Source organism: Delphinapterus leucas, chromosome 5 (assembly GCF_059928025.1).
Source record: "Delphinapterus leucas isolate spDelLeu-1000000601 "Yukka" chromosome 5, BTC_Dleu_Yukka2, whole genome shotgun sequence".
NCBI classification, from domain to species: domain Eukaryota; kingdom Metazoa; phylum Chordata; class Mammalia; order Artiodactyla; family Monodontidae; genus Delphinapterus; species Delphinapterus leucas.
Window position 1 is genome coordinate 51484709 of NC_143133.1, and position 121896 is coordinate 51606604.

The 121896-nt window shown below is 41.1% G+C and overlaps 1 protein-coding gene and 1 long non-coding RNA gene across 8 annotated transcripts; one reads left to right on the plus strand and one right to left on the minus strand.

Annotated features, from left to right (window-relative positions):
* Positions 1–26814: 26814 nt before the first annotated feature.
* On the minus strand, positions 26815–82410 carry SEPSECS (Sep (O-phosphoserine) tRNA:Sec (selenocysteine) tRNA synthase). 7 transcript variants are annotated; one of them, XR_016393253.1, is made up of 14 exons: positions 81843–82410; positions 80872–81026; positions 78906–79024; positions 78405–78584; positions 75891–76044; positions 71967–72069; positions 65022–65151; positions 64797–64888; positions 51400–51493; positions 48319–48409; positions 46816–46925; positions 40718–40890; positions 33686–38327; positions 26815–33082 (listed from the first exon to the last, which is right to left on the minus strand). XR_016393253.1 is itself a non-coding variant. In XM_089911726.1 (13 exons), the coding sequence occupies exons 1-13, from the start codon at positions 82200–82202 to the stop codon at positions 33789–33791; spliced, it is 1782 nt and encodes a 593-aa protein (XP_089767852.1). In that variant the 5' UTR covers positions 82203–82410; the 3' UTR covers positions 26815–33788. The 7 variants fall into 7 exon arrangements, 5 of the variants coding, with proteins under 5 accessions (XP_089767852.1, XP_089767850.1, XP_089767851.1 ...); XM_089911726.1 differs by having other exon boundaries at positions 26815–33809; XM_089911724.1 differs by having other exon boundaries at positions 26815–38327.
* On the plus strand, positions 81095–121629 carry LOC115801926 (uncharacterized). Its single transcript, XR_004022304.2, has 3 exons — positions 81095–81752; positions 84121–84251; positions 116018–121629. It is a non-coding gene; the product is annotated as an uncharacterized LOC115801926 (long non-coding RNA).
* Positions 121630–121896: the final 267 nt, after the last annotated feature.

Sequence of the window (121896 nt, forward strand, 5' to 3'; positions counted from 1 at the left end):
TGTAAAATCTCTCTATGGATTAAGAATACAAATCCTCTGTCTTGTCATATTTCTTTTTGCAAACTTTTGATCCTGGTTTCTTTCAGCTTAATTTTGATATTGCATGGGGATTTAATTTATTCAAAACTTCTTTTTTCTTTTCATCATACATTCCATGCCTTAGAAAGTCCATCTCCATCCCGACATCCAATAAACTTTAACTTATAGAGTCTTCTAGATTTTAAGGTTTCCTGAGGGTGAGGAGAGAGCTTAACGCTTCAGTCAGTAAATTTGGTAAAAAATATAAGGTAAAATCTATTTTCCCTTAAATAGTTAAAAAGTTGTCCCAATATCATGTATTTAGCCATGTTTTCTTTCCTTTTTTGTTATGTTTATCCAAAAAATTATCTTATTGAAGAGTCTATTTCTGGGCTAACTCTTCTGCTGAATGGATTTCAGAGGCTGGGTTTTTATGGTCATGTTATATTTTCTAGAAACTTGATTTCACAAACTTCATAATCACCCATCTACTGACTTGTATTATGGGGCTGGCAATCTTTATTCCACATTTTCCTGTTTGAGAGCAGCTTCCTTGGGAAACATCTCTTAACCCCCAATCTAATGAAGTGCCCCTCCCCAGGCCTCAAGTAATAATACCCTTTATTACAATTCACTGTGCAGAATACCTTAGCTCTTATGCTGCTAGACAGTCAACTCCTTGAGGGCAGGTTCTTTTTATTTCATTATTTTGTACCCCAATTACCTAGTAAGTACAATGCCTTCCTCAAAGTAGGTGCTCAATGAACATTTGTTGATTTGAATTGAGTTAAATTGAGCTGGGTTGAATTGAACAAAATCATATTGGATTGGATTGCTAATAGGTTATAGATTGAGATGTCTTTTCTTAGCAAATGGGTTCCTTTTCTGTATCATTCAGGCTTTAGCCAGGTAAATAGAAACCAATCTAAGTATTTAAAACAGAAGGAATTTAATACAAAGGATTGTTTGCCCAGTTGATGGAAGAACTGAGAAGCCAAACAGGCGATGATGAGTGAGATACTGTGATTTATAAGAAATATATTTATGGTCAGTCATTTGGATGACCAAAATATATTGCTCAGATAGATGTGGTCTTCATCCACAGTTCCTCGCTCCCAGAACCCTTGGAATTTTCTGCCGTCACAATTGGGTTTATGTTAAGGAAGGTGACTTTTGGATCTCACCGCAGGGTAGGGGCTGGTTGCCAGGAGAACCAATCATGTGATTCAAGGGTTGGAACTTTCAGTCCCAGCCCCTAATTTCTGGGGAGGGGAGAGGGGCTTGATGTTGAATCAGTGGCCATTGACCAATGAGTTCGTCAATCATGACTATGTCATGAAAGCTCCATAAAACCCCCAAAGGACAGCTTTTTGGCCCTTTTGGGAGAGCTTTTACGTGGAGAACCAGAATGCTTCCACGTGCTGCCATGTGGGGTCCCAAGCTCTGCCAGGACGGAAGCTCATTTGTTCAGGGCCTCACCCTGTGTCTCTTCATCTGGCTGTTGATTCATATCGTTTAATGTCCTTTTATAATAAATTGGTAATCTAGTGAGTAAACAGATTTCCTGAGTTTAGTGAGCCGTTCCAGCAAATTAACCCAAACCAAGGTGGGAGTCACCAGAACCTCCAGTTTGCAGCCTGTCACTCAGAAGCACAGGTAACAACTTGGGCTTGCAACTGGCGTCTGAAGTGGAGGGTGGTCTTGTAGGCCTGAGCCCTGTACCTGTGGAATCTGATTCCATCTCTGGGTAAAGTGTCAGAATCAAATTCAATTCTTGGACACCCTGCTGGTGTCTGAGAATTGCTTGTTGGTATGGGGAAGTCTTCACACACACACGTTGAAACTGGGTCCAGTCATCCTTTCAGTGAGTCAACTGCTAGACTGTAGAAATAAAGGGAGGAGGTGGTATTACCGAAGCCTAGGGCCAATGTCCCCCCACAGGACCACGGTGGATCCTGGAGGATGATGTCATGGAGAAGATGCAGCCACTGCAGGGAGCACTGGGGGCAGAGATGGGTAAGAAATAAACTGACTTCTATCTTCTTTCCACTCTCAGGGCTCCCACCGGTGCCTCCCACTGACCAAACCCAGCCAGGATCAACTGCCCTGGAGCCCGGGAAGCACAGCCTCTGATACGGAGCAGACCAAGAAAGGGAGTGAATTCTAGAACAACAAAAGCAACACACTTTTATTTTCCGTTTTCAGCTTGACAATATTATTTATTTCTAAATAGAGTAACTAGGGGAATGAGATAGGAAAGCCAACAAGTGAAAAATCAACCCACAGTGGAAGGCAAATTAACAGACTCCAGCGACTCCTTCTCATAGGCTCCCATCTCCAGCAGCCTGGCAATCGATAGGGTTGGCTAAGTGCTTGGGGAGCCAGGGGTGGGAAGGGGGCGCGGCCGCGACAATTCAAGCATGGCTGCAATTTCATTAAAGACCCGGGGGTGACATCAGCCATCGATTTTGTTTTTCCCAGAACTTTGCTCTGGTTCAGTGCTTTGTGAAGATAGATGGCTGGAATACTGGGCAGTGAGAGGGCAGAAAGGGAGTCCAGGGACCCCTGATACACACCTAAGCTGCTGGGTCTCAGACTGGGCCAGATTTCCTCATTAAAGAGAAGACCGCAAGTATATAGAAAGATGACTAAGGAATGCTTAGTGAAGTTCTTGGCTCCATCACTCCAAATTAAGATTCAGAGGAAGTATGGAAGGGGCTTCAAGAGCTTTGCTTTGGGATTTGGGGATTGGAAAAGCCAAGTTCGGTTCTAAGCTCAGATACTAACAGGCTGTGCACAGTTGGACAAGTTACCCAACCTCTCTATGACTCAGTTTCCTCATTTGGAGAACGGGAAAGTGAGTAACACCTGTCTCCAAGGACTATTGGAAGGGTTAAATGAGATAATACATGTAAAGTGCTTTACCTTACAGTAAGCATTCAGGAAATGTTGGCTGCTACTATTTGGGGTGTTGTTTTATTATTATTGGGTGTGTCTTATAGAGCGTGTGCTGCATGTGCCTGCAGTGTCTTTCTCCTTTGTCTCTTCCCCCTTGTTAACACTCATTCATCCTCCAGACACAAGTCAAATGTTACCTCCTCCAGGAAGCTTTCCCTGACCCCCTCAGGGGGAGTCGGCTGACCCTTCTCTGTGTTCCCATGGCACCCTGTTCTTACACTTAGCATAGCACTTGCCACATTGTATTGTTTTTAACACTTTGCTTAGTGGACTATGAAAAACTGCAAGACTGGAACTGAGTCTTTTCATTCTACCTCTCCAGCCCCTAGTACAAGACGTAACAAGTGCTCAAAAGATGCCTGGTGAATAAAAGAACTCCATAGTATAATTACAAGAGTCCCTGGAAAATTTCTCCTGCTCCCAGAAGTGCCTCTTCCAGTTCCTAAAATCTACCATGAGAGCTTTTCCTTCTAGCTGAAGAGTTTGATCCCATTTAAATCCTATATATGCCTCCCCACAACCACCTGCCACCTGAATGTATGTGATCGGTTCTCAATAAGTATTTGAAGAATTGCATTGATTTAGAAGTCGGGTTCTCTGGGGAAAATATTCAGACATCAGCAAATCAGAGAAGAAGGGATGGTGGGGAGAAAATAGAGGGAACTTCTCAGTGAGGACCTCCTACTAAAACCCAGCTCCTCCCACACAAGGCAAAGTGCAAGGAAAGGGAAGCTTTCTTCTGAGTCCTGTTTCTGCCTAGGGTACATCCTCTGGCCCTTCCAGCCCTCCTACTTCATCTCTTCAGCAAAGCTCCGGTGCCTTGGGCTTCTCCATGCTTTCATGAGGACAGACTTGACTGAGGAGCAATACTTAACCCACAGGAATGGTGATTTGAATGAGGGAGGAGCACCTACTGTGTGCCAGGCACTTCACACGCAATTCACTAACACCTCCAGTAATACTGAAAGTAGGTGTTATTTATCTCCATTTACAGGTGAGGAAAGTGAGGGTCAGAGAGATTAACACCTTGCCCCAAATCACACAGAAAGTAAGTTATGGAGCATACATACCACAGCACCGAACATCACCGAGGCCCTCGATGAATGCACGTATTTTATTTGCTGTATCGGGCCACCCTACTCTATTTCAATGGTTGGGTAAAAGTACCTACCTCACTGTCCTATTAGGTTCATAATGTGGAAAGTTTTCTGGCCTTTTTCTTCCTAGTACCATTGCTGCTGTGTATCTAACTTTGTTTTTCTGTTTCCAAGTTCCCAGATTTATGTGCTATCTCTTGGCCCATTCTCTACACCTTCCTCTTCAAAGCTTTAAAAAGGTTATCAAGCACTGAGCCTGCTCTAGGTGTGGTGACGTGTGCTGTATTGATATAGAATAGAGAAAAAACACTCTGTCAAAACATTTTCTTTAAATGAACATACACTCACTCAGTAAGAGATAGTGGTGGGTGAAAATGCTAAGAAGAGATGACATTATATTTAGACCAAAGAATGGGAAACACAACCTCGCTTGGTGAAAACCTGTCAAGACAGCCGTACCTAATGGATAGCACGAGCATTGTTTGGGGACATTTACTGCAGACTACAGTGGGGTAAAGGCACCAAAGGTGAACAAAATATCATCCTTCATAGGCAGAAACACAGGCAGTGACAGAAAATAAATTGCTGGTGAAGCATCTCTTAAAGAAGAGTAGGCTTAAATATTTGCCTGACTTGAGTACCAGAGGCTGCTCGAATTTTTATCAATGGAAGGGATGGAGCCCAACCAAAGAAATTTGTATTAGTTTTCTTTTGGGAGGTGGCATGTTGTAGAGAAATATTAAAACGTAAGACCATATATTTAACCACAAATAAATAGTTTGGCAGCAATACAGGATATTGTATATCGTAACGTGATGGTAATAGGGTATAATACTGAAGACCACAAAATTTGGTACCAGTATGAGCTAGGGTTGAATCCTGACTCCAGTGACTATTAGCTAGGAGAGCTTGGTAAGCTACCTAACCCCTCTACATTAGTCAGGATAGGATAGGCTCTGCTGCAGCGACAAATATGCCCAATAGCTCAGTCTGACTTCTTGTTCACATGCCAGCTTGGGCACCAATTCTTGGTGGTTCTGCTCCAAACAGGGACTCAAGGATTCGGGCTCCTCTCATCTTTTGACACATAGCCTCTGAGGTTGCTGTGAAGGGGAAGAGTGTGGTAAATAGTGCAGGGGGTTTTAGGGCCAGGCCTGGAAGTGATATCATCACTTCTGTCCATTTTCCACTGGCCAGGCCCAATAGGATGGCCCCAACTAACTGCCACAGAGGCTAGCAAAGACAGTCTTTCAGTACAAGCACATAGGACGGCCTCTGCTCTGTTGTCTGAGCATCTGTACAATGGGGGGGAATGCAACCTACTGACATGGCTGCTGTGTAATTCCCTGCTCATGCAAAGGTACTTACTGCTATTTGTATGTGAGCTGATATAAGTATAAATGACCTCTCATAAAATTAGGTCTGGGTTGCAGTCAAATTCATAGAGAAAGAAAGATGGTGGTTACCAGGGGCTGGGAGGAGGGGGAAGTGGAACTCGTTTAATGTGCACAGAGTTTCAGTTTTACAAGATGAAAAAAGTTCTGCAGATGGATGGTGGTGATGTTTGTACAGCAATGTGAATGTACTTAATGCCACCGACCTGACACTTAAAAGTGGTTAAAATGATAAATTTTATATCATGTATATTTGACCACAGTTTTTTAAGTAAATAATTTTTAAATTAGGCTTGGGTGACTCCAAGGTCTGAGTTAACCTGGTGCCAGGGCACAGCGAGAGCTGGTCAGCGGTATCCGTGTTGGATGGCAGTCAGCTTGATTCTGGGTCTAAACTCAGGAAACTAAGGAAGCTTTAGATGATTCACTCTTTTTTCTTAAACATGGTATTTAAAGTTCTTAAAGTCTATCATGAAGGCAAAGTCGCTTATTACTAAAAAGAGGGAAGAATAAAGAAGCAATAATCCCAGTCATCCCTTTCCCAGGCTCCCCCAACATGCTGGCTGGCTTTGCTTTTTCTCTGTGTCTTCCCTCCATCTAGGTCATGTCAGGACTTAAGCCCAGCTCCAGCCCATCCAGCCGGAGTTCCCAGACCCAGCTGCACATCAGATTCACCTGGGGAGCTTTAAAAACATACCGATGCCCAGGCTGCAGCTCAATTCAAAATTAAGTCAGACTCTCTGGGGTGGGGCCTGGGCACCAGTGCTGTTATAAAATCTCCCCAAATGATATTAATGTGCATCCCAGCTGAGAACCACTGGCTACAGTCTGGGCTGGCTTCTTCCCAGCTGCCTTTCTGCAGAGCTCCTAAAAGCAGGTGCTTCGGACATGCTCAGGCTTCAGTCTCATCTCAGCCCCTCCTGTGTGGTCTTGGGCACATCTTATAACCTCTCTGGTCTTTAGTCTTCTCATCTGTTCAATGGGGGCAGTGAGAGTAATGAGATAATGTATGGGAAACAGGGCAGTGCCTGGCATGCATGAAGCGCAGTTTAAGGGCCTAGTACAGGGGTCCCCAGCCCCTGGGCCAATGACCGGTACCTGTCTGCGGTCTTTAGAAACCGGGCTGCATAGCAAGAGGTGAGTGGCGGGCGAGCAAAGGAAGCTTCATCTGCCTCTCCCCATCACTCGCATGGCTGACCATCCCCTCCCCCAACCCCATGGAAAAATTGTCTTCCACAAAACCGGTCCCTGGTGCCAAAAATGTTGGGGACCGCTGGCTTACTGCATGATGATATGTGTTATTATGAAATCTTCTTGTTACTTAGTTCCTGGGGTAAGGATGGGCTTACTGTTTTCCCACAGGAATTCTTTCACTTGCAGTTTGTTGCCTCCTCCACCAAGATCCCTCAGAGTCTATCAAAGGTGAGGAAGGGGCTGTCTTTTTGTCTCTTAATGGATCCCCTCCCTCTGTCAGTCACCTGCTGCTCCCTTCAAACACAGCTTTCCCTCAGAACATTCTAAATCCTATTAGGCAAACACAAACACGAATATAAACAATCACATACAGATTTCTTCCTAGCGTGCACCTGCCTTGAAGTGTGACAGGAATGTTTTTATGGGGGTGGCCCTTTAACAGCGGCTTACAGGAATTTGTTCAGGCTGGGTTGAAGCTTAGGGGCACAGAGCAGTAACGAGTTGGGACTGATCTGAGTTAAGCCAGGTTTGGTTCTTAATCTCCCTAAATAAACCCAATTCAAGCAGGCTGAGACATGAGGCAGGCTGGGGCCAAGACCCTGGAACTGGTGGGAAAATCAAGGCAACTGGGACCCAGAGGGGTAGAGGCTGGGAACATGCCCCATGAGGTATCCTAGAGATAGAGTGACCTTGAACTTGGTCACAGCAGCAGGAGAAGACCAGAAGCAAAACCCTCAGCCTGCTCGCAGACATTGTAGGAGGTTGAGGTTTATTCTTGCTTTATTTATTAAACGTACAATTAAATACAGGTCAAGCCCCTACCTACCAGAGTCCTTTTCTTATGAAAGACCCTTTAGAGGGATAGGTGGAGGGAAGCATGAGTTCCTAAGCCATCCAGAGCATCTCTGGAGGGCCCTGTGGTGCCCAGTTCTCGCTGGATATTGTTGACCAGCCCATCATCTAAGACACCCGGCACCTCCAGCTGTTCCAGGTGGGAGCTTCCCAGAAAGCCATGCTCGGCACACCGCCTTGGAGGTGCTATCCATGCCAAAGGAACTGAGGTGAGGCCACCTCCTGCCACTCTCCCAAACCCAAACCCTCCAGTCTTCGTGAGCTTCCCTGCTGGTCCTGCCCTTCCGAGGTCACCCACCTAGCCATAGTAGCCACCGTGTCTTCCTCACGGCATCAGGTGGTAGTAAAGAAGAAATAAGCTAACGTAAAGCCCTAGCACAGAGCCTAGCACCAAGCACATGCTGCATATGTAGTAGCTTTGGTGATGCCGCTGACCCTTAGAATGCCCCCTGACCCTAAAGAACACCCCCCAACCCCAGTCTTCCCATCCTCCCTGCAGCCCTTGACCTCCTAACCTCAGGGCCTCTTCCTTCTGCCGCAAGGGTAACAAAATACTTTCAAGATTGCACGTTTCCAAGCTCTGCTTCCCACCAAAAAAAAGAAAAAAAAGAAACCTTTTATTTTTCCCAACTCATCTACAATTGCAAGGACAAACAAAAACTGGTACCTTAGTATCTTTGCCAACAGCTGGGAGCCCAAGGAAGAGGAGAATCCAGTTCCCCAAGAAAGAAGGCAGGCCATTTATTCACTTGTTCGTTTTGTATTAAGCTAAGTGCGTACTGTATACCAGTAAGACATTCCCCCTGCCCTCAAAGAGATGGCAGCCTGGGACAGTGTTCTCAACCCTGGCTGCAACTTACGATCACCTGGGGAGCTTTAGAAAGTGCCAGGGCCTCCAGATCCAGTAAATCAGAATCTCACGGTGTGGGACACAGGCAGCGGTATTTTTTAAATTTCCCCAAAGGAGTCCAATGTGTAGCCAAGCAGGGAGCCAGTGATCTGCTAGGACCAGCAGGTGAAAGATGATTTCCAATCCAGTGTTGCTAGAACAGGCAAGTGATATACAGTATATGAATTATATCGCAATAAAGATGTTAAAACAATCGACAAGCAAGTGTTGGGGTTATGAGAGCCCAGGGAGTGCTACCTGATTCCAACTAGGGGAGGGCATCGGACTTAGCGAAGGCTCCCGAGGGGGAAATTATCCTCTCTGCTCAGATATCAGCAGTAGTCAGACATGCTAAGATAATGAAGGGAAAAGTGTGCATTTAATTCTCATTTCTAAAGCAACAGCCCCTTATATTATTGACAGTATAGGACACACTGAATAATTGTCTGTTAATGAGCATTAATAAAATTGGCACTTTTTTTTTTCATTTAGATTAACACTTCTAAAGCCTCAGGAATATCTTTTGGTGGTTTAGTTGGAGCCTATCAGGAACTCAGAGGCAGCTCTGACTCATCTCTTCCTCATCCCTGGGTCTGAGCAGTCAGCAGTGCTCTTAGGTCTCCGTGGTGAATAGACACCAGATATGGCCCCAGTAATTCCTCCCCTTCTGTGCTGGCATGCCGCTCCTCACATCAAAAGGTGGGATCTATTTTCCCTCCCCTGGGATCTGGACTGGCCTGTGATTTGTTTTAACCAGTAGAAGGTTGTGAAAGTAACTTTCTGAACTTCCAAGCGCAGGCCTGAGGAGGACTGACAGGTGCTACTTTCTCTCTCTGGAGCCCAGACGCCATGCTGGAAGGAAGTGGAGGCTAGCTGACTGCATGATAGAGGTTATGCATGGAGAAAGGCCTTGGTGCATGCTATGGACTGAATTGCATTCCCCTAAATTTCATGTTGAGTCCACAATGTGACTATATTTGGAGATAAGGCCTTTCCAGAAATAACTAAGATTAAAAGAAATCATAAAGGTGGGGCCCTGGTCTGATAGTATTAGTGTCCTTATAACAAGAAGAGAGACCAGAGCTCTCTCTCCATGTGAATACACCAAGGAAAGACCATATGAATGCACATCAAGAAGGTGGCTGTATACAAGCCAGGAAGAGAACCCTCACGAGAATCCAAACTCTGCCAGAAACTCCTTGGACTTTCCAGCCTCCAGAACTGTGAACATTTCTGTTCAGGTACTCAGTCTATGGTATTTCATTATGGCAGCCTGAGCAGACTAAGACACAGGATGAGACGACAACTTGGAAGTTCCAGGTCTAGCCAAGCTCCCAAGCGAATGGGGACACATGAAAAACCCCAACTGAGACTAGCAGAAAATCATCCAGTGGAACCCTGGCCAAATACGTAACCTACAGAATCATGAGGAAATTAATAAATTGCTGTTCTAAGCCATTAAGTTTTGAAGTCTTTTGTTATATAGCAATAGTAACTGAAAAAAACCCTCCTGTGACACCTTTTCTTTCCACTGTATAGCATCACAGTCTGACCTAACTAAGCCCATTTGGTCACACCCAGTTATTAGTTGGGCAGCTCTTAGCAGCCTCCCAATAAGGGTTTTTAACCTGAGGCTCCTGGAATTCAAGAAGGTCCATGAACTGGACAGAGAGATGGAGAGATAGATAGATAGATAGATAGATAGATAGATAGATAGATAGATAGACATAGATATATAGATATGACATCTTTATTTTCATTAACCTTTAACTGAAATTTCGCATTGTCTTTAATTATGAACGAGGTAATAAACCACAGTAGTACAAGGGTATTTGTGACTTTGTCACTAATAGAAATCACAGATTTTTTTCATATCACATTACAATTGTTAACAAATATCCTAAAAGACCTTTCATGCTTATCATCACCCATTGCTAGACCTTGCTATTTAAGGTGTTAATGAAGAATATTATTATAATATTAATATTATAATAAATGTATTAATATTTTTATAACTGTACTTCTGTATAATTCTTTTTTTCTGTAACACTAGTATTTTGTTTTATGCATTTAGAACCATTTTTCTGCAATGGCATCCATAGGCTTCACCAGACTGCCAAAAGTGTCCATGGCCCTAAAAAGGAATAAGAACCCCTGAACTGGAGGTATGCATGGGCCAAAGTTCTCTGCTCCACAAACTTCCCACCAGGTTTCATTGAAAGCAACTTTCAGACTGAGTCCTGCCACCTACACAGACATTTATGAGCAAGCTTGCACTAAAGCAATACCTACAACTGATTCTGGAAGTGAGATCAAGCTCTGTCTCCCTCTGCCTTTTCAGGATTTCCTACAGCAACTCATCTGAAAAGTTCATTCAAGGCAAATATTCTAGTTGTAGGTTTCAGCCAACTAGCAGCTAGGAGCTTTTCCAAAAATCAAAATAAAAATAGTTTGAATAAGTATAATAGAATAATGGCTAACAATGAATTGAGAACTTGCTACTTCCTACACTGTTCTAAGTGGTCAACATGAATTAACTCATTAAATCCCTACAACCACCAGGTAAGGTAGGCACATTATTATACCCATGTTCCAGGTGAGGAAACTGAGCCTCACAGAGGTTAGTAACTTGTTCAAGTTCACACAGCTCATAAGTGACAGAGCTAAATGTGCAGTACACCAATTCAGTCAATCTCTGCAGGTAGAACCCAGGTATTGGTATTTTTTAAAGTTTTCAGCCAGGGGATTACAACGTACAGCCAAGTTTGAGAACTCATGTACTGTTGGGCTCCCTGGATTCTTTAACTCTGTTCATGTAAAAGCAGGAGTTCCTCCATAATATTTCAAGCTCATCTGCATATTGAATACTATTGGTGTCATGATTTTTTTTGATATTTATTTATTTGGTTCCACTGGGTCTTAGTTGCAGCAGGGGGGTTCCTTAGCTGTGGCTCACCAGCCCCTTAGTTGTGGCATGCAACCTCTTAGTTACGGCATGCATGTGGGCTCTAGTTCCCTGACCAGGGATTAAACCCAGGCCCCCCGCATTGGGAGTGTGGAGTCTTATCCACTGCGCCACCAGGGAAGCCCTGGTGTCATGATTGAAAAATAATTTCTAGTATCCATTATATTAACTAACAGAGCCCCTGATCTGAGATAAAGACTGCTAAAAACTTGCAGAAGCTGCCTCAAGATTTTGGACTTCAGATTTCAAGTGCTAACCAACCACCCTGGAGTGTTCTGATCAAAACACTAGGAATGTTAATTGTCATTAGAGTATAGATTAAAACTGACCCACATACACTTACATATTATACTACCTCTATCAAAATATTTTAGATTAACTTATAAAAAACATAATACATTGCCATTACCTTCTCTCCTTTCTTATGTCAAAGAACATAATTCTCCCCACCTTCCCTATAGTCACCAGATGAAGTTTCCTAAATCACCTAATTAATAATGTTAACAGCCCTTTTTTTTTTACTGCCAAATCATCTATATGTAACTTCAAGGTCAGGTGGTATTTCCCTGTCCCTTGAGATCAAAATAAGATCACCTCCAGCCAACCTATCACCTCCTTCCTACTTTATCACCACCGTTTTGTCAGGGGCTAAGGTTTTACTCTACTTGCAAGCTAATAAGTTAGCCTGCCACAGTTTCATGGGTGCTGGCAGAAGACACGAGACTCCTGGGTCAGAGACAAAGGGTTTATTACTCACAGCAAAGCCTGTTGCCATTGGTTCCCACATCTCCCAAGTCCCACATGGATGCTACACACACAGTGGATTTCCATCACAGCAGAAGACCATTGCACTTGGGGAATTATCGCTTTTACAGTGAGCAGTAAGCAAACCTGCTCTTTGTCTGTTTGATGGGAGACAAGATTGCTCACTGCAAATACAACGCTGAGAAATGGCCGAGATAAAGAGGCATCAGGGTCTTGCATTCTTGGCATACCCAGCAGTGATGAGCAGTGCCCACAGTGGATTGCCTCTTCCAACACCCGTTGCTTTGTTTTATTTTCATCTCAGTATCCACCTTTCTGATATTTTCTCATTAGTTTTTGTTCTTACCTATCTTTTCTAGTGCAGTGGCAGCTCCCGGAGGCCAGGCTTCTCACTGTCTGTCATTTATCGCTACTTCCCCAGCACCAAGGATAACACCTGGCCTGACCCATCGAGGTACTCAGTAAATGCTCATTGAATGAATCAGTAGGACTGGCCTCAACTTCCAACATGGGCTGCAAATCCTTCACTCCATTCAAACAGAATTCTTAGCTGCTCACAAGCATGCCTGGCCTCGGGGCTTCTGCTTAAAGAAAGGCTTACCTCCCCACTCCCACTACCGCCTCACCCACCCCCAAAGCCCGACTCAGTCCCCCCCTTTCAAAGTCCTTCCGTCTTAAGCCTTCCTCTTTTGTCCCAAAAGCCCTCCTTTGGCCTCATGTATTATCATTATTGCTATCATCATTCTCTTCTTCTCTATCATTATTATTTAGTTGCTAAGGCTTAAGAGACCGCAAAGGTAGTAAAGACTAGTGGTAACAAGCTCTGGACATTCTATATTGCTACTTAGTAGCTGCATGAGCTTAAGCAAGCAGTCTAACCTCTCTGTGCCTTAGTTTTACCATCTGCAAAATGGGAATAATGACCACACCTCCCTCTTAAGGTTATTCTGAGGATTAAATTAACTGCTTTGTGGAGAGCAGGTAGAAGAAGGCTTTCGGTTATTTGTGGCACACCTACTACCTGCCCTGTTGGATGCTTTACATGCATTCTCTGGAGGCCCCTTGGGGAATGCCCCACCCCATTCAAGTGTCAGTCTCTTGAAAGGACAGAAGCATAGACTTCCAGTTCTCCTGCATCCCTTGCAGTTCCTCACTCTGCCCCAGAGCACGTGACTGCTGGGGGAGGGGGCATGAAGAGCATGTTCCCAGATGAAGTCGAGTCTTTCACGGAAATGGAGGGCGGGGGGGCATGTTCACTGAATGCAGGCCCAAACGAGAAAGGACTGTTCCATGACTTTGATTATGGTCAGAAAGAAGAGCCTGTTGAGCCATATAGGGAGTGGTTACCCCATATTCCAGGTCTGGCAATAGAAACAAGAGGTACAGTGGGTAATCTTAATGTTGGGTTTTCTGGGCAGAGAGAGGCAAGTATTTCTGACCAGGTCTGGACTGGCCTGAAGCAGTCTTTCTCCTTCAGTACCATTTTATTAAATAACAAGAAATCAGATGTTCACAGAACTTCACAAAGTGTCTGAACTTGTATCATCTTCTTTAACCTTTACGATTCTAAGAGGTGGGTATTTCCACCAGCCTCATCATGCTCCCACTTTACCGAGGAAGAAACTGAGGCAGAGAAGCTGCAAATAGCAGAGCTGGGAGTCAAGCCTTGCCTCACTCCTATAGTAAACAGAATAATGGGTTCCCTAAACCCAAGAACCTATTAATATGTTTCCTTGCATGACAAGAGGGACTTTGTAGGTATGATTCAGAATCTTCTGATGAGACGATTACCCTGGATTATTTGGCTGGACCCAATCACAAGGGTCTAATAAAGAGGAGGTTTGAGTCACAGATTGGACGATGCTTCTGGCTTTGAAGGTGACAGGCACAAGTCAAGAAATGCAGGCAGCCCCTAGAAGCTGGAGAATGCAAAGAAATCGATTCTCCCCTGGAGTCTCCAGAAGGAGCCTAGCTCTGCCAACACCTTGACTTTGGCCTAGATAGACTCACTTAGGACTTAAGACCTCCAAAACTGTAAAATAATAAACCTGTGTTATTTTAAGCCACTAAGTTTGTGGCAATTTGTTACAGAAGCCACAGAAAACGGATATAGCCCCCAGCATACACCCGCCATGATGTTTTCAAGAAGTGTGTTATTTTAAAGTAAATTCACACTTGATAGAAACAGCACAGAAAGCATGTAGGATCCAGAAAGGCTCACCAGCCACCCAGTCCCATCAGCTCCTAGAATTCCCCACTAGGAAACCAGTAGAGGCAGGACAGTGTGGTGATTAGGAACACGCCTTCTGGAGCTGGTGGCATCCGAGACTATAAACAGATTATTTAGCCACCTTGTGCCTCAGTTTCCTCATCTGTGGATGGGAATGAAAATAGTATGGACATTAAGGGCCAGGAGAATTGACCAGTGCTTGGAACAGTGCTTGGCACATGGCTTTCACCTATTTCTATAAAAGGACTTCTAGTCCTTTAGAAGCTTGTTACAATTTAAACATAGTGGAAGGGATGGTGAGTGGGGAAGGAGAAAGGGAGAAGCGGGGAGTCACTTATGAGCCCCTCCTGGGTGCCAGGCACTGTCTTGGGATTTCCAGACACATATGATCTACTTCTCCTGACAAACAAGAGGCGGGGCTCAGAGGATTAAGTGCCCAAAGTCACAGGGCAGAAAAGAAGAGGCAGAATTCAAAGGCAGATCTATCAGATTCCAAAGCCCTGTCCAGGACCACCTCTCACACCTCAGCAAGAGCTGAGGGAAACTGAAGGGAAACTGGCAAGTCAGTTTATTTTCTGAGCCTCGGTTTTCTCATCTATATAATGGAGTTGAATTGAAGGATAATGAAGTGAAGTCTCCCAGGACTTTTGGAAGAATCAAAAGAGATAATATGCATGAGCTTGCTTTGCAAACCAAAAAGCGCCATTCAGATGAAAGGCAGGGGGCGCGCAGTGGTGCTGGCAAATTGCGGACAGAGCAGCTGGGACGGGGAGCTAAGACGAGCCCTCAGCACTTCACCCAAGCAGCATGCGTTTGGGAGGGTGCCTCTGGACTGGGCACCGTGCAAGGCGCTGGACACAGACTGGCCCCGTCTCCGCTAGGGTGGCAGATTCTTCTTTCTTAGAGAAAGAAGAAGTGGAGGGTTTGAGGGAAATGCATGAGCATTTTTAATTCATTTCCAGCACCACAACTAAAATGCTGAGTGGAGGATGTTCCGACTCAGAGAGTATCGCTGATGGATTTTCCAGCAAGGAGTGGCCAGGCCCCTGGGGTCAGTGAGCAGCCTAATCTAAGAGCAGATGCTCTGGGGGTAGAAGAGCGTTCTCTGCGCCCCACGGGCCCAGGTAGGGTGATCAATTCTCCCGGTTTGCCCAGGACTGAGGGGTTTCCCGGGACACAGGACTTTCAGTGCTAAAACCGAGAAAGCCCTAGACAGAGCAGGACAAGTTGGTCACCTTATTCCCAGGACTCTCTCTGCACCTCCCCTCACCAAAGCCCCATTCAGAACTCTCCCCAACTTGCCCTGGAATAGCACAGATTTCAAGCCCTCAAGCTTGGATTTCTTGCCTAAAGCAAAGATTGGCAATGTTTCCAAACCAATTGCAAATACTGTCCATTTGTTGAGGGCTTTACAGTATGCAGAGCACGTTCACATACCTCAGCATGCTCTGTCTTTAGAGTAATCTCAAGGTCAGAGAAAAGACAGCTGTATTAGGAATGCTTTATGTTGGAAGAGACAGAAAGCATGACTTGAGTGGCTTAAGCAAATAAGTTGTATTTTTTTTCCCAAAACAAGAAGTCCAGAGGTGGGCAGCTGCTGGGTTTGACTTTGTAGCGCAGCAAAGTGAAGGTAATTGCCTACAACTCTCCTGGTCTTCCCTCATGGTTGCAAGATGGCTGCCAGAGCTCCGGGCATCTAGTTGCATTCTAGGCAGGAAGAAGGGTGAAGAAACAACACCAGCAGAATTCTGCTTATGTTTTTTGGCCAGAACAGTGTCACATGGCCACTCCCAACTGCATGGCCATCATGTATTTAGCTTTCTAACCTCTATAGTAGAGCAAGGTAAGGGATGAAAGGCTTAAGAATGGTTTTGAATGAGTTACCTACAGTATCTGCCACGATAGGAAGAGGAGACCATTTACTAGAGGCTAGAAGAGTCTAGAATGACTTAGGATGTCATGGAGCCCAGTGGTCTCAACACGTTGCTGCACATTCGAATCACCTCAAGATTTTTTAAAATAATGAGGCACAAGCCAAACCCCAGACCACTTAAATCAGAATCTCTGGGAATACACCCTGGCATTGTTATTCTTAAAGTTGCCCTAGTTGACTAAAATGCGCAGCCCATCCTCTGGAGCTGCTCTGTCCAATATGGTAGCCATGTGGCTATTGACATTGACATTAATTAAAATTAAATAAAATTTAAAATTTAGTTTCTTAGTCATACTGTCTATATTTCAAATAGTCAGTAGCCACATGGGGCTAGTGGCTACCATATTGGAGAGCACAGATATAGCACTTTCCATCATCATAGATGATGCTGTAATTGGATGGCCCTGTTCCAGAAGAACCTGAGGGTAAGAGAGCCTGTTAGGAATCCCAAGGCCCCTTAAATCTGGTCTGGCTAAATGAGGCAAGCCAGATGGGCCTGACCTGGAGGCAGTAAAAAAGGGTGGTCAAGGGCATGAACTGTGAGGCCAGACAGCTTAGGTCTCAATCCCAGATCCCCCACCTACTGGATGGGTGACCTTGGACAAGTTACTTATCCTCTCTTTCTCCATCTGTAAAATGGGAGTGATAACAGGAAAGCATCTCCTGGGGTTGCAGTGAGAACTCTGAACTGATTCATGTACCGTGCTCAGAATGCTGCCCTGACACATGCCACCTGCTATAAGTGCCAGCCATCACTGTTATCCAGGAGGCCTGACAGGTGGCCAAATCCCCCAGAGGGGCCCTCGCTGGACAGACCTGCTGTGTTGCCCCTCAACCCTGCTCAGGACGGCACCAAGGCTTCCTGACTGGGGCCCCGATGCTGGCGTTTCCATGCCACCCCTAACTCTGAGTCTGATCTTCTGGTGCTCAGCTGGTTGGCCCACTGCAGTCTCTGGTGTGTAGGGTGAGTGAGAAAATGAATGAACACATCCCTGTATTCATTAACTGAGTATAAGCAGGCCCTTTGACTTGTAGCTCGGTCCTGGGTGCAGCGGCTGCCTGCCGAGGTATAGCGGAAGGAGGGGCGGGCTGTGTTGTCCCGGCAGGTCACTGGGCCTCCTGAGCATGTGGCACAGGGTCTGTAGAATTAAAGGTTCGAGCCAATACAGAGTACAGCCCCTGAGAGGCATAAAATCTCTGAAACACAGGGTTTTCCCTCCTGGGGGAAAATGAAACTTCCTAACCAGGGTGGCTGTGCACGCATCTTCTTCCCAGGTTTCTGATCTCCCCGAGGTGAAATGAGACTCCTATCTCAGCGCCCAGAGCTGCCCTACACTCCAGCCTTCCCTGTCCCCTCCATCTCTCCAGGCTGTGTTAACTGTGTCTAGGAATGGGGTCCTGGAAGGAAGATGTCATTTACTGCACCAGAAATGATACAAGATGCCCCCTCTGAGCCAAATGAGGGTTCCCAGAGAGTGGGCGATGAAGCCCCCCAAACAACCCGCTTCCCAGGGAAGGAAGGACATTTTCAAACGCAGCAACCTTGAGCCTGAGCACATCTGCTCCCCGAGTGCACATTCCACAGACTGGCAGACACGCCGCGATGGGTCTCAGTCATTAACTGGCTGTCAGGTTCCTCAGATGATGGAGCTAAAAATAGCGCGCTATAGATAGAACCTTCTCCCACGCAGGCAGGCACAGGCTGCCAGTGGAAGTGGGGAGAAGGAGCTGTGCGGATCTCTCCCCTAAAGGGAGGTTCATGCCCATCTCCAGCCCCGCGCCGCGCTCGTGGGCAATGTCCTGCTTCCTTCGGCAGCATCCCTCCCTCACGACCCGCAGATGGGCCCAAATGTTCCAAATGTGCACTGCCGGGCGGGGCGCACCACGGTGGGGTTCATTTGTATGCCGCAGCCTGGATAACAGTGATACGGCCCCAAATACTCCAAAGAGACGGCGCAGATGAAACCGGCGCTGCTCGCTCTGCAGGCGAGCTATTTATAGAATCCAAATATCAGCATTTTCCACCCATTTACACAAAGCAATTTCAGCCTTTTCAGATAAGAAAAGTGCAGCCCGGATCGTCATTCATTCCAGTGCTGGAATCACATTTGGGGCCAGGAAGCCCTGATTTTACAGGAAACCTCGAGGCAGGCTCGGATTAAAGATCAATGGCAACATAAAATGTAGGCTGTCATATTTTCGCTGTGAACATGTCCTGGTAATAAAAAAATGTTGTTTTAGTAAATAAACTCGGGGAGATGCATTGCCGACTGTTCTTTATCCCCGCCGACCTCACCCTGAGCGCTTGGAGCAAAGGACTGAGAGGGAGAGACACACACACAGGCATATAGTGCGAGTCCACAGCAGAGCTGCCAGCCGCCCGCCAAGCCTCTAACACGCTCTTCACCTTCAGAGCCAACGCCGCGTGCTGGGTACTTCACTGCTGAGATGCTCACTTTGCTGATTCTCTCGAAAAGTGTGAAATGCGTTTCTTAATAATGATGAGGCTGGCAGTCGAACTGGCTGGCTAGCAGTGCAGATCCTGGGGACAGATGGACTTGGGGTCACGTCCGGGTTCTGCCACAGCCTAGCTATGTGATCTGGGAAGTTACCTAATCCTGCTAAAACTGTTTCCTCACCCGTTAAATGGCACTGTGGTCCTCTCTCTCATTGGACAAAGGTCCTTGTACTTTCAGACCTATGCCCTCCAAACCCATCTGGCATTTCTGACACCACCCCCTGATGTGACAAACCAAAGGCAGAGGGGAGATGCCGTTGAGTTGTCTATTTTCCAGGTGCCATCTCCTCATTCTTTGCTTCCCTGCCAACTCACCTTTCTCCTCACTGTCCAAACCAGTGGTTCTCAAACCATAGGGTACCATCAAAATCATCAGGACAGCTCGCTAAAGCCCAGAGGACTGAGTCCCACCCCCAGTTTCTGATTCCATAGGACTAGGGTGGGGCTGAGAATTTCCATTCTTAACAAGTTCCCAGGTAATGTCAAATGATGTTGATCTGATCCAGGGACCACACTTTGAGAACCAACAGTCTAGAGAAACCAGTATGGAGGGCGAGGAACTAGGAAGTTCTGCTCCAATTCATCAGGTCTTATAGAATCTCAATGCATATAAGGTCTTTAGGGTTTGCTGAGCCCGGACCTTTGAAACACAAAAATAAAGATATATTTAGAAACTGTGATGAGTGCTATATAGGAAAACTCAGCATATCTTGAGAGAGTACAGGAGCCCTGGTTCAGGATGAAGGACTTTCTGAGGACGTGACAATGGATTCTGAGAATGAAGGTGCATAGAATTAGCTAGAAGAGGAGCCAGCAATGAGCCTTGCAGGAAGGGGTCCCAGTAGATGCCTTGGGAGAGAAGTGAGAGTGAAGGAGAGACTGCAGTAAGGATGAATTTCCAACCCAAAGAAACTAACCACCAGCTGTGATCTCATTGAGACTCACTGCCAAGAGGTCAGAAAAGAGACTCAGACCCTTTTTTTTCACCATCTGTCCCTGCCATTTGCCCCTCCACTGGGCCCCCTCCCACCTGCCCCAGCACCATCAAGTCCTGCGGCTGGGTGCCCTACCTTTCTTGACTGTTCTCTTCATAATACCTTGTTCCACTTGTCGACTGCTACATAATAATCCTCAACATTTAATTCTTACAATTCGATTGGTTGGTTGGTTGGCTAGTTGGCTGGTTCTTCTGCTGGACTCACCTGGGCTCACCTATGCAGCCTACTCGGCTGGCAGGCAAACTGGGGCAGTTGGGCTACCCCACACCCCTGCCTCTCCACCATCGCCCCATGGCCACGTCGTGTGTGTGTGTGTGTGTGTGTGTGTACACACTGAGGGTTGGGGGTCCCCAGGGCCATGACCTCTCCTGAGGGCAGCCTTTCCTGAGCCATGACCACCCAGTCCAAAAGGTCCGAACTCCATGTTTCCTAGCATATTCATGCCTATCCAGATATTTCTAAAGCTCCCTTCTCCACCAGCAGCCATCAGGGAACAGAAAAGCAAAGACCTGGGTATGTGAACTTTTCATTCTCCCTCTAGTGCCATTTTCCTCCATGACCCCTTGGGGTCAGAGAGGTGGGAGAGGGATTTCCCTCTCCCTTATATCTCCTCTCAACTCCAGCTAAGCCTTCGTGATCCATGCTGGTCGCTGCTCTGTTCCCAGGGCCCAGCACAGTGCCTTGCACACAGTGGGTGCTCACCAAGTGCGCTCTGGATGAGTGAATGCCTTTGCTCCCTTCCCTGACTCTGATCCAGGGGTTCCAGGCCCATTACCCGCCTCCCCAGCTCTCCTTGGCAAATCCTATTTATCCTTCAGACTCCAGCACACACCCACGTTTTCCAGGAAGGCCTCCCGTCCCCTCCAGCAGTCGGAGTAACTTGGGGAGGTCCTCTTTGTTCCTCGGGTCTCTCCCCTATCCCCTGACTCTCTGTCTAGAAAGGATTTTGTTCAGCTCTGTGCTAGAGCGAGTTGCCTGTGCATCCTACTCCCATTCTAGGTGTTTGTTACATGTTGATGGGAATGGGAGACATTTTATTTTGCTTTATATTTATTCCCCTTACCTCTTACCCCCATCTCCAGTGGCCAGCACCATGCTTGGCACGTGATCGGTGCTTAATGAATATTTGTTGAACTAATAATAATTATTATTATATTACATATATACATTATATATACTATATATAAAGTATATATGTAATATTATATTTTATTTAATATATATATAGTATTTTATGTATATATATACATTATGGATGTGTTATATATATTATATATACAGTAAGTCCCCTACATACGAACCTTCAAGTCGTGAACTTTCAAAGATGCAAACGTGCATCGGGTTCCAGCTAGGAACGAGAACCTGTGCCGTCAACGTCAGGCGTGAGTGAAACTGCAGCTTGCCCTCCGTCTCCTATTGCTGACGATCCTTCAGCTCTACCATCTCCCACCTCCTCTCCCTCTTCCAGTCAGTAACTCTTCTTGCCTGTTCGCTCGATGTCAGACCCTGGATGCCAGCTGTTGTCCTGTACTGCTGTACTTTTCAAGGTACTGTGCTGTGAGATTAAAAATGTCTTCTTTATTTTTTGCGTTTGCTAGTTTTTTATGTATTATTTGTGTGAAAAGTATGATATTTGTGTGAAAAACGAAAAGTATTATAAACCTGTACCTATTACAGTACAGTACGATATAGCCGATTGTGTTGGTTAGTTGGGTACCTTGGCTAACTTCATTGGACTTACGAACAAATTGGACTTATGAATGTGCTCTTGGAACAGAAGGTGTTTGTATGTAGGGAACTTACTGTATATGCGCTATATATATCATAGATTCCAGTTACAGTGAATGCACCTCCATTCCAAGGACAGTTCTACATTCTTTGCATGTTAACTCATTCCATCCTCCCAGCCGCCTTGAGGGTTGCCCCAGGCCATGCATTTAGTACCAGAAAGAGCTGGGACTCTAGCACTGGAGACTGCCTGGTTTTAAGAGTGCATGCCAAGGAAAGCGTATTGGCTATTCGGGCTCAGTAAATCCAGGAAGGCTTCTTGAAGGTGGAGGTAGATTCCCTGGTTATCTAAAGGAGAGGAAGAAGTTTTCTTGGTGGTAATGGACAGAGAAATAAAAGGTAGAGTAGGAATTCCATGGGCAAAACCATTTGCTTTTTTTCTGTTCCTCACTCATCAGGCCTTAAGTCAGCAAACTTGAAAGAGGAACTGCTTTATTTGGTTCCAGGGAAAGATGGTTCCACCGAACATTATCTTGATATGCTGACTGTACAAAGTATCATCACTGCTGGAAAAGGTGCCCCCGTCTCGGCATATCAGACCTTTAGTAAGAGTTCACGGTCAGTTATCAAGGTGAATTACTTTCGTGTAGGTATTCAGTGAATGGCAGAAACACCATCCACTGTAGCTAAAGCGTTCCTTCTCCATCTGCATAATTCCCCATGCTGTCAGTCGGCGTGACATATGTGCGCCAGGCCTCTCACCACCATCTGGCAGCCTCTTTGACATCGCAGCTCCCCCTGCACCTCCGACCCTGCCCTCCATCAGCAGCGGGTCCCAAGCCAAGACTGTCAGTAAAGCAAGATCAGGATGTACGGACGCCTCAGCGATGACAGCCATGATTTAGCTGCGCCAATTGCTTTCTGACGTTTCCATAGCTCTTCCCAGCTTTACCTTCGTGGCTGGCCAGTTGAGAGCTGCAGGAGGCAACAAGCAGAAATTGAATTTTCCACAGTGCACTTATTTGGGAGGCTCATTCTTCAGTTCTATAGGCAGCTGCCTGGGAAGTTTCCAGCAGCTGCCACTGCCCTCCATGCTCTGCCCTGGCCAGCCGCCCTGGGGGGAGCTGACCCCACCCAGGAAGGGCAACTTGGCTCTGGGGACAGATGGAGAGTAAGAGTGTGCTCTTCTCTGAGGCTACTGGAGGGGGTGTCTGGAGGCCCTCTCCTGAGTTTCCTGAGAAAGCCCGGGAGAACTTCCCATTTTGTTGACAATTTGACCACACAAAGTCTCCCAAGGGTGTCACGGTGAGTGTTGTTGTGGGAGAGACACCTCCGCACCCATACTTAGCCAACATCAGCGTGCACGCCGGCCAGTTCTCTAAGTCCCTCAGACAAAAGAATATTTGCCCACGGTGAGGTTACACAAGAATCAGCAAGGAGACATTCCCTTTGTCGACCTGACATCAGAACAATAGGCGGATGTGCGGAGACACAGGGGAAGTTAGGGTGCCAGACAGACTGGTTATTTGCTTTTCTGTCACCCTAAATCCTCTTCCTCTGTTTCACTCTAACACCTTTGACATGTGTAACATGACCTGAGAGATGGCTCCCGAGTTTTGGTGTGTAAAGGAATTTCCTGATGGCCTTGTCAAGACCTGTCTAATCTCCGGCGGTTCTAAGTTGCTTTGAGGTGAGCCCAGAAAAATGAATTTTGAACAAGTACCATGCGGGGCTCTCTTGTAGGTGGTTCTCAGCGGTCGTGCAAGAAATATGGTCGCTACACACAGTCCCTTCCTCCTGTATCGAATCTGTCCTTGAGGGCGACGACAGGAATGCCAATTATGGGATGTTCCTTGCTTCCCCCTTTCCACCCCTTAGACATCGTGTCTGCTCCCAGGACACATTCCTGTGGTCTCCCTCCTACAGCATGGCTTGCTTCTCTCCCAAAGCGGGTGCCCCCCTCACCAGGTCATGTGCTGGGTCTCCATGTGAGCAGCGGTAGAAACAATGCTCTATTCCTCTTCATGTCCGAGGTTGCCTAGCATGGCGATGGGCTTACTAAATATCCTCGAGCAACGACATTACCTGTGTATTAAGTACTCACCTTGCTTCAGGCCCTGGGCTAGCTGCTAATGAGAAGAAAGAAGGTAGACAACAATTTTAACCCAAATTGATAACAGGGACTAATAGTATAAAGCATCAAACCTATTAGATCTGCAAAGACTGAAAAAGGGAAAAACCCCGGTTTGCAGAGATGAGGCGAAAACCTGACAATATATGTAGGATTGTAAGTTGGCAGGACCATTCTGGAGGGCAATCCGACCCTGTGTGACTGACATCAAAATCTCTATTCCTTTCGTCCTAAAATTCTAGTTCTAAGAACTTTTCCCAAGGAGACAATAGAACGAGGACACAAAACTGTTCATTTAGGTTAGTCCCCAAACATCTATTGAGAGCATACCGTACACAGGGCATGAGCTAGGGAGCAGGCAGAGTGTAAATCTAACAGGCAGGGGGATGTCGGTGAGAATGGGTCCACGGAGAGTCGCCTCAGCAGGGTTTATCAAAGCAAAAGGCCGGCAGCAACCCAAGTCCATCCAAGGAGGGCTGAGAGTACATTGTGCTACAGCCAGATAACTGAATTCTAAGCAGCCCTTTAAAATGTTGCTGTGTGTCTATAGTCATTGGGGGAAGCTCTCGGTGACATCGAGTGAAAAAAAGCAAATTGGGAAACGGAAAAAGTCTCACTGTGTTGAGTGACACATAAATGCCTACACGAGTACATACATAGAAAAAAAGTGTCAAAAACTTCACTGCCAAACGTCAGAGTGTTCAGAGGATTTGTTTCTGGTTGATGGAGTGTTTTGCGTTCTTTCGACCCTTCTGTATTTACATTTTCTACAAGAGCATGTACACAGAATGCAAATGTTATCTTTGTAAACAGAATGAGTGAATGAATGAATGAGGAAAAAGCAACATAACATCAGAGTTCAACAAGAAACTAACTTCTGGGGAAAGCAAAATAGCCTTCCCAGAAGGCCTGGTGCCCTCTTATACTCTCCCGGTGAGGATCTGAGCTCCTGGAGGGTAGGGACTGGGGCCGGCACAGGGCAGGTGTCCAGCAACCGTCTGTGTAGCTGTGTGGCTGCTGCCCTCCTGCTGTGTCCCAAGGTGAAACGCTCTCCCCCAGGAAAGCTTCACGGGTCTCCTCTCATTTGAAAACTGCTGGACTCTGTGACCTTCCTAGGCCTCTTCCAACTCAGAAGCTGAAGCGGCTGTCAGCCCACAAGTGAAATCAATCCTGGCCCGACGTCGGGCTGGGAGCTGGCCCGCTGGCCCTGGCCCTGGGCTGTTGTTTCTTATCCGCGGAGGCTCCGTTGAACTGGCCAACTGACGGGGCACAGCTGAGGCTGTTAAATCTTCCCCAGCAGTGCGTGTGCTGTCAGTATTATTCACAGTAGCTTGCGTCCCGTGCCCAAGACCCTTTTCCCCAAAGATACCCTTCCAAGCCTGAATCATGGCTAATAAACCCATACCCAAATTGATCTCACAGCTGTTCTTCAGATGCCGTGGCCAGCCCCTCATCAGAGCCAAGCTGTTTGGACCTGCAATAAATAGGGGTGATTTTTCATCTGGGGCTTGTCATTGGTTTCAGAAACTGTTCTCATTCAGCAAAGGCCTTATTAACACAATTTTTTAGAGCAGTTTTAGGTTTACAATAAAATTGAGAGGAAGGTGCAGAGATTTCCCATACACCCCCTGCCCCCCACCCACACATAGCCTCCCCCATGATCAACATCATTTATCAGAATGGTCCACTTTGTACCAAGGATGGACCTACATTGACATTATAACCACCCAAAGCCCGAAGATTACTTACGTGTTCACTCTTGCTGTTGTACATTCTGTGGGTTTGGACAAGTGTATAATGACATGTATCCATCATTATAGTATCATATAGAGTATTTTCATTGCCCTAAACATCCTTGGTACTCTGCCTATTCATCTCCCCCCAGCCCACCACCACCCCTGGCAACCAATGATCATTTTGTCTCCACAGTTTCAGCAAAGGCTTTTCAGTGGAGCCAGTAACACATCTTGGCAACATCATATCATGAATTTGGAAAACTGGCTTTCTCCTACCAACAGATATACTGGCCAAAAAAGGCCCCTCAGTCTAATATAGTTTGGTTATTCCATGGCTGTATGATTCGCTCATGAGAAGGAAAAGAGGACAGTGAACGGCCCCTCCCCATAGCTTCCTTCCATCGATTGAGGCACAACTTCAAACAACATGGCGCCGACGTGAGAGGGACCTGGAAATCAAACACCGCTAATCAACTCAGTACTAGGCAGTTGGAGAGAGAGAGGAGGGGTGATTATTTGGAATGAGGTATCTGGTGGTCCATGAGGACAAGAGCTGCAGACCACTTAAGGACAGCAGTGATACAAGTCCTAGAAGCGGTAGCCACAGTGGTGAGAGAAATAACAATTATAATAACAAACATTTGTGTAGAGCTTTGCCCTTTACAAAGCATGTTTCCATATATAATCCTATTAGCTTCAGGTGAAAAGACAGTTTTTCCTTTAGATGCAAAGCACCCAATGGCCATTGATCCATTCATTCATTCATTCATTCATTCACTTACCGACAAACACTTACTGAGCTCTCTCCTAGGTAATCATATTAGCCAGGGCACTCCAAAGAAGTGGAACTTATAGGATATTCATATATAAAGGGAGATACTTATATTAAGGAATCTACACATGATTATGGAGGCTGGCTAGTACAAAATCTGCATGGTGTACCAGCAGGCTGGAGACCCAGAAGAGCTAATGCTGTAGTTCAAGTCCAAAGACCACCTGCTCGCAGAATCTCCTTTTGCTCAGGGGAGGTGAGTCTTTTGTTCTATTCAGGCCTTCAACTGATTGTATGAAGCTCAGCCACATTATGGAAGACAATCCACTTTAATCACTGTCGGCCGATTTAGTTAATCTCATCAAAAAAACACCTCACGGAAACATCCAAAATTCTGTTTGATCAAATGTCTGGGCACTGGCCCAGGCAAGTTGACACACAAAGTTGACTTAAAATTAAGTATCATGGTAATGGAGGCACTGAGCTGAAGAAGCCCAGCCCTCAAGAAGATCAAAGACTAGTAGGGAAGCAATAGTATGTGCTAGAATAGTAGTACAAAATAGAAAGCAATACATGCTATAAAAGAGACACAGATAACAGTGTTAGAAATTGAAATATAATTCCTTTGACCATGGGAAGGAGGTAAAGGAGCAAAGAGTTCACAGAAGCCTTTCTGGAGGAGGAGAATTAGAAGTGGGATCTTGAAGGATCTTGAAGAATTTGGATGGGTGTATATGGAGGAAGGATCCTGACACTAAGTAGGTGGGAGAGCATGAGCAAAGAGAGATATTAGAATCTGTTCAGGAAGCAGCCAGGAATTGAGTGTATTTGTGGAAAGAATTAACAAGCGATATGACAATCAACCGAATAGATGAAGGCCATTGCACTCTGTTTGAAAGTGTTCTCTCTTGTCCCATTCCACCTTCCTGTTCACTGTGGTCTGACTTATTTCTCAGCACAGTCATGGCTGGCCATGAGCATGGCGGGCTGTGGAAGGCAGGCATCTCCCGTGTTTGCCCCAGCATCCAATAAACCCTACCCGTGGCTACTCTCGGGGGAACCGCTCACTCCCTTGTGGATCTCCAGCCCATACTCTTCAGTTTGAACTCTACCAGTGGCTTTGAGATGAACCATGGGACCCAGTCCTGAGCCAATCAGAGCCTCACACTCTCAGGGCTAGAGTGACTGGTTAGGAATGAACATGTGACACCACTGGGGTCAGTGGTGTGAACTGGATTTTCACTCTCTTACTCTCACCATGAATATGAGGTGATAGAAGTAGAACTAACATCCCCATGGAGTCTGAGACCGGAGCCCACAGATTGGTGGGCAGAGCACAGAAGGGAGAGAAGATGGGTCCTTGTACCTTCAAATACAGCCCACAGAACATGGAGGAGGCTACTGCGAGACAGAGTGGGAGCCCAGGGTCCATAAGCATCTGGTGATGATTTAAATCCCTGATAAGAATATTAACAACCACTTACTGAGCACTTACCATGAGTCAAATACTAACATATTTTGTCTTATTTATCCTCTCAACCCTGAAAGGTAGTTACTATTATTCCCCATTTTATAGCTGAGAAAACAGCCTCAAAGAGTTTCAGAAACTTCCTCAAGGACACCCCTCTAAAGGTAGCAGAAAAATCGAGTTTCAAATGCAGGTCTCCCTGATGTTGAACCCCAAGCTCTTGGCACCTTTGTGGTTCAGAAATGCCTGGGAAGATTTTAAGAAATTCCAGAAACCTAAGCCAATCCCTAAAGATTTGCATCACTTGGTCTGGACTGGGCCCCGGGCATTGATATCTTTTCAAAGCTCCCGTGGTACTTACTCCTAATGGGAAGCTGGGAGAAAGAACTATTGCATGAGACCACGGAGACGCAGTTCCTATTTCTGTAAAGTACTTTCAGCCATTTGCACAAAAGCATGTGACCTCCCAAATTCCCAGCAACTCAGGGCAACCCTCAGCTTGACTAAACATCGCCATTTGGATTACACGATCCAGTCACCCCTGAGTGATAGAACCGCCATGTGACCTAAAGGCTGCAAATGAGGGGTGGAGGGGATGAGCAAGACGGGAGAAGAGAATGCTCCTTTCCTTTTTTAATGTGGCCTGTCCTTTTTAGAGAACATGCTTTACAGGACTATGAAGTATAAAAAGTAGCCGCAACGAGAAGAACTCAGGGATATTCGCTCCCGGCTTGTCCCAGCCATGATTCATGTTCTGTTCCACTCCTCTTATAAGCACAAATGTCCCTGTGATGTGCAGGGAACAGTACACACAGCTGAGCCCAGCACACACACAAACCACAATAAGGGCCAGGAAAGGGACTGGCTAAGGCAGGGCACAAGCCTGTGCTCCACGTCTAGGGGCTGTTTGGTTTTTGAGTTGTTGGGCGGGGCGGGGCAAGGGGGAGGTAGGGGCTTCTTTGCTTCTTTTCCAGGGTTGGCCAAATGTAATCATTTAGGACTTCCTTTCTGAACATTCTTCTTGCTTTAAAAAAAAAGATGCCTGGACTGCAATTTTGCCTTTATGGCCTCTCCCATGAGATCAGCTTTTATTTCAAAAGTAAAACCCCAGCACAAAGGGTAAGGAAGCTTGCAAACCTTTTGAGGATGGCTGTATAGCACGGGCTTGCATTAAAATGCTTCTGCAACTCCTATATTATGAGGAAAATGCCTTTTGCACTTGCTCTAAAAAATCTCCAGTTTCCTTCTGATTTTATGATCCTGTGATTCTCTCATTTCTAGCACAGTGCCTAGCACATAGCTGGTATCAAGCAAAAAAAAAAAAATTATTTTGAAGGAACAAAAGCAGAAAAGAATGCTAACTGACCAACTAGATTCATTCCTTCTTCAACAGCAAGACACTGCAGGGACTTTGGTATTACATGAAATGATTATCGAACTTTTGAATCTGGATGAGACATTTCACTATGGGGGGGAGAATTTAAGAAAAAAATGCAAATACAAAACTATCCCAAGTTTGTTGTTAGTCTCATAATGTGCTTCTACAAACAAACAAAAAACCTTAAAACTATACTGAGAGGGAAAAAATCAGAATAATAGGAATAGTGCTGGGGAGAATGGTATCTATTTCTAAAAAACAGAAGGATGTTCGGGCCCAGGACTCAGCTTTTAAGACTTTCCTCTCAAACTGGTTATTAATCAGCATTCTTTGGCTTTAACCAAGGATGAATCAACCTGTTTGGACTCTATAGCCAGAACACATTTCACCTTCTTGTCCAAAAAGCTATCATGGATGCCTTTGATAAATATGGCACAAGATCAAGGTCCACCAGGGATTTAGCATTTCCCAAATCCATATTAACCCATCCTTAAAAGATTTGAAGTGGTTTAGCATAGGGAACCCATAATAGTACTCAGTGATCACTCTTTTCTTCTATAAGCATGCTCAAACTGTCTAATAATTTTATAAGTGCTGGTTGTCACACTAGTCTGGAGTTGCTACAATTCACCCTTTTTTCCTTAAAAAAGAACTAGAAAAACTCTCCTCATCCCTGGCTCTCTCCCCTATCAGTTTTATGGCCATGTCAGCAAGTTGTTTAGTGTCATGGGGTGCAATTTAAGTGAGCCTTGGGAATGGCACTAATTTAAAGTAGCTCAATATACTCTCTCTGTCCTCCTGCTTGTAAGGATCCTTTCACTCCTTTCCTGAACAGTTGTTTAAAGGTGAGCCTTTCCGAAGAAGCTAGAAGTAAACTAAGTGTGGTCATGGTCTGTTCAGGGCTCCCACATATACTAACATTCTATATAATAACAGCTACATTTACTGAAGAACATACTGTGTGTTCAACATTGTTCCAAGGGCTTTACTCACAGACTCACAGTGATTCCTGGAACAACTCAATGAAGTAGCTATTAACCACCTTGTGCGGAAAAAAACAGAAGCCCAGAAAGGGTGAGTAATTTCTCCAAGGTCACACAGCTAAGTGGCAGAGCTGGCATTCAAACCCATGTCCTGAACCACAGCGCTACACTGATCTGTCCATTCTTTGTCACTTTTTCTGAACTTAACTTTAAAGACCCTTTGTAACATTATGGAATATGGAAGATTATTTTCACTTTTCTATTAATATTTTTTGCATCAGATGAGTAGTTGTTTTTAAAGCCCATTTAGGTCACTCTAGCACCACTGTTTGGTCCTGACTTTATGGAAACTTAGCCTTCCTCCCACCAGCCCCCTAGTTTCCCTGCCTCTTTTGAGGTCCTCCTGGCCAAAGCCCCATCCCTGCTTTGCTCATCTCAGCTCATCACAAACAAGGCTGCTGCCCTTCTCCATCCTTCACCAGGAAAGCCAGTCAGGCTCCTTTCCTACCTCCTGATTCATTCCCCATCAGTCTTTTCAGGAGTCATAAGCCCAGACTAAGACGATGGTAGAGACGGAAATCTCTTCCCTGGAAGCATCATCCACAAGGAAAGACTTGGTGTTATGGGTTGAATTGTATCAGTTCATATGTTGAAGTCCTAACCTCCAGTATCTCAGAATGTGACTTTATCTGGAAACAGGGTCATTTCAGATGTAACTAGTTAAGATGAAGTCACACTGGAGTAGTGTGGGCCCTAATAGATTGTGACTGGCGTGCTTATACGAAGAGACAATTTGGACACAGACACACAGGAAGAATGCTGTAAGGAGGCATGATGATGAATGCAGCGATCAGGGTGATGCAACAGAAGCCAAGGGATGCAGAACGCTGCCAGCAGACCACCAGAGGCTGGGGGAGGGGCATGGAACAGTCTTCCTCAAAGCCCTCAGAAGGAACCAACCCAGCTGACACTTTGATATGGGACTTCCAGCTTCCAGAATTGCAAGACAATAAATCTCTGTTGTTTAAGCCACCCAGTGTGTGGTACTTTGTTACAGTAGCCCTAGGCAGTGAATACACTGGATATCAAATAATAGAGAGGAAACGTGGCCATCCCAGCTAATGAAAGCCTCCGACTCCCCACTTAGGTGTCCCTCTCTCAAGAAGCCTTCACGGATCCCCTGACGGTGGTCTACAGAAGAGAGGATGGCCAGGGGATGGGGTTGAGAGACTATTGTGCTATAAGTACCTTTACTTGTGGTGCTTTTGGGTGGAAGGATTGTGAAGCTGGGAGGGAATAAAGCGGTTTACCAGGCTCCGTCCTGCCCCCACCCCAGTCCGGGTGAGTTGTTCCTTATCCTTCCCCTGTCGTCACTTCCGGACTGAAGCAGGACCCCGCCCATGTGGTATCTGTACCATTGTATCTGTACCATCAACTGCGGGCTTGGCCCACAACGCATTTCTGTCAGGTGGATGGATGGGCACCTGTGTGCACAGAGAGCCAAACAGCTAAGAAGACACAAAGGTAAGAAGGCAAGGAAAAGAAGAAACAGAGTACCCTTAAAAGCAGGATTTTTTTAAGCGGGGAGAGAGGAGGGAGGAGGACAGAGATAGGAGAGAAGGATGAGAAGGGTGTTCTCATTTTTCTCAGGTGGCTCCACAGTTTCTTACCTGAAACTCCTGCAACCAGAGGTTTTCCATATTTGGGATTCTGGGGGGTCTTAAGAAAGGTACGATGGGGCATAGTCGTATTGGGGCAGCATCCTGTACAAAAACACACTGACATTTCTGCAGCAAAAATAGATGATTAGTCACACAAAGTGGGATAAAGGAAGATTAAGAAGAGCCCCACATAGTTCAAGTCAGATTTTTTTCAGCTTTAGGTTTTCCAAGGTTTTGGGGTTGAGGGTAATGTTAACGGAGTGTGGCTCTGTGACGGAGCAAAGCCAAGCTGAGACGCAAATCTCTGCTCACCAGTCTCATTTCTAGGAAGGGAAGTGTTCAGACAGAGAGCCTTTCCCCAGCCATTGTGTTCTAAGGTCACAGCCAGGGTGAGTTTGGGGCGTGGGTTCCCAAGAACTGTTGGGGACAAACCATTTGTTCAACATATGAAAAGATGTTGCTTTGTTCTCAGTCAAAGCCAGTTGGAGAATGAGAGGCAGGGAGAGAAGTCTTCTCGTTGAAACTCAAATCCTTCCTTTAGTTCCAGACTCCTTTCCACCTTTTCCCCACTAATAAGCCACATTTTCGTTTGTTCTCCTTTTCTGGAAATAGTTCTACAGGCATCTCCCCAGCTGCCCAGAGCCCTGCTGTCCCAAGCTGCAGATGGTCTGGGCAGTGTCTGGGTGGAACCAGATCCGTGGGGCCTCCAGGGCAACACCTGGGACCTGCTGAGCAAGGAGAATTCTCCCCTCCTGTAGGACGTGTCCTTGACCAGGCCAAGCTTACTCTTGAATAACTCAAGGCAGCTGCAGAGCTATATCCACTGTCACTTAAAGATCTCAAGCTCGTCCAAGCCTAATTTTCCCTCTGTCTCATCAACGTGTGAGGGTTAGAATAAGGCAGAGGAAGAAAAATAAGACTCAAAACCGGGCAGGTTTGACTTTCTGTCCTGTCCTTGCTGCTTGCTTTGTGACCTTAGGCATGTGACTTACTTCTTTCTGAATATCAGTAACCCCCTCTGGAGAAGGGGGATAATGATGGTCTCTTGCAGGGTTGCAGCGAAGATTAAGCCAGATAACATACGATAACATATTTTTATAATATATGATAATATATATAATACATATATAATGTGTAATATATGATATAATATATGGTAATATATATTCATTCCTATGTTTGCTATTCCGTGAACCATCTAGTGACACTTCTTGGGGCCAGTGGCTCACTGTCTCCGAGGTGATATGAGGGGGTGGAGGTGATGGGGTGGGAGGACTTGGAAGAGTTTTGGAGCAGGATCTCAAGCTTCTCCTGCCCTGGTCCATATTCCCCAAACCTCAGGCAATTCCACAGCTTTGGGGACTCTCCAGGGACTACTTATCTTGGAAGGTTGTCCTGGATTTGAGGCTGATTCCTGCAAAGACAGTTTGATTTCAAAACCACCACTTCCAAGATGTCAATGATTCAAAACAGTCCATTGATGCTCCCACCAGCTCATCTATAAATGGTCTTGCTTATCTGGCCCTGCCCTGGTACACACTCCCCTGCACCTGGGCACATCTAAATTGGACACAGCCCCTGTTATTCCCAAGTCAGGTGGTGCAATGGTTGGCAGTTCACAGGGCCCTCAGGAGAATGAGGGGAATTCAGCCAGCACTGATCACTGGAATTGATGCCTGGGGCAGCACAGAGGCCTCCTCAGCATCCCAGATTCCAGAACCTAACCATGTTAGGTTAGGTCTGGAAAGACTGACTGCACACTGTCCCAATTGTCTGTGCTGTGCTCTTGGCTCCTGTTGTCTCTCTGTGGAGTCTTCATGGCCCAAGATGGTTGCTTGAGTTCCAGTCATCACATCTGTGCTCTCCTTTCTCCCCAGGGGCCTCCCCAACCAGAGTGGCCATTACTGAGTGCATGCCTTACTGATATATGTGGTGGTTTTAAACATGTCCACAGATTCTATGACAGTCCTATATAGAAAGGTAGAGGTCTAAATTTGGGCCAGTATTTGTGACTCACCTGTAACCAATAATATGCAATGGAAGAGAGACAGCGTGACTCAGGTCAGAAAGCTCATGCAGCTTCCAGATGGTACTCTAAGGATGCTGGTTCTTAAGAAGTCTCACACCCCAGGACCACCGTGCTGAAAATAGTATTGATATAAAGACCGTTGGATGGGAATAAGAGGGCCCAATGCCAGCTGAGTGGCTTTCTCTCTTTAGCCTCTCAGGGGGCAGCAGGACCCACTGTTAAATAGTGTCGGCTCTGGAGGCTAAGTGCTGGGATTCACATGCAGCTTCATCCACTCACTGGCTGTGTGTCCTTACACAGGCCACTGTACAATGGGAATATTAATAGCCCCTACCTCATAGAATTGGCATGAAAATTAATTTGGCTAATACATGTGACAGGCTTAGAATCATGTTTCACTCAATATTGCCTTGTTTTCTGTACTTCACAGCACTGATTATTTCCTGGATGTGGTTCTCTCTCCACTAGAACGGGAGTATACAGGGCAGGTTACCACATGCACCATCCTCACTGCTGTGTCACCATCACCTGAAAGAGTATCTGGCACACAGCAGGGTCTTGTATCAGTTTAGCTGCATGTAACAAATGAACTCATGATAATAAGAGTTTTAAAAGGTAGAAGTTTATCTACCTCTCATGAAAAATGTCTGCAGGTGTGCAACGTAGGGGAAGTTTTGTGGCACTGTTATCATCAGAGGCTCAAACTCCTTCTACCTAGCTACTCCACTAGGCTTGGTGTGTCTACTCCATGGTCAAAGACGGTTGCTTGAGCTCCAGCTATCACGTCTGAATTCTGCATTCAGAACAAGAAAGCACAGACATGTGTATTATTCCTCCCTTAAGGAAACTTTCCAGCAGTCCCACACAATAACTCAGCTTACATTTCATTGGCCTGACCTTACTAGGTGGCTACACTGAACTCCAAGGCAAGCTGGGAAATTTAATCCATTGGAAAGGTGCCGTTATTCCCAGTTAAAGTCAGGGTTCTAGAGGAGAGGTGGGAATACTGAGAAGAAACTAGCAGGGCTCAGTAAATCTCAGACAGATAAACGGTCCAGAAAGGGCCTCTGCCCTTTCTGACTGTGCCATAGGGAGTCCCACTGAACTGAAACGCCAGTTGACCTGTAATTTTTGCCAGCCCTGCCTATATAAGGCTGACTGAGTGGGAGTGGGAAGGTGGGAGGCTGGCTCTGGAGAGATGGATGGGCCAGGCAAAAGCAGCTCCTCTTCAGTCTGCAGCACCACCCGCCTTCCCCTATGCAGGCCCCAAATCACTGCCAGTGCAGCCCCTGGGCTAGAAGGCATGACTGGCCGGCAATGAAGATGTCTGAAGGGACAGCCAAGGACAGGGCTGACCTTCCTCATTTGTACCTCCCAGGACTTCATCTGCTTGGTTACCAATGGTCCTCACCATCCACCACTGCAGGATGCAGAAGGTCACCTTGCAGCATGGTCAGTGCAAATGTCAGGAGTCCTCTGGGTGCAGGCCGAGATTCCCACTGACGAGCAGGGAACCTCAGGCCCAAGAGGACAGACACCCTACTCGGCCTCTTGGGTCTCGAGAGCCCTGCTCTTGCCTCCAGACCTATCCTTCCTGCCTCAAGGGTGTAGCATCATCTGAGAAGGTCTGTCTATGGAGGCTTCCAGAAGCAGGTGCCAAGTCACAAGCTTCTGCTTCTGAAGAGGGAGAGCAGAGAGCCAGATCTGGGCAAATCTAGGCCAGGTTGGCACATGCTGAGCAGACAGACTCGGCATTTTTTCCTGGATTCAGCTCCTCAGCTGCTTTCTGTGCTCACAGACATCTTCTTCCTGCTGTCCTCCCAGCCTCCTGTGGTGATGCCGGGGCCCCGCAGAACCATGACCCTAGTCCTGGGGCTGAATCCTCTAGGTGCCTGGAGCAAAGGGTTGCCAAAGATCTCAGTTTCTTTAATGCTCAGGAATAAAAGGTGCATATTCAGCTAATAGGCAATTCCCTCCCCACCTCACCACCACCATCAGCATCAACATCGGTCTCTTCAGAACTTGAGCTTGGAGGGGGGCGCCAGTGAGACACAGAACATGAAGTCCACCTGCCCTGGAGGAGTGCTGACCCCGGGCTAAGCACCGCGCTATGCCCTTGACACCTATTAAACTATTTCATCTTCTCCTCCATCCTATGAGGTAGAGACCATGGTTATTATCCCTATTTCACAGATGAAGAAACTAAGGCCGGAAAGCAGGAGCTCCTTATCCTGATTTTGTCAGCAGGCCAAACACGCAGCCTGTTTTCATTTCATTTGGGCCTTTCTTGTCACCACGAGTTATTATTCTTTAAAGGTTTATCTTTGGCTTAAAAAAAAAAAAAAGTATTTCTGTCCTGTGGACATATCTGGATTTCCCTTTAATACACAAATTTTCATTAGGACCAGGTGTGGAAAAGGCTGAGGTTGTTTGAGAGAGAGTAGAATCCCCTATCAGTATATTTTGGGAGGACAAATGGTTCCCTAGAATGTAGCGTCATCAAATTATGACACCTCCCAGCCACTGAGGGCTAACTGTATAAGTGATTTGCCAAACACTTTACAATTATTGCATTTCATCCTCTAGTCCCTGCAGGTGGAAATCATTATGACTTTTCCAATCTTGTCATTGAGAGCTCTAAGGCTTACCTAGGTAATCTGCCCGAAATTACATGCTTAATAAATGGCAGAACCAGCTCTAAAAGAGGGTCAGCCCACCATGGCCCATGAGCAAAACCGAACCAGCCTCCTATTTTTGTGTGGCCCATGAGCTAAGAATAGTTTTCACACTTTTAATGATTGAAAAAAAAATCAAAAGGCGAATATTTCACAACTCTTAAAATTATATGAAATTCAAATTTCAGTGTCCATAAATAAAGTGTTAATGGAACACAGCCATGCCCATTCATTTACATATTGTCTGCCGCAGATTTTGAGTAGCTGCAACAGAGGCCGTGTGGCTCACGAAGCCTAAAATATTTACTACCTGGCTCTTTACAGGACAAGTTTGCCTATCCCTCCTCCAAAGCACAGGATCTTAATCCTTGTTCCAAAGTTTCCAAGAAAGCTCCAAGGCCAGCATCAGAGCCCTGAGTGCCAGGGTTTCTAGACCCTCCTACCCCTTGGAATGAAGCCAGACAAGCCATCTAAATCACCAAACCTCTCTGGGGCTTAAATGCAAAATACACATCATCATTATGCCCTGCCCAGCTCCAGAGACTGACAGCAGATGAAAACAAAATAGTGTACGTGAAAGCATTTTGTAATCCGGAAAGCACTCTATAGAAATGGGAAGGATTACTAAATTATTTGATGGGAAGAAAGGAGGTTGGCATGAGGAAAATAAGCCAGTTTGGGGGAGGGGGAGTTCTGCTTTGCTTTTGCATGATTCGTTAATGAAACAGACCAAACCTGCTAGAAATGGCCTTTGGTGTAAACCCTGTGCCCCTCGCTCATCTAGCAGTTTCTTTGGCCCTGCAGAGAGGAATCATCCCTCAAGCATTCGTATTCCTATTTGGCCAGTGTCTCTGCCCCAGAGAAGTGGCTTACCCAGCCTTCCCAAGTTTGACCCACTTCCCAAGGAGTGGGCTTCCTCCCCGGGGAATCTCAAGGTGCTAGGAAGACTGCCCTATCCCCACATCCGCCCTGTTCTTTCTGCTCACTGATTTGCAAAAGATCACAGAGATTCATTTCTATCTTTATTCCGAACTCTTTAAAACACTTGTTTAAATATTTCTGGAATAGGCTGCCGTTAAACCCTACTGGCTTTTTCTGTAGTGTGAACAAGTCAGTTGATCACTGGACCAACAGATATTTACTAAGGTCCTCCAACGTGCCGAGGGAGGAAAATATAGTACGTAGATCGATGACCCCCAGGAAGGAGGCAATTTGAGGGACCAGCAGGGGAAGCCAGGAGGGTGAAATTAAAGCTGGTGCCATCACCACATTACTGAACCAACTCCATTTTTCAAAGTGTCTAAGAAAGTGAAAGGTGGAGAGGAAGATACAGCGAGAGTTCCTGAGGTATAGAACAGTTTTGTCTAATAGAGAAGATTAAGGGTGTGAGGCACGTCTCGAGTAGGAAGGGATATTTGGAGCTGCCACCTGGTAGTTCAGGGGTGGGGTCCACTGCTGCAATGAACCCCCTCAGCCACTTATAGGAAACCTGCTGTCCTCGGGGCTCTCAACACAAAAGCCAATCTGGAACCCGACGGCAGCCCTGCTCGCCTATACCCCGACCCGCCCAAGAGTCCCTGCTGGCACCGAGGATGCCTGATGCTCAGCCGATCTTTTCAAAGTAAGAGGCAAACAAAACTGTGTGCAGAATTGGATGTTTATTTCCACCATCTGCGTGGCAATACAAGTTCAAGTTATAATGGCATCCGCTCTCCATCGTATTAGGGAACCATTTAAACATCCACAGCCATTTACTGATTATAAACACACACTAAAAAAAAAAGCAGCAAGTGGCATGTGGCCCCGCACCTGCTGCCTTTGTGTGTCAGTCAATTTCATGCCTAGGAAGCACTGGGCTCCATGGGAATGGCTATACAAGCAGTTTGGTTGGTTGTGGATTTTCTTTTTGTTTCCTGGGGAACAGCATAAACCAACTTGGCCCCAAAATGCACTTGCTGCAAATAGATGGGAATAAATGGAAAATAGACAATGATCATAAATGCAAACAAAAATGCTGAATTTCCTAAGGTTAAAATGTCCATTTGCTTATAATTAGTAGATTAAAACTAATGAGTATTTTTGCTGGCTTTCAAGAAAGCTTAGCAGGGGTCACTGTGCAAAGGGCTCCTATCTCCCACCTGCCACCACCTCCACCTCAGAAGGTTTGAGTCACCAGGTGATGACAAATAGGGCATAAACTGAACATGGTGAGAGCAGGCATGGAAAATGGAAGGCACAAAGAGAAACTGACGCATTTCACAAGGGAAAAAAAAGAAAGTTTACCCAAAAGCTGTGACAATGTTTTCTGGATCAACTTTTTATCTTGCAAAGGGTTTCTTCACCTCCTTCAGACCTGCCCCTGCCCTGTCATAGGCCAGTAGGTGGCTCCTGCCTCAGTTCTGACCTTAATTAGCTGTGTGACTTTGGGTAGTCAGCCATTCTCAGAACCTATGTTCTTACTGGGGAAAGCTTAAAAGGGGGAATTTCATTTCCAGGTTAACTTCTTCAAGGAGAGGTTTTGCTTTTGTTTTTTGTTCTGTTCTCTTTTTGTTTTTGTTTTTTGACAGCTTTCTAGCTAAAAGTACTTTCTGCCTTTATGGTGTAAAGGACCAATTTACTGCCTATGAACACATTTTTTGGAAGGGGGAATGTGGAAAAAACACTCTCTCAGCTTTCTATCTGGTCAAAAGCCCCAAGTACTTCCTAAAAGTTCCTGTCTCTCTAATGTGGTCCATGAGATACATCAGACATTCTTCTCATTGAGCATCACACTCAGCTCCTCTGATCCATCCCAGAGGGGGAGCCCTGTCTGCCTGCCTTCTCCTCTGAAAACTGGTTTTGAGATGGTACTCAACCTTCCACTGCTCATTAAACCTGGCTGGCTGGAGCCCAACACAATGACTCAACTAGCCTTCTACACATTTACTTAGAATAAGGGTTCCCTCTATATATCTAGAATGATTACCCCCACTGCCTTATAGGCTTAATCTAATTTGGGGTTCTAATTCGCAGCCTTATGTAAAGGAAGTTAGCATTGAAATTGAATTGTTATACACGACTATGGACTGAAGTCCATTTCTTATGATAACCAGTGAAACCTGGAGCAGGTCAAATGGGAATTTCTCCAGCATCCTGGAAGATCTTTAGGAGCCCATTTGGAGTACATCCTTCATAAATCCAGTATTATTAATCCATGGGAAAGTCGTTAGAAAAACACCATCTCAAACCTTCTTCTTTCTGCACTTGTCTAATTTTCTCTGGTTCCTCAAGCCATCTGTTTCTCACCTCTTCTCACTTTTCCACTAAAATCTACCCTTAGGGGATCTTATTTGGATCATGACTCAAATGTAAAAAAAAAACGGTAATTAGAGAAATGACCAATGATAGCATATTTGATGATATCAAGATATTATGTTAATTGGGGGGGTGATAATAGTATTGTGGCTTTTTAAAAAATGAGTCCTTTACTTAGAAGATCCATATTGAAATGTGAGCTACACCTTGAAACGCCTGAGATTTGCTTTCAAATAAGAGGGTGGTAGAGGGGACACGAAATTGGACTTGACAAGTGCCAAAGATGAGTGATGAATACTGGGCCTCATTATATGGTTTGCTCTACTTTTGTATATGTTTGAAATTTTCTATAATAAGTTTTCTTTAATAACCCACTCTTAGTGAAACATCTGATAAACTCACACAAACTAAGATGTCACTAACTGATAAGGATAAATAGCAGTTATCTATTTCCTGATGTATCTACATTTTAACAGGAGAAAGAAAGACTTAAGACAAAGAAATGAATCCAACAGTGGCAAATAAGACGGGAGCAAAGGGGAGAGGAGGGAGGGAAGGGGCCACAAGGAAAACAGCCACTCAAACCAAGAACTCTGAATACAGTTCCAGTCTCAATTTTCTTTTTTCCATCTGACCTAACAGAATTTAATGAAGATCAGGCCAATAAACACAGCTACAGTTTTTTAAATTGAAGTATAGTTGATTTACAATGTTGTGTTACTTTCAGGTATACAACAAAGTGATTCAGTTTTATATAATATATTCTTTTTCAGATTCTTCTTCAGTTTACAAAGATGTAAACTTGGGAGCCACGATCAGTCATTCTACTATAAAGTCATTTAAGAATAGGGCTAAATATAATAAACTGCTGTGCTTGCAGGTCTGCTGACTATACCAAAAACTTTGGTCAGATAATACAATTGATGTGGAAGTCACAATGAATGAACTTTCCCTGTACATTTTTGCTGGGTTGTGATCTGAAGTTTCAGGTACATAAAATAGTTAATGCACTTTAAATATGTTTCTTAAAAAGAATACTCAGGGGGCTTACCTGGTGGCGCAGTGGTTGAGAGTCCACCTGCTGATGCAGGAGACACGGGTTCGTGCCCCAGTCCAGGAAGATCCCACTTGCCGCGGAGCAACTGGGCCTGTGAGCCATGGCCGCTGAGCCTGTGCGTCCGGAGCCCGTGCTCCGCAACGGGAGAGGCCACAACAGTGAGAGGCCTGCGTATCGCGAAAAAAAAAGAAAAAAAAAACCCTCAGGTGTAAACAAAAAGAAACTCATAAAAATGAAAGTAGAAAAATTCTGGAAAAAGAAAAAAAAAGATCGTCATCTAAAATCAAGTACATACTTTTTAATTTCCACTGGAGATGAGCAAAATTCAATGATGACTCCCTCTCATAAAACATCCTACTAATAAACTAATGAAGAAATTTTAATTTTTGAAATTTAATTTAAATCTAGTACAAATTGGTACATTATAGCTTTATGCAGACCACCATAGCAGTTATTAATGGCAAGTGCTATGTTTTAGGCACTGAGTTAATCACTTTACTTGTTATCTCATTTAACTCTCAATCCTATAGGATTGTACCCATTTCACATATGGTGAGACTGAGGTTCAGAGAGGTTAAATATGTGAACTCACATGGTCAGTGAGTACCAGTGCAGAGATCTAATTCCAAATCAAATGAGAACTACATGTAAAATTCAGATAGTACAATTTAAAAATGAAATTTGCTGAAGAAGGAAGTGACACTATTTTATTTTTAATTAAGGTGTTTCCTTTAGAAAAGATTCAATACTTCTAAGCCTCCAACTTTCTACGGTCAATAGATCCTTTGGGAAATGGTTGCTGGGTTTTTTTTCTTTTTTAAATAATCTAGCCTCCACCCCCGTGACTCATGATTCTCATTATAAAGTACGCCTTTTCTTGCTGATTTCTGGGCAAGTCGATACTGTTGACTGAATCAAAAAATGGGCAAGTAATTTAATGTTAGTTATCTGTACTTTCGAATTGTATCTGGAGCAGTGATTAGGTAAAATAATATAATGCACTATCAATGATTAAAAATCTATTTCATGTAATAAATTATACAATTTAGTTTTATTTATACATAGTCTACACCAAAAATATTTTTGGAAACATCTTTTTCTTTTAGCAGGTTAGCAGACTGACACCAGCTTCAATTCTAATAGCTAAAATCCCCCACAATTATACATTTATACGTATAAATATGAAGAACATAGCCTTTCCTCACATTTCTCTAAAAGTTCACATTGATACCACTTGATAAAAACAAGACCATATAAACATTTCCAGATTTTGCTTAAGGTCTTAGATTGAACTGTAGAATATTAGGTGGAAAATTATAACGATATATTCATTAGCCTTGAACTCATCATCTTACATGTGTATGTTACCATAATGGCCAACAAAGAGCATGCAAGTAAAAAGGAAGGCACAAAAGGAAGCAGTGGGTAAGTCTTAGACCTGTACACTGAGTAGCCACAAGAGACAAATAATCAACACAATTTGACAGACAAGGAAAAAAACTGTTCACTGGATTTCTTTAAGTTATACGTTAACAGCATATTCAATTTTTTTATCAGATTATTCAGAGGGTATCAAACTTCTGAAATGATCAAACTTCTGTGTATACAAATTCAGTTACAAAATAAGGTCAGCCTCCTGAATGCAAAACATAACAAAACCATTTAAGGGCTTGGCAGAAATTAGTACATCTTAGACAGTGGGAAAGAAAACCCAACTTTCATATGCACCAAATGTGGATGTATTCAAAAAAATTTCTCTGAGTGTATTATCAATGAGGCTCATCAGGGTTTGTCATTGTCGTCAATTGTTGGCTATTTTCCTCTATGAAAGAACACAAGAATTTAACTCATGATGAGCTACTAATTCAATATTAAAGTAACATTGCTGGTTAAAAAAATTACCTTTGTTTTAATTTTAATTTTCCTAAAACGTTATCATAGCCATATAGTCTAAAAATAAAAGCATATCCCGTAGCTCAGACCTCAATTACAGTTCTTATTATAGTGGTTAGAGAAACAGAACCACAATAGAGGTATGTGCTATGGCAAAATATTAGAAAAAACTTAAAAGTTATCATTCTGCATATCAAGTGCCTATTGGCTGAACATAACTGTATTCAACAGTTCATATTCGGACACCTCGTCAACTAATGCAAAAAGCTAAATAAAAAGATTTATAGTTGAACGCAGAGTTCCTAAGGCTAGTATCACACAGAGGGAGAACTTGTCAGCAGAGAACTTAGGAGCCAAATTGAGAATTGGATTTAAAATACCTTTCCCTGCTGTGTGTATAATTAGTAATACGTTCGGTGACCTAAAGAATATTTCATGTTATTCAATTTTCTTTTCTGGGCAGACTACCACAGCCCAATGACTTTAAAAACCAAACTCCAAAATTCTACCTGATAGTCTTAATAAGGGCAGTTGGATCATAAAGACAGAAAAGGACATCTTAGTCACTGACTGGAAAAGATATCATCCGTTGCCCCTCGGCCCCAGTACGAGAAAAACTGAGGCCAATTATAAGGATTACCAATCATTACTAGCAGGCTAAAATAAATAACTGTATGCTCTTTTATACTTATATGTGGAGATGAGAGACAGCAAGTCAAAGGACACTGGGGTGGTGGCAAAGGAAAGCCTCAATATGCAGAACCTACAACATCCCTTCAAAAATTCTTGTGACTTCTCCGACCTCAAGGTCAAATTGAAACCAGCAGGAATAGAGCTGGAATTCCAAAACCTCTGAAAAGAAAGGACTAATAATAAAAACTGCAGCTGATTTTTATGCACCAGGAATGAAATGTTATAACATATCTATCACTCACATGTGGGTTCATGTAATTTATCTTCAATTAGAATTATTATCTATTCAGCAGCTGAAGCCCAAGAACTGCTGATACACTGCAGATGAGAAAACATTTGCTGGTCTCTCAGCTCTGGCCTTTCTTAAACTAAATGATGATCACACAATATAGATCACTCGTTCTAGAAAACAATCTTGGCTTAGGTGGACAGTATGCTGCACTGCCAGCATCTACACCTGCAACATCACTTCATTCCTTTTCACAGATTCGAGAGGGTCTATGGCAACTCTTCAGCTTTATTAGTTCTACAATTCAGTCTCAAATTCACATTAAAAAATTATACAATTTTTTATTCCAGGATTTACCCCTTTGAAAGAAGTTATTATAGCTATTTAAAGAACCCAGACACTTCAAATATCTGAACCCCAAAGATACAATAATTTTAAAGTAATCTTTACAATATTTGTAGTTAAGTACTTTATCTCAACACAGTTGACTTCCAAGGTTGTCAAGCCAGTGTCCCAAGTATTCTAACTTACCTGTGGGAGTGGCAGCTGTCTGAGCTCACATTTAACATAGTTTACAATGCCAAAACAATAGAGAAAAACACCATCCAGAAAGCTACGTGGCATTCTCTACTGTAGTGTTTTCAAAAGTTCGTTCAATGGGATGTCAGTATTTAATTAAAAAAAGGGTTCCATCTTTAGATAAGGATACATTCAAACTGGAATAGAAGGAATTCTTAGAAACTTTAACATGCCAATAGGCAGGTTTGCAAAGTCCCCAATTTATTTGTCCGTGGAACCTTTTATACCCATGAGCATCTCTTAGGAATAAATGCTCCACAGAGCAAGTCTTGAGAAATACAGCTTTGACATTTTGGTGCATTCAGAGGCTTCACTAACTCCTTAGGCTATGAGACATCAGTCTATTTCTTAAAATTAACAACAAACGTAATAGTTATAGCCAGTACATCTGGAATTTCAGACTCAGAAAGTAAGCATATGGGCAATGAAAAGGGAATACACCTGTTCTTCATACTCCATCATTTTCACCTCTCCAGCAAAAATATGTTCAGAATCCCCATGTTAACCACTCCTAATGACAGCTGTGCAAAACACCTGAACAAACCAACCAAATATACAGACTCCTTGAAGCAAAACAATGGAATAAAGTTTTCACTTTCCTAAATGGAAAAATGCACACATGCCATATTAACAATTTGTAATTACATATTTAGAAATGGTAACCTCGGTTTTCACTTAAGAATCTATATGCTGTGGAAGCAACCTAAGTGTCCACTGACAGATGAATGGATAAAGATGTGGCACATATATACAATGGAATATTACTCAACCATAAAAAGAAACGAAATTGAACTATCTGTCGTGAGGTGGATGGACACAGAGTCTGTCATACAGAGTGAAGTAAGTCTGAAAGAGAAAAACAAATACTGTATGCTAACACATACATATGGAATCTAAAAAAAAAAAATGGTTCTGAAGAACCTAGGGTCAGGATAAGAATAAAGACGCAGATGTAGAGAATGGACTTGAGGACATGGGGAGGGGGAAGGGTAAGCTGGGACGAAGTGAGAGAGTAGCACTGACATATATATACTACCAAATGTAAAATAGATAGCTAGTAGGAAGCAGCTACATAGCACAGGGAGATCAGCTCGGTGCTTTGTGACCACCTAGGGGGGTGGGGTAGGGAGGGTGGGAGGGAGACACAAGAGGGAGGGGATATGGGGGTATATGTATATGTATAGCTGATTCACTTTGTGATACGGCAGAAACTAACACAACACTGTAAAGCAATTATACTCCAATAAAGATGTTAACAAAAAAAAATCTATATGCTGTTTAGTTGGTAACATTTATAGAGCTACCTTCTTTGAAGTACTACTGAATAATTCAAGTTGCTATGGAAAACTTCTCTTTACTGAGGAGTTCTTTTACTTTAGAGAAGTTTTTAACAACCTCAGCACTACTGACATTTTGGGCTGGATAAATCTTTGTTTTGAGAAGTTGTCTTGTCCGTTGTAGGGTGTTGAACAGCACCACTGGCCTCCCCTCACTAGATGTCAATAGCATCCTACTAGGTTTGACAATCAGAAAAGATCCCCAGGGGCTTCCCTGGTGGCGCAGTGGTTGAGAGTCCACCTGCCGATTCAGGGGACACGGGTTCGTGCCCCGGTCCGGGAGGATCCCACATGCCGCGGAGCGGCTGGGCCCGTGAGCCATGGCCGCTGAGCCTGCGCGTCCGGAGGCTGTGCTCCGCAATGGGAGAGGCCACAACACTGAGAGGCCCGCATACCGCAAAAAAAAAAAAAAAAAAAAAAAAAAAGAATCCCCAGAGAATTCCCTGGTGGTCCAATGGTTAGGACTCCACGCTTTCACTGCTGAGGGCGAAGGTTCCATCCCTGGTCGAGGAACTAAGATCCCACAAGCCGTGTGGCGTGGCCGAAAAAAAAAAACCAAACAAAAAAACCCCCAAAATATCTCCAGATGTTACTTAGATATAAGAAGCCAATCATCCCCAGTTGAGATCCATTTCTGTTGAGCAAAAATTAAAGCTTACACCTTGACCTTGACTCTGCTTTCCTGGGAAATGTCCATTTTACAGGCATTCTGTGACTTACACATATCAACAAACATCTACTAATTAGTAGCATTAGCAATCTTTCTAAATTCTGTGTGGTCAGAAACATAAGTAATTTGTGAATGATAGAGAATAGTCAGAAGAAAGCAGTCTACACATTTCAAAGAGAATTAGAGTAATGTGTAATTTTACTATCATTATGTTAGTAAGAATTATCTGAATCATAATGTTTATTTGGCAAATATTTAACAATTAGAAAAACGCTAATTGTACATTATAACCTGTTAAGGATAGTGATTGAGGCAGTCGAAGAACAACAAATGTAACAATCGTCAATGGCTCGCTCAGACCATGTTCTATTCCTTGACCAAATATTCTCCATGAAATTCTCAATTCAAAAATCTCAAGTCTTGTCTTTAAACTGCTAGCTTATACTGTAGCCTCATCACTTTTTTAAAATTATCACGAAGAAACCCTTCACATGTCATCAGGAAGAATCCTGGCATGTGCCAAGAAGTACATTATCTGGTTTTAAAGCCATTTCTTCTATAACCACATCTTCAGTTTTATCATAACTGTCAACTCCAGATACATCACTCTCTTTATTTTGTTCTTTTCTTACTGTCTTTAAACACTTGTCAAGTCTATTTACGAACAAGTCCACATCCTGTGTCTTCATACCGATGGCTGATGCGGCATTGAGGTAAGCACAAGGGTAATTATTTGTATGTGACATAAAGCCTCTGAAAGTGTAGCCACTCACAGTCTGCACAGACCCAAGAGGCACAACCCTGAAAGGGAAAAGATTTACCAATTTAGTATGTCTGGTGATGTTAACAGAGTATCACCCATAAACAAAAGAAAGCTGTGTTACTAAGCCTTACACCTACTTAGTAAGAAGTTTAATAACAGCCATAAATCGTAGCCTATGAAAACAGACTGCAGCCTTAAAATAAAATTATACAGTGCACTTCACATAGGAAAGTACTACCTGATGCTTATCATTTACTTATCTTTTATTAAAGAGCTACAAGCTCTAGGAATCAAAAACACCTTTACATCTTCAAAAAGGTAAAAAGAAAGTTATTTCTGTTTTTGTATCAAATACCAGAATCTGATTTCACATATACACACTTTAATGGAATATTTAAGTTTGTAAATCAAACCACTTTGATTAACTGCCATGTATTGCCTCAAGTAATCAATAGACTAGAATTACATCTATCGGATCACATTATGCAATGGAGGGTTTTAAAGCCAGGATCCAGCAGAAATTACATAACTGCTTACAGTGGGTTGATGGTCAGCAATCATTAAATTCAGCAATGGTACATGCATTTTTAAAGCCTGATTTCACTGTCATACTTGATATAAGCAGATTTCTAACAGTACCCTTTTTTTTTAAAGAACTCAATTAAGATCAACCTAAACATAAAGACAAATAGTGGCAACACTAAAAAGCAAGGCCAAGAAAACCATTTTAAAAGTGTCAAAACTATGCTGCATATAGATATAGCTCATCAAGGTAAAAGGTGAATTAATCTAAGATGTTTTTCCTTTTAAAAAGTTGTTCTTTGATGTGAAATCTCTAACCTCTGGTAGTCAGAGAGAAATTCTTTAGCAGAAGCACGTAAAGAAGAGTACTTAGAGCAAGGTACTTTTCAAGTCATTTTTCTCTGACCTCATCAAACATAAAATGAAAATTGAAATTCATCTTAAGCTATGTACATATAAAAGCAAAAAGTAGATTTTTCAAAGGCAGTACTTAGACAAGAATTGCATAGCGTTTTCAGTTTGGGAAATGGACTTTTCCTTAAAAACATTTTCACTTAAACTTAGTAATGAAGACAACTTATTTCTAACACCATAATGTGACACCACTGAAGACAATCTAACAAAGGAAAATAAAGACAAAAATTTGTACAGAGAGGTAATGAACTTTGTTTTTATATGTCTATTAAAGCAAACAAGATTCGTATCTTTCCTGTGACTATTTCACGTTCCACAGGTGAGTGACTGTGTGACAGCCTTGCAGATTCTCTACCTCATCATTCTTTTCCTCCACGATGAATTCTCAGGTGCAGTTCAGCACATACTTGGGGGACTTATTCTTAAAGAAAGGTGCTTTATTAGAGTTAATTTTGAAAAGTGAAATAAATCCAATCCTCTTTTAAACATACTTACCTGGCTCCAGAAACCTGTCTGGTAAAAAGCATGGAGCCAAGCCGAGTGACAGCTTTGTCACAGTGTTTATCTAGTGTTTTAAGCGTCATAGCTGAAAAAGAAAAAAGTATTCCAGTGAGCCTTGGTTCACCAGCACAAAACCACTTAAGAAACAAACAATCACAGAGACATCACTTTTTTTATTGTGCTAATAAACATGTAACATAAAATTTACCATCTTACCCAATTTTTAGGTGTACAGTTCAGTGGTATTAAATACATTCAATCTTGTTACACAACGATCATCACCATCCATCCCCATAACTCTATCTTATAAAACTGACACTCTATACCTATTAAACAATAATTCCCCATTTTCCCCTCCCCCTGGCAACCAGCATTACGCTTTCTGTCTATGATTTTGAGTACTCTAAGTACCTCATATAGGTGGAATCATACAGCATTTGTCTTTTTGTGACTGTCTTATTTCATGGAGATATCACTTTTTATTCATTGTCACATGGCACCATTTCACTTTAATGCATTTAAAAAATTATAGTGAGGATTTGTTTCCATATCAGATAAAAATATGTTAACATAAACACGCTCAGAATCAGAAGAGAATTTCCATATCACCCTTCCAAAATGTGAATTTTCCAATTAAATAAATGGAACAATGACATGGATAATATGACTTACTATACTAGATACTCTACAAATATAATCTCAACCATTTTTAACAACTTTGTATGTGAGGGATCATTATCTCTACTTATAGACAGGGAAAAGGAAGTTAGAGGCTAGTACATGGCAGAACTGGGATTCAAATCATACCGTATTACCTTCTATAATATCTACATAGATTATAAACCAACAAAGGACTGATTGGGGTGATTTTATTATCTATCAGTGGCCAAATGGTTTTCCAAGGAAGCCCATTCCTGAAAAAGGCTTTAATTACAAATTATTATTTCCTTACTTTCCTCAGATATACATGAAATATGAACCATATTATACTATATATATTCACAAATTAAAAGGGGTAATCATGAAGTTTAAAAGTTAGTTAAATGCATAAAAGTCAACATTCTTTTTATCCTGTTTAGTAGTTCTTGTACTACATGACAAAATGAAATGATCATAAATACAGATTTCTCTAACACAGGCATACTCAAGAAAATAAATAATAACAGCATTAAAAATTATAAGAATATCTTTAATGTTATGGTGTTTTGTTAACTGGTAGAAATTTTAAAGTATTTATATAGAGTCCTTATCAGTGACCAAGTTATTTTGGTGAGAAGCAAGAGTTAAAAGTATTATTTTCCATATATTCAGTATAACACTTAACATAGATTTGAATTCTTTCAGCGTATAGGTTTTATATTAGAAATACATTACAGCATATCGTCACCTTATCTTTGATAAAGGAGGCAGGAATGTACAGTGGAGAAAGGACAGCCTCTTCAATAAGTGGTGCTGGGAAAACTGGACAGGTACGTGTAAAAGTATGAGATTAGATCACTCCCTAACCCCATACACAAAAATAAGCTCAAAATGGATTAAAGACCTAAATGTAAGGCCAGAAACTATCAAACTCTTAGAGGAAAACATAGGCAGAACACTCTATGACATAAATCACAGCAAGATCCTTTCTGACCCACCTCCTAGAGAAATGGAAATAAAAACAAAAGTGAACAAATGGGACCTAATAAAACTTCAAAGCTTTTGCACAGCAAAGGAAACCATAAACAAGACCAAAAGACAACCCTCAGAATGGGAGAAAATATTTGCAAATGAAGCAACTGACAAAGGATTAATCTCCATAATTTATAAGCAGCTCATGCAGCTCAATAACAAAAAAACAAACAACCCAATCCAAAAATGGGCAGAAGACCTTGGAGCTCCAATGGCACAATCGGTTAGCGTGCGGTACTTATACAAAAATGGGCAGAAGATCTAAATAGACATTTCTCCAAAGAAGATATACAGACTGCCAACAGACCCATGAAAGAATGCTCAACATCAGTCATCATTAGAGAAATGCAAATCAAAACTACAATATCATCTCACACCAGTCAGAATGGCCATCATCAAAAAATCTACAAACAATAAATGCTGGAGAGGGTGTGGAGAAAAGGGAACACTCCTGCACTGCTGGTGGGAACGTGAATTGGTACAGCCACTATGGAGAACAGTATGGAGGTTCCTTAAAAAACTACAAATAGAACTACAATATGACCCAGCAATACCACTACTGGGCATATACCCTGAGAAAACCATAATTCAAAAAGAGTCATGTACCACAATGTTCATTGCAGCTCTATTTACAATAACCTGGAGATGGAAACAACCTAAGTGTCCATCATCGCATGAATGGATAAAGAAGATGTGGCACATATATACAATGGAATATTATTCATCCATAAAAAGAAACAAAATTGAGCTATTTGTAATGAGGTGGATAGACCTAGAGTCTGTCATACAGAGTGAAGTAAGTCAGAAAGAGAAAGACAAATACCGTATGCTAACACATATATATGGAATTTAAGGGAAAGAAAACGCCATGAAGAACCTAGGGATAAGACAGGAATAAAGACAGAGACCTACTAGAGAATGGACTTGAGGATATGGGGAGGGGGAAGGGTAAGCTGTGACAAAGCGAGAGAGAGGCATGGACATATATACACTACCAAATGTAAGGTAGATAGCTAGTGGGAAGCAGCCGCATATCACAGGGAGATCAGCTCGATGCTTTTGGACCACCTAGAGGGGTGGGATAGGGAGGGTGGGAGGGAGGGAGATGCAAGAGGGAAGAGATATGGGAACATATGTATATGTATAACTGACTCACTTTGCTATAAAGCAGAAACTAACACACCATTGTAAAGCAATTATACTCCAATAAAGATGTTTAAAAAAAAAGAAATACATTACAGCATTTATAAAGGCTGACTAAACTTTTAAAATTTACAAATTAGCACTGTAATGAAATTAGAAACATCACTGTAACCAGAAAGAATTCATACTCTTTCTAGAAACACCAGCTTCCCACTGGGGATGGTTCAGAAGTACAATTTTTTTTTTAAGAAAAATAATTACCTAAAGATATGGGATTGTGAGGTGTATGCAACACTCTTTCATTGTAGGCTTCTGACAGCTTCTTTAGTTGGTTGGACAAATATGAAAACATTTCCTGCAACAACAAAATGTTACATTTAAAGAAAATCAAATAAATACTCACTGCAACTTGCTAGATTTAATAAAACAACCCTGATTGGTGTACAGTCTATGCTGTAAATTAACTCCTTCATATGCCCTAGGAGCAATTCTTTTCCTTTGCCACAATATAGAAAGATTTAAAGCTGCCAGAATTATCAGAAACCACAGGATTTAAAGGTAAAGAACCACCACATTTCCTGCTCTGGGGCTATCACAAATCCTCCAGGGCTACCAAGTCACAGAACCTCCAGGGCTACCACTCTAGTCCAAGCAGCCATTAACTTCTCCCCTGGATCACAGCAATAGATTCTAAATGACTTCTCTGCCTACTTTCCCACCCCTCCAGACAGAGGCCACAGTGGTCTCTCAAAAACATGAATCAGATCATGTCCCTCCCAATGACTTCCTCCTGTAAGTGTTAAAAAAATCAAACTCTTCATCCACGTGATACACCCCAGCCAACACACCGAACTCAGTGACAGTCATTCCCTCCACTCACTATATGCTAGCCACATCAGCCTCCTTTCCAATCCCTGAACATGTCAGAACCTTTGTGCCTGTTTCCCCTGGACTTGGAAAGCTCTTCTCCCAGATGATTCCAAGAGTGGTCCCTTTTGTCACAATGTAAGGAGACCTTTCTTTATTACTTCCCTGTTAAAGTAGCTCTCCGACTCTGCCCACCCCCAACTCCCAATCTCCCTCCAACACCATTACCTATTTTGGTTCCTTCACTATACTTATCACAGTCTGAAATTTCTCTTTAATTTGCTTAAATAAATATTGCCTATGACTACCTATTAGAATGGAAAAACTCCTTGAAAGCAGGGACTTTCTATCTTCTTCACCACTGCTTTCCCAACAGCAAGAAAAACGTGCCAGACTTTTAGTATGTGCCAGACTTAGAAAGAGGCAGTTTAAAAATGTACTTCCTTTAAATATTATAAACTTAAAATTAACAATTCCCTTAACTCAATTAAAAGAATACAGCATTTAAAAACTAAATATTGTATTCTTGATCCTACTCTGAAAAATAGTGTATACCCAGTAGTAAAAAATAAAAATACATATATTTTACAAGTACAAAATCTCATGTGCACATGTGAGAATTTAATAAACCTACAAATAAATATTAAGTTGGCAACTGTTTGACCTAAAATTGTATTTTCTTCTCCTAGTAAGCACTTTAAAAGTGTTGAAATGAAAATCTGCCCAAGTGAGTCTGCAGCTGAACAAAACCCATTTGCACTGACCTCCTCCAGCCACAGTCAAAACATAAAAACTCTAATGATGCACCAAAGAGCCAAGGGCCAACAGAGTAGTACCCAAGTGGAGACAGGAGGAAATGATACTTCAACTTCAAAGGCCACATAAGCGGCTTCAGTTTTCTCTAAGGTGAGGGTTGGACAGTCTGATCCCACAGTGAGACCCAGAGTAGCTTTTTCATTTCTAAAGAACGTAGTAGATGACTAACTCCAGCTTTTGTTAGGTAAAGATTTTAAAAAGAGGGAAATTCTTACCAGGTTTATGAATTATTAGTGAGTCTCCTTAAGACCACAAACATTTTTATCCTTGTCAACACAGTATATTTTATATTCTGAACTAAAAAAACTTTAATAGTCATTCTTAACTTTTTAGGATATTTTATAAGATCAATTCTCAGCATGCCAGAATGATGAAATCTTAGATCACTAAAATGTACTGATTCTTTTTATATTCAAAAAGTTAACGCAAAAAAAAAAAAAAAGTTAACGCCCACATCTGTCATACTGAATGAAGCTATAAGTAAACATACTGTTATATGTAATAAGTCTTTCTCTTTTGTCATTAAAAAAAGTGTATAGAAATCCTTAAGGATGCATATGTTATCACCACTTGCAGAAACAGAAAAAAGAGTAGGCATCTTTTCTTAGACATATAAAGATTTCCTGGCCCCTCCTTCTTAAACTAATATTGATGTTCACTTCAGAAGGTGAAACAATAGGAAAATCAAATGAAATTTAAAAATCAAGAGTTTTTCCTGCAACTGAAACAATTCATAATCTTTTAGTACCACACCAGAGTTAATGAAGAGTAGAATTCCTAGGTTTCATTTATATTTTCATCTACTATGAAGTAACTAGGTCATAATTTAAATGCTCAGTGTTGGGAATTCCTTGGCAGTCCAGTGGTTAGGACTTGGCACTTTCACTGCCGAAGGCCCAGGTTCAATCTGGTCAGAGATCTAAGATCCCACAAGCCGCGTGGCGAGGCCAAAAAGAAAAGAAAAGAAAAGAAATGCTCAGCGTTGTTTAAAACAGAAAAAAGGAGTCGCACATTTTAACTTAGATGTTAACTGTTGATTCTTCTTCATTATATTATACACCAAAGTCTTAATGTGCATCTAATTCTCTCTTACTCTCAAATTCATTAACCTCTCATAAGCAGAAACAAATCTGATAGCCAGGAAATGCCTTTTACAGACTCCTACATTTTCCCCCCTAACAACAAAAAAACTTATTTCAATTGTGAGGGCCAATTTAGAATATTATTGTATCTAGTCATGGCTGCCACAATAATCACCAATGCAGTTACACTTGTAGTATGAAAGGAACCTGATGAGTAGTTAATTTGTCCTTAATTTGTCCTTAGCTATTTCTAAAAAAAAAAAAAAAAGAAATGTTTCCTCAGTAACACCCCTAGAGGGTGCTTTTAAATTTACTAATGGGGCTTCCCTGGTGGCACAGTGGTTGAGAGTCCGCCTGCCGATGCAGGGGACACGGGTTCGTGCCCTGGTCCGGGAAGATCCCACATGCCGCGGAGCAGCTGGGCCCATGAGCCATGGCCGCTGAGCCTGCGCGTCCGGAGCCTGTGCTCCGCAATGGGAGAGGCCACAACAGTGAGAGGCTCGCATACCACAAAAAAAAAAAAAAAAAAAAATTTACTAATGCATACGTGGCTATTAAAAAACAAAATTTTCCAATGTTAAATTTCTAATATTTAACAAATTAGTTCTAACCAGTTCTATCAATGACTTGCTAATGCCACTACAACTGTAGCTAACCTTAGGATAAAAATCTTCAGACTAAACGTAATACTAACTCAATCACATATCACTAGTAAATGGGAGTAAACAAAAAAGAATATATTAGTGAGTCAAGTTCACATCCATCTACAAATATTTTTAGTATCTCTACTCCACATAAAGTGTTATGATAGGTAATCCAATAAGCAAAGCAGTTTATAATATCTTAAAGCTCAATGTACTGAATCCTACAGTATTTCTCGTATGAAGGTCCTAAATCCTCTCCCATTGATATCACTACATTTTAAAAATATCATTTAAGAGACTGTACCACTATTTCCTACACTAATACTTAGCTAAGCAGTTTTTATCTGATATATCAAAGGTACTCCAGAACCTGCACTATTTTTTGCTACAGTTAGATCTATAACTGACATTTATTATAAAATACTTCCGTAAAGGGAGAAATTTACAAGCACCCCAAGCAAATGTATACAGAAAGATCTTACTTAAAAGAAATGAAATATTATCGATTTTCTATGTCTCTTGTGCTGTATTTAACTTAATTTTAAAAGACTCTTCACTAGAGATAAACTGAACTGTATACCTGAATGCTAATGTCAGCTACATTTCTAGGAAAAAAAAATAAAACTTTACACCATAATTCAAGATGTTAATGGAAGAGAAGCTGAATTATATTAAGCATTATCTTTCATATAGCCTTTTGCAAATTGATTTGCAGTTGTGAAGCCCAGCATCTAGCTTATCCCTTCCCATAACCCAAAGATGTGCATAATTCACTAAATTCTAAAGAAAAAGGTCTTATGCTTATACTGCTTCATATTACAGGATAAGATAAAAGAGAACTTCAGATATTATTACAATATGCCTCATACGGTGGGTAATACAAAAAGAAGGAAACATAACAAGTAGTCTGGTATTTCATTGATAACATGGAAGGTTGGATGGACAACGGACTGTTGGTATGTATCCACACACACAGATGTCCTTAAGTGAAGACAACGGTACTAAATGAGGGATGCTGCTATCTATAACTGTGGCCAGGCCACAGTGTCCAGGCATACTCCTTGCATCACAGGCTAAAGCACTGCTTTCAAACTCTTCTGTTGAAGCCCCATATCCAGGCCTGAAATCTGACACTTTTGTTCAGATTCAACTACTCTACTTTCAGGGCTGCAAATCTTCTAAGTTCCCAAACTTAGCTTTATTATAGGATATTGTTTGAAGCTGTACGTCTTATGTTCTCCAAGTTTCAGCTAACAAATTCCAGCCACAGGAGCAGCCAGTCCTCTGTCATTCCTCTTCTGAGCTTGTCCAGTTCAGCACATAGTTGCAACGATGAATGATTATCTGCCTGCCCTGTTCAGCAAAGCACTCTTCTAAAACTAAAGCTAAGCAGAATTATAATGATCTTCTCCAGAACCAAATGTGAAGGATGAATGTCTAAGACTGATCTTTCCTTCTGCATAGAGCAACTCAAAGAAACAGTTTCTTCAATTTTCGCCCCTTTTCTTAAAGGCCTCTTCAGTTAAACTTCCTGGTCACTTCTCCCCTCAGTGAAGCAGATGTGTTGATCAGGAAGGGGCTAAGAGCAAAGAGGTTCAATTCACACCCAGAGTTCCACTCTCTTTGATCCTTTCACCCTTCAAAAAAAAAAAGGCTTGAGAAGGAATGGCTTCAAGCTGAGTTCTTGTCTGCCTCTACTGTGAAAAAGATAAAGCCGTTTTGGAAGATGTAGAGCTATATGAAATAAACTAAAAATATCATTGTGGTGAATAAGGGCAAGGAATAAAAAAAAATCCTAAGTTGTCTTTTAACACTCCTTTTTTAGTAGGCAATAACACCAATAATATAAAGAGGAGCTCTCAGTGATGGTATATAAATAGCTCTGGCTGGAGCAAAATAGCTTTGCCTCAGCTTCTCCAGAGCTAAACCAATAAACTATCACGATTAAATTTTCACAGTTCAAAAGCAAGTCCATTTAAACAAAAGAGGCCTTTACTTCTGCAACGAATCCAATAAAAAAACAATATTTATGCTACATATACGCAATTATGGTTTATGGAGGACATCCACATTTTTCAACAAAAAGACTTTCCTGTTGAATGAAGTTGTTAAAAAGCAAACTTTATGCTCTTACAATGATAGAGTTCTCAAAGTTCTCAAATGAGCATTTTTATACTCTGACAATTACTACTATAGATAGTCTCTGTTCTAAATAAACTCTATACAAAGAATTTTAAATAAAACCAGTGAATACATTAGAGGCTTTGGGGTTTTACACACCTCCACTAGATAAGAATAGAGGTCAGGAGATTATCATTTTTATGGCTCAAATGCTTAGCACACAGCAGGTGAACACTTCCACAACAGTGGATGGGTGACAGGAAGCAGTGGGAAGAGTGGGAAGACAGAAAGTGCAGAGGCTTTAGCATCACCTAGACTTGGGTTCTGGCACTTATATGTGCTCCTTGGGTAAGTATACTTGTTCTAGCCTCAATTTCATCTGTAAAATGGGGATAATACCTACCTCAGAAACTGGCTCTGAGTAGTACATGAAATGAATAATGAATTCATTATAATGAAAATAATGAATTCATTATAATGAATATAATGAACCTAGCAGAATTCCTGGCATACAGCAGACATTCATAAAAATATTAGTTTCCTACCCACCTACTTTTCCCTTAGCCTAAAATAGTTTTCAGGTTGAAATAACTAACATTAGCTAGCAGGACTCCTACAGACACATGCTAATAACCTGCAGCTATAATCCTATTCTTGTCCTGTCCCTGTTCATTTCACTCTACACTATCTAGATAAAGGAAAAGAACAAAGTTCTGGATGTTACAAAGAGAGTTATCGCTTGACATCTAAAATGGAGTCTAATTCATAACACTAAAAACATAAAATTTCCCCACAAAATATTTACCTGATGATTAATAAAGGACAAAGTCACAATGAAAAGCAGAGCTGGGCTGCCTACTCGATCCATTCACCAGCTGAGCTACATATTGCTGCAGGTCAGTCTCAAAGAAGGTGGATTTTCATTCTTGCTAAGCAAAATGTACACCTGCATGGGCCTTGGTATCACCTAAAAGTAGCTGAAAATTTTAAAGTCAAACCCTAAAGGTCAATAGTCAGAAGAAGCATGGCATAAAAGAAATTCTTAGATTCCAAAAAGATGACAGAACACCCCTAATATCAACAATTCCAAAATCCTTAGGGGTAAGAAAAAGTACTTTTGGAAGAGGAGTATCCACTAGGGAGGAAGCCCTACTCCCAGAAGTACAGTGCCTGTTACATACAACAGGCAATCACCATTTTAACTTACTCCTTTTCACAAGTTTTCAACTATATCCATATGGAGAAATGTCTCTATAAGAACATCTAAGTCACAATGGAAGTCAGTATCAAAATGTTATTTACTTTCTGCCTAATTTTATAGAAAGATACTTATTCTGTGTAAAACAAGAAAAGACTGTACAACAGTGGACCTATGTGTTCCCAAATGCCCTGCATTAGTTCATTCTATAAACATCTGATGAGTGTCTACTACATAACAAGCAAAGGATGCTAAGAATAAAGGGATCAATCGGCAAACTCCAAAGTAGGCAGTAATCTACTAGACTACCCAAAATCAAGGATCAAGTTTCACTTCAGACACCTGATGGTAATTTTTTAGGGATGTGCATTCAAACAGTCAGTTTAATTTGCTAATTAAATAAGTTTACTATCAAATTACTCAAGACTTATATTATATAGCAAATATTTAATATTATTAGCTATTACTATTTACAGTTTCAATTCAAGAAGAACAAAAACAGGAAAAACTAAATAGTATGCTTATTTGATATTATAATAGCAGCATATAAAAATTTTAAAAATTTGCATCTATATAATAAAGTATAGTTTTAAAATGTCTAACTTAAAACTTTGTGTAATGGTTTTATTGTTTGAGCTACAACATATTCTATTTATTTAGTTTAAAAATGAAATTTTAGCCAAGCCTGCAGACTGATCAATATAAGGTAAAAAGTAGCTACGGTATAAGAAAAGATTATAACTATGACAACTAAAAATACCAGAAATAAATAGAAAACTAACAAGTTATATTTTCAAGCTTTGATATTTGCAATATTTGTGCAGTTCACCTCAAACTCCATGAAATATTATCTATGTATAAGTATTAAAATGCTATGATATATTCCTCTCCAAGTTTCTGTTACAGATACAAGTGACCTGTGTGCCCCAAAATAATGGGTTTTAAACTTGGGTGTGCATCAGATTTATCAGGGAAGTTTGGTTGAAATGCAGTGTCTAAGCCCCACTCCAGACCTACTGAATCTGAACTTACCCTAAAGGAAAGTGATCTAAATCACAAAATCTCCAATAATTGCACAATACTTTGCTTTCCAGACTCAGTCTAAAATATCCTTTAAGAATTCTACACTTACGCTAGTCATCAATTCTAGCCTACAATTAAACCATGGGGGCCACTTAATAAGTGCACGAGTTGCATTTTCATAGAATAGATGTCACTTCTTCTAGCGACACTTGACCCTGTGAGAGCTGGGCTACGTGCCCCAGCTAGGTTAGGTGATATATGCTCTCATATACTCTGCTTGTTCTTTCATAACTCTCATCAGACTTGTAATTATTTATTTAATATGTAGATTTCCCCGACTACAATTTCCTTAAGGGTAACGACTATGTCAGTCTTGTTTGTAAATTTAACCTTAGGGCCTATGCATAAACATTTCTTTGCTTGAATGAATGAATGAGCAGGGGCCAATGCTGCTCAGGTAATGTGGGACCAGACCACAAAGGATCACGATGGATCATAATGGGAGGCTAAGGAGTTTGGACTTTGTCTTACAGGCAACCAAAACCCAAAGCGGAATAACTTGAAGAAAGGTGCATTTTTAGAACATAATCTCTTTTTTTTTTTTTTGGTCACGCTGAGCGGCCTGTGGGATCTTAGTTCCCTGACCTGGGATTGAACGTGCGCCCTCGGCAGTGAAAGTGCACAGTCTTAACCACTGGACCAAAAGGGACTTCCCCATTTTAAGAATATAATCTGGCACTGCTCTACAACATGACAAATTAGAGTAGACCAAGACTGGGGATCAGGAGAAGAGTTAGTAAGTTATTGTAACCATCCAGGTGTGATATGGTAAAGGCTTTAGTTAGGGAGTTGTGGCAGGGACAATGGAAAAGAAGAAATGAATGTTTGAAACATTATAAAGGGTATAAGAGGAATCAAAAGTATCAGCATTAGACAAACTATTATATACAGAATGGATAAACAACAAGGTCCTATTGTATAGCACAAGGAACTATATTCAATATCCTATAATAAACCATAATGGAAAAAAATATGAAAAAGAATATATGCATAACTGAATCACTTTGTTGCACATCAGAAACTAATATAACATTGCAAGTTAACTATACTTCAATGGAAAAAAAAAAAAAGAAGTATCAGCATTAGAAATCTAGTTTAAAACGAAAGAGGTAAATTTATTGGTCATCTAACAGCCAGTTCTACAAGCAGGTAAGTCTGGATCCAGAGACTCAAATGACTCTCAGTTCTGTTTTCCCTCTTATGTTCTCTACTCTAAAGAAGGCTTTCTTGGCATGGCTAGAAATATGGCGGCTTAGAGTCATAAGATTACATCCTTACAGTTTACTATCTGCAAAGCAACAGACACAGTATCTCTAAATGAACTATCAAATCTGCTGGAAGGACTCTATCTCCACATGTCCACCTGCGAACGAGGCTAGCCAGATCACATGCCCACCCCTAAGAAAGAGGAGAAGGGACCCTGTGATTGACAGTCTCCCCAGGACCACCTGGAGTCAGAGAGGGAGTTCCCCAGCAACAGTGGTTCTGCACAAGCAAACAGCGTATATCTAAAATACAACTGAGCTTTTTTGGCCAAAGCTGCTAAATGTATTATTGTTTTTGCATCCTCTGGATATTAGTAGACCTAGGTCTTCAGATTTATAGCTATTTAAAGTAGCTACATTGCTACCAAACTACATTATTTACCTATATTAAAAAAAAAAAGTACAGTTTAGAGGTTTTAAGAGAGAGGATCAGAAGCCCAACTGCCTAGATTTAAACCCATGTCCCACAATTTACCTCATACTATTACTTCTCTGTCACTACGTTTCCTGTGAAAATGAGGATAACACTTCACAGGGCTGCTGTGAGGATTAAATGACCCTGTGAGGATTAAATGAATACATGACAAAGTGCTTCAAGGAGAGCCTGCCACATGGTGAGTGCTCAATATTAGGGGCTATAACTTCATATATATACATAAGTGTATCTACACATATACGGTATCTGCTAGATAACACAAGCCCTGCATTGAAAGACTATGTTAAGAATGATTTTTACATGAAACTTTTCTACCCAGTAGTCAAACCTTAGTGCTCACTCTACCTGACCTATCAGTGGCACTGGGCAATCACACTTCCCTCCTTGATACACTTCCTTCACTTGGCTTCTAGGACTCCACGCTCTTGCTTTCCCTCCTTCTCAGTCTCCTTTTCTGGTCTCTTTCCTTCTCCCAGACCTCTTAATGTTGGAGTGCCCCAGAGCTCAGTCCTTGCACTTCTTTTCTGTTTATAGACTCATTCTCTTAAAATCTCAGCTAATCTCTTAGCCAATTAACTCCCCCAATTTTTTATGTCCAGCTCAGCTCTCTCTCTTAACACTAGACTCGTATCGCGCTCCATACCTACATCTCTACCTAGACGTCAGAGGACATCCTGATTTCAACTTTGTCTGAAACTGAACTCTTGGCCTTCCCCTCCAACCCACGGACTTCCCCATCTCAGTTAATGGCTCTTCCATTCTTCCAACTGCTCAGGTCAAAAATCTCAGAATTACTCTTGATGTCTCTCTTTCACTCGCAATACATTCATCTGGAAATCCTGTTGGCTCAATCTTCAAAAGAGAGCTAGAATCCAACCACTTTCATCACCTCCACTGGCACCATCTAGATCCAAGTCAACATCACTTCTTGATTTCTGAAAAAGCTCAACTTCTACCCTTGCCCCCCTAATTTATTCTCAACACGGCAACCAGAGCGATCCTTCAACCAGAGGATCCTTCAAGGATCCTTTATGTCTTTCCTGATATAAATCAGATGACGTGACTCCTCTATTCAAAACCCTCCAGTGGTTCTCTATCTATCTCACTCAGAAAGCCCTACATGACCGGCCCGCCCCCATTACCATCCTGACTGCAACTCTCACAACCCTCCTTGATCACGCTGCTCCAACCATACTGGCCTCTTCTCTGCTTCTCAAACACACTGACTCGACCCTGATTCCTGGTACTGGCTTTTTGCCTGAAACACTCTTCTCCATCATACATGTACACTCCCTCAAACTTCTTCAAGTCAACTCAAATGTCACGTTCTCAACGAGGCCTGCACTAACCACATTTAAAAAATCAATCCTCACCACTTCCCCCCACACATCATCCCCAACCCCCCCTTGTTTTACTTTATTCTTTTCTTCCACAGCACTTTCAGCTTTATAATTTATGTATTGAACAAGCATTTATATTTTATGTGATTTGTTTATTGCTGGTGTCCTCCATATGAAATGCAAGCTCCATAAGAGCAGGTACCTTTGTCTATTTTATTGATTGCTCTATCAATATGATGTGCCTGCCACATAACAGATGCTCAACAGATGTTTAGTAAATTAAGTATTTACTCAATGACACTTATCCTACACTCAACTTTATCTACTTTGAGTTTCAAAGAAACACACTAGTCCATACTGTAGACCATGCTACTTTAAATGGGCTTGTCGTTGTTCACATGGGGGGGTGGGAGGGGTCAAGACAGCTTAATAGGGGTGGAAATGGATAGGAGGTACCATGAAACTGAAGAGACCATCATCTTAAAAATTTCAAACTTAAAAAAGTTTGATTTATAAATTACCCATATGATTTGTGCTGGATTACTAAATTACAGGCCAATTCCCGTGATTGTAATGCTCAAGGCCCAGAAAGTAGCCGTTTTATTTCAGGAAATATTCTACAATCTTTTAGAACTAGAAGTGGCCTGAGGTAGCAACTGTTTCTTTCACAAGCAATGAAATAAAATCTGTGAGTTCAAGAACCTTTTCCATAGTGAAACAACTAGTTACAGGAGAGCTAAGACTCACTGACATCGGATACAACTCAACTCTCATAGAGAGAGATGATGGCTTTCCGCATCTATAAACAGTCTTCATCTGTCATACGGACAAGGGCCCTTGAAAGATTCTGCTGAGGTTTTCTCCTGGCCAGAACGAGATGATTACTTCTTGGAGTTTATCAAACTGGAGTGTTAGTCTAATCATTTAAAATTCCTTTTCAGGCATAATTTACATATAGTACAATTTCAGGTGTCCACTTCTACGAATTCTGACAAACATACAGTCATGAAACTACTCCCACCATCAAGACACAAAACATTTCACTACCATTAATAGCCCCCTCCCCCAACCCAAGCCTCTAGCGTCCAGTGGTCTTTTCTCTGATATTTTTTTGCCTTTTCCAGGATGGCATATAAATAAACCATACGATATGTACCCTTTCAAGCCGGGTCATTTCATCTAGTGTAATGCATCTGGGAGTTGTTGCAGTATTGCATATATCAGTAGTTTGTTCCTTTTTATTGCTGAGTATGTACGTACCACAGTTTGTTCATACCCCAGATGATGGACACTTGAGTTGTTTCCAGGTTTTGGCAATTATGAATAAAATCACCATGAACATTCACATAAAGCTTTCTGTACAGATACAAATTTTCATTTCTCTTGAGTAAACAGCTAAGAGTGGGACAGCTAGTTTATGTGGTAAGTAAATGTTTATAAGGAACTGCCAAAGTGTTTTCCAAAGTTGCTGTACCATTTTGCATTCCTATCAGCAACATCTGAGAGTTCTACTTGCTTGACATCCTTGCCAGTGTTGTCTGTTTTTATTGTTTGTTTTTTTAATATTAGCCCTTCTCCTAGGTGTGTAGTGGTATCTCACTGTGGTTTTAATCTGCATTCCCCTAATGACTGAGGTTGAGCATCTTTTCCTATATCACGTAAATCTTAAGAGATGTCCTAACAATGGAAAGTAAATAATTACCTTCCTATGCGTTGAATTAGTGGGGAGAAAGGGACTAGGGTAAAGCAGGGTACAGAAAATGTTAAACTTCTGTTACATATTCATAAGGCTGTTGAGAGGATACATCAGATGACGTACATGAAAATACTCTAAAATATGTAAATTACTATTATAAATCTAAGGGACTGTAATTGCTACAAAGTGTTAGAAAGTTATACAGATACAAAAACTGCACCAGGGGCCTCTAGCTCTCCCAGATGGGAGAAGAATAAAACATCTTAGTCTGATCTGCCCTACCAACATTGTCTGTCTACAATTTTGGAGTTGCCCCTGAATTAAGCTAGTTTTTAGGGCTGGAGACAAAGTCCAATTTTTTTTTTTTTTTTTTTTTTTTTTTGCAGTACGCAGGCCTCTCAGTGTTGTAGCCTCTCCCGTTGCGGAGCACAGGCTCCAGATGCGCAGGCTCAGTGGCCACAGCTCACAGGCCTAGCTGCTCTGCGGCATGTGGGATCTTCCCGGACTGGGGCACGAACCCGTGTCCCCTGCATCAGCAGGCGGACTCTCAACCACTGCGCCACCAGGGAAGCCCACAAAGTCCAATTTTTAAGCACAAATGTCACTTTTCTTTTCATAACCAACATAATCAATGAGTTCACCATTCTAATAATGCCACGGGATGGACTTATTATTTTAGAATGAGAAGCTGGCCAACATCTGACCTGGTTCTTCCTCCTGCAACTGACATGTCACACCTAAACAAATCTTCAGGCCTCCAAAACTAAAAGGAAAAAATTTGTCCATTTGTCTTTTAAGAGCCTCTACCTATAAGTGATAAATGAATTAAATTTTACCGAAATAATAAGAATCCCTGATGCAGGAGTTTCTTAAGACAAAAACAAACACAAAAGCAAAAATCACTTTTCCAAGATTCCTCAGGATATCTGAATAGACAGGATAACAATGATTAATTTAAAACCACCTAGGGAGGGTCCAGATCAAAGTAAATCCCCTAGGACTTTGCTAGGTATCTACATCCCAATGTGATAAACCAATAGACAAAAACATCAATACTTTGGAGTACTGTTTTAGTCAACAGTATTGTTTACACCTAACGGGAAAGCTTACCTTTCTTTCTTTTAATAGCTTCTTGTAGCCATTCGATCCAAGTGATAATAAAGTAATAAGGACATCTAAAGAAGGTGACGCTGAAGCTCTTCCTGAAATAAGGATGATAAGTTACATTCAGAAGGGGAAAAAAGCTTTGTAAATTAAGATTTATTACAGTAGCCTATGTACAAATGGATTTTTGTTTGTTAGTTACTTTTTCTGAAGAGCAACTGATTTATTTACCTGGATACATCTTGCTTATTTCCTGAATGAAGTAATCATTAAAGCCAGCAATTATAGCGCCACCTACTGGAACCATAAAATTTTTGTCCAAGCTCTGAACGAAAGCGTCTATTCTACCAACCCGAGCCCCCTAGAATGGAATAAGATGTAGTATTACATATTTAGAAGAAGAGACAGCAACTGCTATTAATAAATACCATTAAAACAATGCACAGAAACAAAAAACAGATGAAAGATTTTTATTTTCTTTGTACCGATGCCAGTGAAATATTTTTAAGCATTAAACTGAGTTTTTAAATGCTGCTCCTTATAGGTGGAAGAGCACTTTATAGTTACAAGCTGCTTTCACACATAAATCATTTAATCTTCACACCAAGCCTGTGAGGAAGGCAGAGTTTCAGTATCAGTTCAGGTGGGAACTACATTGAAACAGAACTTTTCACCTTAAAATTGGGTAAGAGAGAGTGAATTTCTCCCATGCCTTTCATGTGTGCTCTTCTATTTGACAATAAATAACAACAGTGGGTCCTACAACTATTAAGTAATTTTAAACACCCTCTGTGAGTTCACGAGTGGCCACCATAATCTAATGGACTGTAGCCACCCATGCTGCCAATCAATAAGTTATATATTAAGTGCCTCTCTTTGATGCTTGGATAATCTACTAACCTGCATGACCACTTTAAGCAACAAGCTCTGCTCCTACCACCACTTGGATAATAAAGGAGAAAAGAAAAATTTTATTTTTAACTTCAACTAATGGAATTGTTTTGGCATACTCTTGGCATAAGAGTTTCTACGTAAGAGTTTCTACATAACTTATGTTTCCTAATGTTATAATCTTAGATGATCTCATTCCACTGCAAGTGAACTTCAAGTGAAAATCTAGTATTCTGGTGAAAGACGGAATACTTGCTAGAAATGTAAAACTAAGCTCTAGTCCCATGCGACATAGTCTATAACCTTCTGCCTAATGTGATTCAATTTCCTCCTCTTAAAAACTAAGATACTATCTAAACTTCAACTAAGATAGTTTTTTTCTTTATCTGTAGCCACAGATTTTCAATCTGTATTCACAATCTATATTCCTATTAATACTGTAACCCTATTTGACCTTCATCCTCCCACTTTATATCCACATCCACAGCTGAGGGAGAATAGAAGGAGCAGATAGAAGAGAACAGAAGTAGCCTAATCTAAGAGGCCAGATCCAGGCCATAGGTAGAAGCAGCAAAAGCAGAGAAGGGAAGGGGCACAGACAACTTCGGAGGCTATCGCATGATTGTTTAAATCTTAACCTTCCCCTGTCATTCTCCTTTCTAACTTCCTCATAAACTATGATCAGAGAAAATCTCACCTTATCACAGGAAAACAGAGAGAAGCATATGAGACTAATTGAATAAATAACTGAAAACCATGCAAAGTAGCACATAAAAATAAAGTGGAACAGTCAGAGTTGCCTTTTTATTAACGTTTAAGTAGTGCCCAAGGTTTCCTGAGAGAAATCTGAACCTAAATTAGGAGGAGTACTAAGAGAGCAATCAGTGCACCAGACTTTGCTAGAACCCCTTCATCACTAAAACACAGAAGCATTCAAAGGGTAGCAAATTCTGTGGCAAGAAAACAAACAGGCTGGACCCAATCTCAGGAACGGTGTATAGACCTCATTCTCCACACTAAAGTCTGGGGCCATTAATGAGGAGGAGAGAAAAACACCAGAAGGCCGGAAGGGCTAAACAGAATAGGAAACACAGGAGCATGTCCTATGAAGTAAACGGTTGCCATTTATCAGTTCATCCATTCACTCATTTATTCAGGGAACAAATATTTCGGCACCTATCATCTGCGAACATTGTTCCAGGTTCTGGGCATAGCAGCAGTGAATAAAACAGATCACTGTTCATATAATAATTACGGCCAGAATCTACTAAGAACTTACTATGCACCAGGCACTCTTCTAAGCACTTTACATTCTTAACTCAGTTAACCCATGCAATAGCTATCTGGGCAGATGCCACAATAATAGCTATTTTACAGATGAGAAAATTAAGGCACAGTGAAACTAAAGTGACGTGCCCAAGGTCAGAAATGTAGTTAATAGCACAGCTGAGATTCAAATCCAGGCAGTTAAAGCACCTTACTGAAAGTCACCCAGGCAAAAACCTAGGTAGTCAGGATGATGAGCCCATGTTTAAAAAATAAAATATTGGGCTTCCCTGGTGGGTGGCACAGTGGGTGAGAGTCCGCCTGCCGATGCAGGGGACACAGGTTCATGCCCCGGTCCGGGAAGATCCCACATGCCCCGAAGCGGCTGGGCCCGTGAGCCATGGCCGCTGAGCCTGCGCGTCCGGAGCCTGTGCTCCGCAACGGGAGAGGCCACAACAGTAAGAGGCCCGCGTACCGCACAAAAAATAAATAAATAAAAGTAAAATATTATTCCTATGGCATTTCCATCCTTCCAGCAACTCAGGCCAAAAGTCTTGGAGTCCCTGAATCCTCATTTCCTCGTTCCTTGCATCTGGTTCATCAGCATACCGTGTAAGATCGACTCTCAAAATACATCTGAATCCAACCATTTCTTAACACCTTAACAGCAACCACCCTGGCCCATGCCACCAACGCATCTCATGTGGGCTACTGCAACAGCGTTCCCCGCTTGCCTTCCTACAGGCCATTTCCCACAGCGCAGCCGTCACACGTCACTCTCCTGCTCAAAACCCTCCAATGGCTGATGACCATACCAAGAATAAAATCTCAAATCTTTAACACACCTCAATTAACACACCTCAAATTTCTTTATGACCACTGCTGCTCTCATTTGCCCTGGTCCGGCCACGCTGGCCTCCTTGCTATTCCTCATGCATTCCAAGCACATCCCGGCCTCAGTGTCTTGGCATTTGATGTTACCTTCTGTCTGGAATCTCTCCAGAGAGCTGCCCAGCTCACGCCTTCACAACACTCAAATGTTACTTCTCAAGAGAGGACTTCCTGGATCACACCATCTGATACTCCTCCCCCACAAATTCTAGAGCATTTATCAAGACCTGTCATCCTTATTGTTTACTGTCTGCTTCTGTTCCATGAGGATAAAGATTTTGTTGTATTTACTACTGCATCTCCAGTGCCTACCCTGCTGCCTGGCACATCCGTGGGAACCCTGCAAATATCTATTGAATGAACTGACAATTAGGTCTATGAATAACTAGTATAACACCTACTTCTCTCAAATTCTCAATAAACAAAGTTGCTGCTTCCCACACTTGGGGAGCTTTACAATCCTTAATTCTATGTATTTTTGTGACTCTACTACAGCCCTCTCTATTAATGTGTCCTCACATCCATATTCCATGAGTCTCCTAAATTAGTCAGTTTAGTATATGTCAGAAGTATAGGTTCTGCAAAGCTAATTTCCTGGGGACTACATATGCATATCAGAATGCTCTATATGCTCAGCATTGAGTCATTCTGGGACACTGCCCTAAAAAAAACAATTCTGAAACATTTTAGTTATACCTCTTTCTTCATTGTTTGCTTGATTAGTACAATACTATCTTCTCAAGAAAGCTTCCCAGTTTTAGTACTTTGCTTTTTAGACGAAGATAAAGGGATTTGGAATCACACTGAACTATATGGGCCATTTTGCAGCTTGGGACCTTAGGCAAGTCACTTAATACTTCCAAGTTTGTTTCCTCACTTGTAGAATGGAAACAATGAGAAGTACACCTTAAACTGTTAGGATTAAGTTAATAAACTTTACAAGTCTAGCAGGGGGCTTCCCTGGTGGTGCAGTGGTTGAGAGTCCGCCTGCCGATGCAGGGCATACGGGTTCGTGCCCCGGTCCGGGAAGATCCCACATGCCGCGGAGCGGCTAGGCACGTGAGCCATGGCTGCTGAGCCTGTGCATCTGGAGCCTGTGGTCCGCAACGGGAGAGGCCACAACAGTGAGAGGCCCGCGTACCGCAAAAAAAAAAAAAAAAAATCTAGCAGGATGCCTGACACATGGTGCGTATGGGTACTCCGTAAACGGTATGTATAACTGATAAAAACTACTGAGATAAATTAAAGCTAATTTTAATTTTTTAGAATGTCATGAAACAACTAGCACTGAATAAGACCCAAGTATTTATTTGGCTGAAAGCAATAGGGACACCATCTCTTTTTGTGAGGGCCAATTTTTATGTACTGCTTTTTTTTTTTTTTTAAGAAATGTCCATTCTAGAAGGTAATACAGTATCTGCAACAATACAACAGCTACCTTATAAAAATTCATTTACCATCTTATAGTGTTATTTTCTGGTTAAAATTTTAGTAAAACCACCTCACGAATTAAGAGAGGTGATGACAAAGTAGGGTATTCGTGATGCACAACTCCATGGGCAGCTTTCATATTGTATCCTGGAGCTTGTTTTCATTTAAGAGTCTTAATCTCTTCAATTACACCACCAAATTTTCTAGTATTCAAAAATATGTCATGAGCACCAGAACAATGAACACTGCTGAGTTAAGTACATAACATATGGGTAAATGTTAAGGAGCCATTAAACTGATCAATGAAGACTTTATAAGCATGTGGAGAGTATAGAAATATAATCTAAGTTTATATTTAAGTTTAAAAATTAAATATGCTTTTGACTACATTTTAGAAAGTTAATACTAAATGTACACAATGGCTATAACCATGTAAAAAGCAATATGTATATGTATTAAAGAAAGAGAAAAAAGGGATACACAAATTATTAAGGGTAATTGTTAGGGTAACCTGGTTATGAGTGATCTTCTATCCCTCACTTTTCTAAACTTTTAGGAATGCTAGAATATCTGACTTTTAAAAGAATTAAGGCTGCTAAAAATTAAAGAGGAGGAGAAAGGAAAAAGGGGAGGAGGAATAAAAATGAATCACTGAAATAGTATGTTTTTTCAAGATTTCCAGCATAGCTAACTGTACAACCTTCCTCTGCTACCATTCAAATTAGATATAATCTAGTCTGAAACTGTGATAAGCCTTAAAAAGTTAAGGAATAATGCAAAAGGATACCAAGGAAACAGTAAATGGTCTTCCTCAAAGGTTTTAAGAAACCCTCGAATACCATGCATACAACCATTCCACCTCTGGACTTCTTTTGTTATGTAAACTAATCTATTTCCTTATTGATTAAGCTAATTTGGGTTGGGTTTTTGTTACTTGCAGTCAGTTACATACTAACTGGTACAAGGTTTGAGTAAAGAAATTAAGCAAATCAGCTAATACTACTGTATAAACCATATTTATATCAGAGATAATACTAGTACTCAAAATAACAAAAAAGAAAACAAAAAAATTTATGAGATAGGATCTATAGGGCTAAGGAGCATTCACCACTACATGGCAGAAGGCCACAGATAATCTGTGAATAACTCTTATCCACATAACACAAATCACATGTGTGTCAAAACTGAATATTTGACTAACATCATTACGCACGCAAATCAGAAAATTCATATCATACAAAGATAATATCTATCCATATCCTGATACAGTGTAATTAATCACTGTAAGTAAATGTAATACATCATTTATTCATTCAATTGTTTGAGTAACCAATTATTTTTTTTTTTTTTTTTTTTTTTTTTTTGCAGTACGCAGGCCTCTCACTGCTGTGGCCTCTCCCGTTGCGGAGCACAGGCTCCGGACGCGCAGGCTCAGCGGCCATGGCTCACGGGCCCAGCCGCTCCAGGGCACGTGAGATCCTCCCGGACCAGGGCACGAACCCACGTCCCCTGCATCTGCATCGGCAGGCGGACTCAACCCCCACGCCACCAGGGAAGCCCTGAGTAACCAATTATTATTGAGTGCCAGTTATGTACCAGGTACTGTCCTAAGTATTGAGGACATAACAGTGAACAAAACAAAGTCCTTTCCCTAACAGAACCTTAATTCTAATCACTACCAATAAGTAGACAGTAAACAAACATCATATCAAATGGTGACAAGTGCTATGGAGAAAAAGAGCAAGAGGCCATCAATTTCAAGAAGCACCATTACTTTACATACCACTAGGTAAGAATAAACATTGCCAATTAACATTATAAGACACCTCAATTTCAGAGATATAACATGGAAAAATGTGTACTTTAAAATCAATGAATATGGCAAAACAGAAAAAGAGGGATAGAAAATGCTGGCAAGGAAGAAGGTGCTATTTATGTAAGGTGTCTGAGAAAGTCTCATCAATCTAAAGAAAGTCAGGTAACAAGCCACACAACTCTCTTGAAAAGCAACCTAACAAGAGGTATGAGCAGGAGTGGGGTGCACACAGGTAGCACAAGAGAGGAAGAGAAAGGAGGCAAATGTGCCAGGAGGGTGGGTAAGAGGGAGAGCAGCAGGAAATGAAATCAGGGAAGCTGCAGATGCCTGAGGACACAGAGCCATGGCTGTGTGGGATGGGACTCTTACTCTGAGTGGGACTCTTACTCTGAGTGGGATGGGAAGCTCAGACATGTTTTAAAAATAAGAATCTAAAACAGATGACTGGGATCTAGGTGATGCTTATAAAAATAAAAAAAAATAAAATCACAGTTTTTAAAAACCTGCCAACTCCATAGTTATACGCTAGAATGTTTATAAATGAAGTCATTTTCGGTAATCAATATAGTTTTAAAAACACTATAATCCACTATATTAGAAAAATGAAAAAAGCATTGGCAATGGAACATTCTCAGAAAGTTAAAAAAATAAGCTACTAAAGTATTTCCATGTTGGTGCTGACCAAAACTATAGTCCAATGATGCTAGCAAAGAATAATGACTTTTACTGAGTGACTACTGGATGCAAATTTCTAATGCTCCATGAATTAGAAGATGCTAGATTAACCGTTTTTCTGTATTAGGTTGTAAGAAAAACAAAGTAATAATCCCAAATATGTTAAAATCCATTTTTCCCTGACGTATCTTTGGAAACTCTCTTACCTGCTGAATGAGGTGCATGCACTTTGAAGACTGCACTCCATAAGCATTGTTAACTATATGTGGAATGTCATAATTAGCACAAATCACAGCCAGTTCTTCTAATCTATAAACATATTCAATAGAAAGACATGTTCATACTCTGCCTTAATAAATTACGAGAAAACGTTTTTAATTTAATAGTTATCCTTAAAGTATACTAGGGGGAAAAAAAGACAAACTGAAATTTCTACAGCAGTATTTTAGCATATAGTTTGGCACCTTGGAAATGCATAGCAGGCATTTAAGGATAAACTTGAAAAAGCTTTTAAATTAATGTCACCAATAAATAAGAAAATGTGTAGTTAGAAAAATCTTACACAGATGGTAGCTTTTAAATCACCTGAAAATTTCCTATATAAAAAGCAAGAAGCAGATTATTTATAAAGACCTCTTACAAGGTTGATATGCTCATTTTTAAATGCTTTCGGTTGCTTATCATCCTAAGCTAATATCCACAAAATAATCAGCATATCTTGAAATGTTAAGAAATCTCACATTAAGCATCTCATAAAGTAAAAAATACATTTTCAAATAGACTTTAATGTATTAAAAAATACAGAACATTAAAATATTTCAGTACCAAAATAACATTTTCCAACAACTTGGATATTAAAGAATCTTTTAAATAGCTGCTGGTTTTAAATTCACTCGTACTCCTTCATTTGACACTCCCCATATTAAAACAATCTGAGAGTCTAGCTTTATGCAAAGTAAGGTAATAAATTTCAATTAGAGTGTAATAAATGATGTTCCCTTGCAAAACCAAATAATACTTGTGACTGAAGTCATCTCTAACAGAAATGTCTTCACACTATGAAGCTAAAACTAAATCCTATGGTTTGATAAAATTAATTTTTAAAAAGCGTTCTGTCTACAGTATAAAAAATTTGGAAGTAAAGCATTTTGAGAGAATAAAAATTATTTCTCAGATAAATGTACTACAAATATATGGTTTAATTATCAACTTACACAGAATACATTTTCCTTTTATAGTAGCTGTGCATTAATATGTTTTTAAACTACAAACAGAACTAACATTATTCTATTCAACTGTCAGAAGTTTTCAATTTACTTCCCTAAAAGTTTTATGAATTAAAAACTTATTTTATCACTCATTTTCATAAACCTCACAAATCAAGCAGAAAACTAATCAGGTTTTGTTTTTAACAAAATGGACCTTCTGGGATACACACAAGTGTTTTCTTCATAAAGGGCACTTTCACATGTTTGTGTTCTAATGAAAGTATTCCTTGATAACAAGCTTCCTTGAGAGTAAGGCACTATAATAACATAAAGTACTGTTTTTTTAAAATCACTTGAGTAGTTTTAAATATTCTGAATTGATCAAATTTGCTAATATTTTCAATGTGTATGAGAAAGGCAAAGAGAAGCAGAAAAAATATTTTCCATGTGAATCAGACTGTATTCTAACTTAGAAGCCAATTTAAGGTGTTTCTCAATTTGAAGAAATGATACTCTTCTTTTTTTTAACATTTTCTTTGATTTTGCCCCACAATACTCTCTGTCCAGTTAACTAATAAAGACAATATATATGTTCAAATTAAGACTATAAAGGAATTAAACTTAAAGAAATCAAAATGTATTTTTAAATTTAATAAAATCAGAAATTCAAACATATTACTAATAACTGAGCATCACCATTTTCCTAAAGTTCACTCTAATCAGAAACATTCGTTATGTAACACCACCAAAAAATAGTATATGAGAATTCTGTTGACTGAAAAAAAACCTTTTTGGTTTTTTCCAAAGGAGAAAATGCATGTAAAATGTACTTAGCACTATACCAGGCATACTGTAAACATTCCAAAACAGTTATTCAAAATGATACAGATGGCCAATGGGCACATGAAGAGATGCTCAACATCGCTAAGTATTAGAGAGATGCAAATCAAAACTACAATGAGGTATCACCTCACACCAGTCAGAATGGCCTTCATTAAAAAGTCTACAATTAATAAATGCTGGAGAAGGTGTGGAGAAAAGGGAACCCTCCTACGCTGTTGGTGGGAATGTAAACTGGTACAGCTACTACGGAGAAGACTATGAAGGTTCCTTAAAAAAACTAAAAATAGAGTAGCCATAGGATCCAACAATCCCAATCCTGGGCATATACACAGACAAAATTCTAATTCAAAAAGATACATGCACCCCTATATTCATAACAGCACTAGGTACAATAGCCAAGATATGGAAGCAACTTAAATGTGCATCTACAGATGAATGGATAAAGATGTGGTCTGTATATATAATGGAATACTACTCAGACATAAAAAAGAATGAAATAATGACATTTGCAGCAACATGGACAGACCTAGAGATTACCATACGAAGAGAAGTCAGAGAAAAACAAATACCATTTGATATCACTTATATGTGGAATGTAAAATATGATACAAATGAACTTACAAAACAGAAACAGACTCACAGACACAGAAAACAAATTTATGGTTACCAAAAGGGAAAGAGGCTAGGGGAGGGATAAATTAGGAGTCTGGGATTAGCAGATACAAGCTACTGTATATAAAATAAACAAACCACAAGGTCATACTGTATAGCACAGGGAACTATATTCAATACCCTATAATAAACCATAATGAAAAAGATACAAAAAAGAATATACATATATATGTATGTGTGTATATATGTTATATAGATATATACAGATATATCTATATGTATAACTGAATCACTTTGCTGTACACCAGAAACTAACACAACACCGCAAATCAACTATACATCAATTAAAAATACGTCAATTAAAAAAAAAGTTAGTCAAAATGAAAGAAAAACAAAGATATCCTCAAGGATAAATAATTTAACTAATACAAATATTCATATGGTGTTTTTAGAAATGTAATTTATTTCAACCACATTAAAATTTTTCTAGATAGCAAAAACATCAATGAAGAAAGATGCTTATTTAATATTTAAATACAAATTTAAAATTTGATTGGTAAGTAATGAATAAACAGCTAAAGCATATGCAACAGGATCTGAAAACAGAATCCAGACTCATGAATGAAGCAAGGTAAATTTTCAAGAGCAGGGTTTTAAAATTGTCTCTTAAAATCTGCCTATAGTAAAAGCTAACATGCATTAATTACTGCCAAATTATATGACTCCATGAATTAAAATCAAAGTATAACTTGATGCTACGAAAATAGTCCAAGCAATAGTTTTTTTACAAATTATTAGCACTTCTGTTCAAAATGTTAAAATGAAACCAACGGTTGCTGTCAAAACTAGAAATATTTATTACTATACCTAAGCCTACTACATTTTCAGAATAAAAATTTGCAGCCATCCTTCAGAAAAGCAAACATTTGCCTTTTTAAAAAAAATTTTCTTAAATATCTGCATTTTTCTCAAAATGCAAAGACAATTACATACCTAACTGTATATCTGGGTTAGTCTTGCAATTAAAAAAAAATCAGAGGACAATAATTCTAAAATTTTCTCTTTAAAATCTGTTAATACTGATAGTTCCTCTATATGAAAACTAACTGTAAGATCAAAGTGGAGATGGCAATAAAAACAAGTATGTAAATCCAAAATTTAGCTTAGAGATTTCTATTAAACAATAAGGAAAAAGATGCAAGATGTCCAGAAACATAAAGAAGAGCAAGAAAACAGAGATGCTCTGCACCTACTCAGGTGATAAAAGGATCTCCACTTGGTACTAGTTGTTTTTCCTTCTTCTATATCTAATTTTTATTTTCCCAAGCCATTATGTTGTTTCTTCAACAGTCCATTCACGTAGTATTTACTGCCAAATGTTATTTAGGCATCTTTGAGAATTAGTATAAGTGCATTTTATGTAAAAGACTAATGAACACTGAAGGACAATATTCACAAATCATTTACCTATCAGGCACCCTTGGAGCAAAACAGGATGTAGTAGAATGAACACAAAGAACGTAATCAGGCCCAAGTTCGTGGACTTTAGCCTCCACTGCTTTCAGGTCTGTGCGTAGCTCGTCACCTTCTAAAACGTTCTCTATCACCACAGGCTCAAAACCTAACCAAATCAACCAGAAACCAAAATGTTAGTATAAACTGAAATAAGGGGAGATTGTGGACTCTAGGAAGCAGTGCCATTCTACACAAAAACTCTTAAACATTTATCCTAGTCAATGAACCCTTCTCTAATAATAAAGACCTGGCTTAATACCAGCATGAGTCAAAGGCAGGTCAAGGGCTTCCCTGGTGGCGCGGTGGTTGAGAGTCCGCCTGCCGATGCAGGGGACACAGGTTCATGCCCCGGTCCGGGAAGATCCCACATGCCGTGGAGTGGCATCTAGACCACAATTAGGACCACAAATCTACTTAACATTTTGATATGACATGAAAGACTAATTCTGGGAAGTAAGGAAGCAAATGTTAAATAGAGGCCCACAAAAGTAATAAAGAGTCACTGATGACAAAAAGGGTCACTTAGCCCAGTTCAATTTCAGTCCATAGAAAAGTAAACCTACTCATTCTCTGGCAACATTTAAGTTTTATTTTAAATTTCTCTTTATTTCAGAGATGAACAAAAATAATAGCTCAAGTATCGAAAAAAATCACAATCATCAACGTAATGTTTTACCTCTAAAGAAAAATACAAGACATTTCAGTAGACCTATCTCACAGCTTACAAAAGCCTTCTATAATTTAAATATAAAAATTGTCTTGCGCGCGAGTTATGTATTCACATCTTCAGTCTTCTCAAATACCAGATCTAGCAGCAGGCTAGATTTGTGGATTTAAGAGCTATGAGGGATTCAGAAACCATTTAGCTCAACTCACTCACTTCAAAGATAAGGGAGTCAAAGTTTAGGAAGATTAAGTGCCTTCCCCAAGGTCACACAGCAATTTAAAGCAAAGTTACAGGCAAGTAGTCTTCTGTTTTAGAATCCATGTCAAGTTGTCCGCATTCTATCTACAGAAATATAAAACTTCAGCCACTATAAAATCATCAATTCATATACGGTGGTCCACAGAACTCTAAGTTTCATATCTATACAGCTATTAAAACAAAGAAAATTTTACTTAAATAAGTAACTTCCTAAGGACAGTTAATTCTCTATTATTTCTCAAATTCTCTACACTCAACCCTATTTTTGTTTTCAAACAACTATGATGCAAGTTTTTGGGTTTTTTTAAGAATACAACCATCTTGCTTCCTAAGAACATAACACAGTCCAAGTCATAACATCATTTGGAAAAAGTTTACAGTTTTTCAATATGCCAGTCTTTCTCTAAGTTTGGTTATCAGTTCTTTGGTTAATAGTTTGCAAATTAACAGACTTGACAGCTTTATGCCACTTAAAATAAACCTTTTAAAAGTCTACCCATTTCTGCTATATGTCCTTATTATGAATCCCTTTACACGAGTTTCTTTAGGATTATTTATGCAGTTTAATTACAGCCCAATACTGTTCATTTCATACAACAGACTGAGTCCATTCAAAAAATAACTTTAAATTCTCAAATTCAACTTGACCTAAGCAAGCCAAATACTAAAATACCAACTTAAAGTTTTTGTCTCATCTATACTCAACGATGCCTGTATCCTCGTACTTTGATCCATGGTAATTATTTACGTGTACTCCACTCATGTATACAGAACAAACATTCCTGAAGCACCTCTTATGCTCCAGGGATTATTGTTGGGCATTTCACATGTCATCCCACTTAATTCTGAAAACAGTCTTCTGAGGCAGGTAATCATATCCCCATTTTAAAGAATAGGGACATACGACATAACACTTCCATTTCTTAGATTGTACTGAAAAGAATTCAAAGCAGGGACTCAAACAGGTATTTGTACCTCCATGTTCATAGCAGCATTATTCACCACAGCCAAAAGGTGGAAGCAACCCAACCCAAGTGTGCACCAGTGAATGAATGAATGAATAAACAAAATGTGGGATATATATACAATGGGAGTCCTAAAAAAGGAAAGAAATTCTGGCACATGCTATAACATGGATGAACCTTAAAGACATTATGCTAAGTCAAATAAACCAGTCACAAAAGGACAAATATTCTATAATTCCACCTATATGAAGGACAAATTTATAGAGACAGAAAGTAGAATAGTGATTGCTAGGGACTGAGGGTGGTGGGGAGGGGAGAGATATTGTTTAATAGGTAGAGTTTCAGTTTCAGAGGATGAAAAAGTTCTGTAGCGAGATGGCAGTGATGGTCCACAACAAGAAGAATGTAGTTAATGTCAAGGAACTATACATTTAAAAATGTTTTGTTAAAAGGGTAAATTTTGTTATGTATATTTTACCACAATAAAAAGAAGGAATAGGAACAGGTTTAGTTTCTTTTTCATTTATCTAGCTCTATATAAAAAGTTCGAATTTTCTGTGACATTGAAAAACATACATGTTACTTCTCTTCTTTTACCTGCAGTGATCATGGATTTAAAGCAGGACTTCTGGTCTATTCGTGGCCATATAATGTACTTTGCTTTTGGTCTTTTGTGTCGTAATGTTAAGAAACACAGGGTTAGACTCATACCAGTTGCCATCGGAACTACAAAGCAGTTGGTCACTGTATGGACACCTCCAAATAAGAAGAAAAACAGAAGTTAGTTGTTCCACTAAAAAAACAGCATCCTTCTTAAAGAAATGATATATTTCTATCAAATAAAAAGAGTTAACAGACTAGTGCTTATTCTTCTGTACTCACACTCAGGAAGCTCACTGCTAAATTCATCCTCCAGGCTTATGGCTCTGACTTTCTATCTTATTCTAAAAGTTTTATATATATATCTTTTCAAAAGCCATTTTATACTCTTTTTGGAGAAAAGCATTAATAAAAGAAATTAGGCAAAGGTTTGTGTGACTGGTCAGCCAAAAGTATTATGATTAACACAGTACATACCAGCCAACTTTATGATGTCCAGGACCAAAGAATTGGTAATTTTGTTCAAAAGGCTAGAACCTGCAGCTTTGGGTTGCACAGCAGAAATATCACCCGATCGTCCAATTCCATGAATGAACCTAAGCAAAAAATGGCCAACAACTGGACAAAAATATTCAGTGTTCTAAGTAATCCACTGTATAAGTATACAAATACAATAACCAAATAAACACTATACTTGACTATTAATAACGTGAAAATATCTAATTAAATCAAAACAAATTCATCAAGTATGCTGTGGTAGCTAGTCTTCGTCATGGCCACCATCAATTCCTTTTCTCCCTATGCCCATAGGCCACTGCCACACCAAGAGATGGGGTCTAATTCCTCTCTATCTGAATCTGGGCTGGCCTTAGTGACTTGCTTGGTCTGGAAGAATCTAGCAGAAGTGATGGTCTGGAACTTCTGAGCTAGGTCATAAGAAGCCTTATAGCTTCTATCTGGCCTCTTGAAGGGTTTGCTCAAGGGGAGGTGGGGGGCAGGGGGTCCTCTCTTCAAAGCCAGCTGCTATGCTGGGGAAAGCCCAAGCCAAGCCACTTGGAGAGGCCATCTGAGCTCCCAGCCATCTGAGTGACTCAACTTGGATAAACTGCCCAGTTGAACCTTCAGATGACTAAACTCTCAGCCAACACCTGACTGTACTGCATGAGAGACCTGAAGCAATAATCACCTGCTGAGTCCAGGTAACCTGTCAGAGGTAACAAAATAAATGACTGTTTTAAGCCACTATGTTCTGAGGTGGTTTGTTATACAGCAATAGAAAACCAGGATATATGCAACATTAAATTCTCTTCTTTCTTCCCATTTCCCTAATCAGAGCAGTGAGCTAACTTCTAACAGGGATGAGCTGATGTTTCAAATACTGCCTTAAGTTTAGAAGAAGTACATGCTCCTTGAAAATTAGTGTGCAAATCCACTCATTTTAAATTTAATCATGTTATACACTATTTAAAGATACCTCTGAATACACTTCAAAATCAAAAGTCTGTTTGTCATTTATAGTTGCCTAGATCAGAAATTCTGCACACTGGAATTATCACAGAACACGTGTCACACTCTATTACCACTGCAATCTCATATACTAAGCATTTTTTAACATATATTATCAACCATGTTATCACCTTATTTTTAACCATTAGTTTTTCATCCAGGTCATACATTCATTATCATTAGTTTTGACTGCAATAGTTTCGGCTGAAATAAAATTCTACTATTCCTAGGAAAATTTCATCATGATTTAAAATCATGGAAGATGGGAGTTTTAAAGAGTTTACCTATATTTCACAGAAAGGTTGGAGAACAGAGAAATGATCATATTTGGAACCACTAACAACTAAATGGTTATCAGAATTGATGAAAAGCTTTCTGAATAATGCAAAAGAAAAAAGTGACTTAATAATCTAAAATTATAATATACCTTTCCTACATCTACTGCAACAAGCAAGATATTTATAAAATGGGATTCAGTTTAGATGCAGATGAATGACGTTAAAGTTCTATAAATATACCATTCTGTAAAAAAACTTGCCATGTTAGAAAAGAAACATGGAAAACTATAAACAACCTTAGCATATTTTAAACTCTTAACAACCAAATAGGTTTATTAGGTTAAACACTCTTAACAGAATGTATAGACAGTACAAACATTCTTAACAGAACGTACAGCCAGTATCCTTATTCACCCAGAAGCTGACAGGGTATAACCACCTCATATTAGAACTTTTACCCTATTGTCCTGAAAAGCACCTACTCAGGTACATTGTTTCCATCTCCCTGTTGCATCTAGTTCACATGCCCATTTAAACAAGAAGTAGGTTACACACGGACATTTTATAATTTAATATGATTAATACTGCCACTATTGTTTTTAACAAAAAAAAAAAGAGAAAAGGGAAAAGGAAATGCTCTGTACTTAAAAAAATCATACCTGTAATGTCGCCGAGCAACTAATGCAGATGCCACTCTCCCTTCCCTTTCTCCCACACCACAATTTCCCAGGAAATTGTTGCTATCCATGATTGCAAGTTCATGTAAAAAAAGTTCAAGTGTACTTTCATCCCAACCATCCTCTGGACACTTGCCCTTAAGAAAAGAGAAAACAAAAAAAGGCTTATGACTATATTTAAAAAACCATCATTCCCCAGAACCCTACTTCAATGAACTTTAAAACTTTTCCATGCACATTTTGCCATGCTCCTTGTTTTCTAAAATTCAGACATAAATTCAGCACTCTGAAGAAACTCTGAATAGGCAAAATGTTTGTGTTACACTATATTACAATTATCCACACGATGCTGCGAGAAGTGATAAATACAATGAGATTACTCAGGTTTAAAGTTGCAGTTAAAAGTAACTGAAAACGAATAAACCTTATCTTCAACTAGGATTTTTCACACCAGGGTGTTAGAACTAGGGTTGTCAAACTTTAGTGACATTAAAATTCAGGATGCTGGCAAGAACGAGACCTGTGAAGTTCCTCAGCATCACCTGCTTCGAGTTAGTATATCGTAGTTTATAAATATCATGTGTTCCCCAGGAGTAGTGAAAGATGGAAGACACGAACTTTGCCCTATCCGCAAACGAAAAAGTAAATCATGCCGGCCTTCCCCTCGCTTCCCCAACCCGAAGTTAGGAAAAAAAAAAAAAAAGGGCTCGACATTCCGAACTCCCTACATCCCCTAATAACACTCTCTGGGTTTTTGCCAGCATTGGCGAGGCTGAGAAGGAGCTGAACGGCGCAAGCCGGCATATGGCATGCCCAACTGCGAAAGACTCTGGGGACAGGGCTCAACCAGCAAACACGAGCAGGTGAGGCAGGTCCTGGAACTAACAGGGGCGCTGGGCGGAGCCGGAGCCTGGGGGGCGCGGCAGCTAGGGAGGGACCCGAAAGCTCGGTACCTTCTCCAGAAGCAGCCGTATGAGGTGCTCGTGCGAGCGGCGGGCCTCACAGCCCTGCCGCACGTAAGCCGGCGACACCAGCCGCTCGCCCGCCGCGAAGCTCTCGCGGTTCATGTCCGCAGTGGCGACTGCTGCCGGAGAACAACTAACACACGCCGGACACACTCCGAAACCAGGAGGCGACTCGCCGCCTGGACGGTACGGGAAGGCCTTGGGACAAACATCTACGTCTCGCTCTCGCACATGCGCAAACCGCTCCAAATAGCGTGCCAGGAGCAGAAGGATTTGAGCATGCGCAGAGGTGTCAGGGCGTTTGGCGGGCTTCAGGCAGTACAGAAAACGAGTCCCGCCTCCCTGCATCTGATTGGTCCAGTTAAACACTAGTGTGCCTGAGACCGTCTTGAAGGAAGGACTTTTCTTCTGTGAGGAGGGGCTGAGAAGTCAGGGCAGAGTGCGTGGCGTCTCTGAAGAAAACATTTCCGAAGTTACTCTGTGTTCCACTCTTGTTGAATGATGAGCTCTGGGAGTCTGTGCTTCAGCCTTACTCAGGTCGTGTTTCTCAGATTCCTGAACCGTTGATCCTTACCCTCATACATCTCAACATTTACAGTTGCCTGGCAACCCCATTTTTTTTTTTTTTTTTTTTGTCTGTGTTGGGTCTTCGTTGCTGCGCCCGGGCCCCCTCTAGTTGCAGCGAGCGGGGGCCACCCTTCGTTGCGGTGCGCGGGCCTCTCATTGCGGTGGCCTCTCCTGTGGCGGAGCACGGGCTCCAGGCGCGCGGGCTTCAGTAGTTGTGGCACGCGGGCTCAGTAGTTGTGGCTTGCGGGCTCTAGAGTGCAGGCTCCGTAGTCGTGACGCACGGGCCTAGTTGCTCCAAGGCATGTGGGATCCTCCCGGACCAGGGCTCGAACCCGTGTCCCCTGCACTGGCAGGCGGATTCCCAACCACTGTGCCACCAAGGAAGCCCCCCCTCTTTTTTTTTTGACCGCACCACCTGGCATGGGGGAATCTTAGTTCCTCAACCAGGGATTGAACCAGTGCCCCCTGCAGGGGAAGCGTGGAGTACTAACCACTGGACTGCCAGGCAATTCCCTGGCGACCCCATTTGAAATAGTGGTGCCCCACTCCTTTTCTCCTTTGCGTTACAGAATTTTTGGTCATAGCACTTATCATTCACTTCCTGATATAACAGACATTTGTTTATACACACACACACACACACACACACCTATGAATGTAAACTCTCTGAAAGGCAGGGCCTTGGTGTTTGCTGCTATACTCCACAAACACCTAGAAAAGTGCCCAGAATATAGAAGGGGCTTTAAAAAAATTTTTTTAATACTGAATTAATGAATTAGTTTCACTATTCAACAACCCAACCCTAGGTGCCTGAGATACAGAAATGAAAAGGCAGATTCCCTGCCTTTGATTTCCTCCTAATCTTCCCTTTAGGTGAGCCTACAGTAATTCCTGAAATCACTCTTATCTAGTGGTATGCTAGGGCCCACTTGCACTGGTTCATACTTGCTTGCAAGAGCTGATTGTTAAAAAAAAGTTCAGTAATTTTGTGATTTTACAATTAAGCCAATTGTATTAAAAGCAAAAGTAGTAAATACTCAGTCATCACTTCCTAATTATTTTACTACATTTTACTATTATCTCTGCTCTTGAGATTATTTACGTCTGTTGTACCTGAATAGTGGAAATAAGATATATTGGCATCCTACTGCCCATCTCTTTCCAACTCCCTTTTTTAGTGGCATCATGTTGGTAGCTTGAAACTGTCTGTGGTAGGAGTATTTACACCGTGGAAATCAGAAAACTCTACAAATCCGGCTCTTACCTTCCCCCCATACACCACTCCCCTAGGACTCAGTTGTTTAACATGTACCAACTCACCACTATTCCTACTGCATGTTCCCAGGGCATCCTGACATTTATCAGCCATAGTGCTTGTCAAATTCCATTTCAATTGTTAATGTTTTGCCTTCCTCAACTAGACTGTGAGCTCCTGGTTGACAAGGACTATATTTGACATCTGTGTTCAAAGCACAGCTCGGAACACTATGTAATAGACGTTCAACAGCTTCCCCTTGCCAACAGCCTCCAATCAGAGCACACCTGAACCCTTCCTCTTTTTCACCATAAAGCTTTTCCCTCTCCCCTGCCTGCCTCTGAGTCTGCCAAATGCAAGTGGTAGTAACTAACTCTCTTGCACTACCAAGTTCTAAATAAATAGTCTCTTTGTTATTTGGATGGTCTACATTACTTTCCACAGTTTTCCTGAAGACTCCACTGAGACACGGACTGCACTGTCCATCACCATGGATCCCAGCCTTCAGCCAGATGAGGTTCTCACAGAGACCGTAGTGCCTTGCGCCTTGTTGCTGTCAAGCCTGTGCCAACATGGTAAGTCAGTGCTGAATCTGAGCTCCACTATTTTTGTGTTGAGTTCCTCAGCTATTTATTCTAAGTGTGGTACCCAGGTTTTGTTATTGCTTCCGATTTTGTTTGACATCCTTGGTGGAATCACACCATTCTTTTTCATGCTTTTTGGTTCTCTTTTGTACTTCTGTTTTGTATTGAGCTGTCTGAAAGTGTGGTCATAAGAAGAAGAATCATGGGGTAGAACACAGGCATAGGCCCTGTAAGCTTGTTATTTGAGTCAGCCTCACAGACTGATGAGTTTGCTGTTCTTACCAGACCGGCATACATTTGGACAAACTTCGTTGTGAGTCACCAGTAAAACTGGATGAGGTTCTCCTTTCCTCTTGATTTTTTGTCCTGAGAGCTTGCCTTTGATCAAGAGGGAGTTCACTCTAATTTTCCACCTGCCAAGGGGCACAGATTGTTGGGTCTGTGTTCAGAGGGGTCTTGAAACATGAAGAGAACAAACATCACTTTTAACCAACCATTGCCAGCTCTCCTGAGGTCATCAAAGCTTAAAACCTCTCCTCCTCTGGGAAAAATGGCTGCTTCTTATGTGTATTTTTATTACAATCCTAATACTGGTGCCTAGTTCTCTAAATGGCGTAATGTCAGCAGTGGGTATTTGGGCCTTCAGCGGCCACTCTGGGGAACATTTGACTTGAATACATATTTTATTTGATAGGTACCTTAGAAAAGAAAGGGAATTAAGATTTCTCAGGCCCAATGGGCAGCTGTGTTTGATTAGTATGCAGAAGCCTCCAAAGGAAATTCTGGTTCGAAAAGTATTTCACTAAAAGATTCTGTAGCCAAAGCCAATGAGCAATTTAACAAACTATTTTTTTTAAGATTTTATCTTTTTAAAAAAATTATTTATGTATTTATTTTTGGCTGCATTGGGTCTTTGTTGCTGCGCATGGGCTTTCTCTAGTTGCAGTGAGCGGGGGCTACTCTTCGTTGCGGTGCGCAGGCTTCTCATTGCGGTGGCTTCTCTTGTTGCAGAGCATGGGCCCTAGGCACGCGGGCTTCAGTAGTTGTGGTACATGGGCTCAGTAGTTGTGGCTCGCGGGCTTAGTTGCTCCGCGGCATGTGGGATCCTCCTGGACCAGGGCTTGAACCCATGTCCCCTGCATTGGCAGGCGATTCCTAACCACTGTGCCACCAGGGAAGTCCCAATTTAACAAACTTAAGCAACAATAAACTAGACTCCTTTCCTAGTAAATCCTCCTCATCCTGTTGCCTCCCTACATCCAGGTGTCCCTCTTCTTCCTTGTCCTTGTGATCTCATCAACTCTTCCCTTCTCTTCCTCTTGTCCACACCCCTTCCCTACTCCCAGAAACTCTCCTAAGAGTACAAAATGCCAGTTGCCTCTAAAGATCCGTCCCTCCTATGAGCCAGATATATGGGCCACTGCATAATTTAAACTTTGGACCCAAGATGAATTAAGAACTATAATTAAGCATCTCTGCTGCCATATAAGACCAGCAACTATTCATAGGAGCATTTTAAATTAGTTTGGGTGCATATGATTCAGGGTTACCTAACCTATATCAACTTGTACACATGTTGGTTAGAACCTCATAACCTCAGCTAGATCTTGGATGGCAAAGCTGATTGGATTGACCCAGAAAGGCATCTACAGAATCTCTCTTTCTACAATACACCTGTCCAAAAAAAAGGATCTAAAATATATATATATATATATATTTGAAAAGCAGGACAAAGTCTCCTAAAAGTACTTACTGTAGTATCCCCAAACATTTCCAATAAAAATTTATTGGACCATAATTGAACCATACAAACAGAAAAATGATGAAAATATAGGAGATTTCCATGATTTTCTAGTAGAAAATACCTTCTGACAACACTCAAGAGTTAATGAAGGTGCCAGTTGTAAAAGTAGTCCTTACGTCTCATTTTGTCAATGGGGTTAAACCTGAAACTAGAAGCCTAATTCAAAAGTAGAAATTAGAATGGGAAGTAGCTCCTTTGCCTGAACTAAAACACCTGTCAGAACATGTTGAACAGCTTTAGATAAGCTCCAAAATAAACTAGAATCATGCAGACTCAACAGCTAGGTGGCCCACTTCCCAAACAACTATTTTTGACAAGGTAGATATTGTAAACAAAAAGGACACTGGAAAAAAAGAATGTCCCATCCTATAAAAGAAAAACCAAGATGAAGAAAATCCCTCAATTCTGATCTATGGGGGTGCTCTGAAAAAGGAAAACACTTTCAATATCCTGACTTACCCTTAAACACTCAACTTGAATAAATATAGATGGTCAACCTCATCAATTCCTGGTAGATAGGGATGCTACTCTTACTACATTAAACACCATCTTTGCTCAACCCCTTCCTCAGAGTAACCATACACACAAGTGACAGTTCTTTCAAATAACCCACAGATATTTCCTATCTCCCAGCCCTTAGCTGTAACACTTGAGCCCTTGAATAAAAAACATTCCTTCCTGCTCTGTGATACCACCCTGCAAATTTAATAGGGAGAGACTTACTTTGCAAATGGAATTGTAATATTAAATATACAACAGAACGACTGTTAAAGTTCCAGAGGACTCTTCTATTCATAATCAAGTTGTGTCTATTCTAGATATACCTTTGCCTTCTCTATTATATTTGATGCATACCCCAGATAAAGGTCTTGACATCATACATGACATTCTATGACCTTAAAAGTCTCCTGACATAGAAAACTAATTAGAGCAGTAAATAGATCCCACCAAATATCCCCAATATCCCTTGAAGCCAGAAACAAAGGAAGGTTTCAAAGCTGTAGTTGAATGCCTTATATCCAAAGGTCTTATATCCTTCACTAGCCCTTGTAACACTCAGTTAAGAAACCAAATGGATAAGGATATCAATTTCTTCAAGACCTCAGGACAATCAACAAAACTTATATCCGTCACTTCCCAGTGATACCTAACGCAAATACTATCTTGGCATCAATTCTACCTGAAGCTACTTGCTTTACTGTAGTGGACCTTTGCTTTGTCTTTTTTGATGTGCCTCTAGATCACATCTAGGACAGTCAATACCTTTTAGCCGTCACCTGAGGAAGATAACAGTATTCCTAGACAGTCATGCCCCAGAGGTTCACTGAAGCCTCCTCCTATTTTCTCAGTTCCTCAAACAAGTCTTAACAGATCTAAATTTCCCGTGTTATTAAGTTCTGATACAATATGTAGATGATGCCTTACTTTATTCAAAGATTAAGAAAACTTGAAAAAGGATTCCATTTACTTGCTCCCAGTCTTAGAAGAAAAGGGACAAAGTTTCAACAGATAAACTGCAGTTTTTACAAAGCACAGTCCATTATTTAGGTCATGGGATATCTAAGGAGGGGAAAACGCTCTCTCTTGATAGACAAATGACTATTCAAACTTACCTTAGACCTCTCACAAAATAACAGTATGACAGGATTTCTAGATTTAACTGGATATTGCAGACACATTTTTATAAGATTGCAATGCCTCTTTATGAGTTGACTAAGTTCTCAGTAAGAGACCTTTTCTGGGAACCCAGATATGGAACAGGCCTTCTGTAATATGAAAAAAGTTCTTCAGTAGATTCGTTCACAGGCATTCCTAACTACAAAATTCCCTTTTGTCTATATGTGCATAAGTGATCTGGACAAGCCCTTGGGATTTTCATTCAACTTCATGGGAACCATCAAAAACCTATTGCCAGACCCTTGACCTGGTTGCAAAGATTTATTCCCCACGTCTTATAGTAATAGCTGCTGCTAAAAATAAAGAAATAAATAATTGTTGAGGTTTCTGCTGAGCTAGTTCTAGGCTCCTTGCTTGACGTCACGGTTCCTCATACAGGACAGACATTACTACTGGCTAAGAACATGCAACACTTTTCAGCCAGCTGATTAACCTCCTATGACATTGTTACTCTTGTAGTCTCGCATTGCTAAGTATTCACCACTCCAACACTGAATTTGCCACTTTGCCAGAGGAATGTGAACCTCACAATTGTCTTACCTTTGCTAGGGAATGTTGTGTACGCATTCAAATGTATTAGAGAATGTCACTGAGGACCACAAACTAATATTATTTGTTGATGGCTCATACCTCAAAACTGAAACTGGAGGTTATCAAGCAGGATATACTATCACTAATTTAAGCTCTCCTTTGGAATGCAGTCCTCTGCCCAAGGTAAAAATCAGCCCAGATGCCAGAACTTATTGCACTTAATAGAGCTAGTCAGTTAACCAAAGACCAGAGAGTAAGCATGTATAGAAAGATAGAATGTATGCTTTTGGAATAGTACATGATTTTGAAAACAATACTGGAAATCTCATTTAAAAAATGGTTGAGTTAGGAAACTTTAGGTGCATTCCTACATCTTAGAGAGGTGGCTGTTATGAAAATGGAGGCTCATCCAGAAAGGGATAATATGGTAAAGAAAATGCTCTAGCAGATCGTTGTGCCAAATAAGCAGCCGTAACCAATGTTATGATCCTATCTAAACCTCAAAGCATCAATCTATGGAGGTATTCAAAGAGGCCATTATAAATATCAGTGTTTAACCCCTGATTTTGAAAGGTAAAAATGGAAAAACTCTGGTTGTACCTTTCACTAAGATAGTCTCTGGAACTCCCAAGGTGGCTGCTTGGTGGCATCAGATGACTTCAAATGGAAATTAGCTAAATTTCTCCATGAAACTACTTATCATGATAGAGACAAATCGGTTGCTCTCTTAAATCAGGACTGATCAGGAAACTCTAAAAGGTTAGCTGATGTTACTTTCAGGTCATGTGTCACCAATCAACAACGTAATCCTGAAAAAAACCCATGAAGGTGGGACATAGCCTGGAACCAAAGCCTCAACAGCCTTTTGAACACCTTCAATTTATTGTTATGTCTATTTTAAAATATTTTTTAGTGATTGTATGTCTACTTTCAGGATGAGCTGCAGCATTTCCTTGCCAAAAAGCTATAGGCTTCACAGCTACTAAAAATCTGCTTGATTTTTATTTCTAACCTGGGACATACCAATTTGTACATCAGGTGACCAAGCACACACTTTATGGTAATCATTATAAAAGAATTCTGTAATGCATTACGCCTTACTCAAAAACTACATTGTCCTTACCACCCACAATGTTCTGGAAATGTTGAAAGAACCGATAGCATCCTTAAGTTTAAATTAACAAAACTTTCAGAAATGTGTGCCATCACTTGGCCAAAGGTAATCCCACTCCCACTAGTCTTTATGGCCATATGGTCCATCCCCTTGGGGACACATCACACATCACATCAGTTATTACCCTATGAATTGGCAACTGGAAGGCCCAAGCATTTAGGGATTTCACCTCTAATAATAGTCTCTGTACTGCTGCACACAGACATGAGAAAATATTGCAGAGACTCATGTACTATACCCTGTCCTATCACCAAGATCATATTGCCATTATTCCCACAACATCTTCCTAAACAGCCTCTTTGTGATCTTCAGCCAGGAGATTTCAGCTATTGGAAGAGATATAAGAGACAAAGTGTTCTTGAACCTCATTGGTAAGGACCTAATCAGGAACTGCTAGCAACAAGTACAACAGTGTTACTCCAGAGAGTCAATCATGGGATTCAAGTTTCACAACTAAAGAATCAATTCAGAATTCCATGCAATTAGAAGATTACTCCAATAAGGCAGCTCAAAGTGAAGATTCTCAGGGATCTTCTAGAAGAAGCCAGTCTTTGGAAGTTGACAGCTGACTCAAGACCTTCAGAAAAAGCAGATGACCTCAAATAGTAGATAGCTTCCTCCCAAGATATTGAACCAAGATCCCTGCCCTATTCCTGTTTTGGTTTTTATCTGCTTGCTTATTCTCTACCTGGGAGAATTACTGATTCATTGCTCAGGCAGGGTCCCCAGTGGTGAGAATCATACAAAGAGAAAAGACTATAAGAAACTTGTTGCTAACTAAAGCAGAATTTTTCAATGATACCATTTCTGCTCTAGATGGAATACAAATTAGTTGCAATTCATTGGCATGAGTAGTAATGGACAAATGCATTTTTCTAGGTTTCTTATTGGCCAGTCATGGTGGCATCTGTGCCATTGCTAAAATTCTTGCTGTACTTAGATCAATAAAAAATCCAAGATAGAAAAGGCTATACATTGTTTTAAGGAAAAAGCTAATTAGCTGTCTTAAGTTGATACTCATGGCCTGTAGGATTTGCTGTCTTGGCCTGAGTTGGATCTATTGGGTTCCTGGTTCTAAAACATCTTAAAAGAACTTTTACTTGTTTTTGTTTTTGTCATAATGGTCATGATGCTGGTCTTTGCATTCTATGTAGAGACTTAAATTCTTCTGTACACTCACTCTTTCATCAGATTATTATCATAATAATAAAACAACAAAAAGTTTAAGAAGATCTCACAATAAAATTGACCATGAAGGCAACTGAGCAATCCCTAGGAGGTGAAGATCTGGATCTCTAGCCTTCCCTACATTGGCCAACCTCTTTCAAGTGAGAAAATGACCCAAAAGGGCAGGGTCTGAGGAGCTGACTATACAAAGGAACACTAGCCAGACCATATATGATGATAGAACTCTGACCAAAAACCTTGCAGCAACCAGCCCAGGAAGGCAAACCACAGTCTCTGCAGCAATTATCCTAGAATAGTCAGGACTTGGTCAAGCACCAAAATCATCCCTTTAATTTGCCTCCACTTCCAAAGCAGGACCGATTCGAAAAAGCTATTCTTCACACCAGTCACATCAGATACCTCATTTCTAGTTAACCCATCTCTAGCTTCCTCATGCCAACAGCCTAGAATTGGAGCATACCTGACGCCTTCTCTTTTTTTTCCATTATAACGCTTTCCCACTGCCCTGCCTGCCTCAATTGCAATTGACAAGGGCACTTCAGCTCCATGATATTTTTCTCCAAAACTAATAACCCCATTATACCCATTGGAAAATATCAGACAAACCCTAATTGAGGAACATTCTAGGAAATACCTGACCAGTACTCCTCGAAACTGTCCTCATCATGGAAAAAAATAAAATCTGAGAAATTATCATAGACCAAAGGAAACTAGGGAAGGCATGGTGACTGAATGCGGTGTGGTTTCCTGGATTGAATCCTGGAACAGAAAGAGGACACTGATGAGAAAACCAGAAAAATCCAAATAACAGTCTGAAGTGTGGTCAACAGTATGTGTCAATATTGGTTTCTTTGTTTTGACAAATGTATTATGGTAATATTAGACATTAACATTAGGAGAAGCTAGGTGAAGGATATACGGGAAACTTTATCCATCTCCGTACCTCTAAAATTGTTCCAAAATTTAAAAATTTATTTTTTTAAAAAATGGACACATTTTCAGGCAAAAACAGAGCGTTTTCAACAAAACACCACTCAAGGAAATGCTAAAGAGTGTCCTCAAGGCAAAAAGAAAAAGTTCCAGATGAGATAGCAAAGATGCAAGAAGGGATAAGGAACAACGAAAATATATGGATGTAAATATATGGGTGAATCTAGGCTAATATTGTCTACATAAAAAACTACAGTAATGTGTTGAGGGATTTAACTATATATAGAATTAAAGTACATGGTTGGCATTTAAGTAGGGAGGAGATAAATAGAGTAAATACAGTTAAAGTGTTCTGAGGGTTTTGTAGTCATAGAGTGGCCCATGAAGTTACAAGAAAGCAGAATCTTGGGCCTCTCCCCAGACTTACTAAATCATAATTTTCATTTTAACAAGCTCCCCTGTGATTCACATGCACATTAAAGTTTGGGAAATACTCTTCCAAAGGTGCTTGTATTGTCTCAAAAAGAGAGTAAAGCTACCAATTGATATTACATTTTTGCAAATCTAGAATTTATAATCTCTAGGGTAACCAATAAAGGAATAGTTTTAAAAAGTGTGTAATTTCCAATCTAACACGGGGGATAAGTGGGATAACAAAAAATAATCTGTTCAAAATAAGGCAGAAAAGAGTGAAAAAGAAACAGAACAGGTAGGACACATAGAAACCATATTAAATATAAGTGAAGCAAATTATCAGACAATTTTTTTAAACAATTATATGCTTTGTACTGAGAACACATCTAAAACAAAAGACTATACAAAGATCGAAAATTGAAAGTAAAAGAATGGGAAGAAATATAACATGCAAATACTAACAAAAAGAAAGCTGACATAGATTTTTAATATTAGATGAAGTAGACTTTAAGGTAAATGGCATTACTAAACATAAAAAGGAATACTTCATAATGATAAAAGACTCAATTCACCAGGAAAATATAATAATTCTAAATTTGTATGCACCAAATAATATAATTTCAAAATACATAGGTCAAAACTGATAAAAGGAAAAATAGATAAATCTATAGTCATTTTGAGATATTACAGAACACCTTTTAGGAACTAATAGGTCATATTAACACAAAAAATTAGTAAAGATTAAGAAACACTATGTTTAGTAAACTTGACCTAATGGACGTTCATAGAGCCCTGTACCCAACAACTGCAGAGCCACACATTCTTTTCAAGGTCACGTGGAACATTTACCAGAATTGACTACATCCTGGGTCATAAAACAAGTCACAACAGATTTCAAAGCAGTAAAATCATGCAGAGTACCTCATCTGACACAATGCAACTAAACTAAGAATCAATAATAAAAACAAGTTTATAATAGGAATTAGAAAGTATTTTGAACTGAATGATAATAAAACCACATATCGAGGCTTATGGGAAGAAGCTAAAACCATGCTTGGGAGAAACATATGACTTTAAAAGCAAAAGAGGGGATTTCCCTGGTGGTCCAGTGGTTAAGACTCTGTTCTCCCAATGCAGGGGGCCCAGGTTCGATCCCTGGTCAAGGAACTAGATTCCGCATGTGGCAATGAAGATCCCGCATGCCACACTAAAGATCCCGTGTGCCGCAACTAAGACCCGGCACAGCCAAAATAAATAAATAAATATTTAAAGCAAAAGGGAGGGGGCATGGAAGGAAAAAAGCATATAGTAGAAAGGAAAAAAAAAAAGCTAAACCTTTCTTAGCTTTTATCTCAAGAATTAGTAAAACAATAGAAAATAAACGAAGAAAATAGAAGGAAAGAAATAATAACAGTAAGACTGGAAATTAAGGAAATAGAAAACAAAGAGAGGATTAGCAAAAGCAATAGTGGTTTCTATGAAAAAACTAAGGATGAGGTGGGAAGCAGGGTCCAGGTCCAAAGACCAGGGAAACTACAAGAATGAAGTGTGAGGGGTAGCAGGGGAAAGTAGATACGCAGCAAGTGGCCAGGGAGGGAGAGAAGGAGCCAGATTTTCAATGGGGATTTTGGGGTGAAGTGCTGTACATTCTAGAGGAAACCCCCATCCTCCATCTCCCTATGAAACACTTAGTAAAATAGTCTTTTCTTGTTAAATGGGATTGGATCTATTTTGGGGATGTCTTGAAGCAGTAAATCCTGCTCTTAGCGTGGGTGAAGAGTGAAATTAAGGCAGTTCAAAAGCACCTGGTCCCTAGCTCTAATAAGAGCTAACACTGAGCCCATGTGCCAGGTGCTGCTCTGAGGACTTCACCTGCAGTAGCTCATCCAATCTTCCCAGTGGCCCTATGAGGCAGGTATTATTATCCTCACCCCATTTTATAACTGATAAAGCTAAGACTCAAAGAAGCCAGGTGAGATTGCACCAGTAGTCAAGGGAAATAGGATTCTGACTGTGCTGTCTGGCTCTGGAGACTGTGCTCTTAACCAACTGCCCCACCCCCATCCCCACCCAGTGTCAGAGCCAAGAGGCACTGCATGGTCCATGCTTTAGATAGGTAAATATGCAGCCTCAAAGATCTATCCAATGGGATGTGGATGGAGTAACAAAAATATTGCCAGAAGGGGAGAGAGGACAGGTTGCCAAAAGCATATGATTAAGTCTTAAAGCCATTAAACCTTATGGGCAGAAAAGACCCCACCATATTGGTATTAGGAGTCCTTGATGCTGAGCCCTGATAACATCTGAAGACCCAGAAGGCACCATGGACTCTTCCACTCCACCACCACTCACAGTTCATCTATCAACAGTCTTTTCATGCTTCACCGCAGCCCTTTCTCTCCATCTTCCTTCTGCCACCTATGCCAGGCATCTCATTAACCTTAGACAACTGCAAATACAATCCAGACTCCTTACCTTGACCTGTAAGGCCCCACAAAGTCTAGTCCCCACTAACATCAAGTGATATCTCTCCCCTCTAGCCCACTGACCTCCTTGCAGACCCTGGAACACACCAAATTTTTCCCTTACAACCTCAGGACCTACCCACATGCTGTGCCTGCTGCCTTAAATGATCTTCCCCTCTTCCATTTGTATGGCTAGCTCCTACTTTTCCTTCAGTGTAAATGTCACCTCTTCTGAGAAACCTTCCCGGATCACCATATCTAAGTAAGAACCTAGTTTGAAGTAAATTCTCTATATATTCACTTAAAATTCTTTAATGAGTTGATTGCTTGGGTAATGTCTGGAATGGCAGCTCCTGGAAGACAGGAACCATGACTATCTATTCACTTACTCTTCCAGCACTTTGCATGGTGTCTGACACATAGTAAGCATTCACAAACATTTTTGAATGAATAAATGATAAAAATGGGTCCCAAAGATTGCTTATCATTTGGTGGTTGCTGAATGAACCCAGATATGAAGAGAGGGGAGAGAGCAGGGCACCAGAGATGAGCAGGTGACACCTCATGTGATGAGGGTATTTCAGATTAAGGAGATACTTTCCAAAGGCAAATGCAAATAGGCAAATAATGACCACATCACTTTGTCATTCCACTCACATGTGTTCTAAAAATGTTTAGGGTGGGGGAAATGACAAGTCTCACGAAGCATGGCAGGATCTGGCGGTTGTCAACCTCATTAACGAGACCTCTTAAGCAATTTGAAGCAAAATAACTTCCACGCCAATGTCAAGCTTCATAGAGCAGTTGGAAGGAGGAAGCGAGGGAGTAGTAGAATCAGTAACTAGGTTGCTCAGAAAAGTCTCCTGTGATTAGAAAAAGAAAAAAATGTAGTAATTACATTTTGCTAAGACTCAGAATTCAGAGATCCTTGTCTCACCTTCATCTCTATTTCAGATGGAGAAAGATGAAATAAAAGTAGATGTGGATGTAGCAGAAGGTAATTGAAGACCTTCTCTGGGATGAGTAAAGCAATTCTCTCTCCAGAGGGAGGAGGGATGGGTAGAGAAAGCTTCTTCCAAGCAATAAAACTGCGCCATGGTTACAGTTCCTGCAAAAGCAGGAGCCAAGAGGAAAGCTGTGGGAGACTCGTCAGGAGTCTGTGAACTGGCCCAGAGCCTGGGGCTCGCTGACACTTGAAAGAGAGTAAGGAGAGTTTCAGAGGCCCTTGACTTAGAGTGATGGCGGGTGGGGGAGCAGTGATAAAGGGAAGTGAGTGGCTGGTGGTCAAGTAATGGTAAGGAAGTGGCCTTTGGAATCAGGCAGATGGAGTTCAGAGCCTGGTTCCTCCTTTTCCTCCAGCATTAATTTGTGCAAATTACCCAATCTCTCTAGACCCCAGCTCCCTCCTCTGTGAAAGGAATCTAATAATAGTGAGGGGAAGGCAATGACAGATGTAAAGGGTTCAGCCCAGCACTGGCACCAAGGGAGCACTCAGCAAATGGGAGACCCTGATCTCTGCTGTTGTAGCTAGTAGTGGCCATGGTAGTGAGGCAGTCACTTGACCCTGGGTGTGGAGAGTACAGCTTCTTTCTCATGGGCCTTACCGGAAGCTGGACAATTACAAAATACATTCTCCAGACTCCCAGCTAGCACTCTAGAAACAAACTAAGTTTAGCCAATTAGCTGTACTTGTGTGAGACTTAGAAGATGGAGGGCATTTCCTGCTTTTTTTGACTGTTTCTTGTCACTGGCAAGCAAGGCAGTAGACACATGAAATTTCTGGCGTTTCAGAATCCATTCTTTAGAATGGAATCCATTCTTTAGCCTCCTGGGTGTCCAGAGGCAGTGTGACCTTGATACTAGGAACACAGTCTCAGCTCTGGGTTCTTGACATCAGTAGCCATAGCAATGGCCCCAGAGGTGGTATCTTCCCTGGCAGGTCAGTTCTGCAGTATTCTGGAACGCATTTCTAGAGGCCCAGTCTAGGGCCCACACCCCTAGAACTCCCGATGATTTTGTAAACACCTTATTCTCTATATTAAGTCCCTTCACAGTTAAAATATCTAGAGGCACGTCTGCTTCCTGCACTTAATCCTGACTAGTACACTAGGTGTTTGCATTTCTTTCTTTCGCAATCTCAATTGTTATCACATTTTTCATGAGTGAAAAAAAAATGTCTTTAAAGCATCATCCACTTTACCTGGTAATATTATTTTCCCTGGGTTAGTCGCACCTACAGGAAGATTGACCAATTACCCCATCCCTATGTAACTAAGCCTGAGGCATTGTCATCCCCTGGTGACAGCTGCCCAGATTGCTACTGTGATGCTGGAGAGGGAGTAATCAGAGTCAGAAAATCAGAGTAGAGCAGACTTCACATTCCCAAACCAAGAAAGGGGAGCCCGATCCATACTGATGTGCTCATGGAATATTGAAAATGGAGACGCTGACAGAGGAGAATTTCTCCAGTATTGCCCAAGAGAGATGGAGCACTGATGACTCAATGAGTCTTTCCGTCAGCTTGACAGATTTAGCTTTTTCACTGAGAATGACTCACCATCCCTCATTGGTGACTGTATTAGTTAAAAATAGCCACTCCCTTTGCAATGGACTCAAATCATTTTCAGAAGAAGGCAGGAAATAAACACACTCTGCAACCCTTTCATCTTAACTAGGTTTCCCTATTGATGAAAGATCACGCTGCCCATCTGACACCTGTGCTGGTGTGGTTGTAACTTCTCTATCTCCCTCAACACTAATGAGTTAGCATTCTAGAGTTTTCTTCAGCTTTTTGTGAGTCTGTAATCGTTTTATCAATGATTCAGTTTTACAGAGCCTGAAAACTGTTCTACAGAGAAGTGAGAATAGTTTGTGAACCTATAAATCTGAGTCAAAATCTGAGCTCATCTCTATGAGAAGCCCATTAACCCTGAGACCTTCTTCTACCCCCCAAAGCCCAACTTGCATTCTCAAGTGGACAAACATACACTTTTTATTCAATTTTTAATTATCTGCATGTGGCATATTCAACACCATTTATTTTCATTCCCTTAGGAGACTAACTGAAAAGGCCAGGCTCTTGAGTTCAAGAGATATGGGTTCAAATCCTGGTCTTTGGCTTCCTGGCTCTGTGATCTTGGACAAATTACTTTAGTTCTCTGCATTTCATTTTCCTAATTTGTAAAAGGAAGAAATAAGAATACCTACTTTTAATGCAGATGGCCAACAGGCACCTGAAAAGATGTTCAACATCACTGATCATCAGGGAAATGCATATCAGAACCACCATGAGATATCACCTCACACCTATCAGAATGGCTATGATCCAAAAGAATACAAATAACAAATGTTGGCAAGGATGTGGAGAAAAGGGAACCCTCTTACACTGTTGGTGGGAATGTAAATTGGTGCAGCCACTGTGGAAAAAAGTATGAAGATTTCTCAAAAAAACTAAAAATAGAACTACCATATGACCCAGCATTTCCACTCCTGGATATATATCTGAAAAAAAACAAAAACACTAATTCGAAAAGATACATGCGCCCCAATGTACACAGCAGCATTATTTACAATTGCCAAGATATGGAAGCAGCCTAAGTGTCCATCAACAGATGAATGGATAAGGAAAATGTGGTGTGTGTGTGTGTGTGTATATGTATACACACACACACACACACACACACACACACACAATGGGATACTACTCAGCCATAAAAAAGAATGAAATTTTACCATTTGCAGCAACATGAATGGACTTGAAATTATTTGCTGGATGTCACAGGAATGCAAAGATGAGCAAGCCACAATCAAAACCCTTTAGAAATATCTGATCTAGTAAGGGAGGATGCAACCTGCATGTAGGTAACATAAGAGTCTGAATGAGATGTGCCATATAACTCAAGATCCCATCCAATTTAGACAACAAGCTTAAGTAGGACGTATCATTTGAAAGTGGAACAGGTCTCTGTCCAAAGATAGGTAGAAAGAGTGTTCCAGGAGGAGGGCAGTAAAAGAGTAATAGTGTGGAGATAAAAATAAGCCTGATAGGCCTTTCGGTGGGTAAGGGAGTGGACCTTAAAGGCCAACTTGAACTTGAATAGTCAGATTGAAAAAGCAGCCACAAATGCTTCCCCCTTCAGCATCCACAACTTAGGTAATTCTTTCCCACACTGACACTGAACTTGATCATGCAGCTTGCTTTGACCAGTGGGATGGATGGTAGCAAATGTGATTCAGGTAGAGTCATGAAGAGAGCTTGCACATGTGGGCTGACCCATGCTGCACATGGAAACTTTCTGCTGCCACATGAGCAAGCCTGCTTTAGTCATTTGGATGGTGATGGGAAACATGTGGTCCAGTTCTCTCCATTGCACAAGTCAACAGTCAGCACTGGCAGGGGAACAGCAACCTAGCTCCCTGCAGCTGGCCATAGATCCAAGAGCGAGCCCAGTCAACACCAACAAGGGAATCACCCAGCTTGGGCCCAAGCCAAAGAACTGTGAGCACAGTAATGGTTGTTGTCTTAAGCCACTGCATGTGGCGTGGCTTGTTAAACAGCAAAAGCCTGCTGATGATGGGAGCCATTCAAAGGTGGAGGCAGGTGAGCAAATATGACACGCTATCCAGATAGACATATAGTTAGGAAATTGTAGGCACATCGTAAATATTAGATTAAGCAACATAATTATTAATGTAAATTTGCTTCAAAATAAAAAAGTTGATGAGTGATTATTGAGTGTGGAAGATAGTAATTCATGATACTCCACACTCTTGCTACTCAAGGTGTTGTCTGTGGACCAGAGGCAGCAGCATTACCTGGAGCTTATTGGAAATACAGAATTTCCTGTGGAGCTAGGCTCCCCACCAAACCTGTTGAATCAGATATGAATTTCAACATCACCCATATGGTGATTCTTTTTCACTATTAAAGTTTGAGAACCACTAGCCTATCCTAAAAATGCAAACTGAATCCACATTGAGCACTCACCTAGTCTTTCCTATTCTGAAGGTATACGAAAGCATCTAAAGATATTTTTATATCTTTAGATGCTTTTGTATACCTTCCTGGCTGCCTGCTTCCTACTGTAGCTTTAGTTAAAAACAAAACACACACATACACACACACAAAACCCCACCTTTATCCTTTGAAGTTGTATCATCAAAAAGCCGTGTGTGGGGGGGCTTCCCTGGTGGCACAGTGGTTGAGAGTCTGCTTGCCGATGCAGGGGACACGGGTTCGTGCCCCGGTCCGGGAGGATCCCACATGCCGCGGAGCGGCTGGGCCCGTGAGCCATGGCCGCTGAGCCTGTGCGTCCGGAGCCTGTGCTCCACAACGGGAGAGACCGCAGCGGTGAGAAGCCCGCGTACCGCAAAAAAAAAAAAGAAGCCATGTGTGTGTGTGAGTGTGTGTGTGTTTTCTTGGGAACTTTGAGTAGGGCCCAACAAATAAAACTGCATTCCCTATCCAGGTTTTGAACTAATTAAGAAATAAGACAAAGGATCAGGCAGATAGGGACCAAAATATCCTCTTTATCACTGATAAAGTCCAGGTTAGAGACACTGCCAAATGGGCTTCCCCTACGGCAGCCAGAATTAACCAGACTTAACCATAATGCGCGCTGGCCCAGGGCAGGCTCCCCAAAGAGAAGGAAAGGAAGTCCTGGCTGAGGGAAGGGGGAGGAGTGAGTAAGGGACTGGAGAGGGCCAGGAGAGTTAGCTCCACATAAAAGAAACACTGGGAATGGAGATAGGTATGTGTGTGGAGGTGGTGAGAGAGATGTGTTCTATAAAATGTGGTCATCATAAATGCCTAGAAATTTCTTAAGAGCTGAATTCTTTAGAAATGATTTTTAATGATGATTTACTGATGGTGCCAAAACTGAGGTAAAAGAAAAGCAATGTAGATTTGGGGGGAACAGGAATTTATTTATGAAGATTGATATTTGACCCAGGAGTAGAGAGAACCATCAATGACTTCTATGTTACCCCATGACCTTGAGTTGCCCTAAGACACTATTATTACTATTAATAATGATCATGATAACAATGGTTAAGCTTTTTGAGCTCTTACTGTGTGCCAAATACTGAACTATAAGAACAATATTTTATTTAAGCCTCATAACAAGCCAGTGAGGTTGGTATTTTTATTACCAGTGTTCTCATTTTATGGATGAGGAAATCAATACTTAGAAAGGTTAGTAGCTCACCCAAGGTCATACAACTAGTAAGTGGTAGAGTGAGGATTCAAACCCAGGTCACCAGTTTTATGGTCATCTATATCTATTATTTTCTTTTTATTATTAAAAAGAAATTAAATTTTTATTATTTCTATTCAACTGTAATACATTTGTGGCATAGTCCTCCCAAATTAGAAAATACAGATTTTAAAAAAGAGAAGAAATTAAGAATCACCTATAATTTTCCAGAGAAGGATAACCACTATTAAAATTGTTGTATATACCCATCCTGTCTCTCTTCTGTGCACATATTTGCTATTTTTGTTGATGTTTTATGAAAGAGGAAATATATAATATAGGTTTCATTCCCTGCTTTTCATACTTAACAATGCATTATAAACATTTTCCATGTAGTTCTAAGTCATGTTTTCTTCTACAATACTATTTTGAACATCGCATTTTATTCTGTTGTATGATTCCATCATAATGTATTATATTTAACCAATCTCCTATTATAGCTTATTTAGGTTGTTAAAATATTTTCACTATTGTAAACAACTCTGTGATGAACATTTTCGTGGCATCATCTTTGCATGCATACTTTTTTTGGTCACTAGTTTTGTTTATCCCAAAGCCATTTCTTCTCCCAGTTTTTCCTCCTAAGGAAACCTCCATTTTTAGAAGTTAGAAGAGAGATGTCCTTTGATCTAGACAACTTTCCTCAGCCCCTGTTGCAGTTGAGTGTGACCATGTGACTGAGTTCTAGCCAATGGGATGTAAGAGAAAGTGATCAGACTGTTTCCTAGTCAAATCTCGAAGAAGTAGCTGTGCTTCTCCCATTCTCTCTGTACCCATCCTCTAGGGAGGTGCAACTGCAACTATGCACAGCCCTAGAGAGTGGCTGTATTATTTAGGGCTCTCCAGAGAAACAGAACTAATAGGATATATAGACAGAAAGAGATTTACTCAGGAGTTGGCTCACATGATTATGGGAGCTGAAAATCCTGAGACCTGCACATGGCAAGCTGGAGATCCAGGGGAACCAGTAGTACAGTTCTAGTCCAAGTCCAAAGGCCTAAGAACCAGGAGAGCCAATGGTGTAAATTTCAGTCCACATCTGAGTCCAAAGACAGGAGAAAACCGATGTCCCGGCTCAAAGAGAGTCAGGCAGAGAGAAGGAATTCTTTCTTATTCAGCCTTTTATTTTGTTCAATCCTTCAACAGATTGGATAAGGCCTGACCACATTGGGGAGGGCAATCTGCTTTGCTCAGTCTCCTGATTCAAATACAATCTCGTCCAGAAACACCTTCACAGACACACCCAGAGATAATGTTTAACCAAATCACTAGGCATCCCATGACCCACTCCAGTTGACATATAAAATTAACCATCAAAGTGGCAAAGTCACAAGATGGAAAGAGTGTGGGTGACTTGATTGCCAATTGGAGGAGAAATACTTGCTATATAGAAGATCTTCCTTGAACTCTTCTTTGGATAAAAAATAAACTTTTATTATATTGGAGCCCTTATACAAATATTTCTGCTGTGACATAATAGACATTGCTGGAAAACCACACATTCAGCAAAATTATACATTCAAAAGAATGCTTTTAGGAATTAGGATTACAGCCAGACCACTAAAATTTTATGCAGGTTTATAACTAGAGCACTAACAAAAACAGTCATTGGTACCTTGGGAGACAACTTGGACAGTCCAGGCGGGAAGCTCAGCATGGTTGGAAGTTGCTCCAAGGCTATGAAAATGCTATTAAAAAATAATTGTGTGAAATTATAGGGCTAGAGAATAGATTAGCTATTGCTAGGGGTTAGAGATGGTGGTGGAAGAGGCTAGGCCTGGCTGTGAAGGAGTAGCACAAGAGAACCTTGGGTGATGGAACAGTTCTGTGGCTTAGTTTCGGTAGTAGTTATGCTAATCTACACATGCGATAAATTTGCTTAGATCTACACACACACACACACACACACACACACACACACGGTGCGGGTAAAACTGGTCAAATCTGAAGAAGCTCTAGATTGTACCAACCACCAGTATCAGTTTCCTGGCTTTGATATTGTACTGCAGTTGTCCAAGATGTTACGCTTGGGGAAGCTTGGTGCAGGCCATATGGAAGCTCCCTGTACTTTTTTTTTTTTTTTTTTCAGTTTCCTGCAAATCTATAATTATTTCAAAATCAGAAGTTTAAAAAAATTGGGTAGAAATGATGTCTATGGTTGTAGAAACAATATGGATGGGAAAGGAAGCTCTGAACTGGGGGGTGGGAGGTGAGGAGGTGGCGAAATGGCCGCTGCATCTGGGCCACTAGAGGAAGTGCAGTCTGCCCTGAGCAGGACAGCGGGGAGGATACCTGTCTGGGAAGGAAGCCCAAGATATTACACTTATTTTCATTTTCTTAACAAATACCTGAAAGAGTTCTTGCCTGTGTATCAGCCACGCTGAGGGCTTTTTCTGTTCCCATGAAAAGTTATAATTCTACTCTCACTATTCAATCTCTTCTTCTTTCAAAGTATGTTAATGTTTTAGATTTGGTTTGTTTTCTATCTTTGTTCTAGATCTACCTAGCCATTTAGAAAGATATATACTTGATTGCAAGTGGGACATTTTCAAAATATAAGCCATAAAATATTTAAGGGACAGGGAGTTTTCTGGGAAGCTTTGAATCATATGAACAGATCTACCCTTTGTGGAGGCGTCCAGGTGTATTTCTGAGAACAGGCTTCTACAGACTGTTGATGTCCCAGCGTGTAAAGGAATACATGAGGCTCAACCAAAACGTAGTTGGTGACTGTAAAAGCCCTCAACTCAGAGGTGTTAACCATCAGCGCATACGCATCACCAGAGGCATTTATTTGCTTAAAATGCAGGTTATCTGATTTCCCATTCCCAGAGTTTCTGAATCCTTCTGTCGAGGGATAAGGTCCAGGAATAGGCAATGTAACAAGCACCCCAGGCAGTATGGCTGCTGCCTGTCTGAGGATCTCTTTTTGAAAAACACAGACTTAAAACCTCAACACGGAGGAGGCTGGCCCACTAGCTTTTAAGTATTTAGCTGAGTTCCTGCTGAAATAGTGCAATTTGGCTGAACAGTGAGCTGTGGAAGAGATGAGTAGAGGCAATGCTTCAAAGACATGCTGTGCAAACTGAAAAGCAAGTTAAAGCACCATGACATTGCTTCCAGTAGCCTGGGATTGACAGCAGCTGACAGTTGTGCTGCTACCAGTGTCACCTCTGAATACAAAGAATATTGGGTATTTTGACTTATTTCAGCAGGGATAAAATGTTAGGGAGGAAAATATTCGCTTAACTAGTTTCCTCCTCTGAAGCGTCAGTGTAGAATAATAATGCCTTATGTTCATGCATCAGCTTTCTAATCACCAACTTATTTGAAGCCATCACAACATTCCAAGTTCTTTATAGCTTAGAAACATTTCCTTCTTGGGATGTTAGGAGGTGTCCAGTTGAAGTAAAAGTGAATACAAACAGAGGCAGAATGCTGGTCAGCAGATGGTTAAGACATCAAGGAAAATTCTCTGCCCATGGGACACTGTGTTGCATTTGAATTTATAAAAATTATGAGACCTGTTTTTGCCAAACACTGCCTTGAACATTCACTGAAGAACACACTTACACTCTTAGAGACTCTGAGGTCTGTCTGGTTCATTTTTAGAATTTGGGTTTGCAGTATTATTGGCATCTCAAGGACCAAGACCATAGTTCATTGATTTTGTATATTCTGCATTTCGTACAGTATCCAATATACAAAAGATATCAGATAATAGTGAAAGAATGAAATATCTCTTTTAGAATGCACTAGCCAAGGGGACTTCAGAATAGAGCAGAAGGAGTGGAGGGAAGCGGTATCTCCTGGCCCCCTCCTTCCTTTTGCTTTGAAATTCATAGTACCTAACAATTTGTTCAGATCCAGAGTTAACCAAGCTACATGAGATGGTGGTGGAACTTCGGTAAACCAGAGGGAGCAGTGGAGAGTAAGAACCAACAAGTACCACCCCCCCAAAAGCTGGAGATCTTCAACAAATAAGAGTAAGTTCCAAGGCAGGCTGCCCAAATAATAGTGTTTTAATAAATGAAGCAGTAACTGAGTGAATCTCCACCTTTGCAAGTAAAGAAACTAAGGCTCAGAGAGGGAAAGGAACTTACCCCAAAGGCACAGCCAATCAGTGGCAGAGCTGCAATTTGAGGGTCTGCCTCTGCAGAAGCCCACACAGCTAACTGTTCACACCACCTCAGTCCCTCACTTCTGCTCTGAAGGGAGGACATGATTTTGTTTTATAACAATGGAGTGTAAATGAATTATTCATATTCTGGTGCTTGTTTACCAGATCATCTGTACCTCCCATATGAGGCTTGTTTCCTCAGACACCCAAGTCATGACTTCAAGGACACGCTGATTCCCTCAGAAATTATAGATTCAGCCTCTACCTTCACAATGGCAGCTTCACTTTCAAAAACAAATCATCACTAACATATTTTACCTCACAGTAAACAGCTTCTAGAGAATACCCCCAGAGAGATGATATGACCAACGATAAAAACAAAAACCCAATGACTGGGTCTTATTGACCAAATTAAGCCACCTACCTAGTTTCATGAACTTTTTATTTTCTAGTTATATTGAAAAAGTATAACTAATGTAAAGGAGGAAAAAAATAACTTTTTCCTCTATCCTCTTAGGTTAAGTAGCTGGGGCCCTACAAATTACACTGACAAAAGACAGATTAACAGGAGAAAAGATTTATTATTACTTATGCATTTGGAGGTCTTCACTTCACAGAAAAGTGAAGACCCAAAGACATGGATAGGCCTCAGATTTTATATATACCTTTTTAACAAAGAATGATAAATTGTGGAGACATGACAAGACAAAAGAAAAAGGAGTTTGGGCTAAGGGTGGTAAACTGTGGGAAAGTGACTAGGAAATGTATGGGGAAAACTAGTGAAAGATAAGGTTTATTTCAGAAAGGTTGGTTTGCAGACCTGTCTCAGTGCTGACCTTCCATCTTGCTCATGACCATAAAATTCCCCTGAGAAAGGGAATTTATAGCAGACCTCGCTTCTCAGAAGTGTCTGCTTTTATTCAGATAAGATAAGCTCTGAGAAGGCTTCTTTCTCCATCTGTTGATTCTCATTTGCCTCCAGCTCAAAATAATCCTTCCGCCAAAATGGCATATTTTGGGGTGGCATATTCTGATCTCCTTCGCTAACATTAACTGATGCCCCAGAGATGTGGTGAGGAACTGCTAGCAATTGTTATGATAATCACCCTGACCTCCTTATCTCTGTAGTTCAGAAATAAGGTCTCAAAGTAAATAAACAGGCGTGTTTGCATCTCAAAGAGGTATTCCCAAAGAGGAGAACACCTGAACTGATGGGCAGGAAAGACACCCAATCTCTCCACAGTTGCACCTCCAGAGATCCTTGTTACTTATGTCCACCAATCTTAAAACTCAGTTTGGGTGAGATCATAAACGTTCTCCTTCCCTTACTAGATTCAAGCTGCTTTCTCCGATAAGAACTGCATGGGTAGAGTAGAACTTCATTTGCTATTCATTCTCCAAAATTATGCTACCCTCTGTTGTGTAGATAATCAGGAATGTCTAAGGTATTATAGATGAGTTCAGATTAAAATTACTCTCTAGCCCAGGGGTTGGCAAATTACAGCTTGTGGACCAAATCTGGTTCAGCAGTCTGTTTTTGTAAATAAAGCTTTGGAATTTTTGAACCCATTATTATTCTATTATTCTAGCCATGCCCATTATTTATATACTGTCTTATATGCTACAATGGTAGAGTTGAGTAACTCTGACCTGAGATGATATAGCCTGACAATCCTATGTGTTTTTGATTTGTAAGAGCTAGAGTTTTGGAGAGCAAAAACAGTTTTTAAGCCTTAAGAAGCTAAGAGTCTGGACAACTCAGAAAATAATTTATACGTTAGAGCAAAAATGAGGAGGAATACATAAAGACGTAAGGTGAGTTTTTCAGTTGGAAAAGGGATGAAAGTAAAATCGGTGGATGGGACAAGGGAAAGAAAGCAAAGCAGCTAGTATTCAGCAGCAGTTTCATCCTTGAAATGGATCTAGTACCCACTTCTGCCCTCAAGGCCAAGCCTCTGATGCTGACAGTTGTGGGGTAGTGATAGAAGCTACAGATAGGTTCATGTTGGTCTTCAAAATAGAAGGGTTCATACTTGATTTTCTCGTGGAGAAGCTCCTGGTATCTTCATGGCTTTGTAGTATTAAGTTCAAAATGAAAGCCAGGTGTATTTAGGCAAAAGGCCTAAGAAAAAACCCTAAATCTCCCACAGCACCGGAGAGCTATTACAGAGTGTCTGAAAGTGTCCCATGCCCCTGAGAAAAGTCTGGAATTGCTAAGAACAGACGGTGGTCATGGAACAGCCTCATAGTCAAGATTAAGAGGATGTAGAGTAACCCACATAGATCCGGAAAAGCATGCAGGATGAAGACATTTCAGAAGCAGGTGTAGGAGCAAGTACACCAATGGCCAAAGACTACTAGGGATTTCACATTTCAGCAGAAGCCAGCATAGACCTGAAAGAAATGTTTCCCCCAATTTCTCAATGATATACAAGCACTAAGCTTAGATTACAAAGCTCAGCCTGGACAGAAGAGGCAACAGCTGAGCAATGTATTATCTTCTCTTCTCTCCCCAGTTTAAATCCTGAATTGATCAAGTTAAAAATCCTGATACACCTAAAGGAACTATAAAAAGAAGAACAAACAAAACCCAAAGTTAGTAGAAGGAAAGAAATTAATGAAGATCAGAGCAGAAATAAATAAAATAGAGATGTAAAAAAACAATAGAAAAGATCGATGAAACTAAGAGCTAGTTCTTTGAAAAGATAAACAAATTTGATAATCCTTTAGCCAGACTCATCAAGAAAAAAGGAGAGAGGGCCCAAATAAATAAAAATCCTAAAGTGACTGGGTTTACTTAGAAGCAAAAGATTTAGTTTTCTGAGATTAGAAGACTCCAAGTTAATTTTAGTTCAATTATAGAAAAATAAAATTTCATTTTTGACACCTGAATTTATACTGTGAAATATACACCTGCTATGCCACTTTTAGGTAATATACCCATACTATCAGATACTGACCTAAGTTAGGTACCTTATTTTTTATAAGATTTGAATGTGCCATGTAGAAGTAACAAGCAATTATGGGAGTTCTAAAATGGGAAAAACAAGAAAGAAATAACAGTAAAAGAAGTCATAAAAGAAAACTTCACTGAGTTAACAGGACTTGAATTTTGGATTGAAAGGACCCACCAAGAAGAATTAGGCAGACACACAAGCCTCTTAGATAGCCTCATCCACCAGAGGACAGACAGCAGAAGCAAGAACTACAATCCTGCAGCCTGTGGAATGAAAACCACATTCACAGAAAGATAGACAGAATGAAAAGGCAGAGGACTATGTACCAGATGAAGGAACAAGATAAAACCCCAGAAGAACAATTAAATGAAGTGGAGATAGGCAACCTTCCAGAAAAAGAATTCAGAATATTGATAGTGAAGATGATCCAGGACCTTGGAAAAAGAATGGAGGCAAAGATCGAGAAGATGCAAGAAATGTTTAACAAAGACCTAAAAGAATTAAAAAACAAACACCTAGAAGAATTAAAGAACAAACAAACAGAGATGAACAATACAATAACTGAAATGAAAAGTACACTAGAAGGAATCAATAGCAGAATAACTGAGGCAGAAGAATGGATAAGTGACTTGGAAGACAGAATGGTGGAATTCACTGCCATGGAAAGGAATAAAGAAAAAAGAATGAAAAGAAATGAAGACAGCCTAAGAGACCTCTGGGAACACACCTCTGGTGAACACACCAACATTCACATTATAGGGGTCCCAGAAGGAGAAGAGAGAGAGAAAGGACCTGAGAAAAATATTTGAAGAGATTATAGTCAAAAATTTCCCTAACATGGGAAAGGAAATAGCCACCCAAGTCCAGGAAGCACAGAGTCCCAGGCAGAATAAACCCAAGGAGAAACACGCCAAGACACATAGTAATCAAATTGACAAAACTTAAAGACAAAGAAAACTTATTAAAAGCAACAAGGAACAAACAACAAGTAACATAGAAAGGAACTCCCATAAGGTTAACAGCTGATTTCTCAGCAGAAACTCTACAAGCCAGAAGGGAGTGGCATGATATATTTCAAGTGATGAAAGGGAAGAATCTACAACCAAGATTACTCTAGCCAGCAAGGATCTCATTTAGATTCGAGGGAGAAATCAAAAGCTTTACAGACAAGCAAAAGCTAAGAGAATTCAACACCACCAAACCAGCTCTACAACAAATGCTAAAGGAAATTCTCTAAGTAGGAAACACAAGAGAAGAAAAGGACCTAGGAAAACAAACCCAAAACAATTAAGAAAATGGTAATAGGAACATACATATTGATAATTACCTTAAATGTGAATGGATTAAATGCTCCAACCAAAAGACACAGGCTCACTGAATGGATACAGAAAACAAGACCCATATATATGCTGTCTACAAGAGACCCGCTTCAGACCTAGGGACACATACAGACTGAAAGTGAGGGGATGGAAAAAGATATTCCATGCAAATAGAAATCAAAAGAAAGCTGGAGTAGCAATATTCATATCAGATAAAATAGACTTTAAAATAAACAATGTTAAAAGAGATAAGGAAGGACACTACATAATGATCAAGGGATCAATCCAAGAAGAAGATATAACAATTATAAATATATATGCACCAACATAGGAGCACCTCAATACATAAGGCAACTGCTAACAGCTATAAAAGAGGAAATTGACAGTAACACAATAATAGTGGGGGACTTTAACACCTCACTTACACCAATGGACAGATCATCCAGACAGAAAACTTAATAAGGAAACACAAGCTTTAAATGACACGATAGACCAGATAGATTTAATTGATATTTATAGGACATTCCATCCGAAAACAGCAGATTACACTTTCTTCTCAAGTGCACACAGAACATTCTCCAGAATAGATCACATCTTGGGTCACAAATCAAGCCTCAGTAAATTTAAGAAAATTGAAATCATATCAAGCATCTTCTCTGGCCACAACACTATGAGCTTAGAAATAAATTACAGGGGAAAAAAATGTAAAAAACACAAACACATGGAGGCTAATCAATACAGTACTAAATTACCAAGAGATCACTGAAGAAATCAAAGAGGAACTCAAAAATACCGAGAGACAGATGACGACGAAAACACGATGATCCAAAACCTATGGGATGCAGCAAAAGCAGTTCTAAGAGGGAAGTTTATAGCGATACAATCCTACCTCAAGAAACAAGAAAACCTCAAATAAACAATCTAACCTTACACCTAAAGGAACTAGCGAAAGAAGAACAAACAAAACCCAAAGTTAGTAGAAGGAAAGAAATCATAAAGATCAGACCAGAAATAAATGAAATAGAAACAAAGAAAGCAATAGGAAAGATCAATAAAACTAAAAGCTGGAAAAAAAAAAAGAAGAATCCGGCTTGATAAGTGAGAAAGAAGCACACACTTAGACATATTATATCCTGTTGAAGTATCTGAACTCTTCAGAGAAAGAAGATAACCTACAAACTTTCAGGCAGAAAGAACACATTATTCACAAAGAAAGAAATCAGGTTGGTGTTCATCTTTTCATCTGTAACATTGATGACTAAAAGATGGTATTATAAAATTATAGAATGTTGTTATAACGGTATGGAACTCCAAGAATTCCATACTCAGCAATGATATCATTGATTTAAAAAAGATTAAAAGATGTGATCCGACATGAATAAAGTAAACCACCCATAAAATCAGCTGAGGAAAGTACTCAAGGAAATACATTAAATGTAATAAGGATGATGTCAAAACAAATATCTTAAGAAAATATCAAGAATACAAGAAATAACAAGCATTGTACCTTATCTATAGTTAAAACTCTGATAAAGAAACAGAGAATTACAATCTAAGTGTTCCATAGGTTTGTTGAAACAGATGAGACATATTGCAGGGGAAAATTTATAATAGCCTGAAACTGAAATTCTAAACTCTCTCAGAAAAACCCAGCAGCTGAGGGTGAGGGAGCCTGAGGGGGAAGAGAGGGTTGTTGATTTTTTAATATAAATTTATTTATTTATTTTTGGCTGCACTGGGTCTTTGTTGCTGAGCACAGGCTTTCTCTAGTTGTGGTGAGCGGGGCCTACTTTTCATTGTGGTGCATGGGCTTCTCATTGCGGTGGCTTCTCTTGCTGTGGAGCACGGGCTCTAGGTATGCGGGCTTCAGTAGTTGTGGCACACGGGCTCAGCACTTGTGGATCGCGGGCTCTAGAGTGCAGGCTCAATAGTTGTGGCACATGGGCTTAGTTGTTATGCAGCATGTGGAGTCTTCCCAGACCAGGGCATGAACCTGTGTCCCCTGCCTTGGCAGGTGGATTCTTAACCACTGCGTCACCAGGGCAGTCTGGAAAGAGAGGTTTAAAGAAGCTTTTTAAAAATTCTAGAGGCTTGTAGGAAGTGGGCAGGTAAAATAGTTTATTAGAGTGGCATAAACATTATTTAAATTTTCTATGTTAGTATAAAAATAAAGGTTGCTGGTTAAAGATGGAAAATGAAGCACATAATTTTACTCTGTTCTCTACCAAGTCCTCACTAAAAGCTACAATAAATGGCTTTTTAAAAAAATTGTAAACCCACGAGGACAAAGAGAATAAGAAAGAGAAGACTGAAACCTAATTTTGTGAGCTGAAATGTAGAAAGATGAGTGGTGGTTGATTGCGAGCCACTGCTATAAACTAATGGAATTGTAAGCATTTGAAGCGTACGGCAGTGAAATGACCCCCGCCCCTTATATCTTTCATGTTTCCTAACAAAGGCATTGTCACATAACAGCTTACTAATAAATTTTTTTAATGAAAAATATAGTTAACGAGGGAAAAGTAAATACTAGTGGAATTCAAAAGCCTAGAAGAACTTCTAGAAAACCAGGGTCTGGAATGAGGAGGAAGTGCTGTGAAAGTAGAGAAACTTGACCAAGCCGGTAAAAGTAAAGAGAATAGAAGGAATGAGCAATTGAAATAATTAATAATTCTAAAATGAGGTGACAGGGATGAAACCAAGTGAGATATCATAATGAAGAAAATGATGCAGACCTGGCTTAAGATGGAGACACCAGCAGAAGGTAACAGTCAAACACATCATGTATGCCCTGTAGGGAATGGCAAGATTTCTTGGAAAACCCATGAGTAACTGAAATTTCCTTTCCAGTATACCTTCTAATCTTATGTTCATTGCTTATTTACAAAAATTGGTCATATAATTGATCAGAAAGACAACCTTAATAAACTCTGAAATATATTGTTTTTATAGATTAATTTCTCTAACTATAAGCTAAAAGAATTATAAGTCAACAACAAAATTATGACTAAAAAAACCTTAAACAATTGGGAACTTTTAAACTCTTCTGAAAACAAAACAAAATTAAACACTTTGGTCAGAGAGAGAAATCAAAACTGAAAAATTACATGGAAATTAACAACAAGGAAAATATATCATATCCAAGCTTATGGGCATAGGTAGTGTTATACTCAAATGGAAATGTATAGCCTTAAATGCTGTCATTATTTAAAAAATCTGAAAACAAATTAAATATGTGGTCAGTTTTAAGAAACTAGAACGAGAATAAAATAAGGTAGGAGAAGGTAATTAATAAAGATAAAAGCTAAAATTAATAAAATAGAAAATAAAAGACAATAGAAAGTATTCTAAACTTATTTTTGAAAGAACATTAAATGTTAATAAATAAGTTAACTAAATAATTAATTATGAGCAAATCAAATCCAGTTGTATATTGAAAGGATTGTTATACCACTTCCAGGTCAATTTTATTTCAGCATTGCTAGAATGGCTCAACATTATGAAATAATATGTCAGTAAAATTTATTGCATCAATTTAAAGAAGAAGACTATAACGATATCAACAAATGCCAGCAGAACTGACCAGAAACACCAGACAGTATTCAGCACTCCTCTGGTTTTGAAGCTTATTTATCATACCTAATTCTGTTCTACAAGTGAGATGACAATTCTCCTAGTGATAATAAGAGCAGAATGCTTGTGACTGCAACCTCCCTCACTTTCCCTTTCCCACCAGGAATATTTCTTATAAAACAATAAGTGCATATTGTTTTAATTTAAATGCTATCTCCTCTAGCTCCTTCATCATAAGTCATCTCAGACATGCAGTGACGCATTCTCCTGCAAATACAAATCACCATATGGGCCCTCTGACTTGTGCACAAGAGACTGTAGCAATCTATAAATGGGGAGAACGCATATCGCAGTAAACGACACCACCATTCATCCACGTACTCAGGCCAAGAAACTAGTGAGCGCCTTGACTCTCTCCACCCCTAGCCCCTCATCCGACACATCAGTGTCTTAGCTCTGGCTGCCATAGCAATATACCATAGAGTGGGTGGCTTAAACAGAAATTTATTTCTTGCAATCTGGAGCTGGAAATCCAAGATCAGGGTGCCAGCCTGGTTGGTTAGGGTGATAAACCTCTTCCTGGCTTGTGGAAGGCTCACTTCTTGCAGCTTCCTTACACGGTGGTGAAAGCAAGTTCCTCTCATAAGGGTATCCATCCCATCATGGAGGCTGTACCCTCATAACCTCATCTAATCTTAATTACTTCTCAAAGGCCCCACCTCCTAATACCATCACACTGGGGGTGGGGGTGGACGTTAGGGCTTCAACATACGAACTTGGGGAGACATAAACATTCAGTCCATAACAATCAGCAAGTCCTAAAGCTCTGCCTTCAAAATACATCCCCAGATCCAGCTACTTCTCACCACCCTCACAGTGGTCCAAGTCACCATCAATGCTCTCCTAGATCACTGTAGTGCCTCTTCACTGGTCCCCTGCTTCCACTCTTTCCCCAACTGCAGTCAGATTGATCTTTTTAAAACAAAAATCAGATTCTGTTGCTTTTCTGCTCAAACCCTTAAATGCTTCCCCTTGTGCTCAGACACCCTTCTGGACCTCTGATCTCACCACCTACCGCCTGTCACCTTGCTCACTCCACTCTGCCATCCTGGCCTTCCTGCTGTTTCTCAAAAACCCAATGCTCATTCCCACCTTGGGCCTTTACATTTTAGGTGACTCTGCTGGGAATGCTCTTCTCCCAAATCTTTGCACTGCTTTGCACTTTGACTTCCTTTGGGCCTCTGCTTTATGTCGCCACCTCAGAAAGGCCTTCCCTGAAGCATCCTATGGTAGCCCCACCCCAAAACTGTAAGCTTTCACCCTGCTTTGTTTCTCTTCAAGTGTATATCTCTGCCTAATATATTAAATTGTTATTTGTTTTTGTCTGCCTCCCACTGGAAAGTTCTCCAGAATGTAGACACTTTTCTTATTCACTGCTCTATTCGTAATGTCTAGAAAGGACTTGGCTCATAATAGGTGCTCAATAAATAATTGTTGGATGAATAAGTGGAGATTTCTCCATTGTCATTTCCATAGATTGCCAGTCCTTAGTTAGGTCTCCAGTTCTGAGGCTTGAGTGGTATCTCAGGTTAGGTTCCCCAGGAAGCAGACTCTGAGATGGAGATGAGCATGCAGGTTGTTTATCAGCACCAGTGGGAGGAAGGGAAGAAAGCAGGACTGGGCAGTGGGAGAAGTCGAGCTGTGATGCAGTCTTAGTAGGAGCTTCAGCCAACCCTACAAGAAGTTCTGAAGACAGATGGACCCTTGGAAGCTTTCCCAAGGGGACAAGGCAGTCCTCTTAGCTGATGCCATCTCAACAGCTGAGGATTTAGTCATCCACTTCTGAGTGGCACAGCAAAACATCTTCCACAGATGGGAGGACATGTGGTTTAATCATGGTAATGCCAAGGAAGTCTATGACTCTTTACCTAGAGACCTCATAATGTGGCATCTGATTCCTTGGCGATGTTACAGCCCTCCAGGGACTGGTTCATGGTCTGCCAAATCCAAAACCCTGATGGTGTGAGCACATAGAAAATGGACCTGTCTCAGAGGTACACTCACATTAACTCAGGTTCACAGATAGCAGTGCATACAACTGGATGACAATATATTTTACGACTGACATAACTTCCACTAAAACTGCAAGACTTGTCCCTTCTTTCCAGAGCCACCTACATACAGCTTCCCAGGCTGCATAGTGCTGAACCCTAGGGGCTGCCATTCATGCGGACTGCGGTGAGACTGGTGCAACCTCCACTCCCACAGCTGTGCAGTGCACCAGCCCTGAATAACCAATAGGTTGGTTGTTAAACATGGAACCAGGTGAGGAGAGTCAGGTAGGGAGACTTTAGAAGTGGCCCTCCGATAACAAGGGAGGGGAGAATGCAGTGAGGAGACAGTCCTCCTCACTGCAAAGATAGTCTTGCCAGTAGAACCACAGTATTACACGAAGTCTGTTGGCCAAGGTTCCATCCCAGGTGTAGCTTTTGAATGAGACCTCCCTTTAATCACGTTTATAACCAAGAGAAGAGGGTGCACTCCACAGGTGAATTCATTGCCTCTCTGCATATAATACAGTTTAAATAACTAAATACTGGCTAACTAAATAACTGAAAAAAGCTAAAGCTTATTTTAGAATATTGTTCCAATAAGGTTTAAATAATATTTTTGTATTTTTCAAAAGGCAACAACAAATATGTCAATATATACTATATTCCTTGTGGTCCTTGGTATGTAAAACTCTTCTGTGCTAATTTAGGTAATTAGGAGATACAAAAAGTTTGCATTTGGTTTATGAATGAAAACTCTAGTTGAGTAATCAAACAGACCAGTTCAAGTCCCATCTCTGTCATTTAGCAGCTTTGTATCTGGGGCAAGTTACTTGGTCCTCTAAGCCTCAGTTTCCTTATCTACAAAATGCCAGTAATAACAATCAATAACAACTAATTCAGAGCGTAGCTTTGAATATAAAATCAAATTACATGACACGATGCATATAGAACGACACAACATCTAGTACTTATGTTCAAAAATGTTAAATATTATTGAGTAGAATCAGGCAAATTTTTTCTGTAAAGGGCCAGATAGTAAATACTTTTTGGCTTTGAGGGCCATTATGTCTCTGATCCAACTATTCAGCTCCATTAGTGTACTGCAAAAGTAACCACAATAAATATAAATGAATGGGCATGGCTATGTTCCAATAAAATTTTGCCTACAAAAACAGGCAGTGGACTAGATTTGGCCTAAGACCAAATAGTTTGCCAACCCCTGGACTGGATAAACTGATTCATTTCATGGCACAATAGTAATATCTATGCAATACTTTTTCTATCCCCTTTGTTGCAGACTCTTGAATTGATACTCAGTGATTCCAAGAGAATCTGCCTCTCCTTGCTTCTTCCTTAATGAACATGAAATACCAACAGCTCTAAGGGGGAAAAAAAAGAAGCTTCTAACCCTACTCATTCAACTCAGGCCTTCAAAGCCCAAGAGAAAAATAAAGTTGCCAATTGTCCTTGCTGGGCTCAACATATCCAATGTATCTGAATGGCCATTTTACATTTTCAAAAGTGCTAACAGATACCACATAATTAAGTGTATTAGCTGTGATATCACACGTTATTCTGCATTTTGTGTTGTTACCTCCGAGCTCTGCCAATTGTGGATCTTAGCAACCAGTGGGTGGTGGCATCTCCATTTAATATTAATACTGAATACTCACCTAGTCGCAGCCCCTTACTTTAGGAAATAAGACCCCTCTCAGGCATTTCAAAATAGTTATTTGTAATTTGTAATTACAAAATAATCATTTAGCCTCTTAGAATTCCATCCAGATCTCATTTATAAATGTATTTAAATTAGTCTATGGTAGATTGAATTGTGCACCCCCCCCCAAAAAAAAGTTTTATCCACACCCTAATCTCTGCAACCTATGAATGTGACCTTATTTGGAAAAAGAGTCTTTGCTGATATAATTAAGTATCACAAGATGAGCTTGTCATGGATTATCTAGGGAATTACCTAAAACCATTGACAAGTATCCTTGGAAGAGACGGAAGAGGAGAGGACACAGGGAGAAGAGATGGCCATGTGAAGATGGAGGCCAAGATTAGAGTGATGCAGCCCTGTGCCAAGGAAAGCCTGGAGCCACCAGAAGATGGAAGAGGCGGGGAGAGATCCTCCCCTAGAGCCTCCAGAGGGAGCGCAGCTTGCCAACATGTTGCCTTTGGACTTCTGGCCTCCAGAATGGTGAGAGAATAAATTTCTGTTGTTTTAAGCCACCAAGTTAGTGTGGATTTGTTATGGTATCCCTAGGAAACTAACACACAGTCCAAAAAAATCAAATGGAGTCAAAAGCAAGGCAGATTGTTTGACAAAATCATGACATTTCAAACTCAGCTACTTAACTAAAATATTCAGCCTACTAAACTATAGATCTTCTATGCATATATCACTTTGAACATGGATGTTCTTATCATTTGTGAGCTAGAATTATATTGGAAACCTGTATTTTGGTTTCCCCAAGGAAAACAAACCTTGTCTCTTTTCTGAGATCATACCCCTCCCATACATCATTCAGGAACAATGAGGCATTCAATTGCCCATGACAACTTTTCCAAGTGCAATGTTAGAAACAAAGCAGGGACCACATAAAGGCACAATACAGCATCTCTGAATAAGCCATTCTTGTCTTATTTATTATCACCTCACATAGGACTCATTCAAATACATTCAGCAAGCACTTACTGTGTGCCTAGCAGATGCCGGACTCACTGCTAGGTGCTGAGCAGTCAGAGATGAGTCAGGTATAGTTCTTGTGATTTAGTTGAGAAAATCAAAGTTGACTGAGACAGACAAATAAGGAGTCAGGTATGGTGTGTGTGACAAGTGAGAAAGCATAATGGCGATGGGAGGCCAAACAGAGGTGCCCCTGACCCATGGGGACAGGAGGAGAAGGAGGAGATGGAACCTGGGCTGAATTTTGAAAGCGTGGTTGACTGGATTCTGGGCTGGGACACATAGCATCAGGGAGCAGCGAGTGAGAGCTTGGAGGCCTGGGAAACTGCCAGAGGGTCGGTATATCTGGATTAGAGAATTATATTACAGAAACGCTGAAGATGCAAACAGACCTGCAATGGTGAAGGGCCTTGGCAAGGGTTCAGATTTCATCCTTAAAAACATTAGAGTGCCATTGAAGCAGCAGTCCCCATCCTTTTTGGCACCAGGGACCGGTTTCATGGAAGACAGTTTTTCCACAGATGGGGGGTGGCGGGGGGATGGTTCAGGCAGTAATTCCAGTGATGGGGAGCAATGGGAAGCAGCAGAGGAAGCTTTGCTTGCCTGCCTGTCTCTCACCTCCTGCTGTGCGGCTGGTTCCCAGCAGGCTGCAGACCGGTATTGGTCCATGGCCCGGAGGTTGGAGACCCCTGCGTTAAAGGGTTTGGCATCAGTTACTGAATGATAGGATCAGATTGCTTTCTGGAAATGTTCACGTTCTGCTGTGAGGATGTTGGATCCGGATGGGGCAGGAGTGGTCAAGGAAACCATGTAGAGAGGCTGTTTCCGCTATCCATCCAGGATTTCAGAAAACCTGGCAGTAGCAATAGGGGTGAAGAGGAGCAGGTCTGGAGAGGGTATTAAAGGGCTAGTTTTTAGGGCTAGCTATAGGGTTGGGGTAGGGGAAGGAAATGTAGTTTTTGAAAATTACTCTCTCTCCTAAGTTTTTGAACTCCAGAAGGATTAAGCACTGTCTTTTTATTCATCTCTGTACCAGCCCGGTCACCTGTACAAAATAAGTCTTCAATTTGTTAGTAGTTGAATCAAATTTCCCAGGTTTCTATTAGAAACTGAGGTTCCAGGTACTTTCCACAGTGCTCTCAGAATACCCTTCACTTTCAAGTATATAAAGCTATTATGAGAGATAATTTATGGCTCTCAGAAGGGCCTCCTGTTTTTGTTCATCTGCCCATTTAGCAGCCTCTTACTGGATTAATGGCCTGGTGCATCAATCATGTCGACAACCCGCACAGAATTAAGCGCTAACAGGAGGTTCCAGGAGAGCCATCTCTGATGCCTTCTAGAGGCCCAAGCAAAGGCCAGCAATGGTTGAAACCCCGATCCCAACCCACCCCCAACCCCAGGTCTCTCACTGGCATCCGTAGCATACACATTTATACTCACACTGTAGAAAGGCCCATGTTCATGTCTCCCTAGCTACAATCTCTAAAGAAATTCCTACAGCACTGCCTATGGAAGCCTTTTTAAATCATTTTATGAATAGCAGGCTGGCTTCCTGAAGGCAGAGTGCCTCCAATGTGCTTCGACAGATAGGCTTTTACATCAAGAGGAGAAGGAAACCAGAGAAAGTAAGACTGAAAAGCTACTCAGGAGTTGGCGGGGTAGCAACGGCATGGAGTCATCCAAGAGAGAGAGGTGACTTCGGGCTGGGTTGCAGGGATGACTTGAGCTAGGTCTCTAAAGACAGGATTTAGCCAAAGTTTTAGAGGGAGTGCTATTGACAGTTTGGGGCTGGATGACTCGTTCATGCTTCATGCATGACATAATGCTTAGCATCCCTGACTCCTGCCCGCTACGTACCAGGGATCCAAAATACTCCCCGACATATACGCTTCCAAATACCCCCTGGAGGGCTGACCTTTACTGGGTGTGTGAACCACTGATGGATAGCGAAGGGGAATGTGAGAGGGTGATTCAAATGGAAGAGACCAAGGTGTGGAGAAGGACTCATGAGACATTCTCCGACCACTGGTAGAGCATTGTGACTGTGGTAGAGGATTCGAGAGGAAAACAACTTTTAAAACAAGCTAAAAATGAGGTTTATCATTAAATTCTATTCACAACATGTCCAAATGGCCCCCAAAGACCCTGTTAAACACTAATGTCGGATTCAGTTAAGGAGTCAAAGGCGTGTAGTAGATGGAATATGAGCTCTGACTTCAGGCCTAGTTTGAATCCCTGCCTCACCACTTACTAGCTGTTTCCCTGGGCAAGTTACTCATGGTCTCTCGGCCTGCTTTAACAACTTCAAAATGAAGATCATACTTCCTCAAAGCATTGTTGGAATCTCATCGTGTTTGAGGAAGTCATTAAGAGGACATGACCCCAGTTGACCTTCAAGCTGGACCCAAGCAATCAGAAGCTCCTCACTCCGTGCTCCCCTGTCCTTGGAATGTACATTCTGCCCACTGTACCCACACTAGGAGCCACTTGAAGGACACAGCTTTGACAGAGCAATGTATTATTGAGAACATCTGGACAGTATACCTGACTGAACCCCATTAAGGCTTCTACACAAACTCTTAAGATTCTGGTGGGTAGGTGGGGAGATCTACTTATGTTGCAGCCACCCAGGACAAACCTCATATGTAAGGTCTCTTGCTTATTAAAACTGCCACCTACCAATCTGCAATGATCTGCCTCTTTCTTTGGTCTCTCTTTGTTCCCCACGTAAGGATACCAATTCTGAATTTTACCAGGAAACTCCCAAGGATGCAAACCAACACATCAATCTGACATTAAAAACATTTGAGGGCTTCCCTGATGGCACGGTGGTTGAGAATCTGCCTGCCAATGCAGGGGACACGGGTTCGAGCCCTGGTCTGGGAAGATCCCACATGCCGTGGAGCAACTAGGCCCGTGAGCCACAACTACTGAGCCTGTGCGTCTGGAGCTCGTGCTCCGCAACAAGAGAGGCCGCGACAGTGAGAGGCCCGCGCACCGCAATGAAGAGTGGCCCCCGCTCGTTGCAACTAGAGAAAGCCCTCGCACAGAAACGAAGACCTAACACAGCCAAAAATAAATAAATAAGCTTTCATTAAACAAACAAACAAACAAGCATTTGAGCCTTGAAATAACTACTTTGCAAATGAATATATGTTCTACCAGTGTATCTATTTTTTTTGTAAGTCCTCTAAATTTTGGCTGTATGTTGTTCACAGTTAGCTGGAAGTTTTTTCCTCTTTTTTGTTAAGCAAGGTAATATTTACACTAACTTCAAGTGTCCAATTTGGTGAACTTTTGTAATTTTTTACAATCATTGAACCACCACCACAATCAAGAAATAGAACGATTCTCTCACCCTAAAAAGTTTCCTCACCTCATACCCAGCATCTCCCCTCACCCTGGCTCAGGCAACCATTGTATCATTATAGGTTAGAATATTATAGAATTTCATATAAATTGACTCATACAGTATGGAATCTTTGTGTTTGACTTCTTTCGTTTAACGTAATATTTTTGAGATGTATCCATATTGTTGTCTATGTTAGTATTTCCTTCCTTTTTATTGCTGAGTAGTTTTCCATGGTATGAATACACCACACTTTGTTTATCCATTCAAAGGCAATGGACATTTGAGTTATTTTCAGTTTGGGGCTATTGCAAATAATGCTGCTACAACCATTCATATACATGTTTTGTCTGGACATATATTTTCATTTCTCCTGGGTGAATACACAGAAGTAGAATTTCTGCTTGTATGGTATGGTTGTATGGTAATGAATCTTTAACTTTTTAAGATAATGCCATACTCTTTGCCAAAGTGACTATATTCCCACCAGCAATGTCTGAGAGTTCCAGGTGCACCACATCCTTGCCAACACTTGGTAGCATCAGTCTTTTTCACTTCCTCCATTCTAGTGTATAGTGGTATCTCCCTGTAATTTTTAATTGATATTTCTCTGATGACCAATAAAGTTGGACACTTTTCGTGTGTTTATGAAAATGTTTAATCAAAATATCCATCAAATGAAATGCCAAAATGCAGTTATTGGAAGCAATAACTTCACGAGCACAGGAGCTACTGAACAAATTAAACAATGAGCCCTTCAATGGTATACAATATTGATATTGAAATTCTGTAATTGCATTTTGGGATATCTGAACTTGCAGAATGAATCATTTGCTGAAGTACCTTTTTTTTTTTTTTTTTTTGCGCTACGCGGGCCTCTCACTGTTGTGGCCTCTCCTGTTGCGGAGCACAGGCTCCAGACGCGCAGGCTCAGAGGCCATGGCTCAAGGGCCCATCATGTGGGATCTTCCCGGACCGGGGCACGAACCCGTGTCCCCTGCATCTGCAGGCGGATGCTCAACCACTGCGCCACCAGGGAAGCCCTGAAGTACCTATTTTTAATTGGGTAAATTTATGTTCTATACTGGAATGAAATGAAATTTAGGAGGCCTATAATTATGCAGAATCATAAGTA

Excerpts from the sequence above, each read along its gene's own strand:
- SEPSECS (XM_089911724.1), bottom strand. The coding sequence starts at position 82,202 with ATGCAGGGAGGCGGGACTCGTTTTCTGTACTGCCTGAAGCCCGCCAAA. Across the intron at positions 48,410-51,399 it reads TCACAATCCCATATCTTTAG|CTATGACGCTTAAAACACTA; the intron begins GTAATTATTTTT and ends TTTCTTTTTCAG. Across the intron at positions 40,891-46,815 it reads CAATGCCGCATCAGCCATCG|GCCTCTCACTGTTGTGGCCT; the intron begins GTATGAAGACAC and ends CGCGATACGCAG.